Consider the following 144,179-nt stretch of genomic DNA (forward strand, 5'->3'; position numbering starts at 1 on the left):
TTACAAGTGAAAAATTGCACTTTCCCCCTCATATATTACATGCAGCTTGCTCAACGAAGCAGAGTCGGATCTGAAAGAGTGAGACAGGGCTTAGAAGGTAACAATCTTCAACACCATCTATTTTCATTAAAGAGCTAACTGTCTACCCAGGAAGTTATTTTGTAGTTGTGCTGTGCACACACAGACATGAATACATGAAGCTGCCTGATGCCAGCTTTCTTGGGATGATGTTACACACATTGAAGACAATGGGAGTAGAGGGAGAATAAAACATAAGGGCTCAGGGCTCATCCTTGCCTGTGTGCATTTGCTGGCTTGCGTACTCAGAATCTGCGTGTAAGAAGTGTACACATGTAGGCACCGTCCATGTAATTGGAAACATAAAGAGCAGTGTTCTTGAGACTACAGGTGTATTCTATATGTGAAGACTCTATGCATCTTCTCCCCTTCTGTTTTCCATGCATGTAATGTCTTCTGTCGAGAGCTGGAGAGTACAGAGTGCCTTCAAGTCACACCTGACTTATGGCAACCCCTGTTGGGGTTTTCATGGCAATTACTATCCAAGGTTGACCCTGCTTAGCTTCCGAGATATGATGAGATTGGGCTTGCTTGGACTATCCAAGTCAGGGCTCTGTAGAGTTACTGAGGGCCAAGCTACAAGTAATGAATGACACTTGCATGGCATGTGAACAGACTCACATGTATTCCTCCCTGTTCACTTGCGCTGCACTTGCACTCCACTTGCACTCCACGTAGTGATTGAGTGGAGTGCAAGTGGAGTGCAAGTGAACAGAATACATGTGGGGGACAAGCTAGAAGTGACAAATGACACTTGAATGGCAAGTGAACAGATTCACATGTATTCCACCCTGTGCACTTGCGCTTCACTTGCACTCCACTACGTGATTAAGTGGAGTGCAAGTGAATAGGGAGGAATACACGTGAGTCTGTTCACTTGCCATTCAAGTGTCATTTGTCACTTGTAGCTTGGCCCTGAGTCAGACTGTTGACTCTATCAGGGTCTACACTTTTCTACTGTATCTGGCAGCAGCTGTCCAGGATTTCTGGCAGGGGTCTTTCCATTACCTTTTGCCTGTTCTCTTTTAAACTAGAGATGCCAGGAACTGAACTTGAGACCTTTTGTGTATAAAGCAGATACTCTACCACTGAGCCACAGCTCGTTACGGAAATTTCATAGACACGCATAACGATGCCTTACATGGAATCAGATCACTGGCCTATCAAGTTCAGTGTTGTCTACTCTGACCGGCAACCGGTCTCCGGGGTCTCATCTGGAGGTCTTTTCCATCTTGCAGAGACATTTTATTCAACTGTGCAGGAACTGGAAAAGCTGTGTTGATTGAGGAAAGGAAATCAGAGGTGCCATTTCAGATCTAGGTAAGGATGGGGAAAAAAGGTACAAGATTTTCAGGCAGGGTAATGCTCAGTAGTTCTGTTTGACTTGGAAAGAGGTAGGGAGTTTCAGTTTATTCAGCTTAACAGCCCATAGGCCATATACTCTAACAAAGTTTTAAGAGTTAAAAATAACAGTTAAAGAAAAGATCCAGAGGAGTTGGCCATGTTAGTCTGTAGTTGCAAAATAGTAAAGAGTCCAGTAGCACCTTTAAGACTAACCAACTTTATTGTAGCATAAGCTTTCGAGAATCACAGCTCTCTTCATCAGATGCAAGTTAAAGAAAAGGTTGCCACGTCTACAATGCAGTTTTTACAAAGGCTACTCAGTAAGAGTCTTAACTCTGAGGCATCAGGAATGTTTGAATGCCTCAGTAGCCATTTTTTAAAGAATTTTTCTCTAGCTAGTTTGTCCTTTGGACAATGAAAGGTATGGGACAGCGAGTCAATTTCGGCCAAAGGGCAGTCACAGAAGCGTTGATCCGATGATATCCTGAGGAAGCAGCCCTCCATCTGGGCTCTCAGCAATGTGTTGCAATGTGCAACCATGTACAACTGCCTCAATATGACTGCCTGGAGTAATGAGGCTGGTCGAACTGGGTAGTACAAGGACTTCAGGAAGGCCAAAAACCAAGTTAAGCAGAACTATAAGCTCTTTAGACACAGCAATACAACTATCACAAGACATTTATTGATATGAGCCAGAAGGGAACATAACACCATACTGAAGGAGAAAAAACATCAGTCTATGAAATCTCTATGGGACAAGCTAATTGCAGCTGCCCAAGGGAACTCCAATGTATCTCTATGGCACCTAATGACACCAATACTGAAGCTACGATACAGCACTGCAACCCCCATTCCAACAACTACCTGGGATAAACATTTTAAAAACCATTATAAGAAACATAACCTCGAACCAGAATTGGACTTTGAACTCAATCTCCAGCAAGTTCCAAAATGGCAACCTGTTACTTGTTGCAAGGAAGCTGAATTGATCAAAGCTTTGAAAACAGGGAAGTCCCCTGGCCTTGACACGTTTCCTGCCGAGTTTCTGAAGACAGCCCGCAATTGGTGGGCTCAAGCGCTTGCACCTCTATTCACATTGGAGGTGGGGAGTATAAACCACAAATTGTCTCTAACGGTTGCAGAAGTCCTGTAAGGCTCTGCGAGAGGCCTGATTTAAACCATGCTGTCTCTGTCTCTGTTAGAGTTAGGAGAAACCCATCCAAGGAATGCACTTCCTCAGCCTTCACTACTGGATCCCTCTTCCCCCCAAATGTCCCTGATAAAGGGGGCTGGTGGCAGCAAAGGGAGCTGGTAACGGGGGACTTCAGCTGCCACAGCGGCCTCCTGCTGTAGAACGTTATCACCAAAGAGTTTGCAAAGGCCGCTGCTGCAGCCCTCCGCATCAGCCGTCCCAGTTATTGTTCCCCTTTTCCCAATTTATGTTGGGGAAACTGGGAGGGAGGAGGGGATGGTGCAGCAGTTGAAGTGTTGCGATAGGACTTGGCAGAGGTGAATTCAAACCCTTCTTCACCCACAAAGCTCTGTGGGTGATCCAGTGAACCAGTGTGATATGGTAGTTAAGAGCGGCAGGACTCTAATCTGGAGAGCCGGGTTTGATTCCCCACTCCTCCGCTTGAAGCCAGCTGGGTGACTTTGGGTCAGTCACAGCTCTCTCGGAGCTCTCTCAGCCCCACCCACCTCACAGGGTGATTATTGTTGTGGGGATAATAACTGAAGGGCAGTATATAAATATAACGTTTTTGTGGTGGTTGCTATTATTGTTATTAATCATTAGCTTTGCATTGGGAGGTGGTAGGGAGACAATAACGTATGCTGTTCTGAGCTCGTTGGCGGAGAGGTGGGATAAACATGGATAAATAGGATGGTATGCAGGGATGTGCAGGGCGCTATAGTGAACTATTATGAACTGAGCCTGAATCGCAAGAGGATTTCGATACAACTTACAATGGCTTGTTGATTTCTGACCTGGGAGGTTTCGTTGGTGAACCTCTACAGTTCCAAATCTTAGCCCTGTCACCTGTTTAAACAAAGTATTTTTTCGGGGAAATGGCTTGCTCCTGGATGGTATCTTTTTACATGTCACTTGCACGCACATATCCAAACCTTTCTTCTTCTGTTGTGTTCCACAGGCACAACAGAAACAGTTGGGCAATTCCCTTTTCCCTGCAAAGCATCTCGAATACACGAGGAAAGTGGAGAACCGATCTATGTGGGTGTGTGCGTGTATCATTTGAGAATTGTATCATTTGAGTGTATCATTTGAGAATTGTACCTGTTTCATACCAATCCAATTCGGATCTTCAAACTGTTGAAGTCACTTGTGTTTTGGAGAAGGCTTGAAGTTTTTATTTCTCCTGTTTGTGGCAGACATCGTAAAGTTTACACAAACCACTTTTACAGACAAGGGCCGTAAGAGGCAATCACGAGGATGGAGTCTTATGGACAATAAATTTCTTTGTTGCCAGTCTTGCAAATGCTAAATGGATCTAGTTGCAAACGGCAGAGTGGCATACAAAATCAAGACAATATAACGGGTCGCAAACGCATCTCTTTTGCGCCAGAATTGTAATGAGCAGAGTAATCATTGCCCTTGTCTGGTTCATCATCAGAACAAGCATAGAAATTAGGACACTCAAGGAGGACATTGAAAGTGCAATCCCAAGCAGAGTGACACTCTTTCAAACCCATGGAAATCAATGGACTTAGAAGAGTGTAAACACTGCTTAGGACTGCACCATAAAATTGGTATCAGAAGTTCTTCTCTGCATGTCCCACACAGTCCGAAGTATGACGGTTGCTGCGAGAGAGCAGATCGTCATTAGAGATTGATTCCCCAATCCTCTGCTTGAAGCCAGCAGGGTGACCTTGGGTCAGTCACAGCTTCTCGGAGCTCTCTCAGCCCCACCCACCTCACAGGGTGTTTTGTTGTGGGGATAATAATAACACTCTTTGTAAATCACTCTGAGTGGACATTAAGTTGTCCTGAAGGGCAGTATATAAATCGAATGTTGTTGTTGTTGTTGTTGTTATAGTGGTACTGTGACTTCGGACTCTCCTCCTCTCCTTCAGGCTTTTGACTTGCCTCCTGAGATGACTCAGCTTGACCCATAAGAACATTCCGTCACATGCTTAAGGTAGTAAACTTATGGGTAGGTAAAGGTAGGTAAAGGTAGTCCCCTGTGCAAGCACCGAGTCATTACTGACGCATGGGGGGACGTCGCATCACGACGTTTTTTTGGCAGACTTTTTACGGGGTAGTTTGCCATTGCCTTCCCTAATCATCTACACTTTACCCCCAGGAAACTGGGTAGTCATTTTACCGACCTCAGAAGGATGGAAGGCTGAGTCAACCTTGAGTCGGCTACCTGAACCCAGCTTCCGCCAGGATTGAACTCAGGTCATGAGCAGAGCTTGGGCTGCAGTACTGCCGCTTACCACTCCGTGCCACGGGGCTCTTAAACTTATGGGTCCCAGTCTATAAAGGCAATTAAAATGCTCAAAAGATTACTAAATGAATGCAGCACAGTAAAAAAATGCCACTGTCCCAAATAAATACCATCAGTTACAACCTATGTTCAAATACTTTGCAAAAAGGATAGTTTTATGGGTGCTCTAGAAGATTGCCTGCTAGACCGTAACTGGTCTTTTGTTCCAAAAAACCAACATTGTTTTGCTAATAATCTCTGATTCTGGATAGTCAACATGGCGTGTTGTGAGGATCAAAACTGGAGTATGGGCTAGGGTTACCATCTTCCAGGTGGGGCCAGGAGATCTCTTGGCATTTTTTAAAAAAATGTTATTGATATTCATAAGCCACCTTTCTTTAGGACATTTGAGGTGGATTACATGGTGTAAGTCAATACGATCAACAGCTGGGGCAGTCAATAAGGTACGCAAATGCCAACAAGAAGAAAGTTTGGATTTTCCGTTAAGCTGACAACTGAAACAGTTGCTGCAGAAAGAAAGTAAAATATTTTTTGTGTTATTGTACATTCACCATATACGGGACTTTGTTCCTACCAGTGGTGCAAAATATATTGGATGGATTCTTTATCTCTTCCTTTGCATACCTATTATGGTTATTTATTTAAGTTTTGGAAATAATCATTGTATTTGTTAGTTGCAGTGATAACTGGCTTGTTACTTTGCCTTGCAATTTTGCACAATAATTATTAAATTAGGTTTTCTTGCTTTCTCCTCCGCGGGGTTGTCGCCTCCCCCCTTTCTTGGTCCCTTTGGAGGATTTCCCCTGTTGTTGCTATTTGACATTTGAAAACCAGCAGAAATCTGATATACAGCCAAAACAATGCTGAAACAAAGCATAAGTAAACATGCCATATAAAATAGTACAGAAATTATCCAGCAGGAACATACTTACAGCAAGAGGCAGTATACAGCAGTATAATCTATCGTTTGTATCTCCTTTCCAATACATCACTTTGAACCATTTCCTTATGCAATGGGACTTGCTCCCTTAGAATTATAGCCATAATGATAATGCTCACAAACAAAAGCAACTCTAGAGTGATATACTTAAGACTCCAGATTCTTTAGTGCAGCATACTCGACAACTGATCTTCGAATGACAGAGACGTACTATCAGTTCCCCTGGAGAAATTGGCTGCTTTGGAGGGTGGACTCTATGGCATTATGCCCCCCTGATATCCCTCCTTCCCTAGGCGACACCACCAAATCTCCAGGAATTTCCTAACCCAGATCTGAAAACTCAAGGGTAGACTCAATAAGGAAGAAGTAGTACTTCTTAATTTCATTTAGGAAAGGCAACAGGGAGCAATAAAAAGGTAGCGTTTACTGAAGCTGGGTACTGACAGAAAACAGTGAAGACTTGAAACGACTGCTGATGAAGGTTAAAGGAGAAAGCACCAAAGCAGGATTACAGCTGAACATCAAGAAGACAAAAGTAATGACTACTGAGGAATTACACAATTTTAAAGCTGACAATGAGGAAATTGATTTTCAATTCCTTGGCTCAATCATCAACCAAAAGGGAGACTGCAATGAAGAAATCAGAAGAAGATTGAGACTTGGAAGAGCAGCTGTGAGGGAGCTAGAGAAGATCCTTAAAGATAAAGATGTCTGTCTGGGAACCAAGATCAAGATAATCCCTATTACTATGTATGGACGTGAAAGTTGGAAAGTGAAGAAAGCTGACAGGAAGAAAATGGATTCATTTGAAATGTGGTGCTGGAGTAGAGTTTGGCAGATACCATGGACAGCCCCAAAAGACCAGTAAGTGGGTTCTAGAACAAATCAATCCTGAATTCTTCCTAGAAGCTAAAATGACAAAACTGAGGCTATTGTACTTTGGTCACATCATGAGAAGACAAGACTAACTGGAAAAGATGATAATGCTAGGAAAAGTGGAAGACAGTAAAAAAAAAAAAGGAAGACCTAAAACAAGATGACTTAACTTAAGAAGCCATGTCTTTCAGTTTGCAAAATCTGAACACGTTGGCTAAACGTTAGGAAGAACGTCCTGACAGTTAGAACGATCCCTCAGTGGAACAGGCTTCCTTGGGAGGTGGTGGGCTCTCCTTCTTTGGAGATTTTTAAGAAGAGGCTAGATGGCCATCTGACAGCAATGCTTATTCTGTGAACGTAGGTAGTTCATGAGAGGGAGGGCAGGAAGGGTTACATCAGTGCTTAGTTCTCGTGGCCCCTCCTTACATGCCCATGCTAATGCCGATCGCCACCTTGGGGTCAGGTAGCAATTTTCCCCAGGCCAGTTTGGGCTAGGGATCCTGACGGTGTTTTGCCGTCTTCTGGGCATGGAGCAGGGGTCACTGGGGGTGTGGGGGGAAGTAGTTGTGAATTTCCTGCATGGTGTAGGGGGTTGGACTAGATGACCCTGGAAATCCCTTCCAACCCTATGTTTCTATGATCCTAAGTCTGTTAATGATACAACATTTTGGAGGTCTTTCATTCTTAGGGTTGCCATGGGTCAGAGGCAATTTGACAGCACATAACACACACACCGTGACATGGGGAGCAATATTGTATCCGATTGGGACAAATGTTCTAAAAAGGACTTCCTTTTAAGAGAGATATAACACAAGAAGTGGTGGTTAGAAGAAAAAAGCATTGGAATTAGAAAGTTAGGGTAGATAATGAGGCGTCCTGTTTACTAAAGTTATGTGAGCATTGGAGGTAACTTGAGGATGCTATTGCTGAGCAACAGCAGACAAGATTTCTGCCACCGGTCTATGTAAAGTTCCGTCTGAGAACAGCGGTCGCTCTTCTCTGCCGCCTCTTGCTATCTAGGATGGCGCGGTTAGGTTTGCCTTTTGACAATCATGGATTAATGGCCTAGGTTGAGCTACAAACACACACCACTAATTTCACAATAATTTCTTTGAGGAAGGCACGGCAGGGAACCATGAATTTCTTTTCGAAAAGCCCTTTTAACATAAATGCAATCCTTTTCTGAATTGATTCTTTCATAATAGTGACAATTCTCTAATAAAAAAAAAAAGCAGGGAACAATTTAAAATGATTTCTCCTCTGTGCCGCAAAAGAAGCCTGGAAGTTTTAAGGAGCGGCTCCTTCAGCTATGTTTCCAATGCTGCCACTGCTATACTTTGGTAAAGCTTTCCTGCAGGGTCTCCTTATCATATACGGGACACGGAGGCATTGGGAACAAAACAACCCAACCCACTGCTGGTGTCTCCAAAGTATTCCAGTGAGAGAGACAGGAGGGTAGATCCTTCTGTTGGAGGAAGTGCCACTTAAGATTGAGGAAGGCTTAAGCTCTGTGGAGGATGGTTGGATCCAGCCCTTTACAGCAGCGTACAGTTGTAGCAACCTTTTCCAAATCTTCCGACGTCTTCAGTTGTTAGAAAGCGGACCCCTCCTCCTGCTGAGAGGTAACCATAACCCTCCTTCCTCATATACCATAAGTGTAAGGTACTGCCAGGTCTGAAATATGCTAGCCAGGTAAAAGGGACTGGAAAAATATTTTAAAAAGGTGAGTCAGAGCAACTGGCTGACTAAACACCGCCTCCAAGCCCTGGAGGGATGCATAACTTAGGACAATAAGGCTCTCAGGAAGCCCTTGACTCATCTCGTCAATGCCCGGCTTTACTTCCGTCACCCATCTACCCTAATCAAACAAAAGCTATTCAGTAAACCTGGTAGCTTTTTCCATCCGGTACTCAAAGGGTCATCAAGCACCATTTTCACCTATAGTCCACCTCAGGTAGACCCATTAAGTCTCTCCCAACTTCATTGTCCACCTCCGGAGACAACCATTAAGTCATTACTTTAGGGGCAAAAATGTCAGCTTGCCTGTCATGGGGCAGCCAGGGCTCAGTACTAGCAAGGATTCCTCAGGAGAAGAGGAGCCCAGTGCAGTCCAGGAGGACTCCTCAGGAGAAGAGGAGCCCAGTGTAGCTCAGGACTCCTCAGGAGAAGAGGAGCCAGCTCTGGGTGGTGGAAACCAGCAACAGGGAAGAGCAACTGCAGCTGCTGGTTGATCAGAGTCCACAGCCAGCAGCTGAGGCAGAGCCACCAGCACCATCCTGCTCCAATACCACAGGTGAAGCTCAGCCAGGGGCTTCCAACCTGCCAGGTTCACCCACACCCAAGGAGCGCTGCAGAGGAAGGCACAGAGTGGAGCTGCAGGAGAGACGGTGCAGTGTTTGCCTCCTGGGCCTACACCAGCTGCTTGTGGATAGTGATGATGAGTAGTTTCAGGATAGAGCTCAAGCAGCTGGCTGAGAACCATGCCTGGCTACAAAGGCCAGTCTAGAGGAACTGCCAAGTATGGCAGCAACACGTTGGAATCCTGCTACTTCTGCGACCACTTCATCAGACCGTGCCTTGTTTTTTTCTGTGACCTTTAGACTGGACTTGACTCTGCCTTGCCTAGCCCTTGGCTGTAGTTTGTGGTGCGCCGATTCATGAGAAGTTTGTAACTCCTTGGTTAATTTTGAAATAAGTTGAGGTGGATAGAAGTCTTGCCTCTGAAGACCCCAGCAGATGAAACTTGTGGATCATTAGCCAGCCCCCCCGTAGGGCTCGACGGGCTTGTGACTTTCACATCTTGCTTGTCTATGTTTCCACCTGTAAAAGTGAAAAAAGAAAACGTTATAAGAGATTAGAACTCACGTAATGATCTGTCTTACAATCTACTCACCTCGAAATTGGTCCTTCTGCCTGGAGCTTTGGTGCCTAGCACTCCTGAATTAAATAAGAAAAAAGAAAAAGAAGAATAAGGACTGTATTTTATTATGCATGTCCTGGATTGTATTAAGTGTTAAGTATTATTAGTGTGCAAAATATATATTTTGGATACATATTTATTGGAATATCTATTGTATATTTATTGTCTAATGTTTGGAAAAGTCTGTTGTATACTTGCACTACTATTTATTTACATATGCAGTCAGTCACTTTAATATACTAATTGAAATCAGAATTGTTTGCACTAGATATTTGATTCTATTTACTCTCCTGGTTATGGTTAGTCTGCCCCACTCTGTTAGTCCTTGAACTTGCCAGTAAGTGACCCCCGGACCTCCTGACCTTGCTATTTGGGCTGCCCTCGGACGGGATTACAGGATGGCTCTTGACCTGGAGTACAGACCTTGGAACAGACTTTGACCACGCTACTGGACCAGTCTGCGACATTGCCTCGAGGAGTGCGTGTGTTTTCTGGGTCCCTCCACGCACCCCCAAATCCATTTAAGTTTTCTTCTTCTTCCCCTGAAATTCTGGTCACTTTGCTGCTGCCTACCTCTCTTCGAGACTGGTAGCTATCACCTTCCCCAAAACTGCTTTCTCCCCCTTTCCTCCCTGATTTTCTCTTAGTTAAACTTGTATGTGTACTGTGTGCGATTTCTGTATGTTTGCCTTTTTATTTTTCTTTTAATAAAAAAGAAAAAAACCTTTTCCAGTTGAACATTACCAGCTTTACTTGAGAGTTCTCTAAGGGAATAAACCCCGTAAACATAGTTGGAGGATCCCAGTTACCCTCTCTCGCTTGTCTCCTTTAAAGCTAATACCCTCAATTAATTAGGAGACTTCTTATTTGGGTAAGATTGTCACTGATGCTTTCCCCAACTCCAGGCAGTTAATACAGCCTTCTTCAGACAACATTAGGCAGCTCAGCCAGAACAGGCCCAAGTGCACTGGTCTTGCTCCCCCCTGTAGATTCATGGAAGAGAAGTCCATCAATTCCTACTAGCCGTGGTAAGAAAATGCAACCGCCATATTCAGAGGCTCTGAATACCACTTCCAGGAAGGGGAGGGCCTTAGCCTCTGTGCCATGTTCTTTGTCCCTCTAGGAAAACTGGTTGGCTACTGTGTGAGAGAGAATGCTGGACCACCAGTGTGGGCTCTTCTTATGTTCTTACAGCTAAACAGAACTGCAGTGTCTGAAGGTGGTTTACCTCAGAATGCAAAACAGAAGAAGACTTTGTCCTCTGTGTCCATGTTTGTGGGCCTTCTGAGGCACTTGTTTGACCACTGTAAGAAGCAGGATGCTGGGTTCGATAGGCCATTGGTTTGATCCGACAAGGTTTCTCTTACCTTTGTTATGTTAGTTGTAAACTAGATTCACTGTTGCTCTCTTTTTCCCCAGGGAACAATGAGGACTATAGCTCTCTGATTAATCTCTAACAAAGTCTTCACAGCCATACCCGTACCAAATTACAGTTTATGGGATCGTTTAGGTCAAGTCACAGCGGCTGAGTTGGTATGAAACCAGTATAGGTGTGTAGTGTAGAGATACCCGTTAGTCTTTAGAGTGCCTTCTGATTTCTTTGTGGCTATACGGTAAACCCTCACTATTTGAAGAAGTGAGACTTACATTTTCACTTATTCGCTGTCCACGGCCTAAGCACATTAATGTGGCATGACACTTTTTTTGCACACTCTTCATTATGGGACTGAAAAGAAAAGCAAGTGATGCAGAGTGTGATGGGGGGGGACAAAAGGGGGGATGACAAGCAAAAATAACAGGCGAGTGCTGTACTGGTATTACCGTACATGTTTTTACTCCCCCCCTCACACCATCACTCTTGTCATTACAGGGTTACATTTTTGCAGGCAACGTGGCTGTTTTACTGGTGGGAGAAAGCAGACCGACTGCCTCTCAGTATTCACAGATTTCACCATTTGCAGTGATCTCAGGGATGAATCCTTTGTGAACGGCAAGGATCTCCTGTTGGGAGGGCTGAGGAAGGAGGAATAATGCATGGACATCCCTCATTCTCAGGTTTAACTTTTGCTGCAGGCAATTGCAGGCATCTGCCTAAATCAGCAGTAAGTACTAAGTAGGACAAAAAGCATTGTACTGGCATTATAGGGCCAGAGGGTGATGGCAGCACCTTAGTTTGCAGTCATCGTGTTTGCTGCTATAGATGAGTGGAATATTTCATTCCTGGTCTGACCTTGGGTGTCTAAGGGAGGAACTGATGTGAGCAATTAAGAAGTGATAGGATCCACTTAGTTTCTGACAGTGGGTGTAGGATCCAAGAGGATAAAGGCAGAGGTGGGAGTAGGTCAGCAGCAGCTTTGGGAGACTCATGAGATAGGCCTCATTACACCCTGGAAGATGCGGCTAAGACATTTATCTGTATTTTGTCTGGGGAAGCAAATTGTCCAAGGGACGCTTGGCCTTCTCAACTACAACCTGCAAACAGAAAGGAATTAAAATTTATTGACCGTTAATTGTGGAAAACACAACAGTTAAGCTCGCTGAAGATGAAAGATCAGCTGGAGATAACCGTTATAATGATTACAATTCATCATTTAAATAGCAAGTTGGGAGTCAACGGCTGTCTATGCAAGGGAAATCTGCTGGCCAGTGTTCACAATGAAGCACGAGGCATTTGCCCTCCCTGCCAGAGTTCATAACCCACACCAGAGTCCTGTCGTTTTTTAGACAAAGCAAGGAAGGGAAAGTTTGTCTGTCCAGCCATTACCCTTCCAGTGAGGTGGTGATCTCTCCCGCCTATCACCTCAGTCTGCCAAATTTCACTATGCTGACTGGCAACAGAGGGAACTACTTAGGAGATGCTGTAGCCCCTTGGCATTTCTACCCCATCTTTTCTCAAAGGGGTACAGAAGCATATATAATTCTTCCCTTCTCTTGTGCCTTCACTACAAACCTCTGTGAGGTATGTCAGCTTGAGAGAAAACAACTAGCTATGTAACTCTTCCCAGAATTACAATTGATCTTCAGACTGCAGAGATCAGTTCCTCTGGAGGAACCGTAGAGTCTAGGAGCAGAACCACAAGTGACAAAAGGCACAGATTGGGCACTTGTCAGCTTCCCTCAAGTTTTGATGGGAAATGTAGGCATCCTGGTCTCGCAGCTTCGCTCTCTGACTGCTGTCCAGTGAACTTTTCAACTGTCACTTGTCCAACATTCCGCCAAGCTGCCTACATTTCCCGCCAAAACTTGAGGGAAGCTGACAAGTGTCCAACCTGTGCCTTTTGTCACTTGTGGTTCTGCTCTAGGAGAAAAGGAAATATATTTATTTCATTTATATACCACCTCTCCGCCATTTTAGTGCTCAAGGCAGTTTACAACATACATATAAAACCACTATTGGTATGGTGGAGAGTGCCCTCAAGTCATAACTGACTTATGGTGACCTCTGGCGGAGTTTTCATGGCAAGAGGTTAACAGAGGTGGCTTGCCATTACTTGCTTATGCAACCCTGGTCTTCATTGGAGGTCTCCCATCCAATTACTAACCATGGCCAACCCCGTTTAGCTTCTGAAATCTGACAATATCAGTCTCGCCTGGGCTATCAAAGTCAGGGCAAAACCACTATTAATATAGTATAAATACAAACATTAAAATTGGTAACACAATATTAAAATAGAAATATAAACATTGAGAAGCCAATAGGACAGTAAAATACAAACATTAAATCAAACAACTAAAAGAACAGTGCCGTCACTAAATCCTACTCATACCCATTGTCTCTAATAAAGAAATCATATGGAGTCAGGCCGATAAAATATCTGAATCAGCCTCCAAATGCCATATGAAACATCTCTGCTTTGCAGGCCCTCAAGAACATGCTCTAGGAATTCCATTGCTATCGGTGGAATACTATAGAGATTAGGAGAAATTGATTCATAGAGTCTCTCTACACGAGACATCTTACACGAGGACACTTAAGTATAGGGAGATGCAATGTTAGCTGGGAAGCATAGTTTAAATTTAAATTTCACCTCTCTACACAGAGCTGGCAGTGATCGCTCCTCAGAGGGTTTGTTAATTTCATCTTCGCCTCCTTGAAGGTGAGATGAAATTGACAGAGCCTCCAGGGAGGTGAAAATGAACTTAATGAACCCTCTGAGGAGCGATCTCTGCCAGCTCTGTGTAGAGAAGTGAAATTGATAGAGGCTTTTGCTCTGACTTTTTAAACTACGCTTCCTGGCTAACATTGTGTCTCCCTGCACTTGACCATCCTCGTGTAAGATGTCTCGTGTAGAGAGACACAAAGTCACCCGTGGAAACACTAAAGACCGCAAGCCAGTTGGAGATTGAGAGGTACAGGACTAGTATATTTGATGGGTCTTCAGAATGGATCTTTCCACTCTGCAACAGTGATGCTCTAGAAATCCCCACAATCTCTATGGTATTAGATTAGAGGAATTCCTAGAGTGATTAGGGGAATTCCTAGAGCACAATGGATGCTATGATGCCACTTTGGGGTATTTACCCAGAAGTAATGTCACAGCATTGCTCCCTTTTTTGCTCCTTCTACCCCATTGAAGAAATGTGCAAGAATTCTAATAGTAGGAAGTACAAGTTTTATTTCTCCTATCTGTTTTTAAAAAAAGGTCCTCTACCTGCTTTGTGCCAGAACGGTGGAATCAAAGTTTGAATGTTTCAGATTTTACTCTGCCTGTAGTAGTGAAATATTTGTAGCTTGGTACTTCTTTTGTTAACAAAAACCAACAGTTTACACACTGAAGAATTCAGCAATGTCAACTTAATAAGCAATTTAGCAAATATAGCTTGAAGCCGTACAAGTGAGAAATTATAAATTCACATTTCCAAACAAAACTTTACTATATCTTTTAAAATGCTGCGCCACACAGAAATCCTGATACACAAAAATGTTTATTATTTGGCATACTGAAAACTGTTACTGTGCTGCAGAAAACCTTAATGGAAATATGAGCACAAAATTATTTACTGTTTTCCTTTAAAAAACTGTTTATGTTCTGCAGAAATCTCTAATGGAAATACACTGCACATCCAACTATTTACTTGTTTTGATAAAAAGGTTTGAATTTTTTTACCGGTTTTGCTATTTAATGAACTATTCTTTATACATATGCCCTAGAGAATGTGACGCTTCGTGCGTATGTCCCTAAGAAACATTGCTCTGCGAAAAACCAAGCTGGAGGAATAATCAGGTTTAAACAGAAGAGGCCTGAAACACGTTTATTTATAGGAAAAAAGGGAAGTAATCATACAATAAACACTGATCCCAACATAAGCTCTTTAAATCAAATTTAGATCTTGGTTGGAACTAATACTCTATTCATAAAGTTATGAAGTACTGATATCTTTGTGCGAGCTGTACTGGCAATACCCGTCTGGATGTAGTTTTGTGGGATTTTGCACTCCCAGTCCCAACAACGCCTTAATTTTTGGCCATATGAAGCTGCCATGAAGCTGCCCATATTAAAATTCCTTTGGTCTCCCATGTGTCTGCTCTGATCCTGTTGACCAGAGGTATTCTGGGAATTCCATGCCTGGAAACTTATTGCAAGTTATGGGCTGGTTCCATTTGGATTGCGTCTGCAGCATCTGGGGAGACAGGGCTTAATTTTCCTCTCCCATGCTGTATTCCTGACCTGAAACTGCCCTAGGGAACTGCTAGTTTTTTCCTGTTTGGGAAGCAACCATGTATTGATGGACTACACACAAGTTTCTACAATGGGTCAAATATACCGCGGCCCAGCTATGCCTGACAACCAGCGATGGGGATGGGGACATGAGGGACATGACACCATCTGCACCATTACATCACTTCCGAGGGAAATCCAGAAGTGATAGAGGATAGCTCTAGGAAATGCTGGAAACTCTATGGTAAAGCTATAGTAAAAACAGAGAGTTTCTGGTAAGTCTTAGAGCTACCCCACATCACTTCTGGGTTTTCCCCAGAAGTGATGTAGTGGCACAGAGGACACCAAATGATTAAAAAAAATTTCTCCTGACACTGCTCGGTGTGGTAGTGGGCAACGAGGGCTACTGGTGGAAGGCCTGGAAGCCATAACCATGCAGCAGCTCCCTGGGGTCATTTCTGTTTGAGAACACAGTCCAGGGGAATGCTTAAGCCTCTCTTCCTAGGTTCTGCGGTCCTCATCTGAGTTGGACCTATGAGCCCCTGGGAATTAAGAGCACATCTGTAAGGCCTTGTGGTGGACACATGGGGTTCATTAGGACTCTGTAACATGGACTCTGTAACATGTAGATAGATCCTGGGTAAGACCACTATTCATCTAACTGAATATTGGCATAGTAGGAGATGGAGGTTCAGGCAAAAAAAGGACTTTCCTAACATCTTCCACATGTGTACCTTTGATTATTGACTCCAGGGATTGAATATGGGCCCTTTGACATGGAAAATAAGTGCTATACATCTGAGCTATAGCCTCTCTTTCTGGGAAAGAGCTTGGGTTTTTTGTAAATCTCTACTGTCCAATGACCACTCAGTGGCAAACCTGGATCTGTAGCATGTATGAAATGGACCAAAGATACCAGAAAGCATTAAGGGCAGAAAGACAGACGAGGGCTGCTTCTGTGAGCAGTCGAATCCAACCTCCGATATTTTAAGAGCTGCTTGGGATATAAAGATCACAAGCCCCTTGAATTAATGTGCCTTGATTCGCATTAATAGAACAGCCAGCTGAGTAAAGTGTTGTTGAGTCCTGCCCAGGAAGGTGAGTCATGCCTGGAATGAAAATATAAATGCCGAGGACTGGGCATGATTGACTCCTGGCCCTCCATGCTGTGGAATGTGCAAGTGAGACAATAAGAGCACTTGTGAGTCACCACCACCCAAACTTTCCAATCTCCATTCTTTTCCGTGATTGAATCCTATCCTAAGAATCAAAAGCCATGAATCAGCTCTGATAACTTTGTAACTCCTGCCTGGGAACATGTAATCAAGAGTCTAAATTCATTAGTTAAGCTCCTTGAACATTAATTAGCAACCGTTTCTTTGTGATATGCCAGGAGAACCCAATCTGATTTCTTTGTCCCACCCTAGTAACACCAATCAAACCTTTGTCATTCCCGGGAGGTGACCTTTAAGTTCTTTGTCTTAATAGCTGAAGGGGCTCCCCAGCCTCAGGACATGATTTGCCCTATAAGAACCAAGGCTTTGCCCCATTCAAATCGTGCATGCTGTCCTGGATCCAAGCACTGTACCCTTCCATAAGCTCTCCTGGTTGAGAACACTGGCTATTTGAAGCCCTCTTCCCCTGTGGACTACTCCTCTTCATGGATAGGTAATTAATATCCAAAATCCCTAGGAATCGTGTATGCTTGCAAGTTACTTCTTGTGTGTGTGTGTGTGTGTGTGTGTGTGTTTCCCCCTTTAAATAAAAATTGCTCTTTGAATGTGAAGAACAGCCTTCTCATTAGTCTCCTTGGGGAGGGGGCTGTCAGAGACAGCCAACTTAGATCTCAAATAACTTCACTGCACGAGTCCAAGGATGCATGAGTTAAAGCTTTAATGATGATCAGTAGTACAGCACTGCAGACATTCCTTGACAGGAATAACTGTCCCCTCCTCATCTAAGCATTAAACCCTTCAAGCACCACCCACTCTACTCCCCCCCTTGACTAAATTCTAAGTTCCCATCTAAGTTCCCAGTGAAAGAAAGTAAAGTGAGAGAAAGGGAAAAAACCAAACAAACAGAAATGTGGTGACTGGACTCCAGTTCTTCTCTGGTCAATTGGCCACGTTTCCCTAGCAACGCTGGTAACCGCTTTCCTTCGGCTTCTCACAGAAGAGGGTAGATCAACAGGGCTCTAATAGCACTCTCAAGGCAAAGAATCAAGTCTACAGCCCGACAGTGAACTCCCAATCCCCTGGAGTATGGCAGGGGCCACCCTAACAGGGCCCCCATAAAAATTGGTTGAGTATCCTGCTTTGTTACCCCTCCCATGCTTTGTTACCCCTCCTTGCCACTAATTCCCCTCTACTTGCAAGGAGTTCCATCCAGGTAACACTTCTACATGGTGATGTGCCACAAAACCTCTGCAAATGCCAATACCTCTGTTAGTGTTGGAGTTTTCTGAGTACCCCTTTCTGTCTTTTTTCAGACTTTCTCCTTCCACATATGCTCAGTGGTGACTCCACATTGGCCTTTGGGGACATCATCATCACAGCTGCCAAGGTGATTCTTCATATATAGCTATAGCACTATAAAGTGTCTATTAAAATTTGAAATGGAAAAGTGGAATAGATTGCTATAGATTATAGTGCAAGACTGACATACAATTATTTCCCCTCCAGCAGCCTGGATGAGAGAACTAGAAAATAATGCAACAGGAAACTGTCTAAGGCATGGCATACCAGAAACAACGGACAGAGCAGATTACAAAGACAGAAGATAGTACAGTAAAAGCAAGACAATCCATTACAAGAGCATGGCAAATCTGAAACAAGCAGTAAGAAGGGTTCAGAATAGGGTTGCCAGCTCAGTGTTGGCATCCAGTGGGAGCTTGAGGGGCAGGGACATGCAAACAGGCATTGCGCTGACACTGACACATCATTTCTTGTGTGAACCTGGAAGTGATGCTGTGTCAATGGCATGCTGTCTATTCCCCCTCATTCCCCACCCCTGCCACTATGCTACCAAGCATGTGCTTGTATGAAAGAAGTGAACTGTTTTAGGATAGAGAAACAGAGAGCAGTGAGGGTTCAACAGAGGGTACCCCCAGAAGAGGGTGGTCAGCTTCCAGGTGGTGACTGGAGATCTGGAATTACAACTGATCTCCAGGCTACAGAGATCAGTTCCCCTGGAGAAAATGGCTGCTTTGGAGGGTGGACTTTCTGGCATTATGGCCTGTTGAGCCCCCTCCCCTCCCTAAACTCTAACCTCCCCAGACTCCTTTCCCCAAATCTCCAGGAATTTCCCAACCCAGAGCTGCGACCCCTATCCCTGTGGCTATCTCCCATGCTTTTTCTGCCCAGAGCAGCTGACTTTCCTTCCCTCTTCATCCCACCAGACATTTTTAACCACAGTATAGCAAGCTATGCAGGCTCAATATGATCTTAAGAAGAGCCTTCCTGGGTCAGACCAGTGATTCATCTAGTCCAACATCCTGTTTCATCAGGTGGCCAACCAGTTTTTCCTGGAGGAGGGCCAACACAGAAGGCACAGAGGTCAAGGTCTCCCCCTAATGTTGCTTCCTAGCACTCCACTTTGAATGCGGAGGTTCCCTTTAGTCACCCCAACAAACAGCTATTGATGGATCTCTGCTCCACGAATCTGTCTACTCCCCCTTCAAAGCCATCCGTGCTTGTGGCCAGCACTATGTCCGTTTGCTGTGAATGCCACAAGTTAATTCCTCAAAAGTCCTTCTTTTCATCTGTCCTATTGATTATCAACTTCAGTGGGTTCCAGTATTAGAGTCTCTCTACATGTTACTAAGTACCTAGGGACACTCAGGAGAACCTCATTTCATGTGTCCCGCCCTAACTTTCCAATGCACTTGCTCTCACAGTCACACTTCAATTTGCTCCACGTGAATAAATTCACGTGTTCTGTATCAGTTCCTCTTCAACTGCTAAAAGCATCCCAGTTTCCCCAGATATATTCATTGAAATGCAGATCTTGACACTTTCTTACACCTTAAAGAAATGCAAATTGGCAAAAAGGAGCCTTCAGTACTTGTTCTCACAGCAAAAACAGAGCTGAATTGGACCTTTGCCCTCCAGAATCCCTTGTAGATGTAGTCACACAAAGGAAGCTCACATGAAAGCAGCATTCACACGTACAGAGCAAGAACAGCCTGCATGTGAATTGAGGACTACACATAAAATACTGCCCTTGAGTATCCCTAGGTACTTAGTAAAGCGTAGAGAGACTCTTAAAGGAGAGGGAGAAAAAGTTCTCTCTCTCCACTTTCTCTTTGTGGTGGGATCTGCTTTTCTAAAAGCGCCTTTGGTAGGGCATCTAGGACTTCATGCATTTCTCAAAATATTTGCGTATCTTAAACTAGGCTTAGTCAAGATTTTCTCTACTGTGAGGTTTTCTATTTTCAGTTTAACTGGTGAGGTTTTATTTATTCTGTTGAGTCTTGCAGCTTGTAATGCTAAATTTGTTTTTGATTGCTATTGGAGTGAACAGGTTTTTAAAGCTAGACAGCCACACACCAATTCTGCCCAGACAACAAACCAGCACAAGGGAAAATACTAATCTTTCTACAGGATGCAGAGTAATAAGCAAATGTCATCCGACTGGGAAAATCAGCTGCTGATTAAAGGGATCCAAAGAGCCCATCTGTCCAAGAAAACAGAACAAAACACTTGAGCTATCAAGTGGAGGGAAAAGAGAAGAAGCAGAAATTGGTGTATTATAAGTGCAAGATTTAATTTGTTCCTAGGGAGAAGTTTGGATGGATTTTGTAAACTTTCATTATTTCTTTGGGGACAGTATGTGTGTTAAAGGTTCTAAGCATCTAACCCTGTTCTGCCAAGGGATTTTGCGATGATGGTGGAAGGTGGCTATTGGCTGAGGTGCTCTGATGTCACAGAGAGGCTCTTAAGAGAACCCAGAGTCATGAATGATGAAGGCAGGAGCAGGCAGTGAACCATGCGATTGGATGAGAAGGAAGCTTAAAGGAAAAAAACAAGTAAAGGAAATTTAGGGAAGGGACATTTAGGGGATATTTTAGGAAAGGTCGGAAAAGGAAGCAGGAGGGTTTGGGAAGGAAGGCGGCATCAGTACATGCGAACCTGCCTGCATGGAGAAGGGATTGGAGAAGCGTGTTCTTCATATCAAGGAGAGTATACAGCTAAGAGGAGGAGTCTGTAGAGGGACTAGGAAGCTGTGAGTCAAGTAAAGGAGGATAAGAGAAGCCTGGAGAAGAGGACCGTGAAAGGGTTGTATCTGACTGGTAGGTTTTAATTGATACCTCCAGCCATTACGACTTCCCAGAATTCAATTTATTTAATTATTTATATCATGCTGTTCTCTGCAGTGGGGACCCAAAGCAGTTTACAATACAAAATACAGTGGGGAAAATGCAATAGAAACAAGGAGGAAAAGGAGGAGCCTGTTGGCTATTTTCCTTTAGCTTGCACCTCTGGGCACACCCAGGCTTTAAGCACCTGCAGCAGAGGAGAAAAATTCAGCCATGTTTTACACAGCAGTTGCTAGCCATCTAGCGCTGTTTCCTCCAATTTTACTCCTTGGATGTTTCAGGGAGTCTTATTCTTATTTTTTTTTAAAAAAAATTATCGAGGCTATATATTGGCTGTGACTCTGAATGTCTGGTCCAAGAGCCTCGCAAAGAGGTTCTTAAAAGCCAATGACAAGAAAAATCCCAATAAAAAAATATTAAAAACATACCCAAAAAGAGACATCAAAAGAAGCAGCGTAACAGGGCATAAAAAGAACAGAGCAGGATGAAATCTTTGAAGCAGAATCCAAACGCGTGGGCAGATTAAAAGGCCACAAATGAAAAAGAGCAGCACGGAATATAATAAAGGGCTTTAAGAACCAGAGCTGCTGAGATCACTGTGAAAATAACTAACGGGGGGAAAAAAGCAGGAAAGCCGCTTCTAGTGTCTCTCTTTCTCTCTAAGGAAAGACAGAGACAGAAAGAGAGAGAAAACAAACTGCATTCATATAGTATTCAGTATTGTTACCCTTCCCAAAACTTTAGGAACCAGTTTGGTGTAGTGGTTAAGAGCAGCAGGACTCTAATCGGGAGAGCCAGGTTTGATTCTTCATTCCTCTACCTGAAGCCAGCTGGGTGACCTTGGGTCAGTCCTAGCTTTCTCAGAGCTCTCTCAGCTCTACCCACCTCACAGGGTGATTGCCCTGAAGCTAATAACAACACACTTTGTAAACCGCTCTGAGTGTGGCATTAGGTTATCCTGAAGGGCGGAATATAAATCGAATGGTATTATTATTATTATTATTATTTATTATAAGGAGTCTTTCCTATTCTCCTTTGGTTTGGTTTGGGTGCAATATTGTGTTTGACTCACTGAGCCAAAACACAGCTGACCAAACACACATTTTCCACTGTCAAGTAAGTGGCAAGAGATATCCTAGAGGGAGGCCATATAGGGCTAGTGGACTGCTTGGTGGGCCTCTGTACAACAATAATAGAAAGTGAGAAGCCTAGAGGCCAGTGATGGTATGGGGTTGCCTTCTATTGAATTCGACACTTACGCCATCAAGGGCAGTATTGCTTATTCTGATTGGCCGCAGCTCTTGAGGTCCTCAGGTTAAAGGTCTTTCCCATCATCTATGGTGGTGGTGGAGAGTTCCCTCAAGTCATAGCTGACTTATGCCAACCCCGGGTGGGGTTGTCACGGCAAGAGACTAACAGAGGTGTTTTGCCATTGCTTGCCTCTGCAACCCTGGTCTTTGTTGGAGGTCTCCCATCCAATTACTAACCATGGCTGACCCTGCAAAGCTTCTGAGATCTGATAAGATCATGCTTACCTGGGCTATTCAGGTCAGGGCATCATCATCTACGATCTGATCCTTTTAACTAGAGACACTAGGGACTGAGGGTCACTCTAGATGTTATTTCTTTTATGAGTTCACCATGGAGCCATCCCGTGCTTCACACAGTCACGCAGAAGCTCCAGGGAACGGCTTCTGTAAAAAAGGAGAACGCAAATGGGCTTGGAAAGCGGCTGCTGAGAGAGGGAGAGCACCTGCCTTTCTTCCAAGCTTTTATCCCCATGCAAAGGCAGTGCGGAGGGGAGACATTTCCTCATTTCTGCTGGTCCGTGGAGGTATTCTGAGCATGTGCAGTAGCAGAAATGGGAAAACTCCCCTCCCCCGCATTGTTTTTGCATGGGGGAGAAATTTTGGGAGAAAAGCAGGAGCCTGCTTATCCCTGGCATCAGCTTTCTAAGCTCAGTTCCACTCTTCTTTATTAATAGAAGCCATTCCCCAGAGCTGCTGTGTGACCGCACAGAGCACGGGTTGGCTCTGTGACGAATTCGCAAAAGAAGTAACACCTAGAATGATCCTGAACCTGGGGCCTTTTGCATGCCAAGCGGCTACTCTGCCACTTAGTCATGGTATTGCAGGATAATATGAAAGCACGTGTGTTCAGTTTCCTTCTCCAAGTCAAAACTCACAACATCCCTTGAGAAAATACATGGGAAGTTAAGGAGTAACATTTTATATACCCAAGAGGAACATGTTCAGAGTGGCAGAAACAAGAAAAGGGCTGAGTCATGGTTTGAAGTTCACGAGATGAGACATCATAGTGTTCTCTGCTGCTGCTGTTGAAAAAGAGACAAGCTCATGATTTGAATACAGACCATGCTCCTGAAGGCAAATCTCTCGTCCTACCAGTTCCTACAGCAAAGATTCTTACCATATATGGAACGAGAAATGCCAGATGTTCAAGCTGGATTCAGAAAAGGAAGAGGCACCAGAGATCACATTGCAAATGTACAATGGCTAATAGAACATACCAGGGAATTTCAGAAGAAAAACATCCTGTGGTTGTTGTGGGTTTTCCGGGCTGTATTGCCGTGGTCTTGGCATTGTAGTTCCTGACGTTTTGCCAGCAGCTGTGGCTGGCATCTTCAGAGGTGTAGCACACTGAGAGATCTCTGTCTTTTGGTGCTACACCTCTGAAGATGCCAGCCACAGCTGCTGGCGAAACGTCAGGAACTACAATGCCAAGACCACGGCAATACAGCCCGGAAAAACCACAACAACCATCGTTCTCCGGCCGTGAAAGCCTTCGACAATACAAAATCATCCTGTCTTTTATAGATTACAGCAAAGCTTTCGACTGTGTGGATCATGAAAAGCTATAGCGAGTGTTAAAAGAAATGGGGGTGCCATAACTGATTGTTTTGATATGCAACCTGTACTCTGGACAAGAGTCTACTGTTAGGACAGAATATGGGGAAACAATGGTTTCCAGTTGGCAAAGGTGTCAGACAAGGATGCATATTATCTCCCTATCTGTTCAGCCTCTATGCAGAGTATATCATAAGGAAAGCTGAGTTAGATCTAGAAGAAGGTGGAGTGAAAACTGGTGGGAGGAACATTTGAGATATGCAGATAACACCATGTTACTGGCAGAAAATAGCGAAGACTTGAAATGACTACTGATGAAGGTTAAAGGTGAAAACGTCAAAACAGGATTACAGATGAACATCAAGAAGACAAAAGTAATGACTACTAAGGAATTACACAATTTTAAATTTGACAATGAGCAAATTGAAATTGTTCAAGGTTTTCTATTCCTTAGCTCAATCATCAGCCAAAAGGGAGACTGCAATGAAGAAATCAGAAGAAGATGGAGACTCGGAAGAACAGCTGTGAGGGAGCTAGATAAGATCCTTAAAGATAAAGATATCTCTGGGAATCAAAACCAAGATAATCCAAACTATGGTATGCCCCATTACGATGTATTCATTTGAAATGAGGTGCAGGAGGAGAGTTTTGCTGATACCATGGACAGCCAAAAAGACAAATAAGTGGGTACTAGATCAAATCAATCCTGAATCTTCCCTAGAAGCTAAAATGACAAAACAGGCTACTGTACTTTGGTCACATCATGAGAAGACTCACTGGAAAAGCCAATAATGCTAGGAAAAGTGGAAGGCAGTAGGAAAAGAAGACCTAAAACAAGATGGCTGGACTCAATAGAAGAAGAAGCCACGTCCTCCAGTTTGCAGGACCTGAACAAGTCTGTTAATGATAGGACGTTTTAGAGGTCTTTCCTTCATAAGGTCACCATAGGTCGGAGGCGACTTGACGGCACATAACACACACACACACCAGTTTCTCTTAAAACAACTCAGGCCTGGGCCGTTTCCATAGCGAAATCTCACACGAAATCTCGCAAGAAGACACTGTTATCGCATCTTCTCACAAGCTTTCACACGAGATTTCGCTATTTTGCAGAATAAGGTAAGCCGCGTGGAAACAGCCCTGTTCTGTGAAATGCACACAGCTAAGTTTAAAGATGATAATGGGGAGGGTCACTTGGGCATCACCATTCCTCCTTTGCCCCACTGAACCTCCATCCTATTCTTCCTCATTCCCCCACAGCCCTACCTCAGACTATCCCCTTCTCTTCCTCCTTACCCCACACAAGCCTCCCCCTTCATGATTCTGTCCCAAAAGGACGCTCCTATGAATCAACTAAAGAAACAATTTTTGTTTTATTTTGGAAATGACGGGCTTTCAGATTGAGCCAATATTGCCTTACAGACTTCATAAAGTCCTCAAGTCACGTCTCTCCCCGCCCCCAGTGATGCTTAAATTCCTGTTCAGACTTCTTACCAGGAAATAAGATGCATGCAAACTTGACATTTTGGATTTTTGTTTTATTTTGGAAATGGACATACTTATCACATCATATTAGAGCATAGCCTGTAGAAAGCTGCTGTGTTAGACAGACGGGTAAAACCAGCTGTTCTTCTAAGACCTTTTCTGATAAGGGTAAAACTGAAAATGTGTTTAATGTGTCTGATTAATGATTGTCCTTATTATTAGAACTCCATTAAATATTCTGAAATATGGATTTTGGGTAGCAGGTGTAAAGGAAATAATCCCCTCTCTCCTAAAAATTAGAAGGTAATACATTATTATTATTGCTGTAATTGCTGTTTCTAGAATTGTGGGAGAGAGAACGAGGAAAGCTTTTTGATCCAGTCTGGAAGGGCTTCTTAATAAGGTCTTAGCTAGCTTAGGGTCTGATCGCACACGCACTAAACATGAAGTGGGTGTTGTGGAAAACCCCAACCCAACTTGTGTTTAATGATTGACCTCGCTCACCTTCAAAATCGTTTGTGTGCAGAAGGGAAAATGGGTTTCTGAGCATGTATGGAGACAGGAGCGGCATTGTTGGTCCCTGCTTTCTACCCAGTATGCTTTTGTAGCTAGAAGAGAGGGCTGTGCGGGGCAGGCTGTTACCTGAATGGGTTCATTTGTCTCTCCTCTGGTTGCAGAAGAGTTCCTCTGAGCATGTCCGGAGTTCTGAGCAGAGTCCAGAGTTAGGATCTCTCTGTCCCTCCCCCCCACCTCTCTCTCTATATATACACATTCAACCCACAGGACCCTGATATATATCTATATCTATATCTATATCTATATCTATATCTATATCTATATCTATATCTATATCTATATCTATATATCTATATATCTATATATCTATCAGGATCCTGTGGGTTGAATTGCCAGTGTTGAGACAGGGAAGAGTTTCTTTGGTTAAATGTTTGGGAAGTAGCAAAACAAACATTAAAGCATGTGTTACTTACAGATAGACAAACAATAGGATGGCTAAAAAGGCACAAACTAAGAGGTAAACTACAAAGAACACAGCAAAATTCACTTGTGCACACTCCATATCCTGACAATTCAAACACTACACATATTTAACTGTTAATTGTGATACTGACTACCCTGAATGAACCCGATATTCTTAAAGATCCTGGGGTATGTGTAAGTGTGGGTACAATGGTAAAGCATAAAACTTGTACGGAACAGCACAGGTGATACCAAAACACACCAAAGACATGACAGAGCACAAATACAGGAAAATGTGCACAAAAATGCAGACATACACACTGGTTGACTGCAAAAGGACACAAACACAAAAAGATGTGCAATGCATCCGTTGGGATGCTGCATTTATACTAAATGTATATGCACAATCTCTCACCTGGACAGGTGGATCTCATCAGATTTAAGCAGAATTGGCCTTGGATAGTAATTGGATGGAAGACATCCAATGAAGACCAGAGTTGCAGAGGCAGGCAATGGCAAACCGTGTCTGTTAATCTCTTACCTTGAAAACCCCATCAAGGGTTGCCATATGACTTGACAGCACTTTCCACCACATATGCATAATATGTAAACCAAAAGAATTAATATGGGCACTTGGTGTGTTTCTTGATTAGGATTGGTTATGTCAACTAATTCAAAGGGGGATTGGAAATCTAGGCGATCAACCATTCTATTTGGACGGAGCATGGGAACTCATTTCATTAAAGTGATTTAAGTTTAGCCAGGCAGAGACCAAAGGCAGGTGTAATTGCAATACCAATGCGGGCGGAGGTAAGGTAGGAAAAAGTCTGTTCGCTTCAAGCTATTGCATTTCTAATGTGAGAGAAAATAAGGTCATGCCCACAGAGTACTGCCTTCTCCATAGCCCTTTATGGTTTTAATATCTACCCATGGAGCCATAGGGAATTGGGCTGTCACTAGGGTCACAGCTTCTCTGTATTCAAGTGATACTGTAGGCTCATAGCCCACACCTCACAGCCCTCTTCTGTCTGCAAAAGCGTGCTGGGTGGAAAAGAGGGACCAAGGAAGCCAGTCCTGCCTCCACCTGTGCTCAAGACAGAGCCCATGCCCCCAACCCTTTTGTACTTGAGTACGGTCACACATTAAATGCAAGTTGCACATATGTAATCAGACCCTTATTCTCTGATTGGTTGGAATTACTCATGTTAACCCAAGAAGGAGAAGCAATAAACTGGTACCAAAGCAGTAGAAACTAGGGAACTAACAGCTCTGGCAAGAGACAGGAAAAGACAAATATCTGCACAAAGTTTTGGTGTGGGAGATATTTCCATTCTTTGAAAACTGAAAATGGAGAGCATTCAGCATAGGCCTAGTTGCTTTTTGGTTCACCTGGAGGCACCACAGATGTGTTCTGGACAAGTAGCACACAATTGTGCTATTTTTAGGGTTGTTCAGGCACTCCTGGTTGAGCTCATATCCTGCTCACCCTTATGAGTAGGAAGCATCATTCCCTCTAGCGTGCGCTTGTGTTCACTCATGCATGGAATCTTACCTCTTGGCGCACAGGATTGCTTTTGGAGCACAGAGGTGATTCTTCTCTGGTGGCCTCGCCATTCTGCTCAGCTGGCACCCTCTGAACAGTAAGGGTGGGTCAGGTTTGTGCCGGGGCAGGCTTGGCCTGCACCACTGAGGGCCTGGGGATGAAGGATGGCGCAGGATGGGGCCGGGGCAGGCTTGGCATGTGCCACTGAGGGCCCCAGGTTGAAGGATGGCGCAGGATGGGGCTGGGGCAGGCTTGGCCTACGAGGCTGAGGTCCCGGAGGTGAAGGATGATGCAGGATGGGGCTGTGGCAGGCTTGATGTGTGCTGCTGAGGGCCTAGGGTTGAAGGATGGCATAGGATGGGGCTGGGGCAGACTTGGCCTGCAAGGCTGTGGGCCCATGGGTGAAGGATGGTGTAGGATGGGGTCTGCAGGCTTGGCCTGTAAGGCTGAGGCCCCAGGGGTGAAGGAAGGTGTAGGATGGGGCCAGGGTAGGCTTGGCCTGCAAGGCTGAGGCCCCAGGGGTGAAGGATGGTGCAGGATGGGGCCAGGGCAGGCTTGGCCTGTGTGGCTGAGGGTCTGGAGATGAAGGATGGTGTAGGATGGAGCCAGACAGGCTTGGCCTGCACCACTGAGGGCCCGGGGGTGAAGGATAGCATAGGAAAGGGCTGGGGCAGGCTTGGTCTGCAAAGCTGAGGGCCCGAGGATGAAGGGTGGCGTAGGATGGGGCCTGCAGGTTTGGCCTGTGTCGTTGAGGGCCTGGGGGTGAAGGATGGCACAGGATGGAGCCGGGACAGGCTTGGTACGGACCTGTGTGGGACATTCTGTTTCTTTCCAACATATATCCCTCCCCTATGGTTGCCAGCTCCAGGTTATGAAATTCCTAGAGATTTAGCATGTGGAGCCTGGAGAAGGCAGGGTTTAGGGAGGGGAAGGACCTTGGCAGGGTATACTGTTATAGAGATCACCCCTCCAAAGCAGCTATTTTCTCCAGGGAACTGATCTCTGGAGATCAGTTGTAATTCTGGGAGATCTCCAGCCACCACCTGGAGGTTAAACACACTTATCAGTATGGTACTCCTATATAATGTCTTTTATATAAAGTGCTCAGTGCAATAGATGTATGTCAGTCAATTATAAATACAAAAATATCAATACAAAATTCATTCGTCCATCAAGTAAGATAAATACAGGAATGTACATTTATAAAGAATTATTTAGACTGTATATCTCCTACAAAGTCTGTGTTGGAAAACGTCTCTCTGAAGGATGTCCGTTTGTTCTCACTCTCCACTGTAATCCAGACGCAAAGGAATCCTGCGTAGCCGTTAATTCAAAGGGTATGCGGGTATGCCTGGTGTAAATTCCGATGAACACCAAATCCTCCTTAGGCAAAGGAAGCTCAGAATAAACATGGGGACCTGAAGATCCTCTACTCTGCAACACTGGTCGTTGGAGAAGGTAGGTGAAACATGATAAGGGTAAACGGTAACATGAATCTCCTTTGTTCTCCTCTGTAGGTGGAAGCAAGAGGAGGAGACGAGGGACCCCGAAGGACCCCCGAGCTGGCCCTACAAGCGGCCGGCAATCTCATTCAGCTTGTTTCATCCCGCAGGAACTTCCTCAGGGGCCAACAAAGAATCCATCCTTAACAAACTTTCAAACAGGAATTCTCATGTGCAGTACATTCAACGCACCTAGAGGTCACAATGACTGAGATGCATAAACAAATTGATTTGTCTCAAGACAGAGAGATATTTCAAAACAATACTTAGCGCTACCAAGGCCGTCGTCACACGGGCATCTCTTCCGTTAAATTTACAGCATATAGTGTCCTACCTGTTATCGGCACAGTAACGTTTCTTTGGGTCACCTAACGGCTCTTCGCGCCACCAGCTGTCCACACCGAAGCACTCTGTTCTGTTCTCTCTAACCGCACAGAAGCAGCTCCCCCCCCCTTTTTTATTATTCTGGCGTTTAATTCCGCTATAACGGAATAACAGCATATAAACATTCCGTTAGAGCAAAACATTACGACCCTTTTGTTTTTCCAACTTTGAAATTATATAAATAGCCCTTTGCCCGCAGAAAACTCCCTGTCTGACGTGATCCCCAGCGCTGAAGACTCTGCCATGGCGATTGAGTCATTTTTACTTCAGCAGAAAGTTTACATTGTGTTATGTCGTTATGGCGTTATAAGGACATAATAAAATAAAAAAAGGGGAGTCGCAGGATGAAATGGATTCTGGGATTGAAGGGAGGGCATAGGACGTTGCGAGGCGAAACACATCGATGTGAGGCATTCCCACTGAGGCACAAAATAGCGCGACTATCAAGCACAAAGCAGAAGAGAGAAAATCGCTACAGTGTTGGAATAAGGTGGGTGTTTGCCAGGAAAAAGCGCCATTTTAGCGCTAAATAAAAGCCCGTGTGATGACGGCCCAAATGTTTGCTTTGTCAACGGGTTCTGGGAAAGCAAGGCCACTGACCAAACTCTCTCACCGCCTTTTAAAATCTGAACAACACTCTGTTTCTCTAATTATGTTGAAGCAATACTTTTGCTGCCTTGCTACAAACCTTTGACGAACCACAGGGGCAGAAAGCACAGAGGCCTTATAATGGAAGCAATTATACACCCTTATCTGCAGTGGTGTAAACGTGCCACCGGAACATGAGATAGTAGTCGAATGGTGTCAGTACAAGTTGTCACATTATGTGCAATCTGTCTCTGACAGAACAAAAAGGAAGGCTGGCTGATCGGATCATTTCTTTTGCCTCTGCAAAAGTGACCTGTTCTTTACAGGCAACTCTTTTCTCTCTTTTTGAAGGATCCCAATAGTTCTATACCGAACGTGCCTTAGCCTTTCCTTTCCTCTACAAGGAAGTCCTTTTATGGACATTCTGAAACTGTAATGTGCTTGTTTTGTGAGGTTAATAAAACCTCTCATACTGATTGGTCGAGGTATCTGATTGTCACAGAGGGCCCGGGGCAGTCCTGCCAGGTACTTCCCCAAACACTTCACTGCATCACTCAGGTGTATGAGTTAAAGTTGTTTTTATTAAAGGATAATACCAGTATCAAGATACTATGACAGTAGCATTGGCTGGAATGGCTAAAGGTAGCAAAGCAAGGTTAATTACAGGTTAAAGTCCCCGCCCCCAGTGGGAAAGAAAGTCCATTAGGAGTTTTTGGTGTGCTGAGTCTGGGAAGAAGGGAGGAGGGGAGGGATGAGCGCTATACAGTCTCTGTGTAGCTTGGTGCAGTCTCTGTGTTAACTTCAAGGTCGAGCTCCCAGGCCTGCCAGGAACTCGTAACCAAAACACCTGCAAGATAAGCAATTAGCAACCACTCAGCAAAAGCGGGTTTTACTCTGCATGTTCTCAGAGGCATATTTCCTCTAGCAAGAAACACTTAATACATGGCAGATATGCTGGAGGCTTATTTGAGAGTTACATCTGACAAGCAAAGATGGAGTCAAGTGTGCCCATCTGCGCTTCTATGACTAGAATGGGATCTTTGGCACTAGTATGCAAACTGGATCCTGGAAGATGAGATAAGTTCCTTGCTGTTAGATGATCAATTAGTTAATAGACTCAGATGCCCCATTTACATCCTTTAATCACTTTATTTTTTGTTGTTGTTGCTGGAATCCTTGTTAGCAGTCATGAAATTCTACTGGGCCATTTTTAAGCGCCGAGCAAAGTATTTGACACCATGACCTCTTGCGGCATTTCTTCCAGTGTCTAATGGAGTCGTTTCTGACAGCAGCAGGCCGAGGCTTAAGTCTCCCTGTCAGAACAGGCGTCTCGGAAATGTTTTATTTATAATGGATAAGGCTAGCAAATTAAAAATGCTGTTCAATGGAACAGGGAGGGGCTGGACATCTGTCCCATTCCTGTGAGATGAGAGTCGTCCACAGCTAAAGATTCCATTGGGTTGACTTATTAAATAGATCAAGGCTGGAGTTTTCTTCTTTTTGTGTGTGTCAGACAAATTTAATCCTGCTTATTCTTAGGCAGATGTGAGATGAAAAGGAGCTTGCAGTTTTTATAAGGAAGGGGAAAAAAGCATTATTTGGAATATTTCATACAGATCTATCTACTGTGAGGGCAAGAAAGGTTTGTCACCACAGAGGGAGGAGGGGCAACTAGGGGTTGTTGCCAATTCCTGGTTGGAAATTTCCTGGAGATTTGGGGGTGGGGTCTGGGAAGGGCAGGGTTTGGGGAGGGGAGGGACCTCAGCTGGATATAATGCCATAGTGCCCACCAGCGCTTTTTTCTGGGAAAAGAGGTGGTGGAACTCAGTGGGTTGCCCTTGGAGAAAATGGTCACATGGCTGGTGGCTCCACCCCCTGATCTCCAGACAGAGGGGAATTCAGATTGCCCTCTGTGCTGCTGAGTGGCGTGGAGGGCAATCTAAACTCCCCTCTGTCTGGAGATCAGGGGGTGGAGCCACCAGCCATGTGACCATTTTCAAGAGGTTCCGGAACTCAGTTCCACCACGTTCCAGCTGAAAAAAAGCCCTGGTGCCCACCCTCCTGAGTAGCCATTCCCTCCAGGGTAACTGATCTCTGTAGTCTGGCAATCAGATGTAATTCTAGGAGATCTTCAGGTCCCATCTGGAGGTTGGCAACTCTAAGGGCAACGTCTCATTTTTAACTACATTACTTACTACTGCTGTCTCCATCTGGGAGATGTGTTCCCAGACCTCTTTCCCCCAGCCTGTTTTCAGCAGAGTGTGGCAATGCGTGTTCCACAGGGTTTCTCAAACTCTATCAAGATTCATTCTATTCATGAGAATTCGGCTGTCAATGGTGAACCTCAGGCTTGCCGGAGCAACCAAAATGGTGGCTGAATCTTGAGAAAATTTGGGAAGCCCTATAGGGCATGTGTTGGTTGCCATACAGCCTTTCAAGAGGGCTGGAAGAGCAAGGAGTCAAAGAGGTTGAGCTGCTTTGACTCCTGGGCAGAAGTAGAGTCATGGGGCAGTGATGGCAGGGACAGTGATGGCAAAGGTGAAAACAGCAATTAGTTGCCTCAGGTGACGAAATCTATCAAATCAGAATTGCATGGAAGCAAATGAAAACAAATGTGTTTGAGCGTGACCCTAATCTCGTGTTTCCTCGATAGTTTGATAGTAGGGGTGTGCAAGCCAAAAATTTTCGGCTATAGCCGAAAGTAGAAAGCCGAAAGAAGATTCTCTATCGTTAAAGCCGAAAGCCGAAACAAGAATCTCTTTCGGCTTTCGGCTTTCGGGATTCTTTCGGCATTATTTCGGCATTCTTTCGGCTTTTTTCTAAGGGAAAATGCCTCCGTCTTCCAGGACGCCTGGAGGAGGCATTTTCCCACCGAATAAGCCCAAAATTGGTGGGGACCTTCCTCTAACCCTTCTCTAACAACCACCCAAGTTTCAGACAGATTGAACTTTGGGGGGCCATGTTATGGCCCCCCAAAGCAGGTCCCCCCATCCTCCCATAAGAAAGCGAAGGAGCAGCATATTGTTAGCATGCTGCTGCTAATCTTTCTTCATTATTTCCTATGGGGAAAAAATGAAGAGGCAGGCTTCCTTTGCCAGGGGTGGCATTTTGCATGCAAAATGCCCCCTTACCCTCAGGGGCCCTTCTCCCACCCCTCCTCCCACCCCCCACCAAGGCTCAGCCTGCTCCCACTTGGGGGGGCCATTTCATGGCCTCCCCAAGTAGGTGCTCTGCTCTCATCTCTACCACTGACAGCTGGGAGAGGCTTGTGTTGCCAGGGGTGGCATTTTGCATGCAAAATGCCCCCCAGCCCTCTGGGGCCCTTCTCCCACCCTTCCTCCCACCCCCCACCAAGGCTCAGACTGCTCCCACTTGGGGGGGGCATTTCATGGCCTCCCCAAGTAGGTCCTCTCAGCCCCTAAAGTCCACCCCTTACAGCCCCACACAAACCCAATTCCCCCCCAGCTGCCACACACAGACCCAAATCCCCACATTAGCCCCTCACAGACCCAAATCCACCCCCACCTGCCCCACACCCATAACCCCAGGAACAGGCTGGCAAAGGCCAGCCCTCTCCCTTTGTTCCCTATGCTGGGAACTTCTAAACTCTCTTTCCCTGGGCAATTCTGCACAGCCCAGGGGTGCCACAATGGTGGGCACACTTCTGAATGCCAGCTGGTCCCTGTGAAAGAGCACCTGAACCACAGACACCCTCCCTCAAATTCCCCCACCACCTACAGAGATGGCTGGCCAGCCAGCCCCATTGTTCCCTATGATGGGAACCAACTGCACAACAAAGAATAAAACAAGAACAACACAAAATAATGATTTAAAAAAATTATTTTCTCCCTTCCAAAGTACAAGTAGGCAAAGCATTATGACACATTACACCAGCAGTCCCCCACACAGAAAAATTAAAACAAAACTCACTTAACATCAGAGAATCACAAAACACGATTCCTGTCAAAAACACTTTATTTCTTGAACAGCTTTAGGTTACACAGCAGGGGGGAACACCAAAGGGCATGGCAGCACTATCTTACACAAAAATAACACAACTCACTTAACATCAGAGAATCACAAAAGCACAATTCCTGTCAAAAACACTTTATTTCTTGAACAGCTTTAGGCTACACAGCAGGGGGGGAACACCAAAGGGCATGGAAGCAGTATCTTACACAAAAATAACACAACTCACTTCACATTAAAGAATCACCCCAAAAAATTGCTGTCAAAAGCACTTTATTTCTGTAACTGCTTTAGGTTACACAGTAGGAAGGCACCACAGAGCAGGAAAGCAGTGTACTACACAAAAATAACACAACTCACTTCACATCAGAGAATCACACAAACACAATTGCTGTCAAAAACGGTGAAGTGGGTTGTATCATTTTTTGTAGTACATTGCTATCATGCCCTGTTGTGCCCTCCTACTGTGTAACCTAAAGCTGTTCAAGAAATAAAGTGTTTTTGCCAGGAATTGTGTTTTTGTGATTCTCTGATGTTAAGTGAGTTGTGTTATTTTTGTGTAAGATAGTGCTGCCATGCCCTTTGGTGTTCCCCCCTGCTGTGTAACCTAAAGCTGTTCAAGAAATAAAGTGTTTTTGCCAGGAATTGTGTTTTTGTGATTCTCTGATGTTAAGTGAGTTGTGTTATTTTTGTGTAAGATAGTGCTGCCATGCCCTTTGGTGTTCCCCCCTGCTGTGTAACCTAAAGCTGTTCAAGAAATAAAGTGTTTTTGCCAGGAATTGTGTTTTTGTGATTCTCTGATGTTAAGTGAGTTGTGTTATTTTTGTGTAAGATAGTGCTGCCATGCCCTTTGGTGTTCCCCCCTGCTGTGTAACCTAAAGCTGTTCAAGAAATAAAGTGTTTTTGACAGGAATCATGCTTTGTGATTCTCTGATGTTAAGTGAGTTGTGTTATTTTTCTGTGTGGGGGACTGCTGGTGTAATGTGTCATAATGCTTTGCCTACTTGTACTTTGGAAGGGAGAAAAAAACATTTAAAACTTTATTTTGTGTTGTTCTTGTTTTATTCTTTGTTGTGCAGTTGGTTCCAATCATAGGGAACAATGGGGCTGGCTGGCCAGCCATCTCTGTAGGTGGTGGGGGAATTTGAGGGAGGGTGTCTGTGGTTCAGGTGCTCTTTCACAGGGACCAGCTGGCACTCAGAAGTGTGCCCACCATTGTGGCACCCCTGGGCTGTGCAGAATTGCCCAGGGAAAGAGAGTTTAGAAGTTCCCAGCATAGGGAACAAAGGGAGAGGGCTGGCCTTTGCCAGCCTGTTCCTGGGGTTATGGGTGTGGGGCAGGTGGGGGTGGATTTGGGTCTGTGAGGGGCTAATGTGGGGATTTGGGTCTGTGTGTGGCAGCTGGGGGGGAATTGGGTTTGTGTGGGGCTGTAAGGGGTGGACTTTAGGGGCTGAGAGGACCTACTTGGGGAGGCCATGAAATGCCCCCCCCAAGTAGGAGCAGTCTGAGCCTTGGTGGGGGGTGGGAGGAAGGGTGAGAGAAGGGCCCCAGAGGGCTGGGGGGCATTTTGCATGCAAAATGCCACCCCTGGCAAGACAAGCCTTCCCCAGCTGTCAGTGGTAGAGAAAAGAGCACCTACTTGGGGAGGCCATGAAATGGCCCCCCCAAGTGGGAGCAGTCTGAGCCTGGGTGGGGGGTGGGGGGAAGGGTGGGAGAAGGGCCCCTGAGGGCTTGGGGGCATTTTGCATGCAAAATGCCACCCCTGGCAACACAAGCCTCCCCCAGCTGTCAGTGGTAGAGATTAGAGCACCTACTTGGGGAGGCCATGAAATGGCCCCCCCAAGTGGGAGCAGGCTGAGCCTTGGTGGGGGGTGGGAGGAGGGGTGGGAGAAGGGCCCCTGAGGGTGAGGGGGCATTTTGCATGCAAAATGCCACCCCTGGCAAAGGAAGCCTGCCTCTTCATTTTTTCCCCATAGGAAATAATGAAGAAAGATGAGCAGCAGCATGCTAACAATATGCTGCTCCTTCGCTTTCTTATGGGAGGATGGGGGGACCTGCTTTGGGGGGCCATAACATGGCCCCCCAAAGTCCAATCTGTCTGAAACTTGGGTGGTTGTTAGAGAAGGGTTAGAGGAAGGTCCCCACCAATTTTGGGCTTATTCGGTGGGAAAATGCCTCCCCCAGACGTCCGGGAAGACGGAGGCATTTTCCCATTGAAAAGCCGAAAGAAAGCCGAAAGAATCCCGAAACGTTTCGGCTTTTTTCTTTCGGCTACCCGAAACGTTTCGGCATTCCCCGAAACGTTTCGGCATTCCCCGAAAGAAGCCGAAACACTTTTATTTCGGCATTCTTTCGGCATTCTGAATGCCGAAACGCACATCCCTATTTGATAGTAATGGGAACTGCTATGATAAATTTTCCTGCCTTAAAAAAAAAGAATGTTAATGCAACATTGGCCACGTTTATTTCTTCATTTATACCCCATCTTCCTCCCCCAATGGGGACCCAAAGCCACTTACATCATTCTCCTCTGCTTCATTTTATCCTCACAACAGCCCTTTAAGGTAAGTTAGGATAAGAGGGCATGACTGGACCAAAGTTGCCCAGCAAGCTTCTATGGGAGAGTTGGTCTCTCAGACCTCAACCCGAATCTCTAACCACTACACCACATTGGCATTGACCAGGTTAAGCTGAACTGTTGTAGTGCTGTTTTGCTTGTTGAGTAGCCAGGAAGGTAGACAGCTTATGTTTGGGCATCCCGAGCTTCCAGGACTTGGCATTCCAACCTCTAAATCTGCTCCTCTTGGTCTTTGCTCTCATTGTTTCCCTATCCCAGCACTGCTTCGTCAGCAATTGCCAGATGTGCCATAACACACACTGTCTTTTAGTGGATGATGTTTGCAGACAGTTGTGGGTTGGTGAGAAACTTGTGGCCTCAAAACAGCTAAATAGATCACCTTTTTTATTATAGCAGACTGCGTGGCTTCTGCAAGTAATAAACACTGAAAATACCTGCGACACTAGATGGCACTGCTTTCCAGGTTTCCTACCAGGAATTAATTGGTCTGGTCTTCAGCAGATGGTTCTCGGAGGAGAATTAACAATTATTCAATTAATACCCACTGTATTGGCCAAAGCCAGTGGAAAATATGTTCCCTTCCAGAAATTACAGACAGCTGGAAATGGCCCCGAGCTCATCAGCTGGAAGCATGCTGGCCAAACATAGCCTCCCAGCCAAAAATATAACCTGACTTGGGCCAAAACCGATCTTAAATTAGCCACCAGAAGAAGAAACTCATCAGAGGGTATAAATGAGTATTATAGAGGTAAATGACAGGACCAGCCAACATGATCATTATTGCAAAACATTGGTTCCAGCAATGTGGCAAAGGAAAAGTCCTGAATTTAGAATAATATCAGGACATCCTCTATTAGGAAGAGCAAGCATAGTGGTTTTATATGTTCCGGCTCCCAGCACTCCCAGTGGTTGCCAGACGTGGAAAACCTACATCCAACCAAGTTCACCTACCTATATATGTAGGTTCAAATCCCCCCTCTGCCATGGGAGCTCGCTGGGTGACTGGTCACATACTTTCAGCCTAATCTACTTTACATGATTATTTGGAGGATAAAATAGAGGAAAGGAGAATGCTATCATCTACTTTGGTGTCCCATTAGGGGAGAAAGGCAGGGTATAAGTTAATACACCAAATTGAAATGAAGCGGGGGGGGGGGAGGGAAAGAGAACATGAAGTTCTTGGGCTGGTCTGTAGAGAGGCAGCAGAGTTATTTTTTTAAATACATAAGTACACAATTAAACTTTCATTTATTTAAATAGGGCACAGGGTGTTCTTGGGCTATCTCCATCGTTTCAGTAGGCACACAATGCAACCTGCTGAGTGCATGAATTACAGCATTAGACTTCACCCCAAACTCCTAACACAATAACACGTCCGCCGAGAATAACTGCCTATGCCCCCCTCCCCAAATATACATTTACTGAAGGCTCTCTTCTGCCTACCGTGTACTCAGTTTATTCCACAACAGCCAACATTCAGTTCATTAAAGGCAACAGGACCACAGTGTGAGTGTTGGAAGAACATGGAGTTATTCTGTACTTCCAACACTCTGTTCATAGCAAAGAGGCTGCTTGCTGTGAGTACTTCATGGCAGGGCCGGATCTACGGTTGCTGGCGCCCAGGGCAACCCTAGTCCGACCCCTTGCATGTGCGTGCAGTGTGTGCACGTGCCCGGCGCTGTGTGATGATGTCATTTTGGTGACATCATCACGCAGGGCGGAGCGGTGGAGGCAGCGTGCGGGGCTGGGAAGCCTTTTAGGCCAATGCTATAGTTACTGTACTCCAGGAGCCACATATGGACACTAAGCACACAGGTGAAGGTGGCATGGGGAAAGGTGGAGGCAGCATCTGTACGGGAGAGCCTGGGATGAGATAATGGGCGGTTGCCTGAAGCTAACAGGGCCGTGTCTACTCTGAGGCCCTGGGGAATGTCACAAGTTTATTAACCAAGGTAACCAATGCAGAGTTTATTCTAAATCCCAGCCTGGAGCAAGATTGAAATGGATCCCAAGAGCCCCTGAAACTGAGAAAGAATCACCTGTTCTAACACCTTGCTCAGGAATGGAAGATTGGATAATGGTTAAAAGTTCTCCAACATAGTAGGGCTTGGGGAGAGAGGGGTTTTTAAAACACGGGTTGAATTACTGCCTCCTTGAACATGGGTAGAACAATTCCCATTCTCAAGAAAGCATTTATCATTCCCCTTACCCAGTCAGCCAGTCCCCCTCTGGCAGCCTTTCTTGGCCAGGAAGGGCAAGGATCCAGAATGCAGGAAATCAGTTTTACCACTTCAAGGATCTTGTCCACATCCTCGGGCTCCGCAAGCTGAAAGGTATCTGTATAAATCAAACAGGTGGTTTTTCAGCTGATACTGCATCCACACTAGCATCTCACTCCGAGTAGATCTTGCAGATTTTGTCTGCAAAGTAAGTAGCAAACTGATCACAGCAAGCTGTCGTGCGGTAAGAGTCCAAATCCATGGGGCTGTGATGTTGAACCCCCCCCCCCCGAACTACATGGAACAGCTCAGCTGGAGAAATATGGCCTTTTCGTTGCCATTACCGCCAGAGGTGAGGCTCTGATATGGGCTCTGTGCGGTCTTCGATCAGCCTCTCTCCAAGTTTTCCACCAGCAGCCCTCTAGCTGTCCTCCTTCCTGTTTCATTCCCATCAGTTACCCCATAAACCAGCGAGAGTGCTTGGCTCTGGCCAGGAGGAGAGGGTGCATAATGGCAATTGTGCCAATAGTCCAGGCCATTTCCCTGTTCCGATGAGCAGTCAAGGATTCAACAGAATTGTCAGCAGCCAAGGTAGATAAATCCCCAAGCACAGGCAGCAAGCCATTGAGATCCATCCGGTCCCTGGGGTGGACTATCTTAACGGGTCCACTGATATCTCCTTAATGGATCTAAACTATGCTTGCCAGTCAACCTGCTACAGTAGGAGGTCTCCTTATGGGAAGCTGTCTTGCCTCCCGCCACTCCCAAGAGGCAGCAGAAGAAAAAAATAGTGATGTTGCTACGTCACTTCCAGGCAAAACCTGGAAGTAATGTAGGGTAGCTCTAGGAATCACAAGAAACTTTATGGTTTTATCATAGAGGTCCGCAATTCCTAGAACTACCCTTAGTCACGTCTGGTTTTTACCCAGAAGTAATGTAGTTACATCAACAGCATCACTGACGTATTGTCGAAGGCTTTCACGGCTGGAGAACGATGGTTGTTGTGGGTTTTCCGGGCTGTATTGCCGTGGTCTTGGCATTGTAGTTCCTGACGTTTCGCCAGCAGCTGTGGCTGGCATCTTCAGAGGTGTAGCACCAAAAGACAGAGATCTCTCAGTATTGCACTGTGACACTGAGAGATCTCTGTCTTTTGGTGCTACACCTCTGAAGATGCCAGCCACAGCTGCTGGCGAAACGTCAGGAACTACAGCCCGGAAAACCCACAACAACCAGCATCACTGACATTGCACCCCTATGTCCCTGCCCCCAGCCTTCTTACTGGTTGCCTGGCTGAGCCTTAACTGTAAGTAAATAGCTCTGTGCAAGCACAGAGGCTTGGAGGAAAGGACCTAGCTCCTACTCTCGGCACCCAGGCTGGCAACACTTGGGGGCTGGTAATGTGGGTATATGAAGAAAGAGCAGTTTCCAAAGAGCAGAGAGAAAAACAGATAGCAACTGCTCAGGGTGGGACCAGGTCTCAGTGGTAGATAGGTTTCCCAGTTCTTTGGTGGTAACTGGCAGGAGAGGTGAGGGGATACTGGTTGCTTATTGTCAACGATCTCACTTCTGGTGCACCTTGGAAGACATGGCATCACCCCAGGGCCATTTTCACTGTTTTGGGTTGCACTGGAAGTGATGTCATTGGCTGGGGACACAAGCATTTCCCCATGCATTTCCCTGGCCTCCTTGCCAGGTTCTTTCTGATGGTGGCCTACCTTTCCCTGCCAATTGCCAGTAATCAGTGGGCAAAGGCTACAGTCATTGAGAGATTACCCGCCATCAGCAGGAACCTGGCAAACCTAATGGTACAGCATCTGCTTTGCAGGCAGAAGGGGCCACGTTCAATCCCTGGCATTTTGTAAAAGGAACCAGGCAGTAGATGTTGTGAAAGATGTCTAGTTAAGGCACGTTAAATAAACAATCTGCACGCAGAAAGTTCTCATCCAAGTTAGAGAACCAATAATTCTTTATTTATCTAAAGAACTATAGTTACATAAGTTTAGTGGAGAGAAAGAACTAGTAACTGATCTAACTAGCTAGGATGGCTTTAGATTGAAAGTAGGCCATCTCTCTCAGGAGGAGACACCATGCTGCCTCTCCTGGTACGTGCAGGGAAGAAGAGAGAGAGAAAGGGGAGAGAAGGGAAGGAAGTTCTCCTGGCAGGAAGGAGACTGATAGCAGCCTATCTATCTAACTGACTCTATGGTTGTTGCCTTCCTTCTTCTCTGCTGGCCGTCCTAAAAGCCTGAGCAAGAGACATCGCCAGTCCCTTCTTCTAATATGTCTGAACAGACGACTCTGGTGGACCAATGGCCTGATTCAGTATCAGGCACCCTCCGGTGTGTTCATGGGATTGTGGCGAGATATTTGAAGCACCTTGGGAATCGGAATGCCTCTGCACTCTCTCCTTGGGCTCAACCTGTCTGTATAAATATTACAAAAACACCTTCCATGGAGGTAGATCATGAAAAAAAGTCGTGTGGTCATGGCTGGGGGAGAGCCACATAAAAGCCAGTTATGGGGAAGGGTTTCTCAAAAAAACTCTTTGCCTTGATGCCATTTTTATGATTAGGAGTCCCCCCTATACAGGGCCAGATCGAGGGGGGGTGCAGGGGGGTAGTCTGCCCCTGGCGCTGCCAGGGAGGGGGCGCCAGGAGCAGCTGCCAGCTGCTGGCAGTGTGCGGGCGGCAGCACGGGCAGCCTTGCAGCCTCCTGCGCTGCCTTTCGCCTGCCCCACAGGACGGGGCGGCCAGCTTGCCGCGTGGCCCCTGTCCTGCAGGGCAGGCAAAAGGCAGCGCGGCGGCCCATGCCATTAGTCTGCCCCACAGGGCAGGGGGCAGCTGCCCGCCCCCTGTCCTGCAGGGCAGGCAAAAGGCAGCACGGCTGCCCACGCCATTCGTCTGCCCCACAGGACAGGGTGCGGCTCGGCGCCCCCTGTCCTGCAGCGCAGGCGAATGGCACAGGCGGCCTTGCAGCTCCCTGTGCTGCCTTTTGCCTGCCCTGCAGGACAGGGCACTCGCGGCAAGCCGGCCACCCCCTGTCCTGCAGGACAGGCAAAAGGCAGTGCAGGGGGCTGCGAGGCCGCCTGCGCCACTCGCCTGCGGGGAGGCGAATGGCGCAGGCTGCTTCCCAGCCCCACACGCTGCCTCCACTGCTCCGCCCTGTGTGATGACGTCACCAAAACGATGTCATCATGCAGCACTGGGAGTGTGCGCGTGCTGCGCGTGTGTGGTTGGACTAGGGTCGCCCTGGGCGCTGGCAACCCTAGATCTGGCCCTGCCCCTATAGCCTGAAGAACCACCACCTTGGCAACTCACATTAACAAAAATATATATTAAAAGGCATCATGAAGAAGGGCAAAACAGGAGAGTGATATCCTAAGGCCTGGTCCCTGAGAACTGGGGTTGTCCCATGATATATCAGAACATTTGGAACATGTGTTATAATTGGTTTTCTGCCTTTAAAAAGTAGCTAGAGGAAACCAGACTCCCTCGGTCTGGAAACACAAGCCATAATGTATGATGCAGAATATATCACCTCCCCAGGTTAATGGGAGCAACGTTGTCCGAGAGTCTCTTTCCATCGAGATATTGATGACATCATAATACAAGAGCATTTATGGGCGCATGTATAGAGGCAGTCCCCAGTCTCATTAGAACTCTGCACGTATTCCATGGCAGAACTGCAGCTACAGGTGAGTTTGTTTACTAGGCCATTAACGCAAAGGTTAACGGCAGTGGAACATACCGCACCTGCTACGATAGTTACCAGGATAATGCAGTCCTGAGAGCATTATAATCTCATTGTCAGGAGCTCAGGCCCAAAGGAGGCAGAATGTCTTTGGACGGACAGAATCAGGCAGGCAGTGGGGGTATGTGTACGTTTGTGCGTGTATGTGTGTATGGCGGGAAGGCTTGGTAACTCACATAGCAACATGTTACTCACATTGAAAGAAGGTACTTGATCTGAGAGCTTTATTCTAGCCAGTTGCACAAGATTGGCCCTCTGGCGTTTAGAGTTGCATGCAGGTACAGCATTCATGCTCCTGGTTGGCACGGTGACATTACAGCGGTTTATCAAACTGATACTCAGGAGAGGGTTGTATAATGCATATTTTGAAAAAAGGAAGCACTGTGGCCCACCACCATCCACTCGTGGAACTGATTGCTACTAGACATGGCTTAGGTAGCTTTAATAAATGATTAGGCAGACCCATGGAGGATGGTTTGTGTACAATTGTTAGTCATGAGGGATCTTCATGTTTGGAGACAATATTCTTCTGGGAACAATGCGTTCCTTCATGCGTTCCTTGTGAGAGCTGAAATTCTTGTGTGAAAGTAAATTTGGAGACTTCTGGTTTTGGTTTGTTGAAAGAATTATCCAGCAGGATATAAAGTTGTTGATACATCTCAAACATTGGCACTGGAAGAAGTTATGAAGCATGTTCCAGCCAAAGTTAAGCTCCCTGAAGTGGTGCTATGCCAAATGTTCACTCGATAAACACTTTTTGGGAGAAACGTATTTTGAAGAATGTTAAAATATTTCCCCAACTGCTCATCTTGGATAATATTTACATATTTTGCACCTGTTCACAGCCATTTTGGTAATATTTTGGCACCAGTTTTTAAAAGTTATATTAGAACTTCTTTTTCTTCTTTAAGTAAGCTTAACCCATCAGGGATCACACAGGTCACATGATGACATCTGTTTTAGCTACTTGGTGGTGTCCCTTTGGCTCAACCAAACCAATATAAAGTAAGCACAATTCTTCCTAGCCTGACCAAATAGGCCATCCTAGCAATCAGGGATCATATTGAGAATCTTTCTATATAAAAGGCAAGCTGTATTGGTGACGACACACTTTTTATGCTGATACGCCTGCACAGGAGCACCAGGATAAAAAGTGTGTCGTGGCCAATGCGGCCTTCAGAGGGTGCCACTGCAGCAGGATGGTCAGGCGAGCTGGCACCGCTCTGAAGGGAGTCACGGTGGCGGGGTGGCCAAGCGACCCCACCTGCCCCTCAGGAGGAAGCCGTAGCAGCGGAAAGCCCAGCATTCCTGGGTTTTCTAGGGCCTGTTTTTTTTTTTTAACAAGCTCTGTTGCTAGTGTAAAATATTAGTGTGCTATTTGGTTAGTTACTTAATTTTGCTGCAGACAAACACAATATTATCTTTTTTTGCATTCCCTATTAGTGTCTCATTACACAAGATGTCTGATGAGAGTGGCAGACACGTGGCTCCAGGTAGCAGGACGCTCAGATATCCTCCCACTGTTTTTTAGTCACCAAAAGGGCACAGGATGGAAGAGAGGGAAGGCTGAAGTTTCTACTCTTGCCACGCCAGGCTGTGGAGCAGAAGGGAAAGAAAATCCTTTAAAAAGTGAGTCCTTGGTCACATGTCTGAAATGAGTCATGTAATGTTGGGGTTTTTCTTGACCCAACTTATGTCAGATGTCTCATGCAATGAGACCCTCATAATAATGCTTTAGAACTTACCGTTCCTTGTCCCAATTGGTTCTCTACCACCAATAAGTTAAATCTTTAATACATTGCTGATTAGACCAACTGTGGATTTTGTGGGCACCTGAGCACCCATTGATACCTTTCTTAGATCTCACCAAGTGTTTTTTAGAATGGCTGATTCTGCACACGTTGGATAATGCACTTTCAATGCACATTATCAATCGTTTAAGGTGGATTTTTTGTTTCGCACACAAAAAAATCCATTCCAAATGATCTATAAAGAGGATTGGAAGTGCATTATCCAACATGTGCGGAATCACTCAATGTGGATAGGACCTAATAGGGGAGGGGGTTGCCTAGCTGGGCTTCTGACTGGCAGTTGGAAATTTGATTGACAGTGAAGATTTAAGCAAAAAACGTTGCTTTGGCAGCAACTGCCACCACAGCACAATTATCTTCAGCATGTGAATGAAATATATGCATAACCTCTTTTGTATGGTTTCTATGGGGCTAACTAGGAAGCAAACTTTCAACACAAATGTAAGTTAAGAAAATTTCTTTCCGTCAACCTTTCAACAAAACAAAACAATTGTTTTTTAACCAAAGCCATAGGTGCAACAACAACACAATAACAAAACTGTCGGACTTTTTGCAAGTGTCCTATGCTCAGTCATGAAAGAGTTAAATTGTTGGTTGTTGTGGGTTTTCCGGGCTGTATTGCCGTGGTCTTGGCATTGTAGTTCCTGACGTTTCGCCAGCAGCTGTGGCTGGCATCTTCAGCTGCTGGCGAAACGTCAGGAACTACAATGCCAAGACCACGGCAATACAGCCCGGAAAACCCACAACAACCATCGTTCTCCGGCCGTGAAAGCCTTCGACAATACAGTTAAATTGTTGTTCTGTTTGTTTAGTCAGATAGCTAGTTAGCATAGGACCACTTAGGCTTTGAGAGAAGTTCCCGCCAGAGAAAGTGGGTGTCTTTAGTCTTAATGAGAGAATCCAGGAATGTCTATTAGATGAGCCAGTTTATTGGGGGGCAATTAGCTAGCAACATATACTAAGGTTTTATTGCTCTTAGTTCAGTCTGCTACTACAGTCCTCTTCTACTACTTCACTAGACCATGCAGTCTAAGCTTCTCTCTCTCTCTCTCTAGGACCTAGTTGAGACTATCAGGATGTAGTCAGAAACTGTTTGTTGTTTTTCCTACCAAATGTACCCGTTTAACCCTATTATGTAGTAAAGTATTTTTATAGAGCTAGAATCACAGAAGTCTGTCTATTTATTTCCATTGTGCTATTAACAAACTCTGCTACTCTGCAAACTTATATCTAATTGCCGTGCAACTGCCAACAAAAACCCAGAAACTTGCAACCAATAATGTCTTTTAACTTCAGTCAAGTAACTGGTTATCTTTGAAACCATACATGGTAAGCAATTTCAACTTTACGAATCCCGTCAAGTGAGTCCTTTGCCACAATCCTCCTGATACGAAGCAACTAGAACCCAGGCTTCTATCCTGTTCTTGGGAATTACAGCCCTGAAATAATAATAGGATTCCAATAATAATAATACCAAACTAAATATAACATACCGCACTTTTAGTCACTAATGTACACATACATGAGTTTCTGATTACCTTAGTCAGTGTGGTAAGAGCACATTAATTGTTATCAAACTCCCCAGCAACAGGCGTCTTCCTCAGCTGCTTGGCTCTAGATACTGACTCCGCCCTACTGGGCTAAACCAATTAGCTCATGGGGGTTATCTATACAAGAAATATTTGAAAACTAGATGTTTAACTAGGCTTCCTGTTAAACAGAGCTTCTCCCTGAAATGTAGAAGAATTTGCATTAGAGTTAGGCATAACTTCATTTCCTGACATTTTGTGGTTGGCTCTGCCTCCAGAGGTTGCACCCGCCAGCCTGTCTCAGAATTCCAAAGTTGCCCGCAGGCTCAAAAAGGCTGGGAACCCCTGGATTCGACCAACAGAACCTCGGTGGTGATAGCTGTGGTGGGAAGTGCCGTCCAGTTATAGCTGAATTCTGGCGACCCCTGCTGGAGTTTTCAAGGCAAGAGACTAAAAGAGGAGGTTTGCCATTGCCTGCCTTTGCAACCCTGCTCTTTGGAGGTCTTCCATCCAATTTCCAACGAAGGCTGACCCTACTTAACTTCTAGGATCTGATGAGATCAGGTTTGCCTGGGCTATCTAGATCAGGGCAACAGAACCCTGCGTATCTAAAATCGATCAAAACCAAACAGCTTTATGTTATCCCCAACACCATCCCAATCTTCCAGTCTACTCTACGCTCCAATTTTCAAAGAATATTTCCAGCACATCCGTTGTCAATGTGCCATCTCTAATGCTACAGGCTATAAACAAATCTGGTCCAAATGCTCCATCCAATGCTTGGCTATTTAAAATGCCTCACATGCCATATTAAGCAATTGTACATATTTAGATTCAATTACCAACCATAAACCTGAACGTGGAAGAGAAGCGTGTTTCTGATTCCCTTCCAAAAGCACCTCTGAGTCTTGGCAGCAGCCGTGACGTATTAAATTATTCACTGTGGCTCTCTTTTTCCAGCAAGATAAATGAGACAAAGAGGCCGCTGAGGGGTTTCTTTTTGCTTCTAAAGGCTAATAATAACCCCTCTGATCGCTGCAGTGCCTTGGAGATTACCAAAGGATCAATTTTCCATCAGGTGCGTCCTTCAAGTGGCTAAAATGAAACTGTCTTGCCTCCATGGAGGCTTGTTATTATGTTGTCCACTTCAGTCTCTCTTTAATTCTCTCCCCTCTCTTCTTCACTCTTGGTAAAAAGTACCAAAATATGATTCTATGAGGCGAAATGCCTTGAAGCATTGCGCTTCCTGCCTCAGTTTGTCAGAGGTAAGGTCTGCTGAGCTGACTTGGTCTCGGCAGTGCCACCACTCCACATGGCTGAAGGATGTTATTGCAGCTACCAATACAGCACGAATCATATAACACCTGGATAACACCTTTTCTTATAGAGCTGCCGGGATTACATTCTGGTTTCTAGTCTAAGTTAGGCTGTTTCCACATGCCCTTAAAGGGATGGCATGCTACTGGTACACAGGCAACGTCTTCATTTGCAAAACAGATGCGGGCTGTTTGGCTTCCGTTTCTTTGGCGCCTTTTCTGGGACTGTGGAAAGTGCATTCCCAAAAAAGACACTGAAAAAATGGAAGCCAGGCGGCCTGCAACCATTTTGTCAATGGAGACATCTGGATTCATGAGGAAAAGCCACCAGCGTTTGGTGAGTGGGCCATCCCTTTAAGGGCGTGTGGAATCAGCCCTTTTAATGCTAAAATATAGATGGAGCTCCTCTCACATTGCTTCCAAGCCAGCTCAATGATGATAGACAAGGGGGATATGAAGGCCAATATATTATAGTCCAATATATTGTAGCAGGATTGGAGCTAAGCGGCACCTTAGAGACTAACAAGATTTTCAGAGTGTAAGCTTTCGAGAGACAGAGCTCTGTTGTAGGGAGCTCGTTCTCTCGAAAGCTTAAACTCAGAAAATCTTGTTGGTTTCTAAGATGCCATTGGGCTCAAATCCTGCTGTTCTACTGCAGACCAATGTGGCTACCCATCTAAACAATATATTGTAGGGACCTTTTGTGGGGAGGCAGTGGTGTGTAGTGGTTAGAGCAGTAGTTCTCACTCCATGGCTTGTGGAGAACCATGTTCACAATTAACCATTGACCTGATGACCTGTATTTACTTTTCTCCCTGGCATGAGGCCTGCAACTAGGAAGTCTTGTAACTTACCTATTCCTCTGGCAGTGGCTGTTTGACGGTGGAAACCACCTACCAACAGCAAGGATCACTGGGCAAGGAGTTTCTGGCTCCTGAACGACTGCATGATTATGACTTGGAGTTTTGAACTGGGATCTGGGACTCCCAGGTTTGAATCCTTGCTCTGCTGTGCAAGCGTGCTGGGTGACCATGGGCCAGTCAGACACACTCAGCCTAAGCCACCTCTCAGGGTTGTTGTGAGAATAAAATGGAGCAGAGGAGAAGGATGTAAACTGCTTTGTGTCCCCTTTAGGGAGAAGGGCAGGGTAAAAATAAAGTAAATGAAATGGTTTGAGATTGCGGAACAGAGATGGCTTCTTCACAGGTTTTAGCATATCACATAGGTAATAATAACAACAACATTTGATTTATATACTGCCCTTAAGGACAACTTAACACCCGCTCAGAGCGGTTTACAAAGTATGTTATTATTATCTCCACAACAATCACCCTGTGAGGTGGGTGGGGCTGAGAGAGCTCCAAGAAGCTATGGGCCAAGCTACACATGACGAATGACACTTGAACAGCAAGTGGATTGAGTGGAGGGCAAGTGAACAGGGAGAAATACACTTGCTGTTCAAGTGTCATTCGTCATGTGTAGCTTGGCCCTAAGACTGACCCAAGGTCACCCAGCTGGATTCAAGCGGAGGAGTGGGGGAATCAAACCTGGCTCTCCAGATTACAATCCTGCCACTCTTCTTAACCACTACTCCAAGCTGGTTATCACACTTACATTTCTCCCTTCCTCAAATAACCTTGGGACAAATTGTTCTCCACACCTACCTTTTTATCCTTATGATGACAACTTTGTTAGGAAGGTTAGACTGAGAATGACTGGCCCAGGTCAACAAGGGAGCTTCATGGCATGTGTAGATTTGAACCAGGGCCGTTTCCAGACGGCCCCCCGCCTCGCGAAACGTCGCGCGTCGTCGCGCGTCGTTGCGCAGAAAACGCGAAATATCGCGTTTTCTCGCGCGAGTTTTGCGCGATGTCGCGCAAAACTCGCGCGAGAAAACGCGATATTTCGCGTTTTCTGCGCAACGACGCGCGACGACGCGCGACGTTTCGCGAGGCGGGGGGCCGTCTGGAAACGGCCCAGGTCTCTCACATCTTAATCTGACACTCTAAACACTACACTACACCGCCTCTTAAACGTAGAGTGTCAGGTCCTTCCATATTGTTATTCAGTTTATCATATGTTGCAATAGCCTCTTGCACCTGCTCCCTTGTTGCCTTCCAGATTCCAGGACGGTCGAGTCCTTATCTCAGATGGCTCGCCGCAGCGGCCTTGGGACAGCTCCTTCCACCCCGCTACTGATTACGTCCGGCTGGGAGAGCTGGAGAGGTGGGGAAACATGTGAACGGGTTGATATAATGTATCCTGTGCTCAATGCGTCATTCGTAACAAGAGACCTGTGTACAGCCAGATGCCTTTAATTGCTTCTGTGTAACCTATGGACATATGTATGGCGAAGCCTATGATATCTCAATAAAGACCCATTTACTCAAGAGAGCTTGGATTTCTTGCTGCAAGGGTTGAGAGTCAACTTCAACGTATCCTGTCTTCCATAGACTGACATAGAGCCTTTGCTCAACAGGTGGCCTGTGAAGTTTCCAGTCAGGCTTCCTTCAGGCATTTCCCCTCACTCTTTGATTGCCACTCTCTTGACCCTATCCGTGCCAATCCCAGTGACTTCCCAGAAGCCCAACTGGGTTACCATGTTTCCCCACAAATGCAATGCGCAGCAGGACTGTTATGAAATACAGTGGTCAAGCCCAGAGCAGTGATGCTTTCTGGGAGCAGCTGGTATGCAGAACAGGAGACGGGCTAAAACTGTGAGACTAGGCCACCTGTCACTTTTATTACAATTGCCAGAGAAGGTCTGGGGGAACACGGGAGCAGCTTTATTTACTTCTTTAATGTTTTTATACGCTTTTCTTTCTCCTGGCCGAGTTCCATGCTTCATTTTGACTGTCACGGTGGAGTACGGAAGGGAAAGTTCTGCTGGCAATTGCATTGCTTAAGCTTTTGTAAAATAGCTTGTCTTAAAAAAAATATAATAAAATAAAAAAGCTAATTATGCAACAGATGCCCAGGAGCACGTTGAGCTAAATGTGTGCTGAATGGAGAACTGTCATCTTGCTTATCGCAATTCGGTTTGTTTATCTGTTCATGTGGTGCACAGCTGTGGTTTCATTGGGAAAGATGAGGGTTGGGTGGCAACAATGCGGGAGTCTCATAAGTTTAAAGTGGTTTATCTTGATTCTCTAGTGCCATTGGGCTTAAAGAGGGGTGCAGGGCTTGCTAAGAGAAACACCAGGTGCAGTTGCTTGCGTATAATCCTGTCTTTTTTATTCTCCTAATAATCAGGGTGGAGAACTGTTTTTAAAAGGGCAAATCATGTCTGAAAGTTGTACAAAAGATAGCAGGATTATCAAGCCTTCTAGAATCAGGTGCGGTTGTGCCATGGGTGAGGCCCAGAACACTGGACTATGACGGGGACAGGGATAAGTTGAGTCGAGTTTCTTTGCTCTTTTGACAACATAACCGTTCTCTCCATGAGCCCATTTCCCAACAAAAGAACTTCAAAGCTGGTCTGCAGTGTGAAACTGCTGAACTAGGACTCTATAAGGTCCATAGATTCCTGTCATACTATCAGGGCTTTTTTTCAGCTGGAACGTGGTGGAAAGGAGTTCTGGAACCTCTTGAAAATGGACACATGGCTGGTGGCCCCGCCCCCTGATCTCCAGACAGAAGGGAGTTTAGATTGCCCTCCACGCCGCTGAGTGGTGCAGAGGGCAATCAAAACTCCCCTCTGTCTGGAGATCAGGGGTGGGGACACCGGCCATGTGACCATTTTCGCCAAGGGCGATTTAAGCTTTTAAAAACTGCCCCCTTGTTCCAGCTGACCCAAAGTGATGTCATTGGCCCTGGGAGTGTGCGCGCACTTTGCAGGAGCACATGTGGTACCAGGGGCACTACCTCCCGCCAGGAGTTGCCCCCTGTGCTGGCAACCCACTGAGTTCTACCACCTCTTTTCCCAGAAAAAAAGCCCTGCATACTACTGATATTAACTAAGGCCTGATCTAGAGAAAATGAGGTAGAATTGTGGTCCTAGAGAGTTGAATAGGCTGTACCACTTTAGACTACAGGTGGTAAATCAAATGTACAAAAGTTCCCTTATGTCAGAAAGTCTTCGCTAAGGAAAAAGTAGCACAGCAGACAAATTGCTATGTTGGAACCCCCTTCCCCTGCTGTGTTCATTTTCTATTTGCAGTAGGGCTGCTGGACCTCCTGCTGGCAGCTGTTCTTGCCTGCTGCCGCTTGGAATATTGGTGGGAGGGGAAAAATGCCAGTGTTATGTGCGCTGCTATGTCACTTCTGAGGAAAAACCTGGAAGTGAAATACAGTAGCTCTAGGAATTGCTGGAAACTCTAAGGTTTTACCACAGAGTTTCCAGGAGTTTTTAGAGCTACCCATGCCTAGGCTTGCCAGGTTCCTGCTGGTGGGGGGGGGGGGGGTCCTCCCCTACCAGCAGGTGCTTCCCATGGTTGCTCAGTGGGACAATGGGAAAAAAAATGGTGGGAAAATGGTGAAGTGAGGCAATGTGCTAACCTCATTTCCTGTGCACCAGGAAGTGATGTCAGCATGTCTTTGGGAATGCTCTAGCATTTGTTTTGTCCAAATGCTAGTGTCCTCAGCAAAGTGCTGACATCACATCTGGGTTCACGTGGAGTGATGTCAGCACATTGCCAGTAATGTCATTATGTCACTGGTGAGCCCCTACCCCATATGGGTAACTCTTTCAGCAGCTGACCACCTTGTGCTTGCAACTCTACCTATGCTATTTCTGGATTCCCCCAGAAGTGATGTGGTGGTGCACATGGCATCGTGGCCCCCCCATGCCCCCATCCCTGAACCTCCCGCCAGTTATGTAAGAGTATTTTTTTTAAAGGAAGGGCATTCAAACTCTTGTCTTCCATCTGCAGTCTGAAATGGTACAGTCCATTCTACCAGCACAGCAACTGACCACTCCATTCTCACGCCTGCATAGACTAGGCCTAGACATGCAGCTGAATGAGTGGGTCAAATGCTGAGGAGGCAAAATGGGCTGTACCATTTCAGAATCTAAGTGAAGGGTGTCACACTTTGTAATGATTTTAAATGTGATGTCACTTCTAAGTGACAGTCTAAGAATTTCCCCTAATGTTATGGTAAAGAAAGACCATAGAGACATGAAGAAAATCCTAGAGCATTGCTATGGAGGCCATTTTCCGGTCGTTTTTTTCTCCCGCTCCTCAGTTTCTTGAGGGTGGGGGGGAGGTTGGGGCTGAAGACAGGGGCAAGCCTGCTTCTACTGAGGTTATCAAGGTCAGTATTGTCTACCACTAAGCCCAGACCCTTCTCCTCATTGGTCCACTTTGCTCAGTTCTGACTGGCAGCAGCTCTCTAGGGTCTCTGATGAGGGACATTAATAACAATGTAATGATTTTAAGTAAATGGGTTTATGTGCCTTTAAATGCTTGGTGTGGCACAGATGAAGAGTAGGGGTGAAAGAGAGGGATGAGTGAGTGAGATGATTGGTTGATAACTGAGAGTGTGGGCAGAGTGAATGCAGTTTTCAGTTACTGAGTGGAGAGAAAAGAGTCAGTCTATGGAAAGCAGGCAAGCTGTGTGCAGCCTGAGCGTGTTTAAATATTTCTGAGAGAAATATTGAGTCCAGTTTTAGCAGGCAAGCTGTGTGCAGCCTGAGCAAGTCTAAGCATTTCTGAGAGAAATATTGTGTCCGGTTTTAGCAGGCAAGCTGTGTGCAGCCTGAGCAAGTCTAAGCATTTCTGAGAGAAATATTGTGTCTGGTTGTAGCAGGCAAGCTGTGTGCAGCCTGAGCAAGTCTAAGCATTTCTGAGAGAAATATTGTGTCTGGTTGTAGCAGGCAAGCTGTGTGCAGCCTGAGCAAGTCTAAGCATTTCTGAGAGGAATATTGTTTCTGGTTGTAGCAGGCAAGCTGTGTGCAGCCTGAGCAAGTCTAAGCATTTCTGAGAGAAATATTGTTTCTGGTTGTAGCAGGCAAGCTGTGTGCAGCCTGAGCAAGTCTAAGCATTTCTGAGAGAAATATTGTGTCTGGTTGTAGCAGGCAAGCTGTGTGCAGCCTGAGCAAGTCTAAGCATTTCTGAGAGAAATATTGTGTCTGGTTGTAGCAGGCAAGCTGTATGCAGCCTGAGCAAGTCTAAGCATTTCTGAGAGGAATATTGTTTCTGGTTGTAGCAGGCAAGCTGTGTGCAGCCTGAGCAAGTCTAAGCATTTCTGAGAGAAATATTGTGTCTGGTTGTAGCAGGCAAGCTGTGTGCAGCCTGAGCAAGTCTAAGCATTTCTGAGAGAAATATTGTGTCTGGTTGTAGCAGGCAAGCTGTGTGCAGCCTGAGCAAGTCTAAGCATTTCTGAGAGGAATATTGTGTCTGGTTGTAGCAGGCAAGCTGTGTGCAGCCTGAGCAAGTCTAAGCATTTCTGAGAGGAATATTGTGTCTGGTTGTAGCAGGCAAGCTGTGTGCAGCCTGAGCAAGTCTAAGCATTTCTGAGAGAAATATCGGGTCTGGTTGTAGCAGGCAAGCTGTGTGCAGCCTGAGCAAGTCTACGCATTTCTGAGAGAAATATCGAGTCTGGTTTTAGCAGGCAAGCTGTGTGCAGCCTGAGCAAGTCTACGCATTTCTGAGAGAAATATCGAGTCTGGTTTTAGCAGGCAAACTGTGTGCAGCCTGAGCAAGTCTAAGCATTTCTGAGAGAAATATCGAGTCCGGTTTTAGCAGGCAAACTGTGTGCAGCCTGAGCAAGTCTAAGCATTTCTGAGAGAAATATTGAGTCAGGGCAAGAGAGGCAAACTGTGTGCAGCCTGAGAGTATCTGTGAATTTCTAAAAGAAATACAACCTGTGTGGAAGCCTGAACTGTGTATGTTTGTGAAAGAACATTCAGTCACGGCAAGAAAGGCAAGCTATGTGCAGCCTGAGCATGTTTAAGCATTTCTGAGAGAAATATAATGTGTGGAAATCTGAACTCTGTGTGTCTGAGAGAAAACCATTCATTCTACCTAAAGCAGGCAAACTGTGTGTGCGCCTGAGAGAAAGTCTTTTGTGTATTTGAGTGTGAAATTGGTATCTGAAGTAGGCAAATTGTGTGTGCAGCCTGAGAGAAGATCTGAGTGTCTGTGTCTATAAAAAGAAACTTTAAGAACAAATAACACTCTTTGAAACCATCAAGCTTAAGAAATAATATGAAACTGATACGCTTCTTGTAAAAATAAAAGTTTATTTTGTTTTTTTGGGTTTATCCCAGAGTACATGTTATTCCCATATCCCATTCCTATCCTTAGGGCCACATACTCCCATGAAGGCAGCAATCTACTCAGAAGGGGCAAGAAGAAAAGGGTTAAAGGCAAAATCTAACTGAGAGAAAGAAAGGGGCTTGTAGTTGTAACACACGTTTAATGCTGTCCCATGTAAAACTCCCCCCCATCACCAAATTATCACACCAGGGAGAAAAGCTTTACCTTAGCCCTTGTCTAACTGTGCAAATTTTCAACTTACAAGGTTATTAGTAATTCATAGGAACTTTGAAAAATGCGATCCCACAGGTGCAATCTGAAATAGCGCAGTCTGTTATGTTGCCTTCCCCCCTTGGCTATTTAGATCAAGGGCTGTACCTCCAGTTAAAATGTAACGCTGGTGTGGTAAAAGAATACCTGTAGGACTTTGCATCTGTACAACATCTCATTTAAACCGAACTGCTACTTCACACGTTTCACAGTATTACACAGTAGTGCAATATCTACTTGGGCTACAGATCTCTGGCATGCTTGTCATGTGTAGCTCATTCATTCATTCATTCATTTATTCATTCATTCATTCATTCATTCATAACTTCCCCCCCAAGGAGGACGAAAAGTGGTTGCAACAATCCCCCCTTTATTTTACCCTCAGAACATCAACCCTGTGAGGTAGGTTATGCTGAAAGGGAACAATGGCCCAAGATCACCCAGTGAGTTTCTGTGGCAAAGTGGGGATGTAAACTGAAGTTTCCCAGATCTAAACTTTAACCACTATACCATGCTGCCTTGTTGCTTTGCATGGGTAGCAGCTCTGCTGAAATTAGGTGCTGTGAGACCAGAAATTCCTGTGGGAATTTCCTTTTCACCTCACCAGTGTCCCCTTTCAATCAGGTCTTTGTGTAGCAAACTTAGGAAGAGTGTTACTGCTGTTGTGTACTTTCAGTCTGTACGATCTTACATGTCATTGAACTTTGCCCATGGGTTTGGATCCACTGGAGATTTCCGTGCGTGGAAGGCATTTCTGTCTGTAGAGCAGGACCTCCCCTCCCAATGCAGCCTGAAATACGTGCCAAATTGCTGCTCCTGGGGAAAAGGGCACCTACAACGAATAGCGAGGGGTGGGGGAGTTGGTGGACCGCAGTAGCGAGGGTGCATCTGTGAATAGCCCTGGCCCCAGAACTCTCGGGGGGGGGGCGGGGTTGAAGTTTGTGGGCAGTTGGCTCTGACTGGCATCCCACCTGGCCCACCCTCAGCTTGGATGGAGTTACATCTCTGCCCTGAGCCCACTTGGTGGGGAGGGCGGACTAAAAATCTAACATAGTAAATAAATAAATAAATAAATAAATAAATAAACAAACTGACTGGGGATCTCAGTGTTCACGGGTTCTTACGTGGTGTGTCGGGGTTTTGTTTGATCTTTTGTATTGTTACAAGTTTAAGTAGGGGAGTTTTGGTGTTGGGTATGGATCCGGGGTGGTGGTGGGGACATGGCCCACGTGCGCTGTTTCCTTATAGTTGGAGTCCCCATAAGGGATCTCGGGGTGAAGCATGGCCGAGACAAGCCCAGCCCGGGGGCTGTCAGGGCATGCCTGCTCCCAGGGGATGCCGAGGCTTACATCCATCTGGAAATCTCACTTCATCCTGTGGTTTCCTCCTTCAGTAGGTGGCCTGAGGGCCGAGGGGGTCATCAGCTGGTAGGTGAGTCCTCCGATGCTTAGATCCACGTCCTAGGCTGTGCCAATGCTCCTAAAATAAAGTTGTGGTCTTTTGACTCCAGGTGATGCCTCTATCTGTCTTGTCTTGCCCCTCACCCTTCAGCTGAGCTCTGCAGTCATTCATTTCATGGACAGACACATGGAAATGGCAATAAGACAGCCTTCCCCCCCCACAGCCCTTCTCTGCTAGTGAAAGCACGCAGGGTGGAAAGGAGGGAATGGAGAAAATCGTCTTGCCTCTACATGCGACTGGGAGCTTGTTGGGTCACTCCTTAAGTGCGAGTTGCGTTGGGTTTCCCCCCAACCCAGCTTGTGTTTAACGCATTGTTTAATCAAACCTGTTGTTTTTAGGCTATCTTGTTATTTTGTGTGTGAATATACATGCAAACCGCACTCTCACTTTCTGCAGTTTATGAAGTAACTCTCTTCCATGAAACCTTACGCCATGATAAATTTGTTAGCCTTTTAAGATGCTACAAGATTCATCCCCCCCCCCCGCTGTTGTTATCTCATAATTGTCCTGGGCCTGCATAGTATGCTGTTCCCCCCGCCCCATTAAATACAAACTCACTAATACGGATACCCTCAGTAGCAGATGGAGTAGATTCACCAATTAACCAAACAGCCTGCCTTCCTGGAATCCTCCCTGAAGTATAAATGTCACAACCCACTTCTCCCTGCCGCGCCACGGCCATTTAAAACATTTCAGAATAGGAGCTTTGTGCATCAGCTCAAGAAACCTGCTATCTCCAGAGTGATCCCTCGGTATTCATTGGAAAATTGGTCTTATATTTACAGTGTGTCATTGGTAATAGGATAACAATTTAGGCTTCAAGACAATAAATCACTCCTCAATTGAATTCACATAAAGGAGGGAAGAAAAAACCCTTTTGCCGTAGAGTACCTGCGGCAATTTTACCCTTACCCTTGAATGGGAGGCCCCTGGCTTGCTATGAAATATTCTGTTTCCTGAATTCTTTGGCTTTGTAATAACAAGTACATCGAACTCCCCTTGGGATCCTGATCAGTTTGTGTTATTTCCAGCACAACTACTCATAGTAGTTGCCATTGCTGAATATGGGGGAATGCAGTACTCGAAACAAGAGGTTGGAACCAGCCGCCTTTTTCACGCAGTCTCACCTAATCCCCCTGCATGCTATAGCCCGTGTCTCAAATGTGCCTTTTTTACAGGCAGGTCCCACAAACCTCATCAGAACCCTCTTTAGTCATAGGACTCCTACCATTTTCAGCAGCAGAAAGGCTGACTGGATCCTACCCAGTTGAATTACCAGCAGGCAACATTTCCCTTCCTCTCTCATAGTGCCACAACTGAAGGGTTACCAATGAAAATAACTGCTGGAAGATTTAGGGCACATAAAGTCACAGCTCTTCCAGAGCTCTCTCAGCCCCACCCACCTCACAGGGTGATTGTTGTGAGGATAATAATAACACACTTTGTAAACCACTCTGAATGGGTGTTAAGTTGTCCTGAAGGGCGGTATATAAATCAAATGTTTTATTTGTTGTTGTTATTGTTTTTATTGTTATTATTGTGATGATGATGATGCACAAGGATTGTGGAACTCACTTCAACACTGTGTTGTTGTGGCCCAAACAGCTTTTATAAAGGCATGGTTTCATCAACAATAACTAGCCAGGACAGAGGAACAGAACTTCCTTTTCAGAGGCAGTATACCTCAGAATATCAGATGTGGGGATAAAGAAAAGAGGAAAACAGTTGCTATCATGCCCACGGGCATCTCGATGGCCATCGCTAGAAACAGGATGATGGGTTTGGTAGACTGTTCTGATCCAGCAAGGCAATTCTGGTCTGGGTCCAACCAACTACTTCCATTGACTTCTGAGCGCCAATGAGTTTGCCACCTTCAGACATAACCTCCTGGCTACACAATAGGAAGTCGCTCACCTAGCTTGAAGGCTACTGATTTTATTTAAAGTCTGGGAAGAACACGCTGTTTGCAGAACTGCTTTGGAAGATAAAGGACAAGGGAAAATGATGCGGTGGCTTTGACAAAGCTGACGGAAAGACATTGTCGTGATGCCGACTTGCACAGGCGGCAGGCAAGGGAAAACTCCCAAGTTGTCAGAGCAGGAGAAATCACAGTTCCTAGGGTCAGGCACCGATTAGACAACACTCCAGAAACAAGTCCACAATAACAGGCCGAGGTCAGAGACAAAAGGAAGCGGCTGACTCACCAGCAAGCTGGGTTGCCACCTGGGGCCGGACGGAGTGGAGGCGGGATGAAGAGTGGAAGCGGAGTGTCCATCCCACGAAGATCCAACCTCATGGTCAGTGCCATTGCTGTTCAAGCATCTGCAGGATCAACACGTTGCTTCCACACAGCCACTCCCTTCTCTGCTGCTTTCAAGCCTCATGCTGCTCAGTGCACCTGCCAGCTGTCCTCAGAGCCAAGCTACAAGTGACGCCTGACACAGGTTGGATGCTTGTCAGCTTCCTTCAAGTTTTGATGGGAAATGTAGGCATCCTGGTCTTGCAGCTGTAATGGAGAGCCAAGCTGTAAAACCAGGACGCCTACATTTCCCATCAAAACTTGAGGGAAGCTGACAAGTGTCCAACCTGTGTAAGGCGTCACTTGTAGCTTGGCTCTCAGTCCTGCTTCTGCAAGCACTCATCATCATTGTTGATGCTGGGCCGGTGCTGTGCTGCTAGCCTGGCACTGTGCCTTCTGGCTTGGAGGGCTCTCCTAGCCCTCCTCTGACGGCGCTCCCAAGGCTCTGGTGATGAAGGGGGAGAGCTGGTCCGTACCTGGCTCTCTGTTGCCAGCCCAGGGCTGGGAAGCTGAGGGACCGATGTGCTGGGACCTGGCTGTGGATCAGTATCTGAGCCTTCAGGGCCTGCCTCCTCCTGCAGTGCCTCTGCCACTGGCTGTGGATCTGGGACAGGTTTGCCAGCTGCCTCTCCCTCAGAAGAGTCCTCTGTGCTGGGTTGGTCAAATCTGTCAACAACTTGCAGAAGGATAGGGCTAGCCAAAATGGGCAGGGGATGGGGGTGGGAAATGGCCCCGGAGCGAGACCTTACCAAGATATTTCTTTCCCCTCTTAGTGAACGTTATCAACCTTTTAAAAATGGTAAATGGACAATCTTAAAACTGACACCATTCATTTGTCCAGAGATTACAAACTGCACATTTGATGTCAGTGGAGATTTCACACCTGCTGCTAGAGTCATGGTCGGGGTCTAACAGTGTACACTCTGTTCGCCTAAGCTGTAGAGCTAACGATCAACGCCCAGGGCTGCTTCCCCTGTGACTTTCCATCGGTAGAGAATAATAATGTTAGAAGGAAGCAAAGGGCCATCTCTGGGCATGTGGCACGGCTCGCTCCACTCCCTAATCGGTCACAGGTGAGCTGATACAATTTGCACCATGCTGTGTCCTAAGCAGAGAGCAGGTGCTTTAGGGAAAAGAGAGAGGAGCTGAAGCTGACGTATCTTTCGTGAATGCTGGCAACTAGCCTGTTAAAGACAACAGTTCCTCAGCCCTTGTTATCAGCATTCCTATCCTACACCAATATTAATAAAAACATTCAATTTATATGCTGCCCTTCAGGACAACAACACCCACTTGGAGTGGTTTACAAAGAATGTTATTATTATCCTCAAGACAATCACCCTGTGAGGTGGGTGGGGCTGAGAGAGTTCCTAGAAGCTGTGACTTATCCAACGTCACCCAGCTGGCTTCAGGTGGAGGAGTGGGGGATCAAACCCGGTTTAGATTAGAGTCCTGCTGCTCTTAATCACTACACCAAACTGGCAAGGGAGAGAAGTCGGTAACAGAGTGAAGGGGAGGCTGATCTTTGGCTTTTATTGATTGCTGTTTAGTTTTTATGGTTGGCTGCTGTTGTCAAGGAGTTCCAGACCCCTGGGGCCCAGCCCAGCTCAGGGAAGGGACACAGGCTGCCTGGAAGGTCCTGTTGCAAATAGCAAACCAAGTAAGCTGCCACCAGCTCCCCAGTCTATCCCTAGGCTAAGGAGTTAGGGAGCAAAGCTCCAGAGCCTATTAAGGAATTTAGCCAAAGCAAAGTCTACCTTGCAAGGATAAACTTACAGGCAGAGTTCACAGCAAAAGAATAGTTGTTTGGTAGGTGGATCTCAAGCACACATAGGGTGAGTTCAACAAAGGTTTTATAGCAGTGAGGCTTCAGAGTCTTAATAACCCACACAAGATAAAAATATAAAGGTTTATTAATTCCAGGTGCAGGGTTATCACACACGAGACAAAAAGTGAGTACAAACAAACAAAAACCTACAGCAGTAAGCTCTACATACCACAGTAAATTCTTAGGAGGCAAAGCAAGTTGGTTTCTCAATTGTAGCAAGCAAAAGTCCCACAAAACAGCAAGGCAAAAGATGGAGCTTCAGTCCTTCTCAACAAATAGAGCCAAAAACAAAGCAAGAGAACATAGGCAGAGGTCTAAGGTAGACACTCAACATAAGCTTCTCCATGTTGGTTAACAGCCGGTTTATATTGGTTCAAGCTGGAACCAAAGTGAGGCAGGCCTAACCACACCCGCTCCCAACCTGACCACATCACCTGACAAGTACGCAAAGGGACGTGTGGAAGGTCTGCAGCTCTTGGCACACGACCCCAAACTACAGGTGTGAAGTTAATTACCAATTAGCTAGTAAGAACAGCTTATCTTGACTCAAGGACAGAGCATACATAACTTACTGCTAGCAAAAGTGAAAAGCCTCTCCAAAAGGGGGGAGGGAATTTCTCCAGCCAAGGAAGCCTCCAACCTAGCTCTCAAAAGGGCTTCCTATACTCTTAAACATTTTTTCTTTACAGCTGTTTTTATGGCTGATTTTCTCGACTCTTTGGAATGTCTAGGCAGGCTGGTTTTTCTGCATATTTATTGATTATTGCGTTGCTGTTACTTATATTTGTTTCATTTTTCAGTGTGCATGACTCTGCATGTTGCTTAAAAGCAGGATGAATATTTTTGAAAACCAGGTGAAATAAAAGCATTTCTGAGGTTTGCAGGCGGGCACCAACGTATCGGGGGTCTCCCCTAAAAAAGTGATGCCAACCAGATGGTGTTTGCTGCTCCTGACTTCTCCGACATTTATTTCATTTACACCCCACCTTTCTCCTCAACGGGGACCCACAGCTGCTGACATAATTCTCCTCTCTTCCATTTTATCTTCACAACAACCCTGTGTGTCATGCATGTCTGTACCCCTCCCTCCATGTTCTGTTTCTAGGGAATGCTAATTGTCAATACTGTGGCTTGATTTCATATTACGATTGTCATTGCTCTAAGGGATGCTGAGTGTCAATCCTGTGGTTTGCTTTCATATTACAAATGTTAGGTGCATCACTTTCGTCTCTCTTCTTCCCTGCCTGGGACTGCAGCTGGTTATCTATGTATTTCTCTGAAGCTCACCGAAATGACCATGGATGTCTGAAATGTTAACATCCCTTTCTATCTTATCTAGCTGATGTAGGAGAAAAAGTTTCCCAGACTTTTCCCGCTCAAAACTGTGGGCTAGGGAGGAGGGAAATGTTTGAGTATTTTAGATCTGTACTTTCCCCAAGCCTCTATTCCTTTCAAAGAAGCTGTACTGCTTGGATGCTACTTTGGCTCTAAGTAAATTTATGGACCTGTGCATATGGAAAAGATCTGATTTCTGAATAAAAGTCATTTAACCAAGGACCCGTGTCTTGCTGAAATGATATGGGGATCTATCTGCCATAATCTGACACTGTGAGTCCAGTTAGGCTAAGCAAGTGTGACTGGCTCAAGGTCATCCAGCAACTTCCACAGCAGAGTGCAGATTCAAACCTGGTTCTCCCAGATCCTAGACCAACACTCTAACCTTTTCACCACACTGGCTTTCACACCGGCTCTCTCTCACTGGCTCCCAGGTGCATAGGGGCAGAGATGCAGGCAAGGCTCTTTGGAACGTTTGAGCTTCAGAGAGGGGCTGTAGCTCAGCGGAAGGGCCTCTCTGCTTTGCATGTAGGAGGTCCCTGGCATCTCCAGTTAAAAAACCCAGGCAGTAGGTGATGTGAAAAATCTCTGCCTGAGAGCTTGGAGTGCTGCAGTCAGGGGTCATTTCGTAGAAAAAGAGCTGGAGGAACTCATTAGCATAACTCATTAGCATATGCCACACCCCTTGCCACCACTGGAAATGTGTCATTAGCATAACTGATTTGCATATGCCACACCCCCTGACCTCACCCATCCTGGCTGTTTTGGACCCAATCCTGGCCATTCTGGTCCGAAGTTGGGCCCAAAAGGGCAAAAAGGGGCTGAAAATGGCCGAAAAGGGGCCCAAAATGGTCAGAATTGGGCTGCTGCTGAGTGGGAGAGTGATCCACCACCCGTCAGAGGCCTGATCCTGGCTGTTCTGGGACCAATCCTGGCTGTTTTAGGCCCAATCCTGGCCATTTGGGGCCCACTCCAGGCCAAAACGGGCCCAAAATGGCCAAAAATCAGGTGGGCAGGGCCACCTGACATGTGACCTCTTTGGAGAACTACCGGAATTGCGTTCCTGCACGTTCCCCCTCAAAATGAGCCCTGGCTGCAGTCAATCTGAGTAGACAAAACAAACCTTGATGGACCTTGATGCAGAATAAGGCAGTAGTTCAGGAAGATATATTGGTAGGGACAGGGACTATATGCTATTCTGTTGGATACTGTCTGCTGATGTAAACATGCACCTACTAGGGAGTTTTCCACATTGCTAACCAGGCCATGTAAATCAATGTTGCTTTGTTTCAGAAAGATTTCATCTCTATGCTCAGCATTATGCATCTTTTTTCAAATCTTCTGCTAGCATATCCTATTGCATCTCTTCCACTGAACGTCCTAACTGTTGTTCATTATGGTACTTTGCTCAGCGAAGGTCCTAGCTGTTATTTTCACTTGCACTATTTCCTAGACTGCTTTTATATTTCCCCCGGCAGGGGAAATAACGGTTTGAAGAGGCTGCTGAAGCTGGGTAAACAGCACTGGGAGAAGGGTTCACCCCCTGCATTCCATACCACAGTCTCATATGGGGACCTTTCTGCTGGTGTTTCCCAATAAAAATCACAGCATTTCCTTTCGCTTGGCCCCCATCACCTGTACACCTGTCATTTCCTCCTGTTACCTGATCAGGGATAAACATCTATGGTGCTCTGCCAACTTTCCACAGCATGCATACAGCCACTCAGTAAACTATTTGCTGGATCCATTCCAATTAGGCGATGGGAGAAAAAAACATGCCACATCTGATCAGAAACAGGTAAAATTCTCATCAGCACTTGCCAGGATGTGACAGAACAACTGACTTATGGTGTCTATTTCTGATGCTTGAAACTGGTTCAAACATGAATGCTATTGTTTGATTTCTTCCCATTTCACTGCAATCCTATGCAGAGGTATTCCAGTCTAAGAGAGCAAAGTAAGATCTATTCCATGGGATTTACTCCCAGGAAAGTACTTCTACGATTTCATTGTAATCCTATAGAAATCAATGGGCTTAGACTGGAGTAAATTTGTACTGAGCTGCACTTTTAATGACCTGCAACAGGATGTGTGAACTCTTCTTTGGAAAGCTTTGAACTTGAAGTTCAAAATCTGTGACAACTCATTCACACGTGCAAACTGCCCCCTTTCAACAATGAACATTCATGTGTGAACCAGCCCTATGGGAAGATTCTGTGAGCTTAGAATAGGAACCTTTTACATCCACACTGGGGCCGTTTCCACACTGCTTACCTTCCCTCGGAACGACCCGGAACATCGTGCAAAAAACGTGGAAGATCGCGTTTTCTTGCGTGAGAAAACACTATCTTCTGCATTTTTTGCATGACGTTCCAGGTCGTTCCGAGGGAAGGTAAGCAGTCGTGCAAATCTCGCGTGAGAAAACGCAATCTTCCACGTTTTTTGTGCAATGTTTTGGGTCGTTCCGAGGGAAGGTAAGCAGTGTGGAAACGGCCTGGGTTACACAACTACTTCATTTATTATTTCCACGGACTGATTTGAGAAGATATTTGTATCAGAACTGTAATTATCTGTCCTTACAATCCTGTATTTTTTCTCCTGCTGTGGCAAATGAGGCACTAAACCCCACACTAGACATTCATTATCACAATGTTGGCCAAATTGCAACATGTTGCATGTCCTAAGGACAAATGACAGTAATTCCGGCCTGGAAAAAATGGCATCATGAACACTGAGATCCCATTTTCAGTGTAAAAGCAGCATGCCTCGAGCAAATATGCATGGCAAAAGCAGGTCGGAATGATATGGACTCAGACAAATAAAATCAAATTTCAGGCAAAGGAGAGGCCATTGGGGGTAAAATTGGCACTGTGAACATCTTGAATCACATTCATTTCCAGGAGGATTTTTTTGCATGTGTAGAAATTATGGAAGTTACAGACAACAAAAGACAGACATCTGGTAACTGAGAGCTACTATAGGATATCAGCAGGTAACAGTTTTCTTTTGAAAACCATTCAGATTAATCTAGCATGACAGGACAATAGGTACCTGATGAAGCCGTTGATATAATCTCTGTGTTTCCCTCCGCTCTCTCTTCTCCCTGAGCCACATGGATGAAATGAAGACCTGAAGAGATTTTGTCTGAAAGATATCCCTTACAACTCTGGTATTACAAACAGCTTCATGAATGGAATGCGAGATGATGTTAATAAAAACCTGGTATGACAAAATGCCAGAAGAGCAAAGAAAACTTAACTGGAGAAAATAACTGTATGAAAGCTTTAGAGAAGCAGCCTTCAGTCTACCCAAACCAGGGGCCCATTGAGCGTAGGACCTGCTGAATGGCAAGCATGTGTCATCAGAGTCACATGACATCACAGTCACATCACAGGAAAAGGGGGAAGAGACTTATGACTTCATGGATGTCAAGGCCAAGACTGTGGATGTGCCAATGTGATGGTTTGGCAAAGCCAAATGATGGCTGATTCCGCACACATTGGATAATGCACTTTCAATGCACATTATCAATCATTTGAGGTGGATTTTTTGTTCCGCACACAAAAAAATCCATTCCAAATGATCTATAAAGAGGATTGGAAGTACATTATCCAACGTGTGTGGAATCACTGTATATGGAACTAGGTCTTGAACTATGGACTTGAATCACTGTATATGGAACTATGGACTTGAAGAATGACAATATACGATGAATCCATTCCAAGTCTTCCATAACTGGTGGAGGATCTAATGACTTTCCGAGGAGAAGGCTCTTCTTGTTGTTGTTATCCATACAATAACAACAACAACATTCAATTTATATACTGCCCTTCAGGATAACTTAACGCCTACTCAGAGCCGTTTACAAAGTATGTTGTTATTATCCCCACAACAATCACCCTGTGAGCTGGGTGGAACTGAAAGAGCTCTGAGAGAGCTGTGACTAACCAAGGTCACCCAGCTGGCTTCAAGTGGAGGAGTGGGGAATCAAACCTGGCTCTCCAGATTAGAGTCCTGCCACTCTTAACCACTACACCAAACTGGCAACCTGCAGGCGATCTCAGGTATCTTACAAAATATGGGGAAAGTATAAAAAGTGTTTCATTGGATGAAGACAGCACTTCTGCTACTGTGCTTGGTCTTCAGCAGCAATACATCGATGCCTTTGGAAGCCTTGCAATTTGGGCATGAGAGATGTCGCCATCTCCCATTGCTTGTAACCATTGACTGGTAAACAGAGGTAGACTGCCTCTGAACATGGAAGCTCCATTTGAGCTATCATAAATCTCATTTTAGCAGTCTTTTGCCATTAGTTTGTTCAGTTCACTGTCTAAAAAGCAACCTAAATTGCCAGCACACCTTGTGGTCATTCACACATTAAATTAATCATGCATTCTTTGAAGTCTAAACCTTAGGAGCATTATGGCATTTCTAGGATACAGCTGTATTGTATTGTTGTTACCTTTACATATATATAATGCTCGTGTTTAAATCTATTGTTATTTGCTTTGGGTCCCTGTATTAAGAAGACAGGTAGGCTCATACATATTTCAACAAATGAATAAATTTTGTTTGTCAATCTGTTTCCAATTAATTTCCTTTGATGGTTCCAGTGTTTCATGCATGATATAACAACAAAGAGGCTTTCAGTGAAATCCTAAGCAGAGTTACTCAAGTCTAAGCCCATTGAAATCAATGGGCTTAGATTGGAGGAAGTCCGCCTAGGATTTTACTGTTAATGGCTTAATGGGGAGCTAAGCCAATCTTGGCTGTCTACAGGAATGTCCTTATATGATACACAGCATTTTGGACATCTTTTTGTTATAGTTTTTAGCTGTATTTAGTTGGATGTCTAAAAATTTAATGTGCGAAGAGAACAAGAGAGAGAATTTTTCATCCTGTGCATAATTTTTTTTGTAATTTTTTTTATTTTAAAAAACAGAATAATGTAAGAGAGGATACAGAAAGGGGAAGAAAGGAATTATATAACATAATAGTGTAGCTCAGAAATAATTATATGTAACATAAAAAAGACAAAACAGTGGGTTTTTATGAAAAGGATGAAAATATTGATGTGATACTATGTGGTACTAATGTTAAAATGATAAAGAAAATATATGCTATACTTATAGAGGCAAAATTACAGGGGGAGGAGGTCAAAGATACTATGATAAAATGGGCCGAGAATGTGGGACATACAATAGATTTAGAGCAATGGTCACAAATGTGGAAAAGTAATTTAAAGATGACAAAATCGGCCTCACTGAAGGAAAATGTATATAAAATGTTTTATAGGTGGCACCTAACCCCATTAGGTTAGCTAAATCTTGCTTAAATATGTCAAACAATTGTTGGAAGTGTGAGAAGATACCGGGATCTTATTATCATATGTGGCGGACATGCAAAAAAGCAGTGGAGTTCTGGAAGATGGTACATACAATGTTACAACAGATACTCATGACTCCACTACCTTTGAAACCAGAACTTTTATCAAACCACATATCAGTCCTGGTCAATAAAGAGCAAAAGCATTTGATGTTGAATATAATTACAACAGCTAGGATTGCATATGTGAGACTTTGGAAAATGACAACTATCCCAACACAAGAAAACCTGGTCGAAAAAATACTTGAGACGGATGAAATGGACAAATTGTCGAGTGTATTGAAAGAATTGGACATTACAACCTATAATGACATTTGGGAGCCTTTTTACAAATGGATACAAGATAAGTTTGGAGAAATTTAATTTTCAACTAAGATGTGGTCCTTTATGGACATTATAGAAGATAAATGGAAAAATTTGCAAATAGAGAGCTGATTAGCAGAATACTAAGACATGTATTAGAGTGAATGGTGCAATGTAATAGATATGTAATTTCTTTTTTCTTGTTCTTTCTTTTCTTTCTATCCCTCCTCCTTTTGCGTTCTATTCCCTATTTTCTATCTAAAAAATAAAAATCTTATATATATAAAAAAGAAATAATTATATATAACAGAATATATTAAGCACAAAATATTTCTCCACAACACGTCCTTCGTTAATTTTTAAAGACACTATCTATGAGGTACAATGATATTTACGTTAGGGTTCATTTATATTCAACATTTTAGGTTACAAATTTCATAACTAATCTGTTTCGCAAATACATTATTGGTTTCATCATTGCTACATATTCAATATTACATACTTTCACAACTTCCACACAGCCACTGTAATTTTTAACAGATAGTATATCAAAATACATAAGGAAAATCTATTATATTTCTCATAATAAGAAAATACAGGGTTTTTCTGCTCAAAAACTACTTATTTTTACATTTATTTTCTTGCTCTGCATAATAATAATAATAACATAATAATAATAATAACATTCGATTTATATACCGCCCTTCAGGACAACTTAATGCCCACTCAGAGCGGTTTACAAAGTGTTATTATTACCCCACAACAATCACCCTGTGAGGTAGGTGGGGCTGAGAGAGCTCTGAGAGAGCTGTGACTAGCCCAAGGTCACCCAGCTGGCTTCAAGCGGAGGAGTGGGGAATCAAACCCGGCTCTCCAGATTAGAGTCCCGTGCTCTTAACCACTACACCAAACTGGCTTCTAAACGCTTCTCACATTGTCTCTTAGGGTACCTGAGAAGAGGAAATTAAGAACAAGATAAGGACCTTTTGCTGTCAGGTGTTACTTAAGAGTAAGAAGCGAGACACTGAAAAATGTCAAAGTAATCAAGAGATACTGAGGCTGTGCCAAAATGTTGTGGTTGAATGTTTTTGATACAAAAAAGGTGTCATAACATTCTCTGATAAACCTCTCAATCCAACCTTACCTTTAAAAGGGAGTTTCAAGTGTCTCACCATGTGTTTAGAAAAAACGTCTTTGGATTATACCTTTAAAAGAGTTCTCTGAAAGTTCTGTTGTTCAGATCTTACGATCCTGGCTCTCTTTTCCTTTCTTATATGTTGCCCCTTGTTATGTTGTCCCAGAGGACATTTTCCTTGTGGAAATCACTCATTGTATAAATTTGCAAGCAGCATGAAAAGTTTTATCGGTTCAAATAACAAGAAACTGTACACTCTAAAAATTTTACCACATGTAATTCTCGTGGGATAGTATATATTATCAAATGACCTTCTGAGATGTTGTATGTGGGAAAATCCCAGAGGACGTTGACGATAAGAATTGCAGAACACAAAAGTAATATCCCATCTTAAAAAACAAAAACAGGTACCCCCTCTGGTTCAACACTTTTTAGAACACAATCACGAATCAACACATTTTATATTCCGGACTCTTTTCAAATCTGAATGCCACAGGGATAAAGTACTATTGAAAAAAGAGGCTGAGTGGGTTCTTAAATTGACAACAGTGTACCTAGTTCCTCCCTGAGGAGAAAAGTGTATATAGAAAGATAGTAAATGTTGTATTCTGCTGAATTTGAACCTGTAATCTTCTTTTTGATATAGCATGAATACCAATTCAAGTGGCTGTAGAGAGACTGAAACTTAATGTTCTGGAAGACACATTAAGATACACATCCGTGAGCACCAATATGGGGAGATATTTGTCTGAAAAAGTGAGTGCAAGTGTGTCTGTGTTACTAGAGAAGCCAGCTGTGTGTAAGAATTGATGCCCAGTTGCAGCTGGAGATGAAAAATTTTCCATGGCCTGATCTGTGGTGAAGTAAAGCTATTTCTCAGGCAAGTTATTAAGAACTAGTAACTCGTACACTATTGTGGAAGTGTCTTCCTGGGTGTGAAAACAGCTTTGTTCATCTTAGTTTAACCATGAATGAGGTAAAGTATTGTGATGTTTCAGATGCTGTGGAAACGTGTGTTTAACTGTTGTTTAAATGCATTTAACTGAGGTGGACTTCATGTCCTACTTTTCAAGGCAGAGATGTACAAATGGTCCTTTTTGACTTTTCCTATTAATTAGATCAAGATGGGTAGCTGTGTTAGTCTGTCTTTAGCAGTAGAAAAGAACAAGAGTAAAGTAGAACCTATAAGACTAACAAAATTTGTGGTATCTGAAGAAGTGAGCTACCATATGGTATCTGGAGAAGTGAGATGTGACTCATGAAAGCTCATACACTACCACAAATATTGTTAGTCTTATAGGTGCTTCTGGACTCTTGCTCTTTTCTCCTATTAATTAAGGGCCGTTTCCACACGTCTTACCTGCCTGCAGACCATTGCGTGAAAGACCTGGAAGACAGCGTCTTCTCGCGCAAAATTGCACCAGGAAGACACGATTTCACACAAAACTCCCAGATAACAGCTTCTTCCTGGTGTGATTTCGCGTTATCCAGGTCTTTCATGAGATGTTCTGCAGGCAGGTAAGACATGTGGAAACGGCCAAGATTTCTTGGAGTAACTATGTGAAGCCTGTGGTATTCTCCCTTTAAGATGTTATTAATTTCTATGTAAAACAAGTTTAGCATGTAGGAAAATGGCCCTGTTTAGACTGCCTGGTGGTGGCAAAATTTTCAAGATTTAGCAAAGCTGCTTCTGGATTATCAACTGCAAGGGTCAGTTTTGCCCGCAGCAGGAGAGAGAAGGCCTGGAGTTTGGATGGAAGGTGGTGTTGCCAATCTACAGATCAGGCCTGGAGATCTTGGAATTACAATTGATCTCCAGACTACAGAGATCAGATCCCCTGAAGAAAAGGGCTGCTTTGGAGGTAGGGTTCCCAGGTGTCCACCAGTGGCAGGCAGACTCCCGGGGATTTGCCCCCTTGCCCGCCAATCTGCTAGTGATCAGAGGGAGGTGTCAAGCCCCTGGAGGTCATCCACCACCTCCAGGCACCCCGGGAACATCTGAAGCGTGCGTGCTTCCAGGGCTTGTGATGATGTCACTCCTGGAAGTGATGTCATCACACCAGCTGTGGGTGCAATACTGTGCTTTGTTTGGGGACAGTTTCGACTCCAAATGGACAAAATTGGACCCATACAGAGTTCAGGAGCACTCCCGTGGCCGGCACAATTATGTCACTGCTGGGAGTGACAACATTGCATAGGCATTGGCGCGCATGCGCATGAAGCACGAGCACATCACCAGTACAAGGTAAATGCCAGATCTCTCCCCCTCCTACCAGGAGTGTGTAGGGAACTGGCAACCCTATTTGGAGGGTGGACTCTATGGCATTATACCCCACTGTGGTCCCTCCCCTTCCCAAAGCCCTCCCTCCCTAGGCGCCACCCGGATTCTCCAAGATTTCCAAACCTGGAGCAGGAAACCCTGTTTGAGTGAACTGCTAATTTCTTTGCAGGCCCATGCCAAAGAGAGAGCAGGAAAGCCCACCGCATCAGCAGGCGGAGTCCCTGCATATCCTCAAGCGAATACTTCTCAATCTTTGCTTTTCTCGATGCTACCTGTTTATCTCTGCAGGGTACTGAAGAGTTTGTGTTTACAAAAGACTGGAGAACAAGGAAAACAGGGCAATTAAACTGGATTAAATGCAGGGCTTTTTTTCAGTGGGAACGCGGTGGAATGGAGTTCCGGCACCTCTTAAAAATGGTCACATGGCTGGTGGCCCCGCCCCCTGATCTCCAGACAGAGGGGAGTTTAGATTGCCCTCCGCACTGCCGAGAAGTGTGGAGGGCAGTCTAAACTCCCCTCTGTCTGGAGATCAGGGGGCGGGGCCACCGGCCATGTGACCATTTTTGCCAAGGGCAATTTAAACTTTAAAAAACTCCCCCCTTGTTCCAGCTGATCCAAAGTGATGTCATTGCGCGGTCTTGAGTTCCACCATTGAGTTCCACCACCTCTTTTCCCAGGAAAAAAGCCCTGATGAAATGTATAATAGAAAGTTGGTTTGAGAAAGATGTTTAGGGTTAGAGGCAGTGCTTGTGGAATGCCAAAGTGTGCATGTCCCCAAGCATTCCAGAAGATGTGATGGGGAACCCCAGCTGGCCAGGGCTTCCCCAAGTGGGTCTGCTGTGCGTGTGCTCAAGGACATGCACACAGGGGGTTGAATCCAACGATGCACGGGGAGAAAGGAAAACGTAATTAGTCTAGTTCTGCTTGCGCAAGTACCAGGGCTGCCTCAACACAGAGAGCTTTAATATCATTTTAATGAACTAGCAATGTGCTTAAGGAGCAATGCAATTTACCACAGATGGCTCATGCAGTTTCATGTAATTTGATTTTGCAACTGATCACTGGAAATACCTTGAGTTATGTTTTGTGCATACGGGAAAAAAATATTGGGGATACAATCGCTTCCGCTTAGTGCAAGCAAGCAGGGAAGAGTGATTTTAGCCCTTCCGCAAGGACCGTCGTACTTGCAGAACTCCCTGTGGGATCCAACCTTTTGCATATTTGCTATGCAAAACCCAGGTGTAACACGGCAAACATGACCGGGAAAGCAGTTCCTCGTCAGAATGCACAATGCTAAAAAAACTTCTGATTCTGAATCCAGAAAGTGGACTCAGACCAACTCCAGGCTACGTCGCCCCTTAACGAAATAGCTCAGATTCCATCTATCTACCATTCGATGGGGAGTGGACAGCATGGAGTCTCATCCCCATCTCTTCTATTGGCATTTGGAAAGGGCATGGTGCCCATTTGTGCTTGACATCCCCCAGCCCTCTAGGGTTACATGTGCAGAAGGCAATTTCTTTATGCATGCAGCTGGTATGTAGACAGTATTGTGGAAATGCTTCGAGTACAATTTTCAGACGTGCGTTTCGTTCATAATATTTAACTTGTATGGAAAACCCAGTCAACGAACGATCAATCACCCACCATCCTCCTTTGCGTAGTCATTTGGAATACCTATTTTAAAAGGCAAACCGCTTTGCACAAATAAATAGCGTTCAACTGGAGGTCTTTTTTCTCCATTCTCTTTATTTACCATTAATGTAGAATTCCACCTCCCCCCAATTTCTTTTTCTGACGATGAAATAGTCTCAATTGCCATTATCAAGGTAAATAGAAAAGGGGCGATATAGCCAGGAGCGAGACAATCTGCTAGATGATGGGTAAATTGAAACTCCCTATTATTTATTGCAAACACCAATTCCGACCTACGCAGATTTTTAAGCCTGGCAAGGCACATTTATTTCATATTTTAAACATAAAAAAAACTACAGCGGGGAGATGCTGTCATTAAGATGCCTGTGATTCGAGCCAATGAATGAGATAATTGTTGACTAAAGAGGGGGCTGTTCAATTTTTAATGCTTTGTTGCGGTGTCCAAAGGAGAAGTGACAAGCTTCGTTATGGTTGTTGAACTGGAAGATCTCACGAACTTTGAGATGAGTGGCTGCAACTTCAGTCCAGAACAGATGTGACGAAGATAATGGGTTTCTCTCTGTCTGTGAAAGGTACGTTGCACATGTATAGAATTCTGACCTGGATTAAAACCATGCAGGGAAGGAAGAGGGGGCCGGCCCATTCAGACCCTCGCTTAGTTTCACTGATCCAGCTGAGCTCCTCACCTTGTTATTAGTGTTTACAAGGCAAAAATACATGTGTGATATAAAAAGTTCCATTTTTGTGGTAAAATGTTGGTAACAGTGTAATGAAGTCAGTTTTGATTAGTGCTGTAAAGCAGTGGGTTCAGACGCTAGAGTGATTACAGCATAGCTCTTTTGTTAGCAGGGACACCACTGAAAACACACGTGGCAAGCTGCAGCTATATACACACAGCCCACCGCCAAATCACGCCACCCCCCCAATTTAATTCAACCAATAGCAAACACCCGGTATTTCGAATCCCCATTTTCTGCTCATTAGCCTGTAGGAGTATCCTGATTGGCCGGCTCAGCAAGCCCGGCCAATCTGAGTGCGGCTGCAAGGAGCCCCTCTAACAAAGGATCTTTGCTTGAAGCTCCCACTACACTACACCTTGTAGTAAAATGTTGGTAACAGTGTAATGAAGTCAGTTTTGATTAGTGCTCTCAATCTCAACAGTGGCTGCTTGTGCAATTTATGTTTTACAGGCCAACTGAGATCCCCGATTCTCTGCTTTAGCCCTTTAAGTAGGAGATCAATAGAACAGCTGGGCAGGCATTGGTTAAATGGAGGCAAAATACAGAATAAGGATCCAAAAGTAACAGAACCTGGTACAAATTTGTGACCCCCCCCCATCCCATCTCGCCATAGAATCTCATGAATGAGAAGAGAAACTTTTCTGAATGAAATAAAAGCAACTTGTCCTGATAATAGAATTATAGCCTGAGCCACCTTTGGATCTCCAGGCCCCAGTAAAGTATGCCCATTTCCCCACCATCACACATTGCTCACTTCCCAGAACGTTGCAGGGGGAGGGGGGGATCAGGGCATATTTTCAGGAGTCAGTTTCCATGCAAGGAGAGAGAACTGAAGATGTGTCTTTTGGGGATCTCTGTTTACTTACAAACAGGGCTTTTTTTCTGGGAAAAGAGGTGGCGGAACTCAGTGAGTTGCCCTTGGAGAAAATGGTCATATGGCTGGTGGCCCCACCCCCTGATCTCCAGACAGAGGGGAGTTTAGATTGCCCTCTGTGCGGAGGGCAATCTCAACTCCCCTCTGTCTGGAGATCAGGGGGCGGGGCCACTGGCCATGTGACCATTTTCAAGAGGTTCCGGAACTCCGTTCCCCTGCGTTCCCCCTGAAAAAAAGTCCTGCTTACAAATATAAGGCAGCTGAAGACTGTTTTATTTTGGACAGCTGTTTAATGTGGGCTGGATTGTAGCTGTGTTTTAACTGTTTTAATTATTCTAACTTCGTTTTTAACTGTGTTATATATTTATGTTGTTTATATTTTAAATAAGTGTGTGGGTGTGTACAGAGCAGGCAGAAAGCAAGCAGGCGCATAGGCAAGGAGTGCTAAATATGAAGTGCTATCAGCTACTTCCACAACTGACCAGTGCTCTTCTTTAGTTCTCCTAGGCTGCTTCTCGCCAGCCAGCTCCAAAAGCTTACGATGTCTTCCGTTTTCAGCTCCAAAAGCTTTTGATGTCTTTCACTTTCACTTCCAAATTTAAACTCTCCTCTCAAAGCATCACCCCGATCCAAACTCAAACCTGACTTTGAGTTCCCGCTGAAGAAGATGGATGCAACACCCATAGGCAGCCTAGAGAGATAACAGGATGTGAACTTACATTTTTTAAATGGTAGTTTCTTTTTATTGTATCAAAATAAATACAAGTTATTTACAGCATTCCAAAGGAAAGCAAAGAAGAAAAAAAGTGTTTGAAGGTATACATTACAAGTCATTATTAATACAAGATATAAAGAGATAGAGGCAGGGCTCATTTCGAGGGGGAACGTGCAGGAATGCAGTTCCGGCAGTTCCCCAAAGAGGTCACATGACAGGTGACCCCGCCCACCTGACTCTCAGACATTTTGGGCCCGTTTGGGCCTGGATTGGGGCCAAAACGGCCCGGATCGGGCCTCTGACAGGTGGTGGATCACTCTCCTGACCATTTTGGGCCCCTTTTCAGCCATTTTCAGCCCCCTTTTGCCATTTTGGACCCAATTTCGGCTCTGAATGGCCAGGATTGGGTCCAAAACAGCCAGGATAGGTGATGTCAGGGGGTATGGCATATGCTAATGATTTATGCTAATGATTTATGCTAATGAGTTCCTCCAGCTTTTTCTACGAAATGACCCCTGGATAGAGGGGAAGGCGAGTAAACAGAATAGTATAGTATTTTTTCTTTTTTTCCCCTTTCCCCTTCTTCCCCCCCTTTCCCTTTTTTTAAATTTTTGAAATATTAAAGACCAATAGACTGTGAAGTAAGCTTACAACTCAATAGACCAACATTCAACCTGAAGTACCCAAAAACAGAAAATAAAGTAGTTACACAATAGAGTACTAATAGTTTCGATATAAGTCCTTATCTAATACCAACACGTACAAATTTCAAAATCCAATATTTATAGGGGATAGGATAAACTTATTTAAGTGGACATCCATATCTTATAATCAGAACGATTTAGTATAACATTATCGGTTCTAAAATAAGCAATAACTGGATCCCAAAAAGTTTGCATATGGTTAAATTTAGAAAGTACAGAATCTCCCATAAAAAATAATTTCGAGTAATTTGAGACATAATATAACTTTCCCAAATCCTATCATACCATATTTCAAGTGTAAGTTTTGCAGCGTCTTTCCAACTTGCATTTGATGGAAATCCAACAGGTCAGGGTCAGTACAGACAAGATGCCGGCATACCTTTGATTAGATGCTTCTTGCCTTTTAGCAGCCCTGATCTGAACACAGGACAGGGACAGCAGGGGTTTAATTCTTTTCCCCTGTGCAGTTTCTCTCCTCCACACATTGGTATTAATTTATTTAGATATTTATATCCCACTTTTCTCCTCAGTGAGAACCCAAAGCAGCTTACCACATTGTTCTCGCCTCCTCTCTCCTTACATCGACCTTGCGAGGTGGGCTAGGTGAGGCCATCCAACAAGTTTCCATGGCAGAGTTTGGATTTGTGTTTGGTCACAAATTCATATGATAATACAAAAAAGGATGAAGATCAATATACAATTTAAACCAGAAGCCTTTTTGTTGGGGATTAATAGATACACAGTTGGAAAATCAACATGGTATTTTATTTCTATATATGACCACAGCGGCTAGGCTTTTATATGCGCAAAAATGGAAAACTATAGTATTGCCTTCAATCGAGGACTGGATTATGAAAATGACGGAGTTTGTGGAGATGGCTATAAACTTACAGAGCTGATCAGAGATAAAACATTGTCTATTTTTATGGTTAACTGGAAACCCCTCATTGTCTTTCTGCGTGAGACAAGGAAAAATGAACTGATGTTTTGTGAATTTGGTTTTGGTTTTTGGTTTTGTGGATTTGGTTTTTAAGAAGATATATTTGGGAAAAATAAATAGAAGGGGCAGTATTGGAAAAGGTAAATTTTGGAGATATCAAAACTAAAAGTATAATGTTTGTTTAAATAGGATAGGTGTTGTCAAGAAAAATGGAAAATGAAACATGTAATATTGTTCTTTGTTATTTCTAATCTTTGTCTTCCTTTTTTGTATTCTTTTTTCTTTTATTTCTTTGCCCTTTTTATTGGGCTTTTAATCTTACTAATAAAATAAAAAATAATAATAATAATAAAAAGATCACCCTAAATCCCTTCTACAACATTATATACATGTAATCACCTCCTTCTATTTTGCTAAGTGGCACTCAGGAATCTTTGGTTTCTGACTTGTGAATAACCCCTGTTGAGTGATAACCAAAAGATCTCTCCTGCTTTAAGCATGACGGCACCTCTTGCGTGACAAAGACTGCGCGCGCTTGGCATACTAGAGTGCCCTGGGGATGCAATGGCCATAATAACAGCCGCACTTGAATGTTACAGGGCTTGAATGCTACAGTGCGTGGTAGCAGACGCATGGGTGGAGGGGAGCCATGAGGTCACTTTCAGTTTTCCTGCCCACCAGGGAGGCATTGTTCCTCAAGGGACTTGTTCTTATGCCCCGAAGCGGCGTCTGGTGTCTTTACCAGCTCTGTCAAATAAAGCATTCGGCTGACATTGTTGCTATAGCTGGCGCTGCCGATCTCTCCTAATACTAAGCCATTTGTGGCGACAGACGCGACTCCCTTCTGTGGGTGGAAGTGCTAATTTGGGCTTCTGCTCCACCCCACAAGCTGCTTCCTTTCTAATTGCTGGCAAAAGCGGAGGATTTTTCTTGGCCGCTGTTATCTGGGGAACAAAGTTGAGACTCAACAGCCCAAGGTTTTGTGGCACCTTAAAGATGAACAGATTGATTGTGGCACAAGAGTGGCAGAAGTGGGCTGAGGTTCACAAAAGATTCCACTGCAATAAGTTTGGTGGTCTTTAAGGTGAAGTTGGACTCATTGTCGTATCAGCTGCTCTGGACCAGCCCGGCTGCACCTCTTAAATTTCAGTCTGTTTGCTATTGTTGGGTTGGTGCAATCTTGTTCTTGGTTTCAAATCCCCAATGTGAGATGAAACAGGAGTTAAAATAAGCCAAGAAAAGGATGAATGAAGCACAATTTCTGCCTCCTGTGTTCTGCTACAAGATTTGCAAACGGAGCTATCCAAGGGTGTGTCCAGATTCATTTTTTTTGGTAGGGAGATGCAACATCTCCCAAATAAATAAATCTCATTGAAAAACCTCCTTGGAAACTTATTTATTTATTTATTTTATTTTTAACCCGCCCGCCCTGCAAGCGGGCTCAGGGCGAGGTACAACGTTGGTTAAAATACAACTTAAAATCAATTATAAAAACAGATAAAATACTGTGCCCCTTTTGGGGCAACCAGCGGGAGTGGACTCTCCATACCCCTTGTAAAGGGAGACCAGTGGAAGGCTTGGCAATGATGGGCTGAAATTAGCCTCCACCATATGCCTGGTGGAACATCTCTGAGCAGAACCACAAGTGACAAAAGGCACAGATTGGACACTTGTCAGCTTCCCTCAAGTTTTGATGGGAAATGTAGGCATCCTGGTCTTGCAGCTTGGCTCTCTGACTGCTGTCCAATGGACTTTTCAACTGTCACTTGTCCAACATTCCGCCAAACTGCCTACATTTCCCATCAAAACTTGAGGGAAGCTGATAAGTGTCCAATCTGTGCCTTTTGTCACTTGTGGTTCTGCTCTCTGTCTTACAGGCCTGCCTAAATGATACAAGATCCTGGCAGGCCTGAGTGTCCTCAGACAGAGAGTTCTACCAGGTTGGGGCCAGGACCAAAAAGGCCCTGGCCCTGGTAGAGGCCAGCCGAGGCTCCCTAGGGCCAGGGACCACCAGTAGATTTTTTCCAGTTGAACGAAGTGCTCTCTGGGACACATACAGGGAGAGATGGTCCCTTAGGTATGCTGGTCCCAGTCTGCTTAGGGCTTTACAGGTCAAAACCAAAATCTTGAATCTGATCTGGAATTCCACAGGGAGCCAGTGTAGCTGCTGCAAGATAGGCATAATGTGTGTCCTACATGAAGCTCCAATTAGGACACGCGCAGCCGCATTCTGGACCCGTTGAAATTCCATGAGTGTTTTGATCATACAAGAGTCCCCAGACTTAAGTTTTCTTTAAGGATGTACAGATTAAACCTCTCTGTGATGTTCTGCTAGTCTTATCTGACCATGTAGTCCTAACCAAAGTCCCACCCTTCTGTGCCCATTGACTTCACACTGGACCCGGAAGTTTGCAACTCTGGCCTTTGCTGCATGGGATATTTGCCTCCGGTTCAATGCTGCTGAGAAATGGATGTTTTTTCCTACTTCTGCACAGTATTGTAGTGCATTTGTGTACCTCCTGGGGTTTTCCTGGCTGTTCTCCAATATTGCCCAAACCTGTGTTGTTTAAAAAAAAAAAGAAAAAGAAAAAAGAAATTATGTTGCTGTTTTGGGAGGAACCAGAGTAAATGCACACACACAGACCATGCAGAGTTGTGGCCAGCTGTCTATGCAAAGTGGACTTTCCTGTTTCTTTCTCCTTCTGTTACAGTCCACTGAACTTTCTAAATTTTTTTTCCTGGGGGGTCATGTAGGGCTGCCAGGTCTCCTGCCCAGCAGACCTGGTCCTCTGTCTCCAGTCAGTAGAGTGGCAGGGCAGAAGTATGTATGTGTGTGTGTGGGGGGGAAATAGGCATTACACCACGTCATGATGTCACTTCTGTCACCAACCCAAAAGTGATGTCATGGCTAATGTGCTCTAGGATGCCCCAATTACTCTGTGGTAAAACCATAGAGTTTTGGGGGAATCCTAGATTGTCGAACTGACTTGATAGTGACATTTCCAGATTTGTGTTGGAAGTGACACCGTAGCATCGGGACAATATCTATTTGCATGTCCCCATCCCCTAAATCTCCTGCCCGTTGGGCTGCAACCCTAGGGTCAGCAGACCTTGAGTTTCAAAGTGGGGTCTGCACTGCTGTAGAAGGGAGAATTAGTAGAAGTTGCCACACACCCCTTCCAAGGACATAAGCACTTGTAAATTTTCAGGACTATGTAGCTGGATACGTCCTGCACAGTTTTGTTCCCTGAACCACACACCCTTAATCTCAGTGGTACTTGTTAGTGTATGGAACAATAGGGATTATTCTTATCTTGTTGCAATTCATTGGAAAGCTCACACATACTTTATCAGCAGTTGATGCCTTTCAGGTGAGCTGTATTAGACACACGAGCTGACTCTGAATGGATGAATGGACTCTATTGAAAAAGATCAAGGACTCTATCGAAGTTCAATGGACTCTATTGAAAAAGATCAAGGTTGAGATTATGCAAGGGAATAAAAAGGAAGCGCTGCAGTCTGGTTGAGAAAGTGTGGAGGCTTCCATGCAATCACTTGTAGGTCTACTGACAACAACCCTGTGATGTAGGTGGGATCATGTGGAGGCACCAGTAATATTATGGACCCCTTCCCTTGGGAACTAAACACACAGCCAATGTGACTTAATGGTTAGAGAGTGGGGCTGCCCTTGAAGACAATCTGGAAACTACAACTGGTCCAGGATACAGCAACCCGAGTATTGCCAGGGACTAGCTGCCAGCAACATGTGTTGTCCAATTCGAAAGACTTACATTGCCTGCCGGTTTCTTTTTGAGTTCAATTCAAGGCGCTGGTTATTATCTTTAAAGCCCTTCATGAGCTCGGACCCAGATATTTAAAGGATGCTCCAACTATGGTCCGCAGGCAGCTCTCTGTTGGCCATCCCGACACTTAAGGTGGCCTCTCTGGCATCGACTAGTCCCTGGGCATGGGACTAGTCCCTGGGCATGGGACTTCATGGCTTCTGCTCTGTGGAATGGGATCACTGAAGAGGTGAGGGGGAACCCCCTCCTTGGAGCTCTTCAGGAGATGCTTCTAGGCTTGCTCTTTTGCCGTGCTTTTGGGGGGGAGTGTGAATGGCAGGTGTCTTTTAAGGGGGAAGGAAGGGAGAGATGATCGGTCTGCTATTTTATCCTGGTTTTAATTTGAAAATATATTTTAACCATTATTGTAAGCTGCCTTGAACCACATGAAAAGGCGGAATATAAATGTCTTAATAAATAAATATAAATATAATTAGGATCTGCAAGACTCATGTTCACAGCCGGTGTGGTGTAATAGTTAAAGCGTTGGACGAGGATTTGGGAGATGGAAATCGCAGTTATGATCCCCGAGACACAAACCGATAGTTCGGCATTGAGCCGCCTCATCTATTCATTTGCTCTCTAGGCCTTATCAGTAAAAACCTATCAATCGAAGCAACAATGATTTTGGCTCTGCGACCCGAATGTAGCCCTGTTCAAACCATCCGCCCAAGTAGCTACAGTGCTAAGATCGGCCCTGGCAGCCAACATCTGAAAATGTTTCAGAGCGTTAATGTTAATTTCCAGCCAACTTGGATGGGCAGCCATTTTCCCTGCTTTCCAAAAGACTCTGGCAATATTTTATTTTAAGCTGTTTTTCTGGAAGTTGAACTCGCCCAATTTGATGGGTGAAGGAGGACCATCAAAAAACTCACATCAGCTATCTACTAAAATAGCTCAGAGAAACTGCAAACCGGAGCAGGTCAATGATCTTTTTCCAGCAAATGAGTATTTTTTACACATTGCTATTCAGATAATTTTTTTCCCCTTTGGCAAGCTGTTCAGTGTCGTGTTCTAATTCTGAGACTTCAATGGCGTCAGAGTCTCATATGCCTTTTGCTTCTCCTTTTCTTGGCATGGGTATGTAAGCTACCTTATCCGATTTTGAATGGAAGCTGATTCAAAAAAGCCCCTCCAATGCTGTCTGCAGAATAATACAAAAAGAACAAAGATAATACTGTTCTCGGTTATTCTAAAGATCTATTCAAATGTTCCCTCAATGATGTGGCAGGCACTGAAAATTGCTTCTCTGTTTTAGGGGCTGGCTGCATTTGGCTGGAGTAATGTTCGACTCCTATTTCAAAATGTGGTTGAGGATATTGTGAGAATGGGAGAATGAGTGGCATCCAGTCAAAGTAAAAAGTCGTAAGAGTACAAACATCATCAGACTGCAAAAAGAGAAGTACAAGTGGTTGAACATATTTTAAGTAGTTATTTTATGTATTCAATAAGGTATAGTTGACTGCTGAGTTAGCAATCCATCTTCCAAGCTCTATTAAATACGTTTCAATAAAATGCTGTTAAAAGCGTCCTAGGGATTAAGTTTTTGTTTATTATTTTGCCCTCCTTAGAAGGTAAGATACTTCCTACTCATAGAAAACTGACATATTATTTTATATATTTTTTATTTTCTTCATTTATACCTTGTCTTTCTCATCAATGGGGAACCCAACATGGCCTACATCATTCTCTTCTCCTCTATTTGATCTTTACAACAGCCCTGTGAGGTAGATTAGGTTGAGAGTGTGTTACTGGCTCAAGGTCACCCAGCAAGCTTCCATTGCACAGTGGCGATTTGAACGTGGGTCTCCAAGATCCTAGTCTGACACTCTAACCACTACACAAAACAGCCTCTCCACTGTGTTAGAAAGAAACTTCTAGGTTACCCTTTTTATTGATAGTGTAGTTTTGGATGTATATGGAGTATTTTATGAGAGGGAATGTTTGACCTTCCCCAGTGCAGCCTAAAATGCTATAACGTAGCATCAGATACATCAGATGGGTCTTGGGCTCTTCTGTTTTAGCACCGCATTTTTATGGCAGAGGGGCTGATGGTTTCTTAATTTATTGGGGAAAATTAGTTTAAAGGAGACAAAGCAAGGAGGAGTAACTGAGATTCCCTACCAATGTTTACAGGGATTATCCCCTTAAGAGGACTCTGGAAATAAACCAGCCAGACCATCAACCAGAAAGGTTTTTTAATAAAAGAGAAAAGAAAGGGCAAACATACAATCACACACAGAACACATATGAGGCTAACTAAGAGAAAATCAGAGAGGATAGGGTAGAAAGCAATATCAAGGAAGGCTATAATTACCTGTCTCGAAGATGGGGGTCCATAGAGGAAGCAGCAAAATGACAAGCATTTCATGGAGAGATGAAGAGAAGGCCCAAATAGATTTGGGGTGTATGTACAGGTCCCAGAACACGCACACACTGGTGGCTAGGGACTCCAGATATGAGGTGAAATGCTCCCTGGGGCAAACTGATGTCTTTGCCCTCCAAACAATAACTTGATGGGTTTTCTGGAGGCAGATAATGAGTTGGGAGAGGCTTGACGACCCTGTGAGTACCGGATGGGAAAAGCTACCAGGTTTGGTGAATAAAGTTAGGTGTTGCTTAATTAGGGTAAATGACAATCCAGGGGTGAAAATGCATGAGTAGGAAAAAGGAAATAAGCTGAAATAAATATAAGTCAAATCAAGCCAGTACTGTATGTCGGGTGACGCAGGTCTGCTACTTGGCGTCCTGGCTCCACCTGCAATTAGAAAACAAAGAAATTTGAACTTTTACCTGTACTGTACTTACCTTTATGTATTGGATTGGAAGCTTACCTGAGGGATGTCTTCCTGAATAATGTGTTACTGCTCCTCTACAACTTGTAACACTAGTTGGATGCCTTCCTATTAAGGATTTTTCTTCATTGCATTGTTCATTGTATTGTGACAATTTGAAATGTGGGAGTGTATTGCTCCGTAACAACTATTATATATTGATTTGACATAATATTTATTTCTGATTATTTTCTTTCTCCTACTCATGTGTTTTCTTCCCTGGATTGTCAGTTTTGAGTGGCGACCTCTCTCCTTTGTAATTAGGGTAAATGGCCGAGGGGAAGTGAGGTTGGGCAGGGATGAGATTAGTCAAGAGTTTCTTGGGAAACCCCTTGTCCTAAATTATGCATCTCTCTTGGGCCTGGAGGGTGTCTTTAGTGAGTCAGCCACTCAGAGCCTCGCTATGAGTGACATCTTTCACGCGAACGGCACTTGATCATTTTCGCAAGTCTTTCTGGGTACTGAAGTCCCTCTTCCACACCCCTTTTCCTTCTGTTCCTTCCCCTCTCCATTAGCACGGCTGCCTGAAGAGACGGAGAAAGCCTACGACAGCAGCTTTTGCAAATCGTCTTGCTGGGGGGTGGGGAATGCTCTAGAGAAAGCTGACATGTCGGTGAAGTCCTCCCCTCTCTGTTAGAACTGTTAAGATCGCTGCCTTAAAAGTCAGAGAAAGCCTATGTTTGCAAATCGTTTCTCTAGTCGCAAGCCTGCTCTCAATGATCTTTGGGGGCAGGCAACTGCAACTTTCTTAGCTTTCTCTAGAGTATTTCCCCCCCCTCCCCGAGCAAGACGATTAGCAAAGTTGTAGCGGGCAGCTCAGGGAGGGGGGGAATACTCTAGAGAAAGCTAAGAAAGTTGCAGCTGCCCGCTGTCTTCCATGTCTTTATCATTTCTGTACAAACTGAATTTTTAAAAAAATAATAATGCATGTGATATTTTCCTACAATTGACCCAAAAAAAAAAAGGCTAGAAAAGCAGCAGGAACATTCCCTCAGTGGCTGTCGTGGTGGATTTCATTTTATCTTTTGATGTATTAATGGATGTCTCTTTAATGCATCAAAAGATGTCCAGGATTGCTGTTAATCATTGCTTTGGAGGAGAAATCGGCTTTGATTGCCCATGCCCTTGCCGCAACGTTTTGACTTGTACTGTATGTTCTCCGATGCCTCGAACAATGCAAAGAAGCTGTTCCTCTTAGAGGGAGGTTAAGAATTCAAACGCTTAACTATAGATTTCTCGGCTGATGATATAATTGGAGGCATCAGATCCTCAGGCGCAAAATTACTAGCTTTGTGCCTTGTGCTTTCTTGTTCATTTTCCTCACTAGCATACCTTTTGCCGTGCAGAAGCAGAGATAATGTACAAGTTATAGGGGTGGCCCTTTGGAGGAAATTAGTCTGCATCCAGAAGTAATTTGGATGCTGAGATACTTTTCAGAGCCCCGCCCCCCACCATTGAAACATTTATCTGCTAAACAATATAGGTTTCCTTAAAAGGACGTTAACCTGTCTATAAAGGATGAGCTCCAATTTATTCATGCAGTGGAGTTTTTAATCTTGAAGTAAATGCATGCAGAGACAGGGAAGAGAAAGGACATTATTTTAAAGTTAGATGTGTAGTTCTCAAATGTAGAATGCACATAGGGTTGCCAACTCCAGGTTGGGAGATTCCTGGAGATCTGGGGGGTGGAGCATGGGAAGAGTGGTGTTTGGGAAGGGGAGGGACCTCAGCAGAGTATAATGCCATAAAGTCCACCCTCCAAAACAGCCATTTTCTTCAGGGGAATGGGTCACATGGAAATCAGTTGTAATTCTGAGAGATCTCCTGTTACCTGAGTAAGAGGCCTCCTTAAGTAGTTGGGGGAATTAGCATTAAAAGAGAAAAGTGAGAAGGGGTAACTAGGACTTGCCACAAATGTTGGCGGGGATTATTCACTTAGAGAACTCTCAAATAAATAGGCACACGCACACACAAACACACACACAGAGCACATGGTTGGGAAGCCCAGTTATAGGGCAAAATGTTCCCTGAGGCAATGCTGATGTCTTGCTCACAAAAACAATTACTTAATGGCTTGTCTGGAGGTAGGATAATAAATCGGGGAAGGCTTGATATGACTATTTTGGATGGATTACAGGTAAAAATATTGCTTGATGACCTGGTAAGTACTGGATGGGAAGGCTATCAGGTATGCTGAATAACTTTGATTAGGATAAGTGGGCGAGGAGAAGTAAAGGACGGTGTTGATGAGGTTAGACAGGGAGCTTCCTCAGGAAGCCTCATTATCTCTACTGCCGTCCAGGGCATGGGGGGGCATCAGTCAGTCATCCCCCTATGACTCATGGCTTGGTAACTTTCCAGTCTCCAGGCCAGCTGGCATCCACTCTGCCTTGGGACAGGTAGTGCTTAGGATGTACGGCAAGGGGTTTATGATATTGTATATCTATAAACTGCCCTTATAATGTGGGGAGGGGGTCTGACTGTTAACACTCCAGCCACCACCTGGAGGTTAAGCAATGAGGGTACCTCTGATATACACTCTGTTAGAAACCACCTGGAGGTTGGCAACCCGAGAGGACTAGGAAGGCTTGAACATCCAACGGTTCCATTCATGTCCTGTTTGCTCATTGTGAACAGAGATTTTTCGGGGATACATTGGTTTGTCAAGCCATTTGTGGTTGGTCAGAAAGTAGCTTCACTGTATTCCTTCTTAACCGTGTAGAACAGCACAATTTTTTTTTTTGTGCCTTTGCAGTTGAGGTGTACTTGAGGTCTAATTGAACCTAATTGAGGTCTGCTATCCCCCCCAACATTGCTGCATAACTGCTCTGTTAAGCAGGCAATTATTTAAACAAACAATTAGATCACCTACAAATCATATACATCAGTCATAAATCAGTGCTGTATTTTAACAAAATCCTATCCTTTGGTGTTTGTCTAAGTGGTCCTTAGTGATGCTAATGGCTACTGATCTGTTTGACTCATCAGCGTCTTTGCGTTTGCATAGCTTTGCATAGACCCAATGCAAACCTATTGGGCAGAGCATTCATGGCTATTCCGTACGAACTGAACAGTAATCGGCACATGTTTGATTGACATCTTTGGATAGGCTATGTCTGACGGTTGGACATGTTTGTGGCAAACTTCGCAGTCTCCTTACACAGGACATCTGAGCGAGGGGTATGAGATTTCTGATGGGATGATCCATGGCAGAAACCCTTCACGGATCCCAATTGGGGGTAACAGCATCCCCGTTGCCCCATCACCGTTCTTCCAACTTGAAGCTTTGGAACAGCTGTTACTTAGTTGTAATGGCTGTTCCCCATCTGTGATGTTAGGAGTGAGTCCTGGTTGAGTCTCTTTCTGCATTGGATTAGTACACCAGAGAGCAAAACCTCACATTCAAGCAACAGTTCGTAGGAAGCTGCACATGGGAATCTTCACATTTGTGGAACTGGTTATAAGGATTGGTTTGAGTTAGAATTAAATTCACAAGGGAGTCCCACAGTCAAGCAATTTTAACAACTTGTGCCTTGAGGGATGGCCAAATGATTCCCAAATCCCCCCCCTTTAAACCCTAGCTGAGCCAGGGTGATGGGGTGGTTAGCGTGTCAGAACCAGGTTTAAATCCTCAGTTGGACGTGAGGCTGATTCTTCCCTTTAATCAAATGTACCTCACAGACCTTGTGAGAATAAAATAGGGGAAGAGAGAAACACGTCAGCTATTTTGAATTCCTGGATTAAAAAATATGATAACTGTGTGAGGCAGACTGTCTGTAGAGCAGCATGGAAGAAGCAGGTAGGATTGAGCTAAGGAGTTGTGATTGCCTTGCTGAGCTAATGCAGGAAAGAGGGTAAATGCTGAAGGAATCTTTGATCAGGCTTAGTTTTACTTCCTTAATGGAAATCCCACAAGGCCTGGTCTAGACATGTAGCAGAGGTGATAATGAAAGAGCAGAGCACCGAGGGGGTAGAATATGCTGAAGCACTTCAGACTGCAGGGGAAATAATGTATTTTTTTTAAGTACCTGTAATTTTTTGAGTCCAGTAGCACCTTTAAGACTAACCAACTATTGTAGCATACGCTTTCGAGAACCACAGCTCTCTTCGTCAGATGAAGAGAGCTGTGGTTCTCAAAAGCTTATGCTACAATAAAGTTGGTTAGTCTTAAAGGTGGTACTGGACTCTTTACTATTTTGCGACTACAGACTAACATGGCTAACTCCTCTGGATCTGTAATTTTTTGCAATGCGAATAAGTTTGTGTGCATTAATGGGGTTTTTGAATGTATGTTTACTGTGGTTAGAGGCCTCTGAGGAAAGAAAGGGGGTGGTGGTGGTGGCCCTGGATGTGTGAGTGAAGTGTGCTGTGATGGGACGGCAGCTGTACCCGGGGTGGTGGGGAGTGAACTGCAATTTTTAGTCTGAGTGCTGAGGAGAAAATGTTCATTATGTCTCAGTCAGGCAAATTATGTGGAAGTCTGAGGGCCAAGCTACAAGTGACGAATGACACTTGAACGGCAAGTGGATTGAGTGGAGGGCAAGTGAACAGGGAGAAATACACTTGCTGTTCAAGTGTCATTCATCACTTGTAGCTTGGCCCTCAGTCACTCTGTATGTATCTCAGAGAGATGTTATTCTATCTAGGTCAGGCAAGCTGTGTGGAAAAGCCTGAGTGAATCTATGTCTGGATGAAAGGAGTGTTTATCTTCTTATCTTATCTGTGTGGAAAATCAGTCTTTGTGACTGGGTCTGTGAATAAACATTTAAGGATCTATAACTAATTTGAAACCACCAGGCCTTATGAACCTATTCTGAAACTAACAGTGAAATTCTAAGCAGAGTGACTCCAGTCTAAGGCCATTGGAATCAATGGGCTTAGACTGGAGTAACTGTGCTTAGGATTTTAAAGCAAAACACTTATGAATACTCTGCAACAATCACAGATATGTATTTATAAATAGATTTTATTTCTGGTTAAGTAAAATGCCTGCTTCATCTGGAATATAGGATCTCTTTTTAAACTCACAGCCACCCTCACATGCTGACCATTCTGTCATACTGCATCTATAACTTTCCTCTATTATGAGTTAAACTGAAGAGATTTAAGGCAAAAGCCTTCGGTGGCAGTGAAAACCTTTCAGAAACACTGAGGAAGTGAGGGAGGCAGCAACATATAGGTCACACGAAGGGGGTAAAATGCCACAGGTAGTGTCAGCTGTGGGATTCAAACTCCCAAGGGAAAGTGTTCACAAAGTAAAAACTTGGGTAAAGTGGAGTACACCTGAAACTGTGTGTGGAAAGAGATCTGTTTATTTTATTTTTATGACTTTATCTGTTATTTATTGTGTTTTTTTATGATGTTGTGAGCTGCCCTGAGCCTGCTTGTGGGGAGGGAAGAAAATAAATAAATAAATAAAAGAAGTGATGGCTGTGACCTGGGCCCAACTGAGGTAAAAGTTCAAGGTAACATAAAGAGTTGTAATAAAGGTCCAAGGCAGTTTAAACACAATTGTTACAGTACTGTTGCTTTACTAATTCCCGGTAAGTAGAAAAAGGGATTTTTTCAAAATGATGTGTCAATTTTTTGTTTGCAGGGACTTAAAAAATGAGCTTGCGATAAACATATCTGCTCCCTCTGCCTTCTGAAGTGGTACAGGCCTTTCTGCCAGCTCATTGTACTGCTCATGTGGATCAGGCCCAAATCCTCAATATTCTCCTCAAAACCTACTTCCCCATCATCCTCAGTCCTAACCTCAGATTTCTCTTGGTTTTCCTATCACAATGCCAGTGTTAATTCATGTGCTGAGATGGTAAAATGATGGGAAAAGCTTAATTTCTACAAGCCAGTTGCTGTTAAAAATGTAGAAGCAGGATCAGAGGAAAATATAGCAGCTTTTATCAGAAATAACTTTGTCTTGGAAGGGAACCTAATGGGGAGGATATCTCCTCACGGGGAGACATCTTCTCCATACTGAACTGGAGTGTGTTTTTCTGGCATGCCACCAAGAAGCAGCCAGAGACAGCGAGGATTTGGCTCAGCTTTTGACTTCTTGTGTCTTTTCTGCTAGCGGTTCTCTGCTTAAGCTTCCAAGGTGATTCTTTGATGATGGGACAGGGGGCTGTTCTGTATGCACTGAATCAGATGCTGAGATCTGTTATCTGCCTGCAGAATTTGGAGTGGGCGATGCAGATGGCTCCCCCCAGGGGCCCTATTAAATTGCCTTAGAAGCCTGCCACTGGATATGCCACCTGGGCCTGGGTATGCCACTGGGGTTAATTGACCTCTCCTGGCTGTGGAAGTAATTACCCAAACTAGTACTCCCTCATTACTCATCATTAGTTCTAGTCAGGGCATATGAAACACCCGGGACCATAAAATAGTTATTGCGACTATTTAATATCCCGGAGTGCCGCGTGGCATAAACATTCACAACACGATTTAATAGAACAGCAATAACTATAGGTCCAGATGAGTCTGTGTATGGGGTACACACATCCTTCTGGCTTCTTCAACGTTCGCTGTTATTTAATTGAAGCATTTAAAAGGGAATGCATGTTTGATTCTGAGAAGGCTGTGTGCACGATGTCTCGATCAAAGCACAGCTGAGGGTGAGTTGCCTTTAAAGACGGAAGTACGCCTAATGCTGTGGTAGGCTGTGGCCAGTGGTCAGAATTCAAACTCCAGACCAAGTTCTATAAACTCTCCAGATATAGCAAAACTACACATTTTCCATCACCCACCCCCAAATTTGTTCCCACTTCACTAATATAGAATGATGTGTTTGCACATGTTTCTTAAAACAGCTCCCAGGTTAACGGCAAATGAAGGGAAACGTCCAAAGCAACTATGGGCCAAGCTGCACATGACAAAAGACACTTGCCTGGCAAGTGGATTGAGTGGAGGGCAAGTGAACAGGGAGAAATACACTTGCCATTCAAGTGTCATTCGTCATGTGTAGCTTGGCCCTATGATATGGAATTCTCTCAGCATGTGATGATCATGGAATTCTCTCAGTGTGTGATGATCATGGGGGAAAAATTCCAACGGCTCCAGTAGACACGCACAAATTCTTGGCTGGGATGGGTCGTGGTTCAGTGGTAGAGCAACTGCTTGGCATGCAGAAGACCCCAAACGCAACCCTGCCCCATCCTGAGTTAAAAGGTTCAGGTAGGAGGTGATGTGAAAGACCCTTACCTGAACCCTGGAGCGCTGCTACCAGTCCAAATAGACAATACTGACCTTGATAGAGCATGTGTATTAGTAGGTGGCAACTTCATGTGTTCATGATTAAGACGTATCTTTTTAAAAAAGATTTTATTGAAAAAAGAAAATATGTGAAAGTGAAAAATAGAAAGTGCATAATAAAAGATTATATAAATACTAGGTTGACAATTGAATTGAAACTTATACAATCTATATAAACAATACATATAGAGTTATTTTGAGACTTATACAAGCACTACATTTAAACTTACATTGAAATAATACAAGGATATATTATCGAAGGCTTTCACGGCCGGAGAACGATGGCTGTTGTGGGTTTTCCGGGCTGTATTGCCGTGGTCTTGGCATTGTAGTTCCTGACGTTTCGCCAGCAGCTGTGGCTGGCATCTTCAGAGGTGTAGCACCAAAAGACAGAGATCTCTGAGAGATCTCTGTCTTTTGGTGCTACACCTCTGAAGATGCCAGCCACAGCTGCTGGCGAAACGTCAGGAACTACAATGCCAAGACCACGGCAATACAGCCCGGAAAACCCACAACAGCAATATAAGGATACATTCGAAATCTGCCATACCTAAACATAGTTACATAATAGTTCTCCTTCCATATCCTTCCCTCCTTCCCTCTTCTTGGTTAATTTTGCCTATACAAACTAATATATCAGCTTTTTTGTTTCAGTTCTTGTCCTTATGCTAAATTGCCTTAATTAATCCTGTTTAAAGCCCTAACCAGCTTGGGTCCAAGGTATCTGAGGGACCACCTCCTCTGTACTGGCCATCCTATTGGGTAAGATTCTTTCCCCATGTGCTGCTCTCCGTGCTTCCTCATGCAGACATGAGGCATGTGGTGAGCAGGGACAGGGCTTTTTCAGTGGTGGCGCCTTACCTTGGGGATGGTCTCCCCCTAGAGCCTTGCCTAATGCCTGTTTAGGTACCAGTCCCAATCGTTCTCTTTACCCAGGCTTTCAACTAAAGGGATCCATCTTTTAAAGCTGTTTTTATAATCAGCTTCTAGCCCAAGGGCTGTTTACGGATATCATTCATTTTATGCTTCTTAGGAATTTACTGTGGCTTGTTTTAATATTGATAGTTTAATGCATTTTTAATTATTTTCATAGAATCATAGAATCATAGAGTTGGAAGGGGCCATAGAGACCATCTAGTCCAACCCCCTGCCCAGTGCAGGATCAGTCTAAAGCAGAGCATGTATGGGCAGAGCCGTTGAGGGAGTGGAACATGATAGCATTCACCTTCCAGTAAGGCTGAAGGCAAAGCGTTTTTTACTTTTTGAATGAGAAATTGAGGGGAAACTCCAGGAATGTAGTCTTTCTCCCCGAGCCTGAGATGTTCCACCAGGCCTATAATTGGGGCTGGAGCAGAAGTCTTTCAGAAAGCCTCTCAACCAGCCTCCTGGAATGGGGGCATGCAATTATCTGCCCACCCATATGAGTTACAACAACCTAATCGGAAAGGCCTGTCCCCCCTCTTTTTACCCACCCTTCTGTGTTTTATTGGCAAGGGTGGGTTGCAAGGCTGCTGTCTGAGGGTGGTGTTATGGGAATATCGTTGTTTTATTGATGTTTTAAATGTAAATAACATTTTTTTGTTGAGCCTGCTTATGGGGAGGGCAGAATAGAAGTCTAATAAATAAATAATAATACATTAATATCTTCCGGCACATGGATGAAATGACTCCATATCCTGCACCTGGCAATATTCTTGATAGGAAGGAGCTCAACAATGAAGGAGGAGTATCAAAGTGCCAACTGGCTGCTTGACAAGGTGAGTGAATGTTGTGTGTGAGACTGGTCTGTGCAAGTAGAGTTACCTGGGCTGGCTGCAGATTGAAGAGGGAATGGAGAGACAGAAGATACCACCCCTATCCCCACCCATACATTTATGCAGGTCTCCTCTTGTATTATTATTGCTCACAATAATAATACTGCAAACACCTCCAGAGTAACCAGTTGGCCATTGTGTGAGACGGGGTAATAGAGGGACCGATGGTTTGATCCAGCAGGGCTCTTCTTTTGTTCTTATGAGGGTATAACTGGACTCACCCCCTGCCTAAGTGCAATTGCCAGATCATAAACCTGGCACGTAAGAGTGTATGTGAGCCACAATTGTGTATAGGCAGGAGATGGCCCAATGCACTCTCCCCTCAAAACATGTGTTGATTTCATTGTGTATAGTGTGGTGTGTAGGGAGAGCCTGGAACAGGTAGATGAAAGTACATAAGAACTGAATGCTGAGAGCCAGTTTGGTGTAGCGGTTAAGAATGCGGGACTCTAATCTGGAGAATCGGGTTTGATTCCCCACTCCTCCACAGCTTCTAGGAGCTCTCTCAGCCTCACCCACCTCACAGGGTGTTTTGTTGTGGGGATAATAACAACATGCTCTGAGTGGGCGTTAAATTGTCCTGAAGGGCGGTATATAAATCGAATGTTGCTGTTGTGTTGTTAAACTGTTCTCATTCAAATTCATTGGGGCCGTTTTCACACTACTAACCTGCTTCCGTAACGTTGTGAAACATCGCACGAAAAATGCAGAAGATAGCGTCTCCTCGCGAGAGTTTTGCATGACATTGCGAGAGTTTTGTGCGACATCGCGCAAAACTCTTGCAAGAAGATGCTATCGCCCGTGTTTTTCGCACGATGTTTCACAACGTTACGGAAGCAGGTTAGTAGTGTGATAACGGCCCAGGTCTGAAGCGATGCGCATTGTTAGTATAAGTTCTGCCTTTGCTGATTTGACTGTGAGCCGAAACAAATGAGACGAAATACCTAGATTCAACTCGTGTTCTCTTACCTCAAGGTTTGTCGGGAAGTGTAGGCGTCCTTGCAGCTTAAAGTTTAGCATTTACAGAGCAGTAGGGAGGGAAGTTCGGGCGTCTTTGCAGCTTAAAGTCTCCCGGTGCAGCCAGGCGTCGCTCTGCAGGGTCAGGCCAAGTGAGGGGAAGGGAAAATGCTGCGATGCACCTTGAGAGCGGGAGGAAAGGTGCCCCACGCCTGCACTTCCTTCCCTGCTGCTCTATAAATACTAAACTTTAAGCTGCAAGGACGCCTGCATTGTAAATGCTAAACTTTAAGCTGCAAGGACGCCTACACTTCCTGACAAGCCTTGAGGTAAGAGAACACGAGCTGAACCTCGGTATTTGGTCACGTCTGTTTTGAGTCTGTGATGATCAGATAGGAGCTGATCCCCCAGACTGTTCAGTTTGACACAGTTGCTGAACAGGTTTGCATCCCCCCCCCCCAATTCCTCATGCATGAAAATGCCACCCAGCCGAATAGATCGGCAGCCGTCAATGTTGCGAAAGATCACTTAGGAGAACACTGAACAGCAGGAGTTTGAAAAAACACTGTGTTTATTTATGACTAATTTATATGATTTGTGGATGGTTTAATTTACTATTTAAACAATTTCCTGATGAGCGGAGCAGCGGCACAGCAGCCAAGGATTGCCAACTCCATGGTGGGAAATTCCTGGAGAGGGACTTCAGCGGGGTACAATGCCGAGGCGTCCTCCCTCCAAATGAGCCATCTTCTCCAGGGTAACTCATATCTATTCAGATCAGTTGACATTCCAGGAGATTCAAGGCCCCACCTGGAGGTTGGCAACCCTAGCAGCAGGAGAGCAGCATTCAGTTGGGATGTGAGATAATGCGCATGTGTGAAAAGTCCACTGCACTGTACTAGGCTGTTACGAAGGAATGCAGTGAAGCCTCAGGCTTGACAGCTAGGAACAGGCTAATGAACCGTCCATCAAAATCAACTCCCTGTTCATGTCCGGGGAGCGGGGCATGAGCTGACCCAGTGGCATCCCGGCATCCCTAGAGATGATGGCAAGTTCTATCTGTGCTGTGAACGTTCTGTGTTGGTGATTAAATGTTCTGTCTGTGAATGTTCTACCTGTGTTTGTTCACGCATGCAAGACATCAGTGGATGTCACAGTTGTCCTGTGATGTGTGAATGGTCCCTCAGTGCAATGATCTCGATAGAGCTTCAACAACAGTTCAAAAGTTTAAAAACATTTTAAAATGAAATAAGTGTGAACGTGGCCTGGATAAAATCTACTCCCTACCCTCTGCAATTGCTTCATAAGGGCTTCCCCCTATTGATGCATAGGTGTTCTACTATGCCCCTATTCCAGCATCCGATCCTAACCATCAGACAGTCCTAATATCGCCACACAGCACAATTATTTTGCCTCTACAACAGAATCTCATAGTTTAATGATTGTCTCTTCTCCTTTTCTTTCTTTTTTTTACTTCCATTTATATGCACCATTGATCTTTGCAATCAATACCCCTGTGGGCTAGGGACTCTGGCCTGCAAGAGGAGTTTGACTGTGTCTGCCTGAATTTTAATTGTTAGCTGATGAGGACTATTTGGGAGTTTAAGATGCAACGTTACGTTCTGACTCCTACATCTGGCTTGGTATCAAAATCTATAGCCAGTGGCAAAGTAATTTCTTTGCAAGCCTCCCCCAAGTCAAGGGAAATTAATCGCATTAGGCCTCTCCTGCTCCAAATGTTGGTCTTGTTCAAACAGCAGATTTGAACGTGGAGAAGCTTGGATGCATTCTGGTGGGTCGTGTGGGCAATCTTGACTGAATTTCATGACCCAGATGTGATCTACTGAAAAAGTGGCGGGCGATGATGTGGCCATTCTCTGTGGCAGCAGCAGCAGCCTCTTCAATGTGTGTGTGTGTGTGTGTGTGTGTGTGTGAGAGAGAGAGAGAGAGAAAGAGAGAGAGAAGCTACAAGTGACTTTTTTCACGTGTAGAACACTTGATTGTTTTCGCAAGTTTTCCTGAGAACTGAAGTCCGAGTGTCCTTCCCCTCTCTGTTAGAATCGCTGCCTGAAGAGCCAGAGAAAGCCGACTGCAATCATTCCTCCAGTTACAAGCCTGCTCTCAACGATTGTTTGGGGTCGGACAGCTGCTACTTTCTCCCAGGGCGTCCTACTCCCGGGGAGCTGCTCTGGAGAAAGCCACCCCTCCCTTGCTCCTGAGCTCCTGGAAAAAAAACTGGAATGAAGGCATGTTAGAGCAGCAGCAGATTCTTATGCTGTCGCTGCGGCTAGAGCTTCACTGACACGGTGGCTTTCTCCAGAGCAGCTTCTTGGGAGCAGGATGCCCAGGCAGAAAGTAGCAGCTGCCCGCCCCCAAACGATCGTTGAGAGCAGGCTTGTGGCAGGAGGAACGATTTGCAAAAGCTGCTGCTGCTGCTGGCTTTCTCTGGCTCTTCAGGCAGCGATTCTAACAGAGAGGGGAAGGACACTGGGACTTCAGTTCCCAGGAAAACTTGCGAAAACGATCAAGTGTTGCCCACGTGAAAAAAGTCACTTGTAGCTTGGCTCAGAGAGAACATGGGAAAATTCTGTGAGCCTTCCATGCATTGAGGCAGGTTACAGGCCAACATCTCTTGGCATAAAGTTATTATTTATTATTACTATGACCTTGATAGATGAAGGATCAAACTCAGTATGAGGAAGTTCCATGTGTACTTCAACTGGTATATGCTGGAGAGAGGCAGATGATTTTTATTTATGTCATTTATAGTCCGCCTTTCTCACGGAGACTCAAGGAGGATTACACAGCATGAGATTAGTACAATCAGTATCAAGTACATTTGAATACAGTATCAAGGACATTTCCATAAACAATGCCACAGGGTAAATAGATACAAGTTTTAAAGACATAGTATTAGCAAGAATCCAATACAGAGTGGAAAAAATACTGAAGCAGAACATAATCAATTCTAGGATTAACATTAGACAACATGGAGCACTGGTGGTACATAGGAGTACATATTTAAAGCAGCAGATAATATGTAAGGCAATATAGTGATGAAGTCTATGGTCCCTAACTCATTAGTGAAGCACCTGAGACCCCATCCCTACAATACAGCCCTCCCAATTGAATAAAAAGCCTTTTTGAATAGTTTGGTTTTGCATTGTTTACAAAAAGCCGGGAGAGAGGGGGCTCTTCTGACTTCCTCAGGCAGGCCGTTCCATAGGGTAGGGGCCACCACAGAGAAAGCACTTGTACGGGCTGCTGCTTTCACCCATGTGTAGCCTGGCACCTGCAGGAGACCCTGTTCAGATGGGCGAAGCTGTCATGGAGGAACATTGGGAGGGAGGCAGTCCCGTAGGTATGCCAGACCGAAGCCGTGAAGAACTTTGTATGTAGGAACCAATACCTTGAACTGAGCACAGTAAATGATGGATAGCCAATGGAGCGACTGTAGGATGGGAGTGATGTTCATGCTCCTGCTCGTTCCCGATAACAGTCGAGCTACAGCATTTTGCACTAACTGGAGCCTCCTAGTTAACTTAGATGTCCTCAGTTCAACTCCACCAAACGTCCAGCATTATTGTTTTCTCCCTTATCTCCTGGCAAAATTTCACTCGTCTCATTTTCACTGCCTTTTTTGGATGTTTTGCCTGTGCAGGAATCTCCAGAATCCTGAAATATTGCTTTAGGGGGGAAAAAATTGGTGACATCTCGATATAAAAACATCCTCACAATAGATTTGTGTTTTGTCTAGGTTGCCACCTTGTGGCCACTAGGAATATGGCTTTCAATACGCCGCCGTCTTCAACAATACATGCTGTGAATTTCCTGGGAAGTCACATTAGGATAAGCAGCTGCCCAAGCTGAAATCTTGCCTGCTGTTTCCATTTGCATCGTTGCTTGCTGATCCAGCCACATCTTATTACTGACTCCAAATGCTGTGGTCTTTGCCAAGGAGTTCATTTTTCTGGAAGAGAAAACTGATCTGAAATTAGAGAGAAAAAAGTGTCAGTAAAGTTTGAAAACTGTAATTTGGCCATTGGAAAGCCATTATTTTGAGTTTGCACCAATGAATTTGATCAGAGAGAGAGAGAGGAAGTGTGAGAAAGAGATGGAGGTGTGAAGATTTAATATTTGATATTAAACACTCACAGGGCACATGATAATTGGAGAGCAAATTGAATTTCTATATACTGCTTACTAGAGTGGATATTACATGAATGATGGCGTATCTCCCTTCTGGTCAGTTAAACAAGATGACCAGGGAAAATGCAAGTGCCTGGAGTGAAACTAAAGATCTTATAAAACTCAAAGGTGGTGTTTTATCAGTAAGCCAGGGGTCCTACCAACCAATTCCCCAATGCCTGCTGACCCAAGGGAAACTGAAGCAAGGATGCAATCTTCTGATCCCAGGAGTCAGGTGATCCCAGAAAGCCAATCCCATGCCTCCAAAGGCTACTTGGCTTCAAACTGTCCTGTACTACCTCAGCACCCCGTTCAGTGGCAATATGGAGATAGACCAAGATGGGTGGCCGTGTTAGTCTGTTTGTAGCAGTAGAAAGCCAGTTTGGTGAACCAGTTTGTAGAGAGCCAGTTTGGTGTAGTGGTTAAGAGCAATGGGGTTCTAATCTGGAGTAGAGATGGGTACGAACAGGAAAAAACCCCAAACACAATGTTGTTCGTTGCCATCCACAAACAGGGATTCACGAACATCAGTGACCAGGAACTGTTCACGAACACGTTCGTAGTTGGAAGTTCGTGGAAGCCAGAACGGCCCTCTTGGGACTTAGCTGAACTTGAGCCGGGAAAGGCATGAGCCATGGGTCTCACCCTTTCCTGTCATTTTTTCTTCACAGTGGCAAAAATGGGACTGTCTGCTGGAAGCTACTTTGAGGGGTTACAAACTGACCTTCCCAATGTCCAATACCCACCAAATTTGCTGGGGACATAGACCTCACTGTCGTCTGAAGATCTCCCAAGTTTCAGAGAGATTGGACCCTGGGAAAGGCATGATCTATGGGTCCCTCCCTTTCCTGTCATTTTCTCTTCACAGTGGCAAAAACTGGACTATCTGCTGGAAGCTACTTAGAGGGGTTACAAGCCACAAAGAAAGCCAGAAGGAGTTCAGACAGTCCATGCCTACGTTGCTAAGGGAATTGATTGAAAGGCGCCAGACTGTCTGGCTTTACGAATGGCTGACGAACGCCATGAACAGGGCTTGGAACGAACACATGTTCGCAGGGAACGGGACTTCACGAACAGCTTGCTCGTATACAGTGGATTGGGCTGTTCATGGCTTTTTTTTGTTCGTATTGCTGTTTGTGCCCATCTCTAATCTGGAGAACTGGATTTGATTCCCCACTCCTCCACTTGAAGCCAGCTGTGTGACCTTGGGTCAGTCACCGCTCTCTCAGAGCTCTCTCAGCCCCACCCACCTCACAGGATGATTGTTGTGGAGATAATAACAACATACTTTGTAAACCGTTCTGAGTGTTAAGTTGTCCTGAAGGGTGGTATATACATTGAATGTTATTATTATTATATTATAGAAAAGAACAAGAGTCCAGTAGCACCTATAAAAGTAACAACGTTTTGGTGAGTGCAGGTAAGTGACAAAAGCTGGTGAATGACAATAGCAGGTGAGATTGGATATGGTGGAGTATGCAGAAGGGTAGCATCTGAAGTTACTCCACGTCCAAGATTTAAGGACAGATGGACTCACATTCTTGCTGTATCTGAAGAAGTAAGCTGTGACTCACAAAAGTTCATACCCTACCACAAATGTTGTTAGCCTTATAGGTGCTACTGGACTCTTGCTTTTCTACTAATATAATTCCTAGTACCAGATTGGGAGAACAAATTGCTGTGGTAGATAGGTGTGTACCATCAAGTCGCAACTCACTTATGGCGACCCCTGCAAGGGTTTTTCAAGCCAAGTGAGAAGCAGAGGTAGTTTTGCCACTGCCTTTCTCTGCAGAGTCTTCCTTGGTGGTCTCCCATCCAAGTTCCAAACAGGGCTGACCCTCCTTAGATTCCAAGATCTGATGAGATCAGGTTGTACCATGCTCCCTTTCCTCCATACTTGCTGGGGAAAGCCTATTTTTTCAAGCCTTGCTTATAAACTGCCCCTGGCACCAGGCTGATTGCTGTTAGGAACAGAATCTGGGTTAGGGACACATTGGCAAGAACGGAAGGAAAGACTGAGGCCATTTCTCTCACCAAGCTTTCCAAATGATTGCATGGGGCAATGTAACTGAAGGATACCGATGCACCACCAGGGCTCATCTTGCTAATAATCATCAGCAGGGTGGAGGCAACGACTGGACCCCCAGCACTGTCAACAGGGTGCAAATCCCTGCCACACTGTGGCAGGGCTTGGCTAAGATCTGTTAGGTGGCAGTGAAGTGCAGTGGGTGGAACCAACTTCAGATGACAAAAATGGCAATGCTTGGGTCAAAGCCAAGGGAAGTCTTAGCCAATGGGCTTCCAGGAAAGTTGTCCTGAGCTCCATGCTGAGGAGTGACGACTATCCATGGCCCCATTGCCACAACAAGGTGGGAAGAGAAAAAGAGCTGGGTCCCTCAGCCCTCAAGTATGCCTGTCTCATTTGGGGCTTGTCCAGTTGACTTCAGGGGCAGAGATGGCTCCTGCCCACCTCAGATAGGGTGAAGGCTGCCCCTTGCTCAGGCCCAGTGGGGAGGGCAGTGATGAGTAGTGGTGGCAGTGATTCTGGGGCCCATCCTGGACTTTTGCCTGAGTTTCCAGAAATTCTAAGACCACCCCTGGTCCGAGCGGCCAACCAGATGCTTCCAAGTAACAACCGCCACCACCTCCACCACCCACCACCACCAAACAACCTCCAACCAACAACAAACAACAATGTAGTGTTTATTATATATTCTAGACAGATTAGTGCCCAACTTAGAGCAGTGAACAAAGTCAGTGTTACAGCTGGAGCTGAGAACAGCGGCTTCTCCAAGCTATCTGCTGAGCTCATGGCAGTTATGGGAGTCATAGAAGAGTGCTGATGTAACCTCTGTTGTGTGGGTTCTGTGGGGCTAATTTAAGAAGCAAACTTTCACACAAATTTAAGTTAGGAATTTTTTGCTTTTCCAAACTTTTTAACAATTAGAACAATGCAACTATTTTTTCCCTTTTCTTTAACCAAACTCATAAGTGCAACAGAAGCAGAAACTTTCAGCCAACAATGTCTTTGAAAACCACTCAAGGTAAGCAAGTACAACTTGTTGGATCCCACCAAGTGATAGTCTCTTTTGCCACTGTCCCTCCAATTTGACGTGACTAGAACCCAGGCTTCTTGGGAATTACAGCTCTGCAAGAACAATACAATCCGAATAATAACACCAACCAAACACAACACACATACACAACTTTTAGTCACTATTGATGGTTGTTGTGGGTTTTCTGGGCTGTATTGCCGTGGTCACGGCAAAACCCACAACAACCATTGTTCTCCGGCCGTGAAAGCCTTCGACAATACATTTAGTCACTATTGTTTGCATACAACATTTTTGATTACCTTATTCAAGGTGATAAGGGCATGGAAAATGTTACCAAGCCCTCTTGCAGCCAGCCTTTTCCTCACCTGCTTGGCTCTTGGGTGGATGGCACTAACGCCATCCTACTGGGCTAAACCAATTAGGTCATAGGGGTCACACTGACTAGCAAACCAACCACTTAACCACTATGCTACAGCAACTCCCTGGTCAGCTTACTAGTAGAGTGTGCAGGCAGCAATGTTGTCCCCATTTCTGCCCACCAGTTGGTAGTCAGAGATACATGGGTCCTGAATATGGAGGTTGTGTTCAGTTCCCCTAGTCCAATTGAACAATGCAGTTCTCAGAGTAAAGGAAATCTTTTTCTTCTTTTTTTTAAAATAAAAAATCATCACACTAGTAAAACCATGAGAAAGAGGGGTTAATCCTTTTTACGAGTTTATTGGACTCCTTTGATGCAATGTCTTTGAAGCTGGAAGGCTGGCTAAACTCCGTGTCAATTCTATTTCTTTTGGTATTTGAAAAACAAAAGCCCTGTTTGTTTGGTTTGGTGATACACATTCATGCAATTTTGCTGTGCCTCTCGGCCATTTTGAACAGAGCAAATAGTGCTTTTATTATCTCAATATGTCACTTGCAAATAGGGTTTGCTTAGCATCTTGGGCCTTCTGGAATGGCTGCTCAGAAGTTGTTTACCTGTAGAAACACTCCATTATGGCAAAGACCTGCAGACCCTTCTCAACTCCCAGGGGCCTTCCGACTTTAGCTTTGTATTCACAGGCTTGTTTTCTTCATTTTCAAGCATAAGGTTTGGCATGGGGAACATGGTTATGAAGCCCTCAAGTAATCCCAGTTACAGCTTTACTGAATGGGTTGATAGGACTGATCTGCAGCTCCAATGCTATTCTCTGTACGCTTGTGTGCTATGGATAACTGGGAATGTCTGATCCTTAGATAACATCTAACGAACCAGAAGAATATTGGGGGTCCCTCAATCCAGTCCTCCTTTTTGAAGGGCAGTGAAGAGGAGGGTTTGAGCCTCGGCGACAAGGAACTGTGTAGGGTTGCCAGGTCCCCTGACCCCCCAGGCGGGAGGTGGGAGGCTCAGCACCTACCTTTTGGGTTTTCCCTCTTGCCTGTGCAAGAAGCACATGTGATGATGTCATTTCTGAGAAGTGACATCATTATACTGGTCATGTGCCACCTTGCGAGCCCTCCTGTATTCCACAGGGGGCCGAAAGGGGCTCAATTTGGGCCAATTCAGGCCCAAATTGGCTTGAATCTGGCCACTATGGAGCGTTGGAGTACTGCTGCGCTCCGCAGCAGCCCGATTCAGGCCAAATTGGGCCTGAATCAGCCCGAATCTGGCCGAAATCCACCAGTGCAGTGCATGGGAGTGCACCACACCACCTGGGAGCATGCCCCGGGAAGTGCACTCCCCCTCTGCCAGCCAGGTAAATGGGGGCGAGGGGTGGAGGGTGGGATCCCATTCCCCCAGCATGCAACTGGCAACTCTAGCACTGTGAGAAAAAGGTTTTCAGGTGCTTGGTGTCAGGAAAGAACTTTCTCATCCAAAGAACCACTGCCAGTTGACAACACTGAGCCAGCTGTCTCAATAAGTACAAGGTAGCTTCATAGGAATTGCTCCTCCCTATACCTGTGAAATCTCATTGTCTAGCTAGTACATTTTTATGTTTGGTGTAGTGGTTAAGAGCAGCAGGACTCTAATCTGGAGAAGTGGGTTTGATTCCCCACTCCTCCACTTGAAGAGAGTTGGGAGACCTTGAGTCAGTCACAGCTTCTCAGAGTATGGCAGCTTCACAAGTAGACAACTGACAAATGGACAAGGAATATGACAGCTTCACAAGTAGACAATTGACCAATGGACGAGGAATATGGCAGCTTCACAAGTTGACAATTGACCAATGGACGAGGAATATGGCAGCTTCACAAGGAGACACTTGACCAATGGACGAGGAATATGGCAGCTTCACAAGTAGACAATTGACCAATGGACAAGGAATATGGCAGCTTCACAAGTAGACAATTGACCAATGGACAAGGAATATGGCAGCTTCACAAGTAGACAATTGACCAATGGACAAGGAATATGGCAGCTTCACAAGTAGACAATTGACCAATGGACAAGGAATATGGCAGCTTCACAAGTTGACAATTAACAAATGGATGAGGAATATGGCAGCTTCACAAGTAGACAATTGACCAATGGATGAGGAATATGGCAGCTTCACAAGGAGACACTTGACCAATGGACGAGGAATATGGCAGCTTTACAAGTAGACAATTGACCAATGGACAAGGAATATGGCAGCTTCACAAGTAGACAATTAACCAATGGATGAGGAATATGGCAGTTTCACAAGTAGACAATTGACCAATGGACAAGGAATATGGCAGTTTCACAAGGAGACACTTGACCAATGGACAAGGAATATGACAGCTTCACAAGTAGACAATTGACCAATGGACAAGGAATATGGCAGCTTCACAAGTAGACAATTGACCAATGGACATATGGCAGCTTCACAAGTAGACAATTGACCAATGGACAAGGAATATGGCAGCTTCACAAGTTGACAATTGACCAATGGACGAGGAATATGGCAGCTTCACAAGTGCACAAAATAAGCTATTTCCAGCATTGCAGTGCCTCTCTTCTAGTGTAACTTACTCATTACTACCCTTCATTGTGTCCAACTGTCCTAGAATTGGGATGCCCTGTGTAATCCGCCTTGGATCTCAGTGAGAAAGGCAAACAATAAATAAATAAATAAATAAGCAAGCAAACAAGCATCTCTCCATTCTCTCTATTTACCATTTTATGGGAGGCTTGATTGGTGACAGAAGGGAGTGTAAGCCTTTTCTAGGGCCACGAAGGAAGTTACAAAGCCAATTAGCCCCATTCAGGCTAAATGGAATGCTTAAGGCGTTCATTGTGTACGTCACACTCATTGGACTGTATCTAGAAAAGGGCGTCTGCTGTGGAGAGAGACTCTTCTTTATGAATTTGTATGAGGCTCCTCTGGGCGATTCAACTTTGCAGGCTGTTGAGAGCAGCTTGGGTTTTCATACTGCTTTTCACATCATCTGAGAGGCTCCCCAATTGCTTTCTGGTGCAATTAGTTGGCCTGCTGGGTCGGCAGAGAGAGGGAACTGCAGGGCTGCACAAAATCTTTTTTCAATCTTCTGAAAGAGGCATCATGCAGGCCTCCCTAAGCCTGGATACCAGCTGGCTGGAAATGGCCTGAGATGGAAGGCGAAGGAAGGAGCCGCAGGCACTGGGATAACCCCCTTGCTCGTTATAAATTGTGCTGTGAATCCTTTCCCTTCCATGATGCACAACCATTAGACTGTTGGAGACAACTTAGTCCAACAATATTTCAGAAGGACGTTAAAGCCAAAATGAACGGGGGAACGAAAGAGGAATAGGAATTAAGGAATGTTTTCCAAATCTGCATTTGTTTCCTATTTAGATTCTCTTCTTTTTTTTAAAAAAAGGGTTAAACATTCTCAAGTACGGATATTGTTAGCTTATGCGTTCATTTAATGAAACTGGAAGCTGATCTGGTCTGGACTGTGGTGGAAAGCTGCATATAGATATCTAAATAAATAAAGGAAGGATAGAAGGCACCATCTGAAAGGATCAGAACTGTTGTGTGGCTCATACGGGGAGAGACGATCCTTCATAAATGGTAGATCCAGTTATTGTGGGGAGGGGAATTTCTTTTTCTGAAATTCTCATTTTTTGGATATAGCCATTGATTCCTTTTATTCTCTTCTAAAAGAAAGATTTCTCTCTCATTTCTCTTTGAAGAGAAACCAATGCCCCCGTCTGTAACTTCAGCTGTTGTAGTTGTTTTATGTTACACACTATAAAGGGGTACTGTAGCAAGAAAATAGGAAGGTTTTGGGAAGACACTGGCTGCCTCTGAGCATCTACAGAGTAAAATTCTGAAATTTCTCTGAACCTACCTTCTCTCCCCTCCTCTCTTAGAATTCTTTTTTGATCACAATGAAATTGATTAGAAATTGAGTCCAACTTCTTAAAAAAAAGAGGAAAAGAAATGAATTGTTGGATGTCAGGGAGAAATTGGGTAAAGAGAAATCCTCTTAACCATGCTAGTTACAGGTAAGGAGAGGACCAGCCCCTTGAATTGATCCTGAAAGCCAACTGGAAGTTGTTTCAGAATCATCTGAAATGCGAGAGATGCTTCTAAGGAGGCCCCTTGCAACAGCATGACAATTTAAGGACTGAGGCTGAACTTTTCCCAGCTTATCCTATAAAGTTCTCCAGCAGTGCTGCAAAGATTAAAAAGAATATCGTGGGGTTATTTTTTTAAAAGAAAAAAAATGTAATTATCTTAATTTGAACTGGTTTACAGCACTGTAAGCAGCTTTGAGTGTCAATAAAGGCTTCCAACAAACAACTAGATGATATTCTGTACCAACTACAGGTTTCCCGTGTCTTCAAGGGCAGTCCCGCACACAGAACATTGCAGTAATCCAGCCTGGAAATTTCAGTAGCATAAATAAGCATGGCAGGCCTTACTGAACCTAGAAGGGAGGAAGTCTATGAGACAGAAGGAAATGGGGTGAGGGTGGGGACAGAAAACCCTTTAAAGTTCCTTCTAGATAATGCATAGGAATAAAAAGTGAGATTTTTTTCTTGCTCCTTCACCTAGTGCTCCTTTACTAGTTATTTTTCTTCACCAGTCCACGGACACCTGTCCCAGAATCACTGCCATCACTGCCCACTTTTGAGTATCATTGTCTTCACATTTTTTTGGTATGCGTTACAGATTGAGAATCACATTATCTTTAAATCACGTTGATGACTCTGGCTTAATTGAACAGACAAACGGCCCTCTTGCTGCTTCCTTAACAAAGAAATATTAATGGCGTTTGCACAATGGATAGCAACACAGGAGAGAGGAACAAAAAGAAGTTAACAGTCCTTTGACATGAATTATTATAGGAAGACAAGTGCCATCTCTCTAACTGTTCTCATTGACCTGAGATTATATCTGTTTTTCTAGCTCTTGTCCTTGGTAAATTTCTCTGTTTCCAACTTCTTCCCTCAGAAGCTTCTATTTATTTATTTATTTATTTCAGATTTGTATTCCGCCCTCCCCGCGAGCGGGCTCAGGGTGGATAACAACATATTATAAATACAATTTAAAAAATTCATGTACAATAAAAACAACACATTTAAAACAGGATGGTGGACAGCCTTCACAGGGAGGGTTAAGATTTATACACCCCTTTTTCCAGGCCGGCGGAGGCCCAGCCTCATCCATATGCCTGGCGGAAAAACTCTGTCTTGCAGGCCCAGTGAAAAGATAGTAGGTCCTGCTGGGCCCTGATTTCAACAGACAGAGCATTCCACCAGATGGGAGCCAGGACCAAAAAGGCCCTGGCTCTAGTTGAAGCTAGTCAGGCCTCCTTGGGGCCAGGGACTGCCAACAGCTGTTTGTCCCCTGATCGGAGTGTCCTCCGGGGAATATATGGGGAGAGACAGTCCCATAGATACGCTGGTCCGAGTCCGCACAGGGCCTTATAGGTCAATACCAGAACCTTGAATCTGATCCAGTACTCCACTGGCAGCCAATGCAGCTTGTGTAAGAATGGTGTTATATGCACCTTATTTGGCACTCTTGTAATAACGCGCACCTCTGCATTCTAGCTCACCCTTCTGGGCCTGTCTTGCAAGGAAAGGTCCATCTACACATGGAACAACACAAGGACTTTGTATCACAGATATGATGGGAGTTTTGTGGTTACCAGATGCACATCGTCTCCTTGTGGAAAACACAAGGAGACATTGCTGGGGTTTTACATCCTCAAACCACCCAATGGAGCAGCTATTGACTTCGTTGTGAAGCTTACATGTAGCCAGGGGTCATTTCGTAGAAAAAGATCAGGAGGAACTCATTAGCATAACTCATTAGCATATCTCATTAGCATATGCCACGCCTCTTGCCATCACCAGAAATGTGTCATTAGCACAGCTGATTTGCATAAGCCACACCCCCTGACATCACCTATCCTGGCTGTTTTGGACCCAATCCTGGCCACTCAGGGCCGAAATTGGGCTGAAAAAGGCTGAAAAGGGCCCCAAAATGGTCAGGATCGGGCCGCTGCTGAGCAGAAGAGTGATCCACCACCCGTCACAGGCCCAATCTGGGCCGTTCCGGTCCCAATACAGGATGAAACGGGCCCAAAATGGCCAAGAGTCAGGTGAGCGGGGCCACCTAGCATGTGACTTCTTTGGGGACCTGCCGGAACTGCGTTCCTGCGTGTTCCCCCTCGAAATGAGCCCTGCATGTAGCTATGTAAGCAATGTGAGATGCCAAATACTTGTGCCATTCCCTGCCAAAACACAAGGACTTCGTAATGTGTAGATAGAGCAGGATTTTGAGCTACCCTGTTCTCACGAGAATGGGACGGTAAGGCTCTTTGATTGAGAACGGGCTTCTCCTGTTTCCATCTGTACTGAATGTGCTGTCTTCCTTTTCTCAGCTCTGTTGCATCTTCAGCTTCGCTTGTGCTCCAACATCTGCTGCTGGTGCAGAGACAATCTGGTTTGTGCCGGCTTTGAGCACAGAGGTTAGTTTGCCTCTCCAAGCTCATGCCAGGAAGCAGCTCTTCCAAGGAAGAAGGTACACACTGAGCCCCATTAGCTGCAGGAACTCATTTGTAATTACTTGGGATCTGCTGGTGGCATATAAGAGAGAGAACAGAATTAGCATAGAGTATACTGAAACTGCCAACTCATGCTTGAAAGCTATGCACAGAAAGCACTTTGAAAGTATGAGGATAGTTTTAGGTGGGTAGCTGTGCTGGTCTAGAACAGCAGGATTCGCGTCCACTGGACCCAAAGTATGGTGGGGAGGGAGAGATAATTTGGTAGCTGAAGGAAATACAAATATTAATAACAATCCCCAAACCAAATTAAACTAGATAAAAAAAAATTCTGAGAGTAAACTGGATTACAAACAACTGTGTTTATTGCTCCTATCTGTCTCCCGCTACAGAGGGAGGGAAAGATACTTTCTGCATAGTGTATGTCTACATAATACAATAAAGTGAGCAAACACTTGCAATATACATACGTGTGTGCTATCAATACACAACCGACTTACAGTGGCCCCGGCAAGGGTCTTTCAAGGCAACTTTGAGCCAAGCTACAAGTGATGAATTACACTTGCCTGGCTAGTGAACAGACTCATGTGTATTCCTCCCTGTTCACTTGCCATTCACTTGATCTCCACTTGATCAAGTGGAGAGCAAGTGAATGGCAAATGAACAGGGAGGAATACATGTGAGTCTGTTCACTTGCCAGGCAAGTGTAATTCATCACTTGTAGCTTGGCTCTAAGTAGCAGGGGTGGTCTGCCATTGCCTTCTTCAATGTCTTCTTTCGTGGTTCCCCAGCCGAATACCGTTTCTGCTTAGCTTCTGAGATCTGATGAGATCTGGCAATACCATGTTGCCTTCCCTCCCCACTTGCAAAATACACTTCCTTTAAAGCCTGAACATATCCAAAAGACAGTCTCCGATCTTTGGGAATCCTCCAGTGAAATCTCTTTTCTCATCCACCCAATGAAAACGGAATTGACATGATATGTAATGATCCAATACCCCCCCTCTTTAGTTTGATCTCTCTTTCCTTAGCTTCTAAGTGCTTTAGCATTTCATTTCTCCCTCTTTTCATCTCCCTTTTCCATGTCTCTCTCTAGTTGTTTCTTTTCATTTTTCTCTTTTTGCTTAATACGCAGTATGCATTTAATTACATTTTATGCTTTGATATGAACTATGAATCTGCTCCGTTGATATTAACTATAGATCTGCAGATCTGCTGCTTGCCACAGACTCCGAGGCACAACCTTTTTCCTGGATGCCATTTCTCTGCTCTGCCATCTTTAAATACAGAATATAGAGCCTCTCCCTTTCTTGCAGGGAAGCCAAAGTATTTAATAAATGATATATTGTCGAAGGTTTTCATGGCTGGAGAACGTTAGTTGTTGTAGATTTTCTGGGCTGTATGGCCATGGTCTTGGCATTGTAGTTCCTGACATTTCTCCAGCAGCTGTGACTGGCATCTTCAGAGGTGTAGCACCGAAAGAAAGAATGAATAGGGCATGGTTTCCAGTCCTGAAAAACACCAGACTAACAAAATACTCTACATCCTACAATAGCCCTGCAGAGAAGATTAGCATATCAACCACCAATCCATATACAGGATACCACCAATCAGGATACAGTGAAGCTTCCCCCCATTAGCATGCCACACCCTGGGAAACTCTTACAGGATGACTCAGCCCAAACCCACCTTCCTGAGTAGATATAAATTACCTGCCAACATCTTCTCCACACATTGACACAGAGAGAACTCTGTCTTTTGGTGCTACACCTCTGAAGATGCCAGTCACAGCTGCGGGCGAAACATCAGGAACTACAATGCCAAGACCACGGCCATAGAGCCCGGAAAATCCACAACTACTTGATAAATGCATCACCGCTCTATGCCGTTTCTGTGCTATGGCTCACTTTTTTATGGTGGTTATTTTTAAAACATGGTTTTCATGTAGGGTTGCTAGGTTCCCTGGGGCATAAAGCGAGACGGGGTAGTTGCCAGGGGTGGGGCATGAGAAGAGCACTCAACACTTCTGTGTCATCTTGGGAATGATGTCATTCCCCGTATGATGCAGAAGCAATGAGTCAGTCCTGGGGCTGATCTAGCATTTGGAGCCAATTTTTATCAAATCGACCCCTGGCACTCCCCCGCACTGGTGCGTCACACCAGGAATGACGTCATTCCCTGTGCAACATGGAAACATTCTGGAGCATGCAAGAGCATGTTCTGGGGGACTCTTGGCCCATTCTCGTACCTCCTCTCCACCAGCAAGGAGAGAGGTGGAAGCAGTTAGAGATTAGGAGCAGGGAAGTGTTCTGTATACACAATGTGTATACATAGTGACTTTTCAAACTGCAAGCAGAATTTGGTAGAGGCCTGGATTCTTTCCATCTTTCTGGGTCAGAGCTCAAAACATCATCTCTTGATGTATCGAAGTAGTGGAGGAAGGGAGGAACAGAGATACCCAGAACTACAGGAAGTTCTCTTTTTTGTGCTAGGAAGGTGTGAGGCAGGTGGCTGTTTGTTGTGAGAAACGGGCAATGAGGAGTCAACTTGGAACTGTGAAGGTACAAAACTGTTAGGAAGATCCAGGGCAAAATGGAGACAATCAAATAATGAAGCACCTTATTCATGTTGTCTTTTGAGTTTAGCCCTCTTATGTCTTTCAGATGAAAACAGCAGCGACCGGCTGCTTCTGATATTCAGCATCTTGCTGACTCACAGTATTATAAAACAGCGATAAACCTGCCACAGAGCACACAGCTGAAAAATGCTCCAAGACACACAGATGCCAATTTCCTGGCTGTGCTTGAGCTATGGCACTCATTTGTTCCTTCCAAGCAGCGCATGAGTGATAAATGAAAAATGGAGTGGGAAGTAGAATTCACTTACTTCTTGCATGCATCACCTTTTTGCCTTCATATTCCAAAGACTCTTCGGGGAAGAAAGGCAACTTGTAACTTAAGAATTCAAAAAGGTAACTTGCTGCCTAATCCTATGCTGAAATACTCCCGTCTAACAGCATGGAAATCAGTGGTGTTAAACTGGAATAACTTTAGACAGGATTGCCATGTTTGATAGCAAATCTCTATACAGACCAGGGGTCATTTCTTAGAAAAAGAGCTGGAGGAACTCATTAGCATAACTGATTTGCATATGCCACACCCCCTGACATCATCTATCCAGGCTGTTTGGGACTCAACCCAGGCCATTCAGGGCTGAAATTGGGCCCAAAATGGCAAAAAGGGGCTGAAAATGGCCAAAAAGGGGCTCAAAATGGTCAGGATTGGGCCACTGCTGAGTGGGAGAGTGATCCACCAGCTGTCAGAGGCCCGATCCGGGCCGTTTTGGCCCCAATCCAGGCTGAAACGGGCCCAAAATGGATGAGAGTCTGGTGGGCGGGGCCACCTGACATGTGACCACTTTGGGTCACCTGACATTTTCCCCCTCGAAATGAGCCCTGTCTCTATACATCACAACTGTGAAACCCAGTTCTCTTCCTTTCTCAAATCTCTCCCCTCCGCCCCCCGTTATCATTTAGCAAAAACCCAAGAATACAATCTTCATTCCCTGTGAAATTCACATTTCGTTGTTTATAGATTTGGCATGGCAAAATGTAATGTGAAACTTTTGTTCAACCTTCTGTAATGAGAAAAAAATTTGATTAGATCAATAAGCAGAGGACTTTTGTTTTTTTTTAATGACCAGAGCTGCAAATTCTAACAGTTTGTTATAAAATTGTTCCTCTCCATCCACCCACGCACCCACCCACCCCCTCCTGTCCTTCCCATAGAAATGAATATCAGACCAATCCGTGGATTGGGTTAGTCAAGCTTGACCCACCAAATTGAATCAGACAGTTATACAGCATCGCATGTTCATCGTATTGACCTTTTTAATGAAAAATGGGACTATTAGATCTGTTTGACTCTTTGATATTTTATGAATCAGTTCTTCATCATTTATATATGTATCTAGATTAGTGATGGTAAGGGATAATGAATCCCAGAAAAATTAGCTTATTGGATGGTCTCTCCAGGTGGAACATGGGTAATTTTTTAACTTGCTGACCTCTTCTTTTCCCCATGCCAAAACTCCCTCAAAGATCAGGCTCTGGTAAATACTTCTTTATGAAGAGTAACACAAAAACTATCTAACAGATATTTTTTAGATTTGTGATGTGTGTAGTGCCTGCTGTAGTATTGTGGGTGTCCTTGAGCATGGCACTAGCCTAGACCTCTTTAACTTAGAAGAGACAGAGGTTGTAAAATTGACAATCCTATCACGTCGCCTCTAACCATGTCATGTTCCTCTTGCAAAACTGGCAGCTCTGTGGGAGTAGACCGTTCCTTTGCTGGAGCTGAGGACCTCGAGAATGTCTGCTCTTGCTGAACTCTGCAATTGACACTGATAGTTAACTACTCTATTCCTAGACTCTCAGAGGACACTTTATTCTTGTGATCCACCAAGATGCACACAGCCTTTCATTGAGGCCCAGGAAGTGACTGACAACCTGTTGCTATAGTACTGAGATCGCACCAAAATAGAGCAATTCTGACTGCTGGTTTCCTACATTCAGTTTGGTGTAGCTAGTTCTGCTAGATTGCTCCCAACAGTGTTCCCCTCGATAGGCGGATAGAGTCTATCACAACGTTGGCGCCCTCTAGCAGAAAAGATCTTGCACATACCGAGCACGTACACTCAGGCAAAGTTGGGGCATTGCATACAAAACCCAAAAGCAAATGCAGTGGTAAAGTATGGAATATTTCCATCCCAATTTATGAAATCAAATTCCCTTTCCTTATGAGTTCAAAATAGTGGGTCAGGTGTTTCTTAAGGAACTTGGGGTAGAGATGTCAGAGAGAGATAAATGAGTATGATGGGCTAGAATTGGCCCAGGAGGGACACCAGTTGGTTAGGGGAGGAACTGAAGAAGGCCTGGGTAGTTGGTAGTGAATGAATATCATCAGGCTGAGTTTGCTGTCCTCTTCACAAAAAGGTATTTAAAGACTTGGCATGCCCAGGGGCAGGAACCAAAGGATTCTTGTCTTTTGGCTCTTAGAGCGGAACTACAAGTGACAAAAGGCACAGGTTGGACACTTGTCAGCTTCCCTCCAGTTTTGGTGGGAAATGTAGGCAGCTTGGCGGAATGTTAGACAAGTGACAGTTGAAAAGTCCATTGGACAGCAGTCGGAGAGCCAAGCTGCAAGACCAGGACGCCTACATTTCCCATCAAAACTTGAGGGCAGCTGACAAGTGTCTAGCCTGTGCCTTTTGTCACTTGTAGTTCTGCTCTTAGTCTTAGGGTTGGAAGTTGGAACCTAGAACCGGACAGATGATCAGCTAGCAGAGACACAAGGCCCAACGGGCAACCAGAAGCCTCCTGTCAGTCCTTGGCAGGTAGATCCCCAAGTCCCTCACAGCGAGCACTCGGGTGCATTGGTTGAAGTAACTTTTATTAGAGATCTGTACAGTCCAAGTCATCTATACGAATGCATTGGCAGAAGTGGCTATTCAAAAAAGGCTAGTGTTAATTATAGGGAACCTTCCCGTCCTCAGGATAATGTCCGTTGGCATTCTAGCGTGAAAACCCCAAAGAGTTACATGGGAACTGTTTAGTGTAGACTAGACATAGTACAGGATGAAATCATTTCATTCTCTGGAAAAAGATACATTCTGAGCTGGTTGTAGCTCTCCGTCAAGAACACTCGCTGTAGAAGTGAAAGTAAAAACCTTTAGCAGATAGGAGACAATCCCCCCCCCCCCGCCGCGGCTGAGTACATTGCAGTTCAACATTTTACACACTCTCAGAAACCCAGGATGGTACAGAAAAGGAAACACACACTACTGGCAGGTATGCAATCCGGCATACCTGACACCTCCTTTCCTGTTGTTATTGTATTGTTTTCTCTGTGTATTATTAGTTTTGGTTCCCCATTGAGGAGAAAAACTTGATACAAACATACTAAGTAAATCACATTTTAGGCCACTTTCAGTGCTATCTAAAGGTTTGGTTCAGTCCTGTCTTAAATAACTTAGATTTTCCTTCTCTTTGACCTGTTTGGCAAGGAAAAGTTTACTACGCTGAGTGAAGATAAGAAGTCTAGAAGATCTCAAATGGCTTGGGACCTGGCTACTTAAAGCACTTCCTGCTCTCACAGGAAGTCACTTGCCATCTGAAATTGAGTCCAAATGTCCTGTTCTGTGCTTCTGCTTTCAGAGATTAGTTTGGGGGATTGGAGTGAGTAGAATTAAGTGGCACCCCACTTACAGAGAGACTGGAATTACTGGCTTATGAGTTCTTAGACTCCAAGTTAAAATATTTTTATTCTCTCAGACTGAGTTCCTTTTGAATGTGGCTAGTTGCCATTTTTGACCTTGTTGATTTTTAATTGCACTGTCATTTGACTGTTTGTTAATTGTTTTCAGAATCTGCGCTGATTTGAATGGTTGATTATATTATATTCTTGTTAGCCACTTAGAAGGCTTTTGAACCGAAGGATTTATTTAAAATTTCTATTCTGCCCTCCCTGCGAGAGGGCTCAGGGCAGATAACAACATATTAAAATACAATAAAAAATCATCTACATTAAACATTAAAACAGCAGTGTATTTCTATTAATACACATTTGAAACAGGATGGTGGACAGCCTTCACAGGGAGGGTTAAGATTTTATACACCCCTTTGGGGCAGAGATTTTTGAAATAAAATAAACCATGAATAATCAAGAACAAGGAGATTCTTCTAGTGGCAGGATGGCCACTATTGTATATTGAGATTAATAGCTCTTTGTTATGATAAACATCTTTATTGAAAACTGGAAGCAGACAGACTCAAGCCTCAGGCTCAATAGTAACCAATTTATACTTGTAAAAACCACACCCACTTGTACAACAACCAATACAACGTAAGCAGCTAGAATCCATCATTTGCATGAACTATATACAAGTATCTATCTTTCAGCACAGCAATTGGCTACAAGGCAACAGTTCTGATTGGCCGTGCAGGCACCCAAACACCAACAGCTTTGTAGGCCTCAAGAATCTTTGTTCTACTCAAGCAATACATAACAGCCACCATTGACTGATTTTTTTTGGAAAAGTTTTGTGAAATATTTTTGGAGCAAGAGCAAAAAAAATCTCTTCAAGGCCAACCATGATGTTGCTGTGTCACTCACTTTAAGCAAACTGTAGGTACCCATCTTAAACTGGAATATAAATGTATTTTCTTCCTCGGTTTATTCCTGTCACCAGCTGCCTCCTCTCTCTCTGCCATCTTCCTAAACCAGATTTTGGATTGTAAACTCTTTGAGGTAGGGATAGGGTGTGTGTGTGTATTAGGTGCCATCAGGTCGTCTCTGACCGATGGCGACCCTATGAATGAAAGACCTCCAAAACATCCTATCGTTAACAGACTTGCTCAGATCCTGCAAACTGGAGGACGTGGCTTCTTTTGAGTCCAGCCATCTCGTTTTAGGTCATCCTCTTTTCCTACTGCCTTCCACTTTTCCTAGCATTAGAGATAGGGACTATAGACTAATTTCTACTCTGTACTGTCTGTTGCTGTAAGTATGATCCTTCTGGGTAGTTTCTGTGTTGTTTAATATGTCCATCTTAAAGTTACTTATGCTCTTTTTCAGCATTTCTTCGACTCTGTATTAGATCATTGCGGATTTGCATTTATATACCCTATGATATTGTTTATAGAAATGTCTTTGAATTGACTACTGACTCATAGTGGAAATCCACCTTCAGTCTCGGTGAGAAAGGAGGACTATAAATAACATTAAGTAACAACAACAACATATAAATAAATAAGAATAATAATTGGTCCGTGACTGATGGGCTTGCCCATGTGAACTAACTCTCTGTTGTATTACTTGGAATGAATGATCTCATCATAACTGCTGTGTTTTACTGCGATACTTTTTTTTTCCTGAAGGAAGGTCACATTGTGATATTTATAAGCCATTCTTTGAAAGCCTTAGTGGGGAATCAGTGCCAGGTTTTCCTCAGGGTGCCATGGCGGCAGCAGTGGCAGAGCCTCGACTTCGGCTGCCCAGCTTCATCTTGGGTGTGGCAGCGCCGGGCGTTGGCATGCTAGCTGGTGGTCCCTGGATGCTGTTAGGGAATATGTAGGGTCCTGCTTCGTGGAAGGAGGGGAAGTACACCTCACACATGCATCCTCTCAAGCCACCAGCGAGCCCTCTCAACTTAGCATCTCTCCAGTGTACCTCCTCCTCCTCCCTCTCCTCCGTCAATCTTCCTCCTCACGTCTTCACACTCTCTCACTTCTTGCTCCTCCACTCCATCACTCGCTCCTCTGCTACACAACCCACCACGACCACTCTCCTGAGCCAGCTTTTATAGGGCATTCCATCCTCGCCCCTTCTCTCAGGTTCCTGCCCTCGCCCGATACTGCCCAGCTGTGTCTGCCCCCAGGTGTTCCTTCCTTCCCATTACTCCTGCCTGGCCGCCCTCGCCTCTCTGGCAGGGTGGGGCTGAAGGTCGACACCTCCCAGTTGGGGCTTCCCCCAGGTGTGTCTCCTTCCCCTTTTTCCTTCTGTCTCCATCCTCCCTGCAAGACTGGGCTGGACGGTCCCCTCCAAGCAAGGCGTTGCATCCTCCTCTGCCTTTGCTCACAAGGACCAGTGCTCGTTTCCGAGTGTTTTGCCCCCTCCCTTTGTGGGCTGGGGATGCCGCTTTCCCCTCATGCTCAATCCGGCGCTTCCCGTATCTCCAGCCCTTCTGCGGAGCTCTGGCCAGGACCGTGAGTCTCTTGCCCTTTTAGGTGGGTTTGGGCATTTTGTCCCTGTCTGGCTTCCCCCTCTGACTCCCCATCACTGCCTCTGACACCCCTTTCCTCTTCCCCGTCGTTGCCTCTTCTTCCCCTTTCCCGGGGCTTACTGTTCCCGCTGCTGGCATTCTTTCAGGGGACTGTGACCAGTCCAGGGTGTTTGGGTTACCCAACCCCGGACAAACAGTACAATCCTAAGAACATTTTAACAACAACAACAACATTCGGTTTATATACCACCCTTCAGGATGACTTAACACCCACTCAGAGTGGTTTACAAAGTATGCTATCATTATCCCCACGACAACAATCACTCTGTGAGGTGGGTGGGGCTGAGAGAGCTCTGAGAAGCTGCGACTGACCCAAGGTCACCCAGCTGGCTACAAGTGGAGAAGTGGGGAATCAAACCCAGTTCTCCAGTCCTGCCGCTCTTAACCACTACACCAAGCTGTACTTTTCCTGGAAGTACAATCTTCCTAACATTTAATGGACCTAAGTAGGATGCTAAGTAGATCTCTTTAGTCAACACTTTGAATCTCCCTGGTTTCCTGTTAGTCATCTCTCACCTAAGCAAGTATAGATCTAACAGGAAGTCTGAACAGAACATACCTTCGAAATTTCCCCGGTCTCTCGTTTCTTGCTACTCATGTGACCTGTCGTTCTTCAGCCATTCTTTTCACCTGAACATTTTGTAACAGCAGATGTAAATAAAACATTATCTCCACCGGGAAACAAATGAAAAAAAAAACCCCACCATGCACTTCAATGCACTTCCATGCCGAGCACTTATCTGTAACACATTTTGGAGGAGACAATGCAGAATGGCTGAGTAATATGAGAACGAGGACTGGAGGGGAAATTCATGGATGCTAAGAAGAGAGTCTTAATGGCAGGCTTTGTTGCAGAGAGAAGAAGCAAGACAAGCAAAAAAAAAATCACCAAACGGAGCATGGTAATGAGTATTTCTGTAGACCATGGTAATAAGTATTTCTGTAGTACAATGTAGGGTAATTCATCCTCTTGTAACATGAGACCCCAAATCATTACTGTCCTTCAGTCTCCTGGTCCCTTAATTTGTACCCTTGCTGATAGGGAGCATTCTACTTACATTACGATGAGCAGACAGCTTTGAATGGCACATCACTTAAAGCGCTCAAGACTGCTGGGTTTTTAACATAGCATCGCTTTTAAAACAGGCCCAGTTGTTTTCCATACAATGCAAAGAGGGGACACATTTCCTTTTGCAAAAATGTAATTTCAGCAAGACGGCTGGAAGGATTCTTTTTCTCTCTCTCTCTGTGGGTTGTCAGGGATATTGGAGAGTGTTCTTCGCCTTTCCCTGTGTGTTAAGCAGGTCTTTTGTTAAACTGTAGATGAGGCATCTTAGAGCCAAGCGACACGATCAGCATATTTGTGCAATCTACCTCCTTTTGGACTGGTAATTCTCTTAGTGGAAACAAAAGCACTGACTAACCTTTAAAGAGAAACAGACCTGTAAGTACCCTGTGATGTATGGGTAGATGGGCTGTTCAGTTTCAAACAGCGAATGCTTAAATTCTCCTTGTACATCCAAATGGGAGGGAAGGCGGCATGGTATAGCCCGATTTCGTCAAATCTCAGAAGCTAAGCAGGGTCAATACATGGATAGGAGACCACCAAGGAAGACTCCGCAGAGGAAGGCACTGGCAAACCACCCCTGCTTCTTATTTGCTTTGAAAGCCCCTTGCGGGGGTCACCATAAGTCAGTGGTGACAACAGCACTTTACGCACACGTCCATCCGAATATCCCCAACAGATGCCAAGCTAAATTCAAGGCCGAGTTCACAAATGCAAACACATAACTTCATTATTCAGTTCAGCACTTCACTAATCACAGGGACACAAGAAGCCAGTTTATAGGGAGTCAGACCATTGGTCAGTCTTGTCTACACTGACTGGCAGCAGCTCTTTGAGATCTCAGGGTCTTTTTTCACATCACCAGGGGTCATTTCGTAGAAAAAGAGCTGGAGGAACTCATTAGCATAACTCATTAGCATATGCCACACCTTTTCCCATCACCGGAAGTGTGTCATTAGTATAACTGATCTGCATATGCCACACCCCCTGATATCACCTATTCTGGCTGTTTTGGATCCAATCCTGGCCATTCAGGGCCGAAATTTGACCCAAAATGGCAAAAAGGGGCTGAAAATGGCTGAAAAGGGGCCCAAAATAGTCAGGATCAGGCCGCTGATGAGCGGGACAGTGATCCACTACCTGTCAGAGGCCCTATCCAGGCTGAAACGGGCCCCAAATGGCTGAGAGTCAGGTGGACGGGGCTACCTGACATGTGACCTCTTTGGGGAACTGCTGGAACTGCGTTCCTGTGCGTTCCCCCTCAAAATGAGCCCTGCACATCACCCACGATACGGTCCTTTGAACCAGCGATGCCAAGGATTGAGCCTGGGCCTTTCTGCATGCTCTACCACTGAGCCATGCTGGTCCCCCCCCCCCCCCCGCATATCAGGTGATAACTGGCAATTGAGTGTGTGGACAAAATTGGTTGAAGAGGATTGGTTGAGATTCAAAGAAATCTGAGCAGAGATCCACCTATGCAATGGGATTTTTCTCTTCCCAAGTCATTTTAAAACGTGGGGGATCAGGGCTGAATCCATACTTACCAGCACAGTGCTAAACAGGCGGAATGAGAGCCTCTTTCTGGTGTGTTTTATGATGTCATCATGCCATGATGCCATTCTCGTGGCACGATGACGTCATAAAATGCACCAGAAAGACACTCTCACTCCGCCTGTTTAGTGCTGTGCTGGTAAGTGTGGATTTTCCCCAGGACTGGGGACTTTCTGGAAATAGCACGCCGTGTGGCCCAGCCTGCTTTTTAACCTGGATGGGAAAAATAAAGCTATTTCCCCCCATTCACACAAAGAGACATGACAGCCTCAAGGGAGGGCACTTGGGACTGGGAAAATGGTGTAGTGGGAAGGGGATAAATGTTTCATTCTTCTAGTGCTGCTACTCTGATCAAACCAAGAACCCCTCCCCAACCCAACTATGGCATTTCATTACCAAACATATTCCTTAAAATAGTTGATGGCACTTTATCTGTTGCATTCTGATTGTTGTACAGCTTTATTTGTTCAATGAAAAGGAAAAGGAGAGTTTTGCAGAAACCATGGATGGCCAAAAAAAGAAAAAAGTGGGTTCTAGATCTATTCAAGCCTGAATTCTCCCTCGAATCTAATTTGATGAAACTGAGGCTATCGTACTTTGGTCATCATGACAAGACAAAATGCACTAGAAAAGACAATAATGCTAGGAAAAGTTGAGGGCAGTAGGAAAAGAGGAAGACCCAAAACAAGATGGCTGGACTCCATAAAGGAATTATTCTCCAGTTTGCAAGTCTGTTAATGATAGAATATTCTGAACGTCTTTCATTCATAGGGTCGCTATAGGTCAGAAGCGACTTGACAACAAATGACACACATACAAAGTTGTATTGCAGTACTGCAGTCTGTTCTTTTGGAGGTCTAGGGATTATCATTGGTCTGAATTGATTTTGTGCTCCTTCTCCACCCCCGCAAATAATCATCTCCCATCTTGCACCGTGCAGGGATTGTCGTTCTCTTACCATCCATTTAATCAGAACATTTCATAACAGCAGATGTAAAAAAAACCTTGGTCATGTAGAAAAAAAAAAGCAACATACTTCAATGCTGTATCATGCTGGTCACTTATCTGCGATGCATTTTCAATGAGACCATGGAGAACTGCTGAATCATAAAGTGGTGGTAATGCTGTGTTAAAAGCCCATTCAAGAATCTCCCATGAAATGTTTCATTTAGACCACTGTTCTGCCGTGGAAGCAAGGCGGTTCTGGCTGAGCTAGCTGCCTGGCTGGGAGGCTGCCTGGGAACTGCGGGGAAGTTGTTCCTTTCTGGAAAGAAGAGTAGAGTAGTAAAATCAAGGAAGCCCTTCTATGCTTCTACAAAGAATGTGAGCTGAAACCCTCCTGCGTTGGTTTGTGTTTAAGGTATCCACAAGAAAAGAACAAAGGAGATTTCCTCATTGGCCATGTAAATTAAGAATCACATTGTGCATCAGGTGTCTTCATTCTTCATCTTCTCTCTCAGAGTTTCAAGATGCGCCCCACAGTGATCTCAGCATTCGATCAGGAAGTGAGACAGTCAGGCACTTTTGGAGCAGCTGGTGCCTCTTCACTCATGCCATGATTCTGACAATCAAAAATCCTTCAGACTTCTTCTGGCCTCTCTGGGGAGAAGGTCCAATTTCTTGTTTCCCCCTTCAAAGTCTCGTTTAGCTGGGAAGTCAGCAAGCTGCCGGCATTAGGAAAGGCACAGAGAAAACTTCTGAGTTATACTGGTGGATTTCATTCTGTCCCTCCTCCATGACATGGTTGTATCCTGTCTGCTGGAATAGAGAAGGGGTCTGACCTGATGCCAGACAATATAGTGTGAAAGGGCAGGATTTGGGAGCTGCTGGGAATAACTCTTATAATGAACCTTTATAATTAATTTGTATTGTCTTGTCTGTTCACTTGTACAGCTCAGCTCAGATTTCCATTTTTCGTTGGTCTAGAATGAGGAAGATAGCTCTTAGACACCAAAAAGCGATGGAGAGTAAATTGTTTACTGTCTCGGCAGGTCACTCTACACTAGGGTTGCCAACTTCCAGGTGGTGACTGGAATTATAACTCCTGGAATTATAACTGATCTCCAGGTAATAGAAATCAGTTCCCCTGGAGAAAATGGCTGTTTTGGACAGTGGATTCTATGGCATTATACCCCACTGAGGTCCCTCAGCTCCCCAAACCCCGTCCTCCCCAGGATCCACCCCCCAAATCTCCGGAATTTCCCATCCCAGAGGTGACACCCCACCTCTACTCTCTTTTATGAGTTATCCAGTGGAGCCAAGCTGTGCTTCACGCAGACACATGTCAGCTCCAGGGACTGGCATCTATTAAAAAAAAAGAGAGAGTGCAAATGAGCTCGGAAAGCTGCCACTGGGGAAGGGAGAGCTCCCTCCTTTCTTCCAAGCTTTTTTCCTGTGCTAAGACTGTATAGAGGGGAGATATTTCCCTATTCTCCCCCTCCTGATGATGATGATTGAAACCTGGCAATCATCTGTTAAGAATGCTCTAGCTTTGGGTTTTTTGCATTGAGTAGGGAGTTGACGAGATGGCTTATAAGTAGAGATGGGCACGAACTGAAAAAAACACGAACCATGTGGTTTGTGGTTCATCACATTTCACGAACCATGAATCACGATCTTTCCCAAACCTGCCCTGGTTTGTGAACCGGTTCGTTTGGTTCAGGAAAATGTCACATCCAGGTGAGAAAATCATCACTTCTGGGCCAGCAGAAGGTCACTTCTGGGTCAGCTGAAGGTCTGCAGGAAGTCCATCCCCTGTTGCCTAGGAAACTGATTGATTGGCACCAGGGTGTCTGCAGTGACGAACCAAAAAATGAACCAAATGAACCAGCCTAAAAATTCTTGGTGGTTCGTCAGAAATGGGATCTGATGATGTGTGGTTCACGAACCACAAACCGTCCTGGTTCATGTTTAATTTTGGTTCGTATTTCTGTTCGTGCCCATCTATACTTATAAGACTCCGTCCAATGCTGTGTTCCCAGGGCTCCGAACAGTCAGTTTAGTTTGCTGCAATGTATTATCTGTTAGTTAGATTTAGCTGACTATCAGTGCAATTTTATGCAGAGACACACCAGACTAAGCCAGTTGAAGCCCATTGATGGGTTTAAACTGGAGTATCTCTGCTTAGGATTACAGTGTATATTGCATGATAGCTACCTTGGAAATCAGTTATCTTATCAGAAATCAGAAGAAGATTGAGACATGGAAGAGCAGCTGTGAGGAAACTAGAAAATATCCTTAAAAATAAGGATGTCTCTCTGGGAGCCAAGATCAAGATAATCCAAACTGTGGTATTCCCCATTACTATGTATGGATGTGAAAGTTGGATGGTGAAGAAAGCTGACAGGAAGAAAATTGATTCATTTGAAATGTGGCACTGGAGGAAAGTTTTGTGGATACCATGGATGGCCAAAAAGATAAATTAATGGGTACATGATCAAATCAAGCCTGAATTCTCCCTAGAAGCTAAAATGACAAGACTAAGGCTATCGTACTTTGGTCACATCATGAGAAGACAAGATTCTTTGGAAAAGTCAATAATGCTAGGAAAAGTGGAAGGCAGTAGGAAAAGAGGAAGGCCTAAAACGAGATGGCTGGACTCAATAAAAGAAGCCACGTCCTCCAGTTTGCATGATCTGAGCAAGTCTGTTAATGATAGGATGTTCTGGAGTTTTTTCATTCATAGGGTCACCATAGGTTGGAGGCAACTTTACAGCAGATAACCCACACACACAGTTACCTTGTGGTGATGTTCTATCTTTTATACTTGCAGTGGACTCAAATACCTTCCTGTGTGTGTATTTATAGTGTTAAAATAAAATATATCTCTTGTCTCTTTCACACCGTTGGGTAATGAAACACAACATTACAGGAGGGTCAAGCATATTCACACATAAACCCAAGCAGAAATTCTCAGCCTAACCTCATTCGGCCCCTCACAGCTGCCTGGGTGCCCTGGCACCAAACTACTGCCGGTGCTTACAGATTCAAAGCAATTTTCCAGCTTTGTGTTTAACGATGTTCACTTAAAAAAAAATACAGGAAATCAAAGGGGAAATTGAGGATAGTTGCTGAAATGTACGTTTTATGTAAATTTCATTCCCTTCTTTTCATTGTTTCAGTGACTACCATTTTAAAAATGTAATGCATTCCCTTGTTGAAAATAAATATTTTATGCAAGGTTAGCATTGTTGAAAATTCCACAGCTAATGAAACCTGAGCCAAGAAAACTTAGTGATAAGCAGGAGCAGTGATTATAGGATGGAGTTCATCTTACATTATTTACATTTTCAAAAGTCCTGTCTTTGGGTCCCCTTGTGGCCTGAAATCCCATCATTTCCTTTATTTTTATTAACTGAAATTATGTAAGAGGTGAAACAGCACCGTTTCTGAACATAGCTGCTCTCTCTAGGGAAGAGACCGTATCTCATGTTTCTGATGTCTGAAGAACAAATTTCAAAGAACACAGGGCTGCCAGTGAAAAGAGCAGCCCCGTTTCACATTCTTTCATTACTCCTTCTGTATGATGTCTACTTCAGAATATCTAGTCGTTTGAAAGCATTACACTGTGTAAACCCTCCCCTTTCCATTTGCACCTAATTATAGAGAAAAGGAAAGATACAGACTTGGGGTAAATTGAATTAGACTTCATGGAAAGAAAACGGGGAGCTCTGACAGGGCTGCTATTTTCAGCGGCAGTCCTGTGTTTTTTGTAATGGGCATTTCCAGGCTGAGACCTAGGCGGTTTCCTTACGTCCTTAAAAGGACTGCTGGCTTTCCCACTTCACTCCGCACGTCTCCGATTTTAAAAGGGTAGCAGGCTGTTTGGCTTCTGTTTTTTGGCTACTGTAACAACTAGGGAATCACCCTGTGAAACCCAAATGCACTACCGGGTGTATGCTAATAACCTCTGTAATTAAAGTGCAAGTGCTCATACATATCACAATATACACTGCAATTACAAGACTCATACATTCCTCTGAAGTCAGTCAGTCAATCATAAAGTGCTCAGTCCAGTATAATGCTCCAATATGTCCCGAAATAAGTCCACAATAATAAATAAACTTCAGTTAATTTCCGTGGATCGCATAAGGACAGCAGACGTCTCAATAAGCCGAAGATTCCGTGGAGCAGCTGAAGCTCCAGGGAGCTGAAAACTCCAGACAATTGTAGTGTATATTGTGATATGTATGAGCACTTGCACTTTAATTGTTGTTACAGTAGCTGTTTTTGGAACCCCTCCTTTTGTGTTTATTTTATTTTTTGGCACCTTTTCTGAAAATGCACTTTCCCGCGGTCCCTGAAAAGGTGCCGAAAAAATGGAAGCCAAACAGCCTGCTACCGTTTTGAAATCAGAGACGTGTGGAACGAAGGGGGAAAACTTCAGTGTTCAATGAATGGGCTGTGTAGAAATTTGGGATATGTGTAAAACCTCCTCGGTGTAGCACTCTACATATGCTTTGCCATGTTGAAATGCACCTTCCATACGTACAGGCCCATGCACATGTAAACAATAGTGTGCCAGCAATATACCTACTCAGTACACTAGTTGCTGGCATGGTAATCCCACACAGAGATGGGCAGTGCACTTTTGCCACAGGCAGTTGGGATCTGTTGTACTTTGAGACAGGAAAAGGAGTAGCCTTGCTGTGCCATAAAGTCAGGTCTACCCTCCATCACTGGACTGCTATTCTGAGCTTCTAGGAAGGAAGGGTGGGATAAAAATTATATAACTCTTGAACGGTGGCGCACTTGCTAAGCGAGTTGCCCATTAGTACGATGGGAGATTAGATTGTTTAAGATCTAGATCAATGCACCTTGACAAGCATTAGCTTTCCAGAATCTCTCTTCAAGGATTCCCGCCTCCGATATTTGAAATCCTTTGAAATGGAAATGTGAGGTATTTCGGGGGGAGGGAGAACACCTATGTGAAGCTGGACACTCTACCAGTGAGCTATAGCCTCTGCCACTAGGCATGTGCAAAACTGGCTCCATGATTAGAAGCAATGTACTGTTGATCCTGCATGCTTGGGAGAACACGAACACATAACCATGACATCATATCCTGTCTGCAGACTTCGCCAGAAACATCTGTTTAGCCAGCATTGAAGATGGCCCTTATTGAAGATGGCCCTTTGGTCTGCTCCAGCAAGCCAGTTTTGATCTTAGAATGAGCCAATGTTCCCTATTTCATTCCTTTTTATAATCAGTTATATTTTTTTCAGTGGTTTTGGCTCCTCACAATTCATTTTAGGTTTAGTAGATTTTGTTTGCATTGTGTATGCATCTTGGATGTTTTTAATGTATATGTGATGTATAATGTACACCAGTGATATATAGACTCATAGAATCATAGGGTTGGAAAAGACCTCCAGGGTCATTTAGTCCAACCTCCTACACAATGCAGGGAAATTCACAACTGCCCCCTCCCCACGTGACTCCTGGGCCATGCCCAGATGATGACAAAACACCTCCAAGATCCTTAGCCGAACTGGCCTGGGGAAAATTGCTACCGGACCCCAAGGTGACAATTGGCATTATCCGGGGCATGTAAGAAGGGGCCACGAGAACTAGGCACTGATATAATCCTTCCTGCCCTACCGCTTATGATCTGCCTAGGTTCACTTCTATATATAATGCTGACTTCTTGATGCACAAATAGTGTTAAAATGCATACATTTAATGGGAAAAGGTGGTGAGAGGTAACGGAAAATAGTGTTTTAGGTAGATAACTGTGTAATTCTGTGGTAGAAGAGCAAGATTCGAGTCCTGTAGCGCACTGAAGACCAATGACATTTTCTAGGTTATAAGCTTCTGAGAGTCAAGTTCCCTTTGTCAGATACAAGCAGGAATGGAGATTCCCATAGTCCTTATATCCCAGTCAGAATATGGGAGGGATTGCATAGAAGGATTCTTCTCATTACAGATGCTAATTTTCCACATTTCCTCTCCCGCTCTCATCAAGCTGATTACATTTTGCACTGTACTTTTACGTCCTGACTCCCATCTTTGCGACGCTCCTTCCACCTTCTGACTGGGATATGAGGGCTCAGGGATCTCCATTCCTACTTGTTTCTGATGAAGGGAGCTTAACTCTCAAAAATTTACCCTCTGGAAGTCTTGGTTGTCTTTAAGGTGCTACTGGACTTGAGTCTTGCTCTTCAGTGTATATGTGAACTTCACACATTCTTCCAGGAGAAGGTGATGGTCATGTGATCTCTGGCAGATGGATTATTTTAGCATGCTTTCCGAATATTAACTCTTATAGAGAGCACTTCTGTCCTTTGGTCGTACTAAAGCCTGATAGAGATTTGGAAATAACTACAGATAGGCAGATGTGTTACTCTGTTGCAGCAAAAATGGGATTTTTGCTAAAGACTAACATATTTTATAACAACAACAACAACAACGGTGGTTGTTGTTGTGGATTTTCCAACAACAACGGTGGTTGTTGTTGTGGATTTTACGGGCTGTATAGCCGTGGTCTTGGCATTGTAGTTCCTGACATTTCGCCAGCAGCTGTGGCTGGCATCTTCAGAGGTGTAGCACCAAAAGACAGAGATCTCTCAGTGTCACAGAGTGGAAAAGATGTTGGCAGGTCATTTATATCTACTCAGGAAAGTGGGTTTGGGCTGAGTCATCCTGTAGGAGTTTCCCAGGGTGTGGAATGCTAATGGAGGGAGGCGTCACTGAATCCTGAGGAGGTTACCTGCCAACATCTTCTCCACACTGTGACACTGAGAGATCTCTGTCTTTTGGTGCTACACCTCTGAAGATGCCAGCCACAGCTGCTGGCGAAACGTCAGGAACTACAATGCCAAGACCACGGCAATACAGCCCGGAAAATCCACAACAACCATCGTTCTCCAGCTGTGAAAGCCTTCGACAATACAACAACAACAACAACATTCGATTTATATACCGCCCTTCAGGACAACTTAACACCCACTCGGAGCGGTTTGCAAAGTATGTTATTATTATCCTCACAACAATCACCCTGTGAGGTGGGTGGGGTTGAGAGAGTTCTGAGAAGCTGTGACTGACCCAAGTTCACCCATCTGGCTTCAAGTGGAGGAGTGGGGGAATCAAACCCGGCTCTCCAGATTAGAGTCCTGCCACTCTTAATCAGTACACCAAACTGGCTTTTAGCAGAAGCTTTTGAGAACAAGGATTCACTTCTTCAGAAAGACAGGAAGTTGGGCACTGGCTTTTATAAAACTCATATGAAAAACTCACAAGACCTCAGCCATTTCACATCAAAGTAACTTTGATTCCTAACTTGAATCCGATGGGCAAAAAGTGGCAGTCCTTTTAAAATGTTTCAAAATCTGGAATAAACTTAAATAATAGATTGGCTAAGTGCATTTTTAAAAAAGGCTCTTCTTTGTGCCCCTAGTTCATTTTCAGTGAGTAAAAACAATAAAAATGGCAAGCATATAGGCTTTCTCTAGAGTTTGACAGGAGACCCCCCTGCTCGGACGTTCTGATGCCTAGATCCTTTGTGACAAATGGAAAACATTACACATTTCTCAGAAAGCACGCTGTCAATATTTCATTTCTTAAGTTGCCATGTCCCGTTACCCCCATTATTCACAGACGCGTATAAGAAGAGACTTGTTTTTCAAATATGCATAGGATTTGTACGCAGCAACGATGTCAGGGAAGCCACTCCTGTATATGTGATGTTATTCTGGATCATGCCAAGATTCAGCAAATCCAGGATTCATTTCCGGCAGCGGCCAACCGTTGGAAAGTGCGGAAGCAGAGCTAGGTGCAATGGATATTCTCGGTTGTGCATATCTAGCACCTGGTATTCAGAGCTAGACTGCGTCTGTACATGAAGGTTCCATTTAGTCGCCTCTTCGTAAATGGAGCTTCCATGATTTTGCCTGACCCCTTTTATAAATCTTCTAAACTGGTGGTCATCGCCACATTTTGTACTCAGTGCCACCAGTGAATGAAAATGTGTGTTTCTTTTCAAAAAGATTACTATAAAAACTTGCAAAAATGCTTGCGGGTTCAGAAGGAATTTTACCTATTGCATTTTTTACACTGCCCTCCCCGCTCCCCAAGGGACTCAGGATTGCACACTCGCGTCTCTCTCCTCCAATACATCCTCACAACGACCAGGGCCGGATCTACGGTTGCCAGTGCCCAGGGAAACCAAAGACCAGCCACTCAGCATGCGCGCGCGCCCGGCGCTCCATGATGATGTCACTTCCATGATGTCATCACGTAGGGCAGCACATGCTGCCCTGTGACGAGCCAGCTGTCCCAGCACGCCGCAGAGCTGCCAGTGGCAGTGTGAGTGGCTGGGAGGCCGCCTGCGCCATTCGCCTGCCTCGCAGGATGGGGGGGCGGCTGCCTTGCTGCGTGACCCCTGTCCTGCAGGGCAGGCGAATGGCGCGGCCTCCCAGCCACCCGTGCTGCCTTTCGCCTGCCCAGAAGGACAGGAGGTGCACGGCAAGTGCATGGATATTCTCGGTTGTGCATATCTAGCACCTGGTATTCAGAGCTAGACTGCATCTGCGTCTGCTCCTGGGGCTGGCAGGTGCACCTGGTGCCCCCTCTTTGGCGGCGCCGGGGGCAGACTACTCCCCCTGCCCCCCCCCCGTCGATCTGGCCCTGACAAAAACTCTGTAAGGTAGGTCATGTTGAGAAGTGGTCACAAGCCAAAGTTACCTGCTGGTTCAAATCCCCACCCTGCCATGGAAGTTTGCTGGACTTTGTTAGTCACATACCCTCAGCCTAACCTACCTCACAGGGTTGTTGTGAGGGAAAGAAATGGAGAAGATGAGAATGATGTAAGTCACTTTGAGTCCCCATTGGGGAGATGGTGGGGTATAAACTAAGTAAACCAGTGAAGAAATAATTCAATCATTTCACCGTCCACCTTCTGGGTTCTTGTTTTTTCCGTAACTAGCAGGGATGAGAGACGGCTGAAAGATAAGACAATAGCAAAAGAAATGACGCCTGCATTCTGTCTTCTGGCTGTCATTTAAAAGAGATGGGATGGTTCTCTAAGGCATGATCTGGAAACCTTATGTTGGAAGCTAATTTTGGAACTAGAAGCTTTAGAGAGCCAATTTGGTGTAGTGGTTAAGAGAGGCAGGACTGTAATCTGGCGAGCCAAGTTTGATTCTCCACTCCTATACTTGAAGCCAGCTGAGTGACCTTGGGTCAGTCACAGCTCTCTCAGAGCGCCCACCCCCCTCACAGGGTGATTGCCATGAGGATAATAATAGCACACCTTGTAAACTTTTCTGAGTGGGTGTTAAGTTATCCTGAAGAGTGGCGGTGGAGACAGCCCTCAAGTTAAGGTTGACCCTTGGTGGGTTTTTTCATGACAAGAGACTAACAGAGGTGGTTTGCCATTGCCTGTCTCTGCAACCCTGTTCTTCGTTACTAACCAAGGCTGACCCTGCTTAGCTTCTGAGATTTGATGAGATCAGGTTCATCTGGGCTATCCAGGTCAGGGCCCTGAAGGGTGATATATAAATTGAATGCTGCTGCTGCGGTTGTTGTTGTTGTTGTTATTAGAATATAAACTACCCCAGTTCAGGAAACTACTCCGTAACAAGAGCCAGGCATAAATCCTTTCATGGCTGGCTTACATTGGGGTTGAGCCTCCCTGCTGCTTCCATTCACCTCCGTACTCGTCCCTCTTACCGTTGTAAGGAGATGGGGAAATGATTGACAGAGAGGGCTTACCGGCAGCAGGAGAATCTTTGCAGCTCTCAGCTGGCCTGGGTGCTCTTGAATATGTTCAGTAGTTTCATTTTGGGTGGCAGTGCTTCAATGTTGAAATTTTCAATGCCTCCCAGCCCAGGATCTGACTCCTGCAACACAAACACCACCCTGGTGAGATTCAAAACTCTTGTGCTTCTCTTGTGCAACCACCAGCAGGGGGCAGATCCTCCTTAGTCAGCATTTAACTCTCAAACAGCCAGATGTTTTTGCATGCATTTTGGAGATAACCCTCCTCTGTTTGAATCTCACTCTTGGCATTTGAACTTTCTGTGCCAGACTGGAAACTTGCTGATAATGATAGGAGCACCACAAAGGAATAGTCTTGTTAGCTATTTCGCAGGCGTTTCTGTGTCATAAGATCTGACCTTTATGTTCTCTGTTGCACAGCCTTTGCCCTGGGTAGACTGCAGACACATTGAATTTTGTTTCTTTCCTCTTTCTTCAGAGTCTTATCCTTTACAGAGACAACAGCTGGTGACTTCGGAGTATGCAAAGGGCAAACGACGTTCCACGTCCACGAGGACTCAATCACTAAAGGGCAAGCGTGTTTTTCTGAACTTCACGGATTAATCATTCTCTCCTCTAGCCAAGATCTCTGGACATCAATTTACCGAACTGGTCTCCTTACAGGTGACAACCTCAAATCAGCTTCCTCTAGAATAATAAGCGGCTTGGATGTACGCACAGTGAGGTTGGTCTACCAAGGCTGGGATCAGGGGCTGGCACAGTTGTGCAACTTCTGAGACTCACGCAATGGCAGAGAGCCCGTTGCTGACAATTTGCATATCTTCTCCCATTTGGAAATGGGTGATGGCTCCAGGAGACTATGTGACACTACAAAGTGCTCTGGGGAAATCTCTTGGGAAGAGAATGCCGGGAGGAGCTGAGAGGCAACACTTTCTGGCTCTCTTTAGCCTTCTGATAACAAGTCCAGAAAGGTAGGCAGCTGCAGTGCATGGGAATGTGAAAGGTGACAGATACAGCGGAAGCGGACGAGGTGGGAAAGCCATAAGAATGTACCTTGCTGGACCAGGCTCATGGTCCACCGAGTCTGGCATCACGTAGTGGCCAACTGGTAATTCTGGAGGACCAACAACAGGGCATAGAGGACCATTGGATGGTACTATGTCTAGTACCATACTCTCATGCTTACAGAAGTTCAATAGCACCCACTCACCTTCCATCCTTCCTGGAAATTGGTTTATTTGACTGGTATGTCTTACCAGGCCCTGACCTGGATAGCCCAGGTGAGCCTGATCTTGTCAGATCTCGAAAGCTAAGCAGGGTTGGCCTTGGTTAGTAATTGGATGGGAGACCTTCAATGAAGATCAGGGTTGCAGAGGCAGGCAGTGGCGAACCACCTCTGTTAGTCTCTTGCCATGAAAACCCTGCCGGGGGTTACCATGAGTCAGCTATGTCTTGAGGACACTCTCCATCATGTCTTACCAGAGGTTTGTGGTAGCCCTCCACTGCCTTGTCTCACATGCATACCCTTTGTCCATCACGAAAGGCCGCTTCATACGTTTGTGTTCATCTCTTTCTTAAAGCTCCTCTTCTAAGGCGCTTTGAAGGTCTGATGGAGTCAGCCTCTTTTATTCTCACAATTAACCAATTAAGTCGATTGTATTGAGAAAGAGTGATGGCCCCTAGGTGGTCCAACGAGCTTTACGGCTCAGGGAGGATTTTAATGATGGGCTTAAAAAATATTTCCTGCCATCTTTTTCTGAGTCTTCTAAGGAACACACAAGGTAATCAGCAGTTACTGACAGCTCACAAGCTACTTGTTGGAGAATGCTGATCTATCTGTACACACACACATTTGTCATGGTGTATGTATATTTTGAAGTACCTTTGGGAAGAGCAGTATTTCCGAAATGCATTGAGTTAGGGTTATTATTGGGTGGGGAATTTCTTTTCCCAAAATTCACTTTTTAAGATAATAGCAATTGAGTCATTCTATTTTTCTCTTTTAAGAGCAGGATTTCTCTTTCATTTCTCTTTGAAGAGAAATCAAGGTGCCCTTTTGTAACTTCAGCTCCTGCAGTTGTTTTTTGTTATACACCCCAGGGTGGCACTCTTTCAGGAAGACAAGAAGGCTTGGGAAAGCATTTCCCACCTCTGAGCAACTACAGAGTGAAATTCTGAAATTATGCGAACCTCCCTTCCGAATCCTGACCCTCCACTTTCCAAATTTCATTTTAATCCAACCTCCCCCAATAAAATTGAATAGAAACTTACTCCAAATTAAAAAAAAAGAGGGGGTGGATTGTGGGATTTCAGGAAGAAACTAGGTAAAGAGGAATTAAGAGAATTTCTCTTAACAACCCTAGTTGCTGTCAGTCTTAGAAAATGTTTCTGTATGGCACTTGTGGGCATTGGCTTTCTGTCTCTTTATTTTTTGAGGGGGGTATCATATGTAGAAAAACAGATTGCCCGGGTCTTTGCAAATGGCACCATCCTCACAGCCCTGAGAAATTTGCAAGCCCTGAGAGTTACATTGGGTGTTTGATATGCCATCTGTTTGGCTGGGTGCTCTCCTTGGGATACAAAACCAGTACTTTTATCGAGAGCTTGATGGATTGCAAAACATGGTTAAAATGGATCAAGAGCGCCATGGTTGACAGGCCTGGCCTAAACAGTTTTTCACTGTTCCTTGTTCTATGTTAAATGGATAGAAACTAGGGAAGGCAACTGCAGACATCCTTCTGCCAACTGAAACTGTGTGCATGTATAAAAGAGCAAATCACGAAAACAAAAGCAATATATAACAATATGAATCATGCCGGAGCAGCGATAAGCGAAAGTGCTTATCTGTGTTAGAATTCCCTAATACATATTTATTGAGATAACGAAGAACTTATTCTTCAACTGAACTCTTCTGATTTGATTTATACGTTGCAGTCAAAAGAAAACCTGGGCAGAAAAGCTACTAAAAGCTTCTCATTCACCCCATGGACTGGGGAAAAAAAAAAAACAAGATGAGAAACACGCGTCATCTGCTATTAAGGCTGCATTTGCGCATGGAGCTTTTAACCAGTTCTCAGCGCTTGTCTAATTGCAGCTATTGAAAATGGGAAGTGAGCTGATGAGCAGGTTCACCCTGAAGTTCTCAGCATTGTAGACTAGGGAGGGGCCATGGCTCAGCGGTGGAACATCTGGAACATCTGCTTGGCATGAGGAAGGTCCGAGGTTCAATCTCCAGCATCTCCAGTTAAAAGGACCAGATGGTAGGTGATGTGAAAGACACCCAGAAACTCTGGAAAGCTGCTGCCGATCTGACCTTGATGGGCCAGTGGTCTGATTCAGTCTAAAGCAGCTTCATCTATAAAATAGGGTTTCAATGCCCCCACAGTCCCTTATCTGCTCTAAATATGCTTCTCTTTCAGTTACTTAAGGGTTGCTTCATACTCAGTTTCTTTAGATCTGATGATTGACAACTGAATGTGCGAACTGGCCTATCTGAGAAACATTACTCTTGAGATGTTGTGAGGTAATGGGAAAGCCAGTTTGGTGTAGTGGTTAAGAGCGTGGGATGCTAATTTGGAGAACTGGGTTTGATTCCTCACTCTTCTGCTTGAAGCCAGCTGGGTGACCTTGGGTCAGTCACAGCTTCTAGATCCAGAGATGCATCTGACGAAGAGAGCTGTGTTTCTCGAAAGCTTATGCTACAAAAAGGTTGGTTAGTCTTAAAGGTGCTACTGGACTCTTTACTATTTCACAGCTTCTAGGAACTCTCTCAGCCCCACCTGCCTCACAGGGTGATTGTTGTTGTGGAGATAATAATAACATACTTTGTAAACTGCTCTGAGTGGGTATTAAGTCATCCTGAAGGGCAGCATATAAATCGAATGTTGTTGTTATTGTTATTATTATTATTAAGTTGATGTCAGAGTCATCTAGTGATAGACATGCCTGTGTGAATGAGGGTGTGATTGTGAATCTGGCAATTGGTGGCTTCTGGCTGGGTGCACAAAATTATTCCAATATGCAATTTTTCCATTATACTGCCTGTTGATGACTGATTGCATTGATGGATTGGTCACAATTTGAAACGAGCAGCAGTTTGAGTTCCTTGGCATCTGCACCTCGATTCCCATTTGAGATCATCTTCTACCAGGAAGAGGTTCAGATCACAGCCCCGTGGACCTGTCTCTGTCTGGCCTTAGGATCTGTCTCAGTATAGTGTTGGACAGTTTAGTGTAGTGGTTAAGAGTGGCAGGACTCTAATCTGGAGAGCCAGGTTTGATTCCCCACTCCTCTGCTTGAAGCCAGCTTGGTGACCTTAGGTCAGTCACAGCTTTCTCAGAGTTCTCTCAGCCCCACCCACCTCACAGGATGATTGTTATTAAGATAATAATAACACACTTTGTAAACCATTCTGAGTGTGCATTAAGTTGTCCTGAAAGGCAGTATATAAATCGAATGTCATCATCGTCATCGTCGTCGTCATCATCTCTGGTGATGTCCCAGAACTGCCTTGGTTCCTAGCCCTCTGATTGCTGGTGCCTGTACTCAAAGAGAGTCCTCTACCCTGCTCAGTCCCTTCAAGGGCACAGATTATAGTTACCAAACTCAAGGTGGGGTTGGAAGATTTCCTGGAATGACAACTGATCTCCAGATGACAGCGATCAGTTCCCCTGGAGAAAATGGCTGGTATGGAGGGTGGGCTCTATGACATTATCCCCCACTGAGGTCCTTCCCCTCCCCAGAATCCACTCCCAGGAATTTCCCAACCCACGGATGGCAACCCTAACATGGGTGCTTGTGGCCAAGTGGAGGGGAAGGCACAGTATGGTTGGCAAAGGGCAAGGCAGGAGGATGGAAAGGTAGAAAACAAGGAATATCAATGGAGGGGGGAGATGCAGAGATACAGAAGGCTGCTGTCACATACCCTGGGAATGGGTCAAGATGAACCTTCTGACCTTTGGAAGGGCTGCTCCCCCAGGCAAGCCCAGGAACGTAACTCCAGTCCTGAATGTAAGGCGAGAGGCCAATACAGCTGTGTTGGAGCAATGAAACCTGCCTATCATCATGTTTGTGGGAATGTCATGGTCAGTATTCAGCATTTTGGCTGCTGCTGCTGCAATCTCACCATTTTCTAAAAGTTTGCTTGGATTATGTCTGTCCCAGGTTCATGTAACACAGGCAGGACACGTAAGCTTTAAAGGCAGCTTTATGAAGATAATGTGCTGCCTTTGTACTTATGCACTTGGCAGCATTCATCGCACCAATGCATGCTCAGAACTGGCTAGATGGAGCTAGAGTTCCCAGGCGGCAGCATGAGAACGAGTAAATCTGCTTTCGGAGTCAGGTAGGATGGCAAAACTGACTGTGATGATGTGCTATGGAGACAGGCCATTGTGCTCCCTTCTCTGCATCAAGACAAACAAGGAAACTTTTTGCAAGTTAAATACTTTTTCTTTTTATGAATGGCCGGGGAAGAGGGACAGCCAAGGCAAATGACTTGCCATCTGGATCCAATGAATGCTGAATTAGCCAGACAAAATGGGCTAAGGGATGTTACAGAGCATGGATTTTCTTTTTCCAAAATGTTCTTTTTCAGATTTAGCAGTTGGTTCCCCTTATTCTCTTTTCCTCTTTCAAAAGAGGAATTCTCTTTAAGTTCTCATTTACTTTGGTTTTTTAAAAAAAACCCTTGTGATAGTGTAGTTTCTATTTTTGCCACATGATGGTGCTGTATGCATCCTTTTATTACTTCAGCCCTTTCAGCTTGTGCACTGGTTTTGGTGCCATTTTAGTTGGGTCAAATAGAAGTTATTAAGCAGATCATGGTCATTGTGGGATGTGTGTGTGTGTGTAGCAGGATAGATATCTGACTTTTTCTGTGTTTTTACCTTACTCTCCACTGGCAGTGTGGTGCAGTGGTTAGAGTTCTGGATCAGGATGCGTAGGAACCAGGTTAAGTTCCCCACTCTGCCATGGGAAACCTGCTGGGACACCATGGGCCAATCACACACTCTCAGCTAGACCTACCTCACAGGGTCGTTGTGAGGATTAAGTGAAGGACAGGAGAATGATGTAACCTGCCTTGAGCCCGCATTGGGGATCATATCATTTGTCACTGTCATATTTCGGAACCCACCAAGTCAACAAAATAAACTGCTAAGCATTGTCCAGTGCTTCAAAGGCACTTCAGGCAAATAAAGCTTTATCCTCATACACAGAATCCTCCTTTTCACGAAACTGACTCAAATTCCTAAAAAGAAAATGTACTGCTGGATTTCAGGGAGGAATTTGGCAAAGCGGAATTAAGAGACTTTCACTCTTTGCAGCCCAGCCCCCTTCTCTATGCAGTCCACCCCCTTCTCTAGGAGGACTGGGGCACCTTTTTTAAAATTGATTTTTAAAAACACAATGGTTGACGTTGCTTGAAAAACCAACATGTTGTTCGGGGTTTGAGGGTCTTGCTCTCAAATTTGTAATCTGAATGGGGCGGTGGTGAGTGGTTTGATCGAGCAGACCGGAATAGCACAGTTCCCAGCTCAGAAATCACTCGTGGCAGCATTGTCACATATAATCCTTTTCTTTCTTCTCTGTTATAAGGGATTTTCGAAGATGGATAAATGTCATCCGAGTTGCCTAAAGCCTGAAAAAGTATAGAATGGTGGCAGTGGCGGGGAGGGGAGTTAGAGATGCAATTATCCCTTCCATTCAGCAAGACCACCTGGCGCCCATACTTCATCAGAGAGGTCTCTTTGAGATGTTAACTCCCTCCTGTGCAATATGAGACGGATACCCAACTGGAAGGATCAAAGACTGTCCAGGATGATATGAGGCGAGGACCAATGCAGTGTAATAGTTAAAAGGTCAGACTACCTCTGGGGGCAGAGGGGTTTAAGTTCCCACTCTACCATGAAGCTTCTTTGGCTTATTTCTTCACTTTGCTTCTCTCATTAGGGTTGTTCTGAGGATAAACTTTGAGGGTTGGTGTTGGGATCACACACACCACCGGGAAGACTAAAAAATGCAACAGATAATAGGCCATAGATTTTTCACTTCACCTTTTGCACAACCACCAACGGCTGCTCTGCAGATGGTAGTCAAGTAGTTGTGTTCATTGTTTGAATAAGCTTACCGTCAGATTGTCCTAATTACTGTTAGTGTGCAAATCGGGAGAAGATTTATTTTTGGAAGAAGTCACTCAATTGATACATGGATTTTAAATTCCTAAATGAAACTCCAAGGAAGTGCCAAGAAGTGATCTGAGTACTGGCTGGGGGTGGGGTGGGTCTGAGATGGAGTTTTAAACCAATTCAAGCAAGATGAGAAATAGCAGGAAACATCATCCATATATATGTCATGGCACGGGGCTGATTCACCCATTTGAAAATTGTTGTGGCCACCACAAAGACTTTGGACCATATGTTTGCTGGATGTTCTCTGTTTTCTCAGGAATGTAAGTGTTACCCAAATAGGAGGCCTCCTTAATTAGTTGTGGGAATTAGCATTAAGGAGGCAAGCAAGAGGAGGTAACTAGGAATCTCCACCAATGTTTACAGGGACTATTTCCTCAGAGAACTCTCAAATAACTCAGGCAGATGTTCAACTGGAAATGTCTTTTTAATTAAAAAGAAATTTTTAAAAAGGCAATAACACAAATACAAACAGCACACGTGTAAGGCAAACTAAGAAAACCAGGGAGGAAAATGGGAGAAAGCAGTTTCAGGGAGGGCAATACTTACTGACCATGAAGAGAAGGGAAGAGAAGGCTCAAACCAATTTGGGGGCACATGGATAGATCCCAGAACACACCTACAGAGCACATGGCTGGGGAGTCTAGTTATAGGCCAAAACGTTTCCTGGGGCAAGCTTGATGTCTTGCTCTCAAAAACAATGGCTTAATGGTTTGTCCAGAGATAGAATGTATGTAAACAGTTTTAATATAAAGTACTAACAGTTTTAATATAAAGTGCAAAATACTACTAGTGAATATAATAAACACAGTCAATACAAAAATATATATCCAATTATTTCATCATTGTATACACACTCCCATCAATCACTAAATAATCCAGTAATTATATAACAACCAGAATCCAAATTTTACAAATTTTACAAATGTCAAGAGCCAAAGGCTTACAAAGAATCAAATGTACATTCCGTGTAACTCAATGTATAGATGGCACAACTGTCCCCAATATACAAAAGTCGATTCTCTGATGGTATAAATGTCTCCAATGTCCACAATGGAAAACTCCCCAATCTGTAAAGAGCCCAAAGTTCTAAGGAGTGATCATGCCTACTCCCTGGGGAGCTGAGCGCAGCTTGGTCTGATGGTTCCTATCTGGGACAGATTCTAGGTGAAAATATTGCTTGATGATCTGGTAAGCACTAGGTAAGAAAGCTACCAGGTTTGCTGAATAGCTTGGTTAGGTTAGATAGATGAGGAGAAGCAAGGTTGGGTGTTGACGAGATGCATCAGGAGTCTTCCAGGGCGTGGAGGGGGCTGTTGGTCAGCCAGCCACTCTGACTCACCTCATCTTTCCAGGCTGCTGTCCAGTTGGTATCCATTCTGTCTTGGGTAAAGCAGTGCCTTGTGCTTATAGAATATGAGAAAGGAAGGATATAAGGAGTAGAGATGGGTACAAACCGGAAAAACCTGAACCATGCTGTTCATGGTTCATCAAATTTCACGAACCACGAACCACGAACATTCACATACCTGCCCCTGGTTCACGAACCAGTTCGTTTGGTTCATGAAAACGTCACATCTGGGTCAGAAAATAATCATTTCCGGGCCAGCAGAAGGTCTGCAGGAAGTCCATCCCCTGTTGCCTAGGAAACTGATTGACTGGCACCAGGCTGTCCGCAGTGACAAACCAAAAAATGAACCAAATGAACCTGCCTAAAGTTCATGGCGGTTCGTCAGAAATGGGATCTGATGAACCGCGGTTTGCGAACCATGAACCGGCCTGATTTTTGCTTAATTTTGCTTCATATTTTGGTTCATGCCCATCTCTAAAAAGGACCCTGCCAAGATATTTCACAGAAACTCCACCGGTTGGTTTAATGAAGCTTTATTATAAAAATCCAGTTCAAGGTATAACGGCAACTTTGTTAGGACTGACACAGTATCAACAAACAGTAGTACATGTAGCTCAAAGTACTGGCCCCCCTGCCTGGGGGCTGGACATTCTGCCTGTGAGAATTTAGGCACTCAAGGTCGACTTGTCAGTAGGCTAAACATCCTCTGAAGGGAAAAAGAAACTACAGCTGTCTCATCCCCCCTGACAGGGGAAGGGGGGAAGAAGTTAGATGCCAACTGCCTGACAAGGGGGTTATGATATTTCATCTATATACTGTCTTCTCAGTGTAAGAAGGGGTCTAACAGCTAACATAATAGCCCAATTTGAATTGGACCACACTTTAGCCTTCTCTGAGTACCTTTCCCTCCCAGAAAGTTTCCCAGGGAGCTGCTATTGTCCCGGTTGGGAAAACATATATGTACATACATACATATAACCATCATGAACAAGTCAATCAGAAAGCCAGTGTGCTCTTGTACAGAAGGGGGGAAATGGAAGGGAAGGGACATATGCTGGGTCGAAGGAAAGAAAAAGAAATGAACAAACTGGCTTTTCCACACTGTGACACTGAGAGATCTCTGTCTTTTGGTGCTACACCTCTGAAGATGCCAGCCACAGCTGCTGGCGAAACGTCAGGAACTACAATGCCAAGACCACGGCAAGACAGCCCGGAAAACCCCCAACAACCATCGTTCTCCGGCCGTGAAAGCCTTCGACAATACATCGAAACTGGCTTTCATTCATTTTTGTTTCCCTAATTATCTTCAGGAATGAATAAGACTTTCCCAGATGATTTCTTCTTCATTCATTGGAAAACAAAGTAGAATTTTGGGCTTGGGCCAGAGAGACCAGGATTTAAGTATTTGCTTGATCATAAAGTTTGCTGAATTACCTCATCACTCTTGCTCAGCTTCAGCAAACTCCAAATGTTACGGTAAGGATAGAATGGATATATGCCTGACCCTGAGCTATTTAGAGGAAAGCAGTGAAAGATACATTTGTAAAAAAAACAGAAAGGTGCTCTGACAGTTTTGTAGAAGTGAAAGTGAGACAAATGATCATACACAATTCTTCAATTTCAAGTCCAAAGGTGAACTCAGCTATTTTCCAACTTATTTTAAGATGCAGAGTTTCGTCCGCTTCCTATGATACCATCTGTGATGAAACAGATATTTCACCCAAGTCGAAAGTTTCCACTTTGCTTTGTGAATGCTGCTGGGTTTCACACTCTGTAAATGGTTAGATGTTAAGCTCAAACTGCACTTAGAGTAGTCTATAGCCAACTACCCTCAAATTTCAAAATTTGGGGCAATAAAGTCATTAGTGTGATCATGAAAACAGCAGAGGGACCAGACGAGAAAGCCGCCATAGATACGCCATGGGGGGCGGGGGGGGGGGGCTTCCCGCCTCGAAGTCAACAAATGGCTCAGATTCTTTTTCTTTCCTCCTGGTTGAATTTACAGAGGGAGTGGTTTTTAGAGTGTAGAACTCTCCCTCTGAGGAGATGAGCAGCCATTTTGGGGTTGGCGGCCATTCCTGAAGAGGGGCAGATGTGCTTTAGAGAGGAGACATGCTCGAGTCAAACGGAGACACGCCAGAGACTTCATTGAGACTCTGAAAGAGACGCACACACACACCTGGTTTGAAAAGGGCTGGATGAGAAGGTAAACCAAAGAGGATCAGAATTTGAACAACACATTTGAAACCGTTAAGATGTTTTTGCTTGTTTCTTTAACTTCAAAGAGAAACAGGATGCATTTATACCTATTTCATTTTCTCTGTGCTCAGAGGCTTGTAGTCTTTTGCTGTTCAATTGCAAGTTGTTATTTCTTGTAGCCAATGACTGCTTCTATACCTGTAGATAAAATTTTCTTTCTTCCAAATCTGGAATTATTTAGTCTCTGCTTCGGCTTATGCTTGTCGAAGTATAAGAGAGAAGGAGGGCTGCCTAGTTGGGACAATCTCTAGCCTCTGAGATTTCCAGATTTTCTCCAAATTTCCAGGGCAGCTGAAAATTAAGGAGGGAATTCTGTTTTTTTTTCTTTTAGTAGTCTGACTGGAGGCTGTCAGACTGCAATTATACTAATGGCCTGCTGGTGGGAGCAGAGAGCAAACCCTACTTGTGAGAGGGAAGGGCTGGGATGAAGCTGGGAGAGGTGAGCTCCTAATTGTGGCCCAAAAACTTGCGATTGGGGCAAGCTGAGTAAATTTCTCATTCTCCATATTAAAAACCAGGGCTTGAAGGGTTGTTTGACTGTGCAACCTATTCCTGAGTACAGTGCACCTGTGTGGACGCATGAAGAACCTCTGCATGGCATTCAGTCTGAATAGCACAACTTAGACCTTCCTTCTCTTGTGATCGCCTAGCCATGGCCACTGGCGGCATTCATTTTTTAAAGCTACAGATACTCCTATTATTTTGGGGATGGATTAAGCCCCTCAATGTATTTTTTAAAGCTTTCAGATTTTTCTGCAAACCGAGAGCTTTTCTTAAGTTTGTGGAAAGGTCTGTCTTGTCTGTCCATGGTTCATTTCCAGATTTGTGTCCACAGATGGGGGGTCACATTGAGAATTAAATATAATGACAGGTGCGGGACTTGTAAGGGGCATCTCATTTTCCCTTTCTCCTCCATTTCCTTTTTCCTTTCCTTGAAAACCCTCAAAGCCTCTCTTCTTTTCCTGCTGTTTCTCTCCTACTCACCTGCCAGAGAGCCATCCATCCATCCAACCTACCTACTTAAGTGGGGTTTTCTGCCTTTAAGGCTCTTAGCAGACTGGAACCGGTATACCTTTGGGACTGCCTCTCACCCTATATACCCTGGAGGGTACTTCGCTCAGCAGGGAAACATCTACTGGAGATCCCCAGCCCCAAGGAGATCCGCCTTGCCTGGGCCAGGGCCTGGCATTTCTTGGCCTTGCCCCCAACCTGGTAGAACTCTGTCTGAGAGCAGAACTACAAGTGACAAAAGGCACAGATTGGACACTTGTCAGCTTCCCTCAAGTTTTGATGGGAAATGTAGGCATCCTGGTCTTGCAGCTTGGCTCTCCGACTGCTGTCCAATGGACTTTTCAACTGTCACTTGTCCAACATTCCGCCAAGCTGCCTACATTTCCCATCAAAACTTGAGGGAAGCTGACAAGTGTCCAACCTGTGCCTTTTGTCACTTGTGGTTCCGCTCTGAAACAACTTGGGCCCAGTGGGATCTTTTAGCATTCCGCTGGGCCTGTAAGACAGAGATGTTCCACCAGGCTTTTGATGGTTGAGGCGGGTGAGCCTCCTCTTGGCCTCCTACCGAGTGGGGGGGAAGACCCCCTCCTGGTTTTTAGTTTGTTGTTGTACAACAGCCTCCATCGATCCAGTGATTATGAAGGACTAAGAAATCTGCTGTCTATCTTGAATTTTGCTGCCAGTTTTGTTTGAGCTGTATGTCTATTTATTGTATATTGTATTGTATTTTAATTGGGTTGTGATCTGCTTTGAGCCTGCGTCACGGGGAGAGTGGAGTATAAGTCCAAATAATAAATTTTAAAAATTATTATTATTATTATTATTATTATTATTATTATTATTATTATTATATACCACTCTTCTAGACTCAGAGTGGTGAACAGAGCAGGTTAGGGGCTCCTGCTCGTAGCTCCTGTTCTCCACCACTATTTCCCATGGTTGTCTACTTAGCATCCTTACCCACAGCCATTCCAGTGTGTGTCTTCTTTTCTGAAATCCATCTTGTGTTAAATTCTATGCTGTCACTTGGCTGTTTTTCAGGGAATGGACGTTAATGCTGCAGTGCGGTCCAAGCAAGTGCCTGTCTTCCGAAAGACGGCTCAGAATCTTTCAGGTCGCGATCTCCCTTGATTCCTCACCTTGGTCTGCCAGGAAAGTTTCTTTGTTTATGAGAGAAATGCTTTAGAGAGGGTCAAGGTGGCCCATCAGGACTATGACGTATCTTTCAGTGCTTGTCCTGTGCTCTTTCCACTCAGGTGACAGAATAAAGCATTTCAACTCAGCCTTCCTCACTTAGCATCTTCATAAAAAACCCTTGAAACAAGATTTGCAGCCCAACATTCACAGGTGAGACTTGTCAGCTATTATCCCCTGATAAGAAAAGACCTTATTGCCACTCTACTAGTAGCTGCAAAAGGTGCAATAGCTACACTTTGGAAATCAAAATCCATCCCCTCAATCGATAGTTGGTATAACAAAATTTGGGATCATTTTATTTCTGAGAAATTGTACGACAAAATCTATCAAGTAGAACACTTCCCGCAAACTACGAATTTTATTATTATTATTATTATTTAGAAATGGTTCCCATTCTTTGATTATATAGAAAATAACAGTTCCTTACCTAGATTAAATGCCTTTAATATGTATATAAATGTGTAAACTGGGAATTTGAGTCATCGTATTGTATTCATCCTTTTCCTGAAAATTGTACTTAGAGAACCAGACATGACTTCTTGTACTTTAGAAAGTTACAGTGTTACTGTTATATGTCATTATGTATGGTTTATTGTTATATATTGTTATCTTATTGTAATTTTGTGCGTTATACAGTTTTAATAATTTTTTTTAAAAGAAAGAAAATAGCTACAGTCTACACTCAGATAAAGATTGAAAGCAAGGGCTACAATCCAGTCAAGTGTTCAAGCTAAAAATACTTACTTCCCTGTGATTTTAATAGAGAAGTTACACTCATGCCTTGCTCTCTCCTGTGGAGACCAGTGGGGTTCAACAGTGTGTAACTTTGGCTGAATTGTACCCAGGGCTTGGTGTGCAAAATGTGATTTTGTCAGAGTTCACTTTCCTTTAAGCTGTGCCTTCTAGTCCTGGATACATGTAACAATAGCAAGAATTCTTCACTTTTCCATCGTTTTGTTTCATTGCATTTAACAGTAAATTCTGTGGCCAGGACCCGTGATGAAAATCAAAAAAACCAGGCCACTCTGAGACAAAATGATCAGTTCTACGTACCCAGAGGACTCCCAGGCATGCAGAAAAATACGATTTTGAAAATTAATCACTAAAATGATACCTTCCCCCCCCCTACCAAAGTGGCCAGATGTCTTCTGAGTGCACTCAAGGAGGCCCAGAATGCTGAGAACAGCTGAGAGGTAGATGGAGTAATTTGCCTGCTTGAGCCCCTGAAATCACAGACTCCTGCAGGGGAGATGGTGGGATGTACAGGAAAGGATTTCTAAATCATTTACTGCCCTGCCTCCCTGTAGCTCCCAGCTTTCCCTTTCTAATAATACATGTCTTGGGAAAGCAGTGAATGGGTGTAGCCACACACTTTATTTTGTAATTTCAAAAGGAAGAGGAAAAAGCCACAAGCACCAGCCGGATAAAGGAAGAGCAAGTCTCTTTGGCCAAGCCAAGTCAGCTCCACCACCCCCTCCCCCTATTTTCGAGTGGAATTCAGCTTGGCCAAAGAGACTTGGTGTCTCTTGAAATGTATTGGCGAAGCTTTGCAAACCACGGGAAAAACTCTTCCTTTTGAAGAGCTTTGACAGGCGGATACTTGCAAAGGATAATAGGCCAGATGGCGAAGGTGCCAATGAGATGGAAGAGACAAAAGGAAGAAGGAAGAAGAGAGCGTCTTGCGAGGATTAAATCTGGCAAAGAGCTTAGAAACAAGCTGTTAGACGTAGCACATATATTAACTTTGCTATATTTCAAATGCATGCAGTTTTCTTTCAGAGGGAAAGATTTTTTGAAGCTTAAATCCCAGACTTCTTTCATCATACGGCCAGCCATTTGATATCCACTTTTAACATGCATGGGTTGGATCCAGTCAGCT

This window comes from Eublepharis macularius, chromosome 8, assembly GCF_028583425.1.
Source record: "Eublepharis macularius isolate TG4126 chromosome 8, MPM_Emac_v1.0, whole genome shotgun sequence".
Classification (NCBI taxonomy): domain Eukaryota; kingdom Metazoa; phylum Chordata; class Lepidosauria; order Squamata; family Eublepharidae; genus Eublepharis; species Eublepharis macularius.